Genomic DNA, 144,179 nt, shown 5'->3' with positions numbered 1-144,179 from the left:
ACAACGTGGCAGGAAGCATGGCTCTAGGTTAGCATGGCAGTGAGCAAAACCAAGGGTCATTGTCAACTCTGGTCCTCTCCCCCAGAAAGCCCCTGTATCGTGATGTCTTCAGGAAACTTTCACTGGTCACGAACGGGAGGTCTAGCCCTGTACCAGGCTGCGGGGGGCGGGGTGCACAGGAAGTATAGGGTGGGCCTCTGCCCTGTGGAACATTCATCTGTTTGGAGGAGACAAGCCTAGGTCACACATACAGAACAAAATAAATAAGCAAACACAAAGCCAGCTAATATTTGGGGAGAGGATGTAACTCGGTGCCTAACCCCTGGGTGCAGGTGATGAATGAAATGCTGCAGGAGTTCAGACGAGAAGCTGTACTTGTAACTTTCTAGATGCTTCACAGGGCCCTTGACGTGCTCCCGTCCAGTCCCTTCCTTTTCTGGATACAGATGCCGAGGGTCCAAAGAGGGAAGGAAATGCACCCTCTGCATGTACTGGGGGCACACCTTTGTCCAAGGCAGAGATTTCTTTTTTTTGTTTGTTTATTTATTTATTTTTGACACAGAGGGAGACAGAGCATGAACGGGGGAGGGACAGAGAGAGAGGGAGACACAGAATCCCAAGCAGGCTCCAGGCTGTCAGCACAGAGTCCGACTCGGGGCTCGAACTCACGAACCGCGAGATCATGACCTGAGCCGAAGTCAGACACTCAAGCGACTGAGCCACCCAGGGACCCCCAAGGCGGGGATTTCTGAAGAACCAAACTCAACAGGAATATAAAGCCGGAGTGTGGAAAACATCTCAGAAACTTTAGACGAAAGTAACCATTTGGAGGCTGTTTGCCTCCCCGGCACCCGGCTGAGTCCTTGACTGACACTCCCTCTAGTCTGCACACCTCATCTGCTGTGGGAGGCCAGCTTTTCCCCATGGGGCCCAGCCAGGGTGAGCCTTTGTCATTGCTTATGGACCCGCCTGAAAGGTCACAGTAGGATTTTGGATTTAGTTTTTTTATTTATGTTTGTTTATTTTTAGAGTATACAACTGTTTTAATTTTGGGGGGTGGTGGGGGGGAGAGACAGAGCACAAGCAGGGGAGGGGCAGAGAGAGAGAGGGAGACACAAGAATCTGAAACGGGCTCCAGGCTCTGAGCTGTCCGCGCAGAGCCCAACCCTGGGCACGAACTCCAAACGGTAAGACCATCACCTGAGCTGAGGGCAGTTAACGGAGCCACCCAGGAGCCACTGGCTTTAGTTTACATACACATAAAAATCACAGCAACACCGGCCACACCAAAGCCAATGGGGTGTTGACAGGACTGTTCGATTCCACCTAGATGTGAAAGGAAAAGAAACAGTTATCACTCTGCAACACTTGTAAAACTTTTTTAAAAGTTTCTATCTTTATTCAAAGCTATACGCATGCAAGATGTGTTTTGTAAGATCAAATACCTCTGGTTTTGTTCTTAAAAAAACAAACAAACAGGCAGTCCATCGCTTGCTTCCCCTAATTTCTCTCTCCCCACAAGCAATCACTTTTATTCTCTCTGCTGATTATTTTAGATGATATCCCCGTATTGTACTTTCCGCTTTGGGGGTTTTAGCCGTTCTCTTAACTCCTTTCTAGAGCGGCCTGAAAACAGTCGCCAGTGCCTGGGCGCATGCGCGCTCGCTGCCCAGCCCCGCCTCTAACACCACCGCAGCTCGAGTCCGATCAATATCCACTCTTCACATTATTGCGGCTCCGCCGAGCCCCCGCACTCCACTGTGATTACCTCTCTCTACTCTCTGTTTTCACCGGAATCTTCATCTCGGGTTTTCATTTGCCAAGTGGCCTGCGTTTCCCAGTTCAACCTCAAATTCTTCCGCCAGTTGTCCGATCTTCTCTCAAGAGGCTCACATGTGCCCCCTTTTCTCGTGATGGAATCTGCACGAAGCCCGTCTGCCAGAGCTTCCAGCCTGGACCCGCTGCTCTCCCGCACCAGTGCCCTTCTCTCCTCCCCCGCCCCTCAGGCCTCCTCCTTCGTACTTGGAGGTCAGCTTTCCTGCATCCTGCCTTTTCTGGGTTTAGAAGCTGCTGGAGCACACCCTCCAGCAGCTGCCAGTAGAGAGTGCATGCGTGGGACATAAATTCTTCAGACCTGCACCCTGTGAAGATGTCTTTTTTTTTTTTTTCCTTTCATGTTTAATACGTTTTATTCTCGGGAAGCCATGATTCATATTCTTCGGATAAGCCCACGATCAAGTATTTGGAAGTAGATATATTCAACAAAATAGCTTTCATTCCGTTATCCACGTACCAACATTTCTGTTATGTCATTTCATGTTTTTTGTACGTTCCCCACCTCCCCCCCCCAGCTTTCTTAAGATGTATTCTTCACATATTCTGTAAGTTCAAGGTGTACGATGTGGCAATTTGATGTACATATGGTGATGAGTGTTGTGAAATGATAACCACAGTAAGGTTAGTTAATGCAGAGAACGTCTTACTTGGTTGTTTGGGTCAGCATGGAATTCTAGCTCGGAAACCATTTCCCTCCAGAATTTTGAACCCTTTGCTTCATTGCTCTCTTGCTTCCAGTGTGGCTTTCGGGAAATCTCGGGCCTCTGATTCTCTGTTACTTTATACCTGACTTTCCCTCTGGTTGGGAATGACAGGAGTTACTCTAATCTGGCATTTTGAACTTTCCAGGCATGTACCCCAGTGTGGGCCCCTCTGGCAGCTCATGGGTTTTCTGGTCCAGAAAATATGTCAGGTCTAGAAAGTTTTATTGAATGATTTCTTTGATTTTTCTCTCTATTTTGTCCTTTCACTTTCTAGAGCCTCTATCCTTGGTTATGAGAACTCCTGGACTGCTTTGATGATCTTCTCCTTTCTGTCCAATTTTTCATCTCTTTTACATTTTACAGTTGCTTTCTGGAAGATTTCTTCAATTTTAACTTCTAAGCTTCTGTTAAGTTTTTCAGATTTACTCTTATATTTTCAATTGCCAAGAACTCGTTGTGTATATGTATATGTATACATTTTAACGTATTATGTGTTTACATGTATGTCCACATAAATATGTTTTCATAGCTATATTTATGTAAATTATGGATGAGGGGGCAGCCGCCTGCCTCCCTTCGTCGGCAATGTTGAATTGTGTTCTCTGTGACAGAACCTCCAAGCAACCTTATTTTCTATTTGTTTTTATCTCTGTTGGTCATGTTAGAGACTTTCTTTAGATGTCTGATAATCCTTATTTTGTCTATCTGGATAGCTAGCTATATCAATAACTTACATAAGTCCTACTGTGCTCCAGGCACTGTTCGAACGACTTCACAAGGACCATCTCTTTTCATCTTTAGATCAATCCTATGCGGTAGGGATATTGCTACCCCTGTTTCAGTGAGGTGATCCATATTTAGGTCCAGGAAACAAAGAATCTGATTGAAAGCTCCAGGGAGGGTGGGAGGTGAGGGGCACGCCTGGGGGGCTCAGTCAGTTAAGTGTCGGACTCCATTTCAGCTCAGGTCTTGATCTCAGAGTTGTGAGTTCAGGCCCTGAAATGAACTCCACGCTGGGCGTGCAGCCTACTTTTTTAAAAAAAGAAAGAGAGCTCCGGGCTATAGGTGAACCTTTCAAATGTAAACCTCACCTTGGTGTGTTTAGGCCGCTTCCTTGTGGAAGTCCAATGTCAGTCTCTGTTAGGTCTTTCCTTCGGAGTGGGTCAGATCATCAGAGATGATTCTGTCAAGCTCTTACCTAAAGGGTGAAGGTCTGGCTGCCAGGCTTCCAGGAGCTGGGGAGGGGGGAGTGAGGGATGGCAGGTGGGGACATCGGCATCCCCCGGTCTCAGCAGTGCCTGCCTCTCTAGGGGCAGAGACTCTTGCTACAGCCCTCTCCTGTCTTTTTCCAGAATGAGGGAGAGGCAATCACTTGGGTACACGGATTTGGGGAAGGAATCTGGAGATGTGACTGCTTCACAAAACAGACCTTGAGCCAATTCTAATTTTAGCACTCCTCGCCTTCACCCCCCACTCCCAGAGGTACTCACTGCTGCCAGTTCATGATCCTTTGGGGGATTCTGGCTTACAAACGGGGGTGGTTTTCCACATTCAGCGCTATTAGCTTGGGATTCAATTCTCTCTCCATTTTCTTGGGCCGGCTGAGTAAATTACCTCTTATCTAGCTGCGTCTCAGCTTTCAAATTTTGTTGCTGTTTTCTGCTTTCCCATTCTCCCCATTCACGTGGGCTTGTACCTTAAAAAAAGTCTCTTTGGGGCGCCTGGGTGGCTCAGTTGGTTAGGCATCTGACTTCAGCCCAGGTCACAATCTCACGGTCCCTGAGTTCGAGCCCCGCGTCGGGCTCTGGGCTGATGGCTCAGAGCCTGGAGCCTGCTTCCGATTCTGTGTCTCCCTCTCTCTCTGCCCCTCCCCTGTTCATGCTCTCTCTCTGTCTCAAAAATAAATAAACGTAAAAAAAAAAAAATTTTTTTTTTTTAAATTCTCTTTACTGGCATTTTAATGGGGTTTCAGTAGGGAGTGAAATCAAGTGTTTGCATCTTTACACAAAACCCCCTGCTGTTCAAGTTCCCCCTTCTCTTTCCCATCCCTTTATTCTTCTACCTAGAAATCAAACCGAGAGAACCCAAAATGCATAAGTTTGGCCGTAAACTGTGTAACACGACATTTAGCGAGAGTATCAAAGGAACGAGGAGGGAGGGGAAGGACGCGAGTTACACGGATGTGGCAGAAAAGTATATTGAGCACGAACGTATCATCTTAATCTTGATCCTTTTATAACGCACATTCTGAAAAACTGGGCAGAGCAATGTCTCGGTTTATGAGATTACACTGAAGTGACAAAAATTCTCCCCTGAGGATTACACACCGGTAGGACTTGATTTCAGAATCTCCAGGGAGAGGCAAGATTTTAATTTTGATCCAAAGGGGGCGTAAGTTAAAAAAAAAAAAAAAAAAAGAGGAGCGCCTGGGTGGCTCAGTGGGTTAAGCGTCTGACTTGGGCGCAGGTCATGATCTCACGGTTCCTGAGTTCGAGCCCCGCGTCGGGCTCTGAGCTGACAGCTCAGAGCCTGGAGCCTGCTTCGGATTCTGTGTCTCCCTCTCTCTCTGCCCCTCCCCCCCTTCACACTCTGTCTCTCTCTCTCTCTCCTTCAAAAATAAATAAACATTTAAAAAAGAAAGAAAGAAAGAGTAGGGGGCATGATTGTCCTAAACACTGTGCAAATGCCAATGCCCTCGTTTACACCCCAGACTCTGGCTCCCTAGGCTGGAAACCTCTGAGGACAGGCCACGGACAATAGATGCTGAGCTCACCCCGCTCACTGCGGGCCTTGGCCAGGTGTCTTCTAGGCATGCTTGTCTTTCTCTGCTGGCCTGTAAACCATCATGAATGTAGTCTTCCTTTTCTATCATGTCCATTCAAACTGATGTTTTAAAACAATGGTTCTTAGCTCTGTGCAGTGGAATCCCAGGTAGAACTTTTTAAAAAGGCTCTCAGACTTCAAATCAGCCCTACCTCCACCTGTCCATGGGCTTGGGAACCTCTGCTGGAGAACGCCTCCATTGAGGGGGGAAGGTGCAGAGGATCCATGAGCTTCTGGAAATTACAGGCAACATTGAATCTGACTTTCCTCCCTCCCTTCCTTCCTTCCTTCCTTCCTTCCTTCCTTCCTTCTTCTCCTTCTCCTTCTCCTTCCCCTTCTCTTTCTTCCTCTTTTTAATAAAAGGACCTTAGCTTTTATCATATTCTTCTAAGGAAACTTCATACCACTTATCAAATACCAAAAATATCAAATACAGTTAAATGACGTGGCATTATATAATTATGTGTTAGCTTTCTGTTGTACTCATTACAAAAAGGTGGAAAGTTTGCCTATGGTCAGTATCACCAGGGTAGACATAACCCTCTTTCCGGTATTAAATAAATATTTGTTAAATGGATAAAAGAATGAATGAATGAATGAATGAATGAATGAAATTGATAAGCTCCCCTGTGCCCCAAAGGCTAAACTTATTCTCTAGAGCAAAATGGCATGGAAGCTATAGATGGAGATGAACTGTTTATTCAGATTCTACAGGCACAGTGCTGGACTAGATATGGGGGGGTACGCACAAGGGTCTATGACGAATTCCTTACCCTGAGTCATCTGTAAACCCTTGCCTACCCTCTCATTCAGGATGTTTCATTGGTGGGAGTATTTTTCAACGGAGACCGGTTCTGACCACTCTTCTGGGTGTTTCTCCCTGACTTTATTTTTAGCTCCACTGGTCTTACCAAATAACCGAAGGGACCCTCTGTGTTTTAAAAAGCAAACCATTCTTTCAGTCCCTGAATCCATGGCTGCGGAGCAAATGTTCATCGTTGTGAGGGACAGTCTCCTCAGAGGACGTAATCGGTGACTTGGTCTCGTGAATGGGTAGAACTGTTTTGCTGGCTCAGCACGGCACAGGTAGGGTTTTGATTGCCTCTAGATTTGCAAGAATGCTGTCTAGAAAACGTGGGGAAGGCGAGGTAAGAAGCAGTGGGGAAAGGTCAAGGGAATTAGCCGGACGAGCACAACTTGATGAAGAGCTCCTATGACGGTGATTTGACTACTGGAGAATATCATTGTAACAGGCTGAGGCTCCCATTGGAGATCCTTGGGAATGCCTCGGAACGAAGGCATTAAGCAGGCATACTTCCTCTTTACTGTCTTCTCAGCTCCCTCTTGGTGTATCACAGCGAATACTTTCACTGACTGCTTTTACCCAGCTCCCAATGACACCCCGATTTCTAAGGGGGCCTTTGAGATGACCAGGGTAGTTCCTTCCTCACAGGGCACCTAGCCCTGGGGGGCTGGATTGGGAAGGCTCTGTGATGCGGGATGGGGCCACTCGTGGCAGAATTGAGGCAGAGCAGAAGGAGCCAGGCGCCGGGGGAGTGGTGAGGGAGGAGGAGATGGTGAAGATTTTCAAGACAAGCCGGCATGGGGCACACCTGGGCATGTCAGTGGGGACTGGCTGGTAGTCACAGGGTGGCCAGGGGGTGGAGGTAAGAAATGAACTGCCTCTATGGGCTTGTGCTTTAAAAAGAGACCTGAGGCTCATATACCTACATGTAGGGATGTTTCCTCTGCCTTCTCCTCTTTCCCTCCCTCCCTCTCCCTACCTCTACCCTTTGGCATTTTCCTCCTCAATATTATCCTTTGTGGTAGGAAGAATTCTAAGCTGGCTTTCAGGATTCCTGCCTCCTTGTGTACATTCCCAGTATAGTCACCTCCCTTTGAGTGTGGGCGGTTAGATATGCCATTCTGAAATCTATTGATGGTCTCTAATCATTGACTTTAAGTTCTTCCAAAAGGAGATTTTCCTGGGTGGGCCTGACCTAATCAGTGAGCCCTTAAAAAGAGGGCCTGGCCGTCAGAGATGGAAGGCAGAGAGATCCAAAGCCGCAGACATTCTCTTCTGTTGGCCTGGAGGAAGCAATGGCCATGTTATGGCGAGGGCCGCAACGCAGAGAATAGCAGGCCGCCCTTAGGGCCTCTAGGGTCTCAGTCCTACAACCCCCAGGAACTGAATCCTGCCAACAATCAGTGAGCTTGGAAGAGGACCTTAGACCTCCGATGAGACTGCAGCCGAATGGCAGCTTGATTTGTACCTGGTGAGACCTTGAGGAAGGAACCAGATTAAACCATATCCGGACTCCCGATGCACGGAAACGGGGAGACGATAGGTTTGTGTTGTGTCAAGCCCGCTAAATTTGTGGCCATTTGTTATGCACCAGTAGAAAACTAGTAACTTCCTTAAAGTTCATTTTAACTGAACTTGACTGGTATTACCATCATGAGAGTGGGCGTGCTGGGGAGGAGAGAGGCGATATGTCAGAGTTCTCTAATCTGCCGGCAGTTAACACTGAGTTAACACGGTCAAGTGATTTAACCTCTCGATGCCTCAGTTTCCCCAGCAGGGATGATGATAATAATAGCACCCCCGCCCCGGTCACTATGAAGAGTGGTTGGCACATAGTATGTGCTCAGTAAATGGTAGGCTTGCAGTTACGCTCGAGTCAAAAACATGGCAGGAAACTCGGACACAACTGGTAGTTCCAGGGGACAAATCCCATATAAGAAATACCATTTTAATGTCCTGTTTTCTGGTCCTTTTTACTGTTATTGTCTCTTCATTAGAGTCTTAATTATTAGGTCAAACATTGTCTTTAAAAAGTATTTCTTGCCAAGTGTTTGGCTACCGGCCCAGGCCCCAAGCATCTCTGGGTGGGCACTTTTCTTTTTACACCATAATCCTATATAATATTTGAGGGATTCAGTTGGACACTCCATCCTCAAAATAAATGCAAACACAGTGTATTCCCACTTGTTCAAAGGGAGAATCAGTGTTCCACCCCAGCCCCGGAATGGATGAAGTTTTGACTCATTAGCACCATCCCAACAAGGCAGGCCGGACAAGGGAAGGCCATCCCAAACGAGGGGATTTCACTGTTCAGTAACAAACTTATCAGAAAGAAAGAGTTTGTGGTCATTTTTCTGTAAAGAAAAGAGGAAATAAAGCACTTGGCTGACAGAAGTTGTCAAAGTTGTGAAACCTGTATGCTGGCCCAGTCTCTGTCCTTCACCAGAGGACAGGTGACTCAGCCTTTCTGGACACGAGCTTCCTCATCTGGAAAATTAGAGGGTTCCCTTCCGGAGAGATGGGCAAAACGCACGTTTGTGTCACCACTCTCTTTGAAAGCCACCAGAATGAACAAAGGCAAAAAAAAAAAAAAAATTCAACCATAGTAGTATTAGGGAATGATCACAATCTCACACGACAAATTCAAAACCTACTCATTCATTCGTTCGTTCATTCATTCATTCTTCATCCATTCAACAAATATTTACAGGGGCCTCTGAGGTGCCAGCAATGTTCTAGACGCCAGGAGTTCTAGCTGCCAGATGTAAAGAAAACTGAGCCCAAGCGAAAGAGAGCACAGAGGTCTGGCACCTTTTCCCTCTAATTCGAAACAGTGACAGAATTAGAAATGTAAATAAGAGTGCCGGTAGGGGCCTCGTTGGTAAAGAATCTAATGTCGCCCAAAGAGAGGTTTGATCTTTACTCTTAGCTTCTGGGAGGTAATCTCTAAAGCCCTCGGAATGCCATGCCTGCTAGGAATGTTTTTGTTTGTCCGCGGGGCCTTGGGTCACCCCAGATAGACTAACAATGTGAGTTAGCGTGGGGGATTTGGGTCACAAGGTATCAGCTTGACCTCCGGAAGGGCTGGAGATGGAGATTAGTCACATGGGTGGTCAACCATGCCCACGTGACAAAGCCCTAATAAGAACCCCGGGCACTGAAGCTTGCGCGGGTATTATCAGACATCATTCCTAGGAAAAGCGACACTGTCCCCAGCACCACTGGGAGGGGACAGCTGGAAGCTCTGTGCTTAGAGCTCTCCTGGACTCTGCCCTATGCACCTCTTCCCTTGGCTGAGATTAACCTGTAACCATAACTCTGACTGTCATGGCTCTCAGTTCTGCGAGGCCTTCTAATGAATTATTGAACCCAAGTTCAGCAAGTTTGGGGACCCCCAAACTTGCGATTGTTGAAGAGAGGTGTCCTGGGGACTGCTGCTCTGTACGGGTAGAGGGTCCCATACCATGGATACAGAATAGGGGGTAATGAGAAGACCTAGAAGAAAAGGGGCATGTGTTGCTTGGGATCCATTTCCACAGTGGAGAAAGGCCAGTGAGATGGGCCTGAAGGGAAACTGCAAGACTCTTGTCCCTCCTTTTCACTGAATTTCCTAACTGAGAACACCCTTCAGGCTGACTGGCTGGCCCCAAAGTGAGGGAATAGCCCAAACCAGGAAGCGGTCCTCTTTCATAGCATGAGCCACATGCACAAGAGGGAAGACAGGCTTCATGTTCAGGCTCCTTTCTGCTGTCACTCACTTCCCAGCCCTCCCTGTAGGCAGAGGTCACTCTCGGAGGCTGCCCACGGTGCCCTGCACTCCCACTCAAATTCCAAGTACAGGTGGGGAAAAAGAACAATGAAGGGTGATCCACAAACGGGATTCTCAGGCAGATAATAAGCTGGAATAGAATGTTCCATCCAAAGATGAATAATAGGCTGTCCTCCACTCCGATTCCTGTGCATTGAGACCACAAAGAGAAAAGATCGGAAGGAATGTATCAAGTACAAATTAGATAAAGAGCAAAAGAAGAATTACTACACAGCACATGGTTTGGGGCACCTGGGGGACTCAGTCGGTTGAGTGACCGACTCTTGGTTTCAGCTCAGGTCATGGTCTTAGGGTTCATGGGACCGAGCCCTGTGTCAGACTCTGCACTAACTGTGGAACCTGCTTGGGATCCTCTCTCCCCGCCCCACCCCCACCTCTCTATCTGCCCGCCCCCCCTCCCCCGCCAAATAAATAAATAAACATTAAAAAAAATTTTTTTTGTTGTTACATTTATTTATTTTTTTTGAGAGTCAGAGAGAGACAGAGCACAAGTTGGGGGAGGGCCAGAGAGAGAAGGAGACACAGAATCCGAAGCAGGCTCCAGACTCTGAGCCATCAGCACAGAGCCTGATGCGGGGCTTGAACTCACAAACTGTGAGATCAGGACCTGAGCTGAAGTCAGACACCTAACCAACTGAGCCACCCAGGCGCCCCAATAAATAAACATTTTTAAAAATTTCAAGAAACCCAGAACACGGTTTTAGATTAAACTTGTCTGCAATATTAAAAGCACAAAGTTTTATATAAAACATGCTCAAAAAGATACTACCACAAGATGATAATAATAAAATCTAATATCTATTGAATATTTACTATGTGTCAGACATTGTTCTGTAATGTCTTATGTGTCTTAGTCATTTCAAAACCATAACAATACTGGGGCGCCTGGGTGGTCCAGTATTTTCTCTCCAAAAAAAAAAAAAAAGAAAAGAAAAGAAAAGAAAAGAAAAGAAAAAAGCCTGTGCAGTGAGACTATTGTTATCCCTATATTACAAATCAAAACACTAACAACTGTCCCAGATTTGCTGGTTAGTGGTAAAATGGGCTTCAACACCAGATGGTTCATTCTTTTTTTTTTTTAAGTTATTTATTTATTTATTTATTTATTTATTTATTATGAGAGAGAGAGAATAAACAGATTAGGGGCAGAGAGAGAGACAGACAGACAGACAGAATCCAAAGCAGGCTCCACGCTGTCAGCACAGAGCCCCATGTGGGGCTTGAACTCACGAACCAGATGGTTTACTCTTGGCCTCTATGCTGTACTACCTGAAAGATTTGAAAATTTTTTACCAAATAGATGGCCATGAAAACCTAAGTAAATTTTGATAGGAAGAAGCTAATACTGGCTATATTATCTGACGGTGATGAAATAGTACAAGTGATTCTTATAAGAATGGTTTTTTTACTCCTCTATCCTAGTAAATTAAGTAATCTGAGTGAGATAGACAACTTTCTCAGAAATGTAAATTATTCGATATGAATGAATAAAATGAAGGCAAATTCAAATTAGTGACCAGAACAAAAACAATGAGATAAATTGAGAACGAAAGTTGTCAAATTGCCAGCCTGGAGAGTTTTATGGGTGAATACTTCAAGGGGCACCTGGGTGGCTCAGTTGGTTAAGCGTCCAACTCTTGGTTTCAACTCAGGTCTCGATCTCGCAGTTTCATGGGTTCGAGCCCCGCATCGGGCTCTGTGCTGACACTACAAAGCCTGCTTGGGATTCTCTCTCTCTCTCTCTCTCTCTCTCTCTCACTCTCTTTTTCTGACACCCCCCCCTTAACACTGTCTCTGTCTCTCTCAAAATAAGTAAATAAACTTTAAAAATTAGAAAAAAAAAATAGTGACTTACATACCAAGCCATTTATTATCAAACCTTACAGAAGTCTAGGGGTAGGTGTTTTCATTATTGGATCAGACATTTCATGAGACCCTCAAGGATCTCAAGTCCCAGGAATCCTGGCCTCAGAGGTGGAAGGAGGGGGGTTGATAAGTAGAAGGGGATCAAAGAGCCAGAGCCAACCGTGGAATAGACCTGTGTGGCCCATGTTGTACCGCTTACCTATACCCACCTATACCCACCCGGTGTTCTGACGTGCTGAGGACCTGTTCCCAGTGACTGGGGGTGTCTGAGTTGCATCTGTTTTTAAATATTTTGAATATCATTCCTGAACATACCAAAGATTTCTGGACATTTAGTGTCTTCTGAAAATGCTATGTATTTTTTTAAATTTATTAAAAAAATTTTTTTAATGTTTATTTATTTTTGAGAGAGAGAACATGAGCAAGGGAGGGGCAGAAAAAAAGTGGGGACAGAGGATCAGAAGGGGACTCTGTGCGGACAGAAGCAAGCTTGAGGCTGGGCTCGAACCCACAAACCATGAGATCATGACCCGAGCCGAAGTTGGACACTCAACCAACTGAGCCATCCAGGAGACTCTAAAAATGGTATTTCAAATCAACAGGGAAAATATGGCTTATACAGATATCTACTTCATTCTTTAGAATAAAATAAAGCTGGTTCCCTGTCTCACCTGTCCTACTGTTCATTATCAATAATTTAAAGATTGAAATGTTAGAGAAGACATAGATTACTAGAGGAAAATCAGAACGACTTATTTTTATTCTCTTTCAATGAGAAAGGATTTCCAAGCATGATATAAGAAGCACGAGAGATAAAAGAAATGTTTGATAGATCTGACCATTTAAAAAACTTGAACATTTTGTATGGAAAGAAAAAGAGCATTCTCATAAAGTCAAAAGCCAAAAACATCAAGACATAAAAACACAGCAAAAAACTTACTTACAACACATTTGACAGATAAGGGGCTAATTTCCTTGTACAAAAATCAATGAAAGCTCTTACAAATCAAGGTCTAATAAAGAAAAAAAAAGTCTACAAAAAATATAGCAGGCCAGATTTGGTCCATGGACCATCTTTTTCCAACCCTTGCTATGAAACTTACACAAATACAAATAAAACAATAATGAGATTGGCTTGGTTGCCCCTAGATAACATCCAATATTGGCTACGGTATGGGAAAACGGGCACACTTAAATACTTGTTAACATAACTTTTCAAGAGGAAAATTTGTCAAATCAGTGAAAACGTTAGATAGTTATACCTATTGGCAGGATCATTCCTAGCAACATCATTTGCAGCTTCACAAAATTGAAAACAACTCAAACATCTATTTATACGGGATCAATGACACAAATTAGAGTACATTTATTAATTCAACAACGTGTTGACTGTCTGACAGCTGGTGAAGCTTGCATTCTTGTGGGGGCAGCTGCAGATCAAACAAGTGAGCAGAGAGCCATCCGAGGTTTGTGGAACATGCTTCAAAGGAAATAAACAGGCTGACGTTTGATAGCGAGGGTTGGCCAACTACGGTCCATGGGACAAACCTGGCCTGCCGATGTTTTCGTCTTGTTGGAATACAACCACGCTTGTCTGCACGTTGTCTATGGTAGCTTCTGTGCTACAAGGGCAGAGTGGAGTCGCTTCTCTAGAGCAAAGCCTAGGATGTTTGTTATCTGGTCTTTTGCTGGAAGAATGTGCTAACCTCGTTTTAGAGGGAAGGAATAGAGGACTCAAGAGAAATGAAAACATATCCATACAAAAGCTCATACACAAATGTTCATAACAGCGTCGCTCGGAAAAGCCCCAAAGTGGAGACGACACAGATACCCATCCACTACTGCACGGATAAATAAAATGTGATAGTTGCCTACTCGGTATCCGTCCAATATTCTTTACTGACTTAAGCCTGAGCAGCAGTGTGCCTGTGCCTAAAATGCATTTCCCAGCTCCCTCGCTGCAAGGGGTGATCACACAACACAGTTCCTAGCTAGGACACCTAAGTGGAAGTGTGATGGGAACTTCTGGGAAAGTTTTTGTTTCCTCATCGAGATGACAACCCTTCTTCCTTGTGGCTTCCTTCTTCTTTGTTCTGCCTGGACAGAGGATGGGAGGCAAGAGATTGAACAGTCATTTTGCAGCCATGACTAACTAAGAAGACGAAAGCCACGTGCTAAGGATAGGAGAGCTTCGAGAAGCTGCCCGGGAGACCAGAGACATGGTAGAGCCACTGCACCAGTCCTGGACTGTTTACTTCTGTACGACTCATGATATAAGAAAAAATGATCTTGGTTAAGTCCTGGTAGTGGGGTTACTGCTTTGTGAAGCTAAGCATCATTCCTAACTGATGTAGCAAGTTAGAAAACCAGAGAGAGAAAAGGAATGGTCAGGGAGCTCTTTCTAGGAGAACCAGGAAGTGTAGCATCTCAGAGATCAAGGGAATCAGAGTGCCATTGGCTGACAGCCAGAGCAGGACAGAGGCAGAGAGGGCATTCCAAGGACAAGCTCTCCACAGAGCCGGGGGTGAGAAAGTGAGGCTGCCAGGGTGGCTCGCACGGGGCCAGAGGAGCGGTCGGTGGCGTTGAGGGGGCAGAAGTCAACGCATTTGTCAGGTTGTTGACATGAATGTTGAAAGTCACTGGGATGATGGCAGCCGTGGAGAGAAAGAGTGAAAGTCTGATGCCAAAGAGTTAGCGAGGAGCTTAGGAGTGGGTCCCAAAGAGCAAGACTGAGTGTTGCGTTTAAGGAGAGGAAGAGCCAGCACCGAGATGGGCTTTCACCAGCCAGTCTTGGTCGGGGGTTTCACAGCAACTCAGTTTGTTTCCACTTGTCCATAGTGGTTGGAGGCTCAGGAACAGGCTCACTCTTCATAAAGCTGGACCTAGAAAGCCGTGTGCCTGTTGACTAACTCAGGGGGAAATACACCTTTTCGACTGGCACGCTCAGAGTTCTGTTGTTCTTGGCACCCTTTGCCTGTACCCAGATAACTAGGAAACTGAACCCATAGTCAGAAGATTGACGAGCCCCGAACCAGAATAAAAGCCCTCCTGCTTGAGTTCCATGCTTTCGCAGGAGCGGCAGTGCGGACGCCCCCCTCTACTGCCCTTCATCTGGGCGGCATGCATGCCTCTCGGCTCTGGTCCCCGAGGCTCTCTTCAGTCATACAGAACCCTCATGGCTGCCTGGGCTATGGCTTTCCTCATGCAGTGACCCCAGCATAAGGACATCCCCTGGTCACCTGGGCAGGTCTGATGCAGGCGTGTCCCTTGTCCTTCTGGCAACTGATTTAGAAGCCACGTGCAGCTTGGAGAGACTTCTGTGGCTGGTTGTTCTTATCCGTCACGCACTGATTAGTACCATTTTCACTGTCAAGGAGTGAGAGTTATCTAGCCTCTTCCTCAAAATCAGGAGTGCATTACTTATACCCCTGTGAATCGATGACAAACGTGGATAGTCGTCACTTTGATTCTTTCCAAGTCACTATCATAACTTCAGATCGTAGAATCAATACAATTCCTCATGGTGGTCACGCTGTCTTGGCAGAGACAACCCATGAACTTCTTGTTTTTTAAGTTTTATTTGTTTATTAATGAGAGAGAGAGAGAGTGAGAGAGAGAGAGTGAGAGAGAGAGAGAGAGAGCGAATGAGCGGAGGAGGGGCAGAAAGAGAGGGAGAGAGAGAATGCCAAGCAGGCTCCACACTGTCAGCACAGAGCCTGATGTCGGGCTCAGTCTTACAGACCTTCGTGGGCTCATGACCTGAGCTGAGATCAAGAGTCCAACACCTAACTGACTGAGCCACCCAAGTGCCCCATCGCATGAACTTCTAAGAGCAGGGAGCCCTCCAGTTGAGGCACTAGCCCACCTGTTCCTGTGCCTGCTCCTTTCTGCCTGGTAGCTGATGTGTGTGCTTTTTGGCTCAGAAAATATGGCCACTGACCCATGGGTTAACATTTGTCCTGGGTGTTTTCAAAGAAAGTGGAGAAATATTTGGAAAGGATGAGCAAGGTCTCAAGCAATATCCTTTTGTCCTTAGGTATGACTGCCAGTTGCTCTGATTTGGCCAGGCCCCCACTGTGTGGCCTACAGGGTCCGAGCATCTCTCTTTCAGACAATATGGCAGCAAGGGACCTGCCTGGGACAGTGGGGGTGTGGATACCCGGGTGCTTCCCGAGAAGGGGACTCTACAGACAAGACCTGAGGTGCCAGGGTAACAGTCATCAGATTCCTGACAGGAAGTCAAGCTTTACCTTTGATATAAGAAGACTATAACCTCCACGGAGGTAGAATGGCTTATTTTGGGAGGAAATGGGATGACTGTGGAGCTTCCCTCCAGCAGAGGTTATGTGACGCTGTCGGGAAAACCATGGAAGGGATTCTTTTCTGGGGCAAAAAGTCAGACCATATGACATTTAAAGTCTCTCCGACACCAAGACGTGGCCTGATACAATGACGATTTACTGGACCCATACAAGGAGAGCATCCAAAGTGTATGTCCGTGCGTGAGTTTGTATCCTGACCATTAACTGTTAAAATCCTCCCAGCATGAATCTTGCAAGGAATGAAAGAAAGCACTTATATTTGGTAGGGAAAATACATAGCTGTCTTGTTACATGTGCTAATGGAGAACAATCGACAAAATGCAGCAAGTGAAAACAAAGTGAGCGCAACGGTATAAATAGCACACTTCCATCCACGTTTTAGATGACATATATTTGTATAGAAATATATATACTTGCGTATTCATGGAAAGATACCCAGAAATCTGACAAAAGTAGCTGTGTCTGAGGAAGGGAACTGAGTGTGAGAAAGAATTACGTTCCACTAGATTTTTTGTTTGTTTTTATGGGTTTTTGTGTTTTTACTTCTGTGCAACGTGCTTATAGTACCTTTCAAAACAATAACAATAAATTTTAGCTGACTTGCTGAGAAACCCCCATTAGTGGCAAGTGCAGGGCAGCTCTGGAAAGGGCAGCCTCCAGGGGATCCCAGGGAGGGAAGAATGCCTGTATTTGAATACAATTCAACACGGCCCACAGTTAGCAATCATTTGTGGTGTATTCCTTGTGGGATTAGATTAGTTTGAACTTGAGCTGCCCTCAAATGGATCATAAAAATGAAAAGGTTGTGTCCTGACTCTTGGTAAGTAAACAAGCGGTATTACCTCGGGTTGTGAGCATTTTGGTCTGATTCTTGTACTCCTGGATGAGGAGTCCAGACACCTGGGTCGGGACTTCATTCTGCCGCCAGCCAACAATGTGACCTTGGGCAAGCCTCTTGTCGCCTCTTGGCCTCCTGGAGAAGTAACAGCGCACAAATTCATTATCGAACGCATTCCGTCCGAACCAGGGTGTGTGTGGAAAAACCACTGCAGAGCAATAAAAACCGAAGGCTGGTCTTGGGAAATCAGAGAGCATATCAAGGAAACCACAGCCGAGTTGGGCTAAGCCTCGAGAGAATTACCATATCCTGTTTTCTGTCAGAGTCTCACCGACTCTTGACCAGGTTCCAGTGAATCACCAAATCTCTGTCCCAGACTGCTCCAGGCACAGCTCACCGTGTAGACGGTGCTGGGAGCCGAGCGAGCCTCGGTAGATGGTACATCTCTTCTCTAGTTTTAATCCCACCAAGCATATGCTTAATTGGGAAGAGTATGTTGGATTTCCACGGTACACATGATTGAAAATCAGTGCAGGAGATGGCTCGTTTTCATCTTAAACACACACACACACACACACACACACACACACTGAAAGATACACATGCGGGTAAAGTGTGACTAAATCAAGAAGGACAACTTGGTTAACTTTTGAATTTTTATTGTGTGCTTAACTATATGGAAACTGATTTTAACTGAAACGCCACCCTAGATTCTCTTCTGATCTTGTTTAATATGCAAACATCTTTGAAAATATTTATAGTGTTTTTTTATTTCAAAGGTAATGCGTGCTTTTATAGAAAGGTAATTGTATTTCAAAGGCAATGCGTGTTTTTTATAGAAAAAAGTCAGAAAACACATATATATGATTGAAGACAGTAAACCTTGTGATTGAAAAAAAAGAAAGTACCATCTTAGGGTGACGAATTGCTCAAGTTACGCTTAGTTAAGAAACTGGTGTTTCATTGTGCTTTGAAAATACTCTGATATCCCTCATGAGCCCTGGATGATGGAAGCCCTGAGATTTGCTGATGAACAGTACTCCCACATCCTCTGGTTTTAAACATGCACTTTATTTTTTTTTTAGATTATTTTTATTAATCCTTTTTTAATTTTTATTTAAATTCTTTTAATTTACATCCAAGTGAGTCAGCATAGAGTGCAACAAGGATTTCAGGAGTAGATTCCTTAATACCCCTTCCCCATTTAGCCCATCCCCCCTCCCACACCCGCTCTAGTAACCCTCTGTTTGTTCTCCGTATTTAAGGGTCTCTTATGGTTCTGTCCCCCTCCCTGCTTTTATATTATTTTTGCTTCCCTTCCCTCGTGTTCATCTGTTTTGTGTCTTAAAGTCCTCATATGAGTGAAGTCACATGGTATTTGTCTTTCTCTGACAAACACGCACTTTAAATTTATAAATTCAAACTTCTCGGAGATTAGTTTCCCGTAAGGTATTGGCTGCTTGGGGACTGGAGTGATCTGTTACCTGAACCTGGTTCTGCTGAAGGGCACCTGCCCCACCCCCACCCCCACCCCCGGCCTCTTGGGATCATGTGCTAGCCGCCATTGTCCCAGCCATGAGCCAAGCAATCTAGCCCCATCTTGCTTCTGTGGTCCCCTGACCCTGTCAGTGCCATTGCATTCCCCACTAAGGCATTCGGCTTCCTACAGGTCCTTGTCTTGCCGCCAGAAGGCCATGGAGAACCAGGAGCTCCCAGTTTGTCTAACTGCCCATCTCCTGCCCATCCCACCACACCGTCCCTCAGTGCTTGAAGCAGCCGCAGGTAAGTTTTCTCATACATTGTTTCTGTAGAACTGAGCTCCTAGCTCTAATGGCCTTGGGATTCTCAAGACTCGTCTGGATTTTTTTAAGTTTATTTTGAGAGAGAGAGAGAGATTGCGAGCAGGGGAGGGACGGAGAGAGAGAGGGAGTGAGAGAACCACAAGAAGACTCTACAATGATAGCGTGGAGCTCGACGCAGGGCTCAGACTCATGAACCATGAGATCATGACCTGAGCCGAAACCAAGAGTCGGCACTTAACCGACTGAACCACCCAGGCGCCCCTGTTGGGACGTTTAAGTGCCTGCCTGGCATGTGTGGAGAGGAAAACAGTCTTTCTCCTGTGTTCGTCCCATCTGAGCAGAACAGGACTGCCTTTGGACTCTCCGCTGTCTCTGTGTCATACCTTCCCTGTCCCTAGGTCAGCAGACCTCAGAGTTTAACCATCATAGGGCAGAGGCAGACGATTCTTCTACAGTGGAAGAAAGTGCGTGCTCTTTACCTTCTTGGATTAGTTTCTAATCTGGTTAAACAGGAGCTACAGGAATTTAGAAATCCTGTTTTTCCTGACAAAATCTGTCTTTCAAGACCTTTTCCATGGTCTAAAACTCTATTTTGGGTATCAAAAGCAAATTATTAACTCTTCCTTTCTCTTTTTTGATTTTTAAAAAATGTTTATTCATATTAGAGAGAGAGAGACAGTGCATGAGCTGGACAGGGGCAGAGAGAGAGGGAGACACAGACTCCGAAGCAGGGTCCAGGCTCCAAGATGTCAGCACAGAGCCCCACGTGGGGCTCAAACTCGTGAACCGTGAGATCATGACCTGAGCCAAATTTGGGCACTTAACTGAGCCACCCAGGCGCCCCTTCCTTTTTCTTATGGTAAGAATTCTATGTGCCCCTTCTGCCCCCTAGACCCTCACCCCCTCTCCTGTCCCTTCACCTAACACAGTTGGATTTCATAGGCCGATTAAAATCACATGCGTAGGACCATTAAGCAAACATTCATGTTAGCATACTTAGAAATATTACTCTAGTTACAACATTTTTAATGTGAAATTTTTTGGTGAGTAGTAAGATTGGACATTTTTTAAAAACATTATTTAATGTAACATTTTTGTATAAAATGCATTTGATCTTATAAAATGTTTTATGTAAGGACGCCTGGGTGGCTCAGTCGGTTGAACGTCTGACTTCGGCCCAGGTCACGATCTCACAGTTTGTGGGTTCAAGCCCCATGTCGGGCTCTGTGCTGACAGCTCAGAGCCTGGAGCCTGCTTTGGATTCTGTGTCTCCCTCTCTCTCTGCCCCTCCCCAACTCGCTCTCTCTCAAAAATAAATAAACATTAAAAACTTAAAATAAAATAATAAAATGTTTTATGTAAACAGAGATATCATTCTTACACTTATGTTTCTTTCACAATTGTCTGCTTAGAAAATCTGTCCCAAGACCACTTAAAATATTGACCTATATTTCTCTCACATTTTTCAATCACCAGCATTTTTATGATTTTATTTTTTCCCTTTAATATTTTGTGAATTTATCTTAAAATGTAGTATAAGGTGAAGATCTAACTTCACTGTTTCTAAGTTGCCAATTTTTCCAGAACCATTTGGTGAATATTCTAGAAACATATATCTCTATTGCTGTATTTGGTGCAGATGCATTAGTTTATGCTTTTCATCACTGAACTTCTTTCGAATGGTAAGCATATACAGCCTCTTATATCCAAATGAGTGGTTCCCCTTCTGAGTAGTTTCTTTAGAAGACAACATAATTATTTCAAGGATGCTTCCATTGCTGAAAAGTTCTTTGCTGATTTCCTTTGGAAATTGTTGTTGAAAATAGCTTTTGAGCCACAGAGAAAACCAGTCTTATAACTTAATAATACTTTTCTTTGGACTCAAAATTGCTTAACTGCAGCTTACCTTATTTGCCAGATAACATGGTTCCAAATTGGTCCCTACTACATCAAAGGGAAAATAAACTTTGAAGCACTTTGAAGATGGGGAAAGTTATGCTTTAAAATTAGTCTTGTACTGGGGCGCCTGGGTGGCTTAGTCAGTTAAGCTTCCGACTTCAGATCAGGTCATGATCTCGCGGTTCCGTGAGTTCAAGTCCTGTGTCGGGCTCTGTGCTGACAGCTCAGTCTGGAGCTTGCTTCGGATTCTGTGTCTCCCTCTCTCTCTCTGCCCCTCCCCCACTCGTGCTTGCTTACTCGCTCTCTCTCTCACAAAAATAAACATTAAAAAATTTTTAAAAAGTAAAATAAAATTAGTCTTATGACTTTATAGTTGCATTTGATCAGGTTTGTGTATGCAAGTACATAAATAAGGCTACATCTTCCTGCACTACATATTTGACTGTAACTGTAAGTTAAAGTCCACTCTGACAAAGAGAAGCCTAAGAAAGGGTCATGTGCACTGAGGAAAGAAGATGGCCCAGTGGTCTTCCTCTCCTTCCAGGAAGAGCCTCTTTGGACCCCGAGCCCCCTAGAGGTAGATTCGCCAATGGGGATAACAAGTGATTCTTGGAACAGGATGAGCTCAGTAGCAAAGCCCATGGTTCCATTTAATTTCTTCTAGGGCCTTACACATTTCTAACAACACTGACTAAAGGGAAGAAATGCCAAAATTGATATCCTTCCGGATTTTATACATTTCCCAATTTTCTAATTGCTACAGCTACTGCCAACAAAACACACTGAAAGAATGCCCCATGAGGAAAGGTCTGAGAACACACCACAGGATAGGATTGCAAATTTCAGTGATTACAAACAATTAAAGTGGGCAGCCAACATGTAATTTTCTTTTTAGGCATGGACATAGAATGAGAAACTACTTACTGTGTTGGAATAGATAGAAACAGAGCTGTTTCCCTTTGTGTAAAAATCATACTCGATCAAGTTGAGATTAGAGCTAATGTGCTCTCCCCCAATTTGCTTTTAAAATTGAGGGATGTGGAAATTAGTGAAATTAAATTCACAGCTGCATTAGTTGCAAGTCACAAAAAATTCTATTTGATCTTGCATGAGCAAAAAAGAGGAATGTTTTGGCTTGTGGGGAAAAAAAAAAAAAAAAAAAGAGAGTTTAACGACCAAACAATGAGAGAGGCAGGGACGCAGCGGAGCCTCCACGAACAATTGGAATCATAGCCCCAAATATGACCAGAACCGTCTCCCTCTGTTCTGCATTTTGGCTTTTTTCCACACACTGACGTCATTCCGTCTCACTGCACACCAGCGTTCTCCATGTGTCAGGGTCGATGTCTGTCCTAAACTCCTGAATGTTATTGTCTTTGCTACTGGAAAGACACTGCCTTGTTGTTTTTAGTCTCAAGTTCAAAACTCCTACCATAGGGAGCCACTGCACAAACCCGGAGGCATCATTCATGCCATAAAAACACTGTAGATTTCAACAATTTTCTCGCGGATGGGCATAAAGTATCTTGAGGAAGGGCACCTTTTCTAATTTCCACAAAGATGCCATATGGACTGGTGGTGGTGGCCCTGCGTAGGGTTCTGATTGGCACAACTTGGGCCAGCCAACTATGGCCATGAGACTGAGGTCATCTAAGCATATGGAAGCCCCTATGGGATCCTTATAAGTGGAAGAGGAGCAGTTTGGGGAGAAGGGAAGTACTGTTTCATGAAGAAAGGGATATGTTGGGGAGGTGATAACATTAATTTTCCAATACAGCACTATAGCAGTTTTGTGAGCCTATTGTACATTTCTCTCCCCCTTGAAAAAGTTCCTTGCTTCTACTTTCCTTCTTTGCTAAATTTAAACTCCGGTAGGTTAATGACTGAGACTCCATGTGTTCCCAGAGCCAGGGCAAATACTATTTGTTAAAAGGACACATCAAGTCATTTATTACATGGTTAGTCTGAGTATGGAACATTTTCATCGAATTGATTGACCTACTTTCTTTGGCCTTTGTGCCATCCATGCAAGATTTTTTTTTTATTGTTTCTCTTAGGAAGAGGCCTAGTTCAATGGACTTGGGCAGGCAGTTGGGTTCTAGGCCTGGCTTCGCCTTAGGATGATACCAACTTTAGGTAATTAGATAGCTACCTTAGAATGGGTCCTTCAACTCTCTTAGTCTCTACTCTTCTGAAAAATGGGGAGAATTAGATGTGCCCAGATATACTTCAGAAAGGTGTTGAGAAACCCAAAGAGCAAAATTAATGAGTGGGAAAGTATTGGTAACATAAAAAATGCAATTATCTGTGTTAGAAAATTAAGATTAGTCTTCAAGCATTATTTGGTAACATGACTCCCTTCATCAATCCAAGTAAGATCCCTAATTATAGATTTTTATGCTTTCATCAGTTGACTCTTGTCAGGGAACTGTGATGTAGCCATCATTATGTGGGAATTAAAAACTAAGTGGTTGAATTTGATAATCCTATATCACATCAAAGATGTTCGGCTGGGGAAGAGAAATACTTTTCTAGTACCAAATCATATTGTTTTCTGCTGTCATCCTGGACTTGGGTACATCGAGATACATTTTCCAACGAAATCCTTTGGTCTTTTCTTCATCTTCATTTATGGTAACCCTGCATTATTTTCTCCTACTTAATCTTATTAATAATATCTATGGTAATAGTTCACATTTACACGATCCTATAGGTAATATTAATAACCACTTACTAAATATTTTAGATGTGTCCAACACTCTGCTTCATGTATTATTCCAATCATTTTTCCCAATAACCCCATTTGATGAGCACTGTTACTAGGTCAGTTTAACAAAGTAGAAAAAAAGGCACATAGACAGAAAATGGTAGAGCTGGGTGTGTCCGATACCAAAACATGTGCTTGTTGTCCTAGTGATGAAGCAATGAAGTGAGGGAGCAATCCTTGGTAAATTGTTGCTGGACCATTGCTGCCATCTTGCCTCTTTAAAGATGGGTTCTTGGTCGTTGTCTTTGTAATTCTTACAACTACCATCACGCTTTGCACATAGCAGACACTCAATATGGGTCAAGTACCCTGTTAAGTTCGTCACAGACATTGACCAACAACGTGATTTTCATAACAAAACCCAGATGTATATGTGTTACTATTATCTCTATTTTGTCGAGTTTAGGAAAATCAAAATGACTTGCCCAAAGTGGCTCAGTCAAACCAGGAGCCCCTGTCTTGAGCTTCTACCCCTCTACTAGGTCCCTGCCCTACAGTTGGTACCTCTGGGACTCTGCCCTGGAATTCGGAATCAGTGAGGCCTGGTGTGCTGCCTGAGGATGCCCCCATGTCCCAAAGCTCAGGCCTGTGAGTGTTTGCTCTAGTATTCTCCCAACCCAGCCAGCAGGGTTCCTAAATAATCTATTGGGTCATATTTCTTAATACTATTATTTCAAGCTCCTATATTCTTTCTAACATTGTGTCTGCTCCATCTAGCAGTTTCGAAAAGAGGCAGGTTAATGTTTTACACCATGAATGCAGATTTGTCCATTTCTCCTTGTGAATGTATCAGTTTTTAAAGGCTGTGTGGTTAGGTGATCATGGTTAATATATATTCTTGTTAGATTGTTACTTTTATCATTATGTGATATATCCCTATATGGGCTTTATGCCTTAAAATTTATTCTGTTTAATATCATTACTGCTGTCCTCGCATTCTTTTGGATAGTATTGACTATCCTTTTTATTTTTTTCTGTCCTTTTATTAACCTTTCTATATATAAAAAATATGGATTTTTTTAGGTGAACCTTATAAGCAAGGTATAGGTCTATATAGATGGATTTTTAAAATTCAATATGATAATCTCTGCCTTTTAATATGTAAATTTAATCCTTTTCTATATATTAAATTGTTGATATGTTTGAACTCGTTTCTACCCTCTTCATTTGTATTTTCTATTTATGGTATTCTTCTTTGCTTTCTTTCTCCATTCCTTCTGTATGTAGATAAAATCTTCTATCTTTAAATTTTCCCCTTTTAGCAAGCTCTGGGTATTATTTTTATTCTTTAAAGTGGTTATTCTAAATGTTTAATTTGTACATATTTACCTAAATAGCCAATAATTCTATCCCTCTTTAAAGATGATATGGGGGCACCTGGGTGGCTCAGTTGGTTAAGCGTCCGACTTCGGCTCAGGTCATGATCTCTCGGTCCGTGAGTTCGAGCCCCGCATTGGGCTCTGTGCTGACCGCTCAGAGCCTGTAGCCTGTTTCAGATTCTGTGTCTCCCTCTCTCTCTCTGACCCTCCCCCGTTCATGCTCTGTCTCTCTCTGTCTCAAAAATAAATAAACGTTAAAAAAAAAAGATGATATGGACATGAATACACTTTACCTATTGAACAATGTGTCCCTAATCTTCCTATTATCGTTTAGAAGATCAGTTACTGTTTCTTTGTAAACATATATCATTAGTTTTTATTTTTATTACAGTCAGTTTTTTGTTAAATTTATAGAAACATATCTTCTCATTCTGTGCTCACAATTTTTTTCTTGTATCCCAGGCTTTGCTTCTCTTTCTTTCATTTCTTCTTCCTTTTTCCTTTCTCTTCTTTGTTTCTTACTTCCTTAAATTAAAAGGTGCAATTATTCTCTTTGAGTGAGGACTTGTGGGTGTTAAATGCTCAGATTATGTGTATGTGTGTACTTTGCTATCTCCTGAATCACAGTTTAGCTGGGTATAAAATTCTAGCTTGCCAAATATATTTTCTTGCATTTTGATGATATTATTCCATTGTTTTTTGGTGTGTATCATTGTTAATAAGAAGCCTCTAATTGTCATTTATTTTTAGGTGATCTATCTTTTTCTCTAATAATTCTTAAAGATGTTTCATTTATTTTTAATGTCCTGCAGTCTTACTGTTAAGTATCTACATGTGGATTAATTACATTTTTCTTACTTGGTACTTGCAAAAAAAGGACATGTAACAACGCTTAATTCTGATAAGTTTTCAACTACTGACTTTTCAATTATTGCTTCATTTCCTCTATTCTTTCATCTGGAACCCTTTTTACATATATTGTGTAGTTTCTCAATTTATTCTACATGTCTCTTAATTATTTTTTAACACTTTGTGTTCTGGGTGAATTTTGTGATAAGTCACCTAACTCACTAAGTTGCTCTTTATAAATTTTTTTTTAACGTTTTATTTATTTTTGAGACAGAGACAGAGCATGAACGGGGGAGGGGCAGAGAGAGAGGGAGACACAGAATCAGAAGTAGGCTCCAGGCTCTGAGCCATCAGCCCAGAGCCTGACGCGGGGCTCGAACTCACAGACCGCAAGATCGTGACCTGAGCTGAAGTCGGCCGCTTAACCGACTGAGTCACCCAGGCGCCCCAAAGTTGCTCTTTAAAAGTGCCCAGTGACCTATTAAGTTTTTGATTACAAAATCTATTTGTCTAAGTTTGTTTATTTATTTATTTTGAGAGAGAGAGCACAAGCAGGGGGGGAGGCAGAGAGAAAGAGAACGAGAGAATCCCAAGTAGGCTCTATGCTGCAGCACAGAGCCTGATGCGGGGCTCAATCCCATGAACTCATGAGGTCATGACCTGAGCCAAAATCCAGAGTTGTATGCTTAACTGACTGAGCCACCCACGCTCCCCCAAAATCTAATTTTCTTTCAAAATTCTGGATCAATTTCATTGTGTAAAGCTGTTTTTATTTCTGTCTGTCTGCTTTTTTTGTCTTTATTTTTACGAATCTAGTTTTAGCATACTAACCACACTTATGTTTAAGTCTTTTCTTAAAATAACCTCTAAAACTTATTCCTAATGGAACAATTTGTATTTTTAATTCCTGATCTTGATTGTAGTCTTTCTTTATCTTAGATTTCTTCAAATGCAGTCATTTTAATTTTGCAAACTCATTTTGAGAGGGGGATTTGTTCCTATCTCTCTTCTCTGTTTAGTTCATTTGTGAGTTTCCCCCACCTTTTCTCAGGTATCTGAGTCTAGAACCAGATCTTATGTATATGGATGGGGGCTCCTGCCCTATGATGATACTGAGGACGTTTTAGATCCTGTCACCAGGCCAGTGGGCAGCTTGTTTTGCTTTCTGCTTGTGGGATAGTTTCTGTTTCCTACCTCCCTCTGATTCCTTTCTTCCTTTATAAAAGCTGAGAGCTCACACATTAGCCAACAACAGTTGTCTTTTACAGCTTCCCATCATGGTCAGGTAGGTATTTCTGGCTTCAATACTTAATCTCATGTGGAGCACATTTGGTCCCCATTATTCTGCAGGAACTGACCTCCTAGCCATGGCTGTGCTTCTAGACCAGAAGCCTGGGAAGCCATGGCTTCAGCCCTGTTTATTTTTTGATGTTTTTATTTTTATTTTTTCTGGGTCATGGAAATTTTTATTTTCTTTTTGAACCCAGTTGTGTTATTTTAGTTTTGCTTTGTTATAGTTATCTATTACTGCTGTATTTTAGAGTAAAAGGATGTATTAGATTTGCCGCCTCCATTGGAAATTTTAACCCCATCGTTTGGCAATAAAGAGACAAAGGGATATTTCCCAGGTTGAATACAAAGTATGTGTGCTTATTTATTTATTTATACTTTGCTCTATTCTCTAAATGATTTGAGGAAGTTTTATAGAACACTTACAGTAGTAAAATATAAGTAAGTCTTAAGGAAAATACAAGTTAAAATAGAATATTAAGATTAGTAGAAAAACATAAAACTCACATATTCACATATAGAGATTATAAGGTCCCAAAAGTTGGGCTGTATTCTTGGCTGTGAGCTTCCAGGTGACCAAAGTGAAGAAACACAATTGATTACTTAGTTCTCTCTTTCCACCAAGAGAACACTTGCCAGTTCTTTGAGAAAAGTAAAGATTTTTGCCCACAAATTCTAAAATAAACTTCACCTGTGTGCATCATAGAGAAGACACTGAGAGGTGGGGTAGACGACGCTTTCAACAGCTTTGCTACAACATAAATTAGCAAGGCTGACTCTCACAGTCTCCCAATGAGATGCCAAGGCCTGATACCCACTCAGCAGGCAAATGGGTGAGTTGAGACAAACTCAGGTATGTGGCTTCCTCAGGTGTTTAAACCTCACAATACTTCCTTCTCTCTAGGCTTGAAAAGATTTCCATGTATGAACTTTGCATTAGAACCCTTTGGCCAGCGTGAGGCAAGAGGTGAGCTCCCTTATCAGTTAAATTATTGTTTTTGTCATTGTAGCAAGTGATAGGAACTCAACTCAAACTAGCTTAAGTAAAGCGAAATTAAAGTTTTTACAAAAGTCTTATTGAAACCAAGTGAATGATTGTAGAGAGGGCAGGGTGGATCTGACTGCAGAGAAAACCGACTCTAGGGAATCAAACACTGCCAGGATTCTCTCTCCAGCTTCTCTCTCCTTCTGCCTTCGTGTTGTCCCAACTCCTTTGTTCTCTCTGTTGGACAGTCTGGGTAACCATAGGCGGCTGTAGCTTCCCAACCTTACACCCAAAGAGGAAAGAGAATGCTTCTTCAATGGATTGAGTTATAACAATCCTTGGGAGGGATTGCTGGTGTGGTTTGGGTCATATGCCCACTGTGGACTTCTGCTAACATTTGTTAGGCACTTACTATGTACGGAGATCTGAACTAGAAGCTTTGTGTGGATTAGGTCATTTAACCTTCAGAATAATGTTCTAGGAGAGATAGAAGGCAAACGAGAAACAATCAGCCTTCTATGGGCCATTTTGCCCTCTCCATTCCTTGTTCTCTCACCTGCAATGATCTTACCCTCCACTTCAACAGTCCTCACTCCCATGGTTATACGCTAAAGTTTACCTTCACCAATAATGGCATAATTCCAATTTCAAGTGTCCCACTCTTCAATCCCTACTTCAAGTACTCTTAACTTCAACATTCTTGGACCTCATTGGGTCTTCCAATCCTTTGATCTTATCACCTTTCACTGTCTTATCAACACTTGCTTTCCCTACCCCGCATCATATTCTTAATTCTCTCCCAACCTGGCTTAAAAACTATGGTTCATCATTGTCCTAGTTTGGTTCTCTCAGAGACGGACTCTGAGACAAGAATCTGAGTGTGAGTAGTTTATTTGGGAGGTGATCCCAGGAAGTGCTGAGGGGAGTATAGGGAAGTCCTACAGGGAAGAAAATGAAGTGAATAAAGGGCATTTATTGAACAGGCATGCAGAATAATCCTCAGAGTTATTTTCCCCTCAGGGGCAAGGAAACAGGGATATCCCATCCATCATTGGCTGTAGGTCATTGCTGGGGACACTGACTTACCGGCATTTCTGGCATGCCAACAACACAGATCAACAGGAAGTCCCCAGATAGAGAGTTGCAGGTGCTTCATGTAAAGAGACAACATATGTATTGTTATGGGGAGCACTGAGAGTGGGGAAGGCACTGATGACCATTACTGGCCATTATCCCTTTAGGATACACTCCTGCCCATAACTCCATCCATTGTACTCCCCTAGTACAATCCCAATCCTAGTGAAACCCAATCTCTTCCTGATCTGAGCAGGTGAAGTCATTGGAGAAAAGCACACAAACATGCTGATGGGTCTCACATTGAAAGGTCCACCAACCCCAAGTTAATCCTTAATTAATTCCCTCTACTACCCTCCAAAACATTGGTTTCAAACTTTCTCATCTCTTGCCAAACCTTGAAAGACCCCCTTCCTCATCCTCACATTTGATTCTTCTTGCTCCTTATTTCACAAAGAAAAGAGATGTTGTCAGAAGACACCTTCCATGTTTCCTTCCATGTTGCCTACCATGTATTTAGAGAAACACCTACTCATACACTCTACCTTCTCTTCAGTTATAATAGACAAGTATTTCACAATCATTGGTTTTCATTGCCACCCCCCCCACTTAGGTAGTCTTTTTAGATAGAGTTTTTGCTAATTGCACAACCTCTCCCATGAGATTTTATTACCACAGATATACTGTATATCTGTTCATATACTGTAAGTACATGCATTTTATACCCCAAAAGAGTAGGAACCAATTTTCGCGCCCGTTGAGAATGTATGCAACACGTGAACCGTCCATGCTGCCACCATAGGCTAAAGCTTCCACTGTGCACTGGGTTCCAGCCCCTCTCACCAACTCAAGGGTATCATTCCCACCATCATCCCCTCTCTCCTCTGCCATTATTTCCACCATTCTACTAGATCATTCCCTTCAGCCTACAAAACTGTTGTATGTTCCATCTATGAAAATCCTCCCTGGAACCTGTGTCTCGCTTCGTCAGCATGTCCCATTTCCCCCGTACCCCTTATAAAAAAACTCCGAAGACATGCCTGTCTTTGCTGCTTTTCTTCCTCTCCCTTGTTCTCCCTTCAACCCTTTCTTATCAGACTTTCATTCCTGTGGCTTTACCAAATCTGCCATTGTCACCATGTCACTGTTCTCCACCTTGCCACGTCCAAACGTCACTTCTCAGCATAACCTTCTTGACCTCTCATCAGCATTAGGCAGAGTGGATCATTCCCTCTTTCTTGAAACAATCGTCCTGTTCTCCTGGCTTTCTGCCTACCGTCTTGTTCTCGGCGGCTGGATTCTCTTCCTATTTCCTGCTTCTAAATGATGGCGTGTTCTTCTAGGTGTGTTCCTATGGCCTTCCTTCCTTCTTGGATGAGTTCAATTAGTCTTGTACTTGAAACATCATTCTTCTTTGACCCTTCTTCCTACAAGGGGCGGGGTCTCTCTCCTTTCTCCTTTGTATCTGGGCTCTGCAACCACTTGATCCGTAGCACATCGTGACAATGGCACTGTGCCAGCTTCCAAGCCTAGGCCTTAAGATACGGGCAGCTTCCACCTTCTCTCACTTAGGATGCTCACCTTGGGCGCCTTGAGTGGTCACGTGGGCTGTCTAAGGGCTCTGGGCTGTGGGGAAGCTGGACTGCACGATGAGACCATGCGCCGGGGTATCGGCTGACAGCCGGCATCACTCGCCAGAGGGAAGGTGTCTCCAGACGATGCCAGGGTGAGCTTGAGTCAGCCCACTCTCCAACCTTGAAGTTTCCTAGCTGGGACCCCAGACATCATGGAGCAGACACAAGCCATCCCCACTGTGTCCTGCCCCAATTCCTGACACACAGAATCCGTGACTGCTTTATGCCATTGTGTTTTGATGTGGCTGGTTACACAACAGGGATAACTGGAATAATCCATCATTGCAATCGCTCCTCAATTTTTTGGCCCCTCTTCCAATTCTTTATTTTCACGTGACAAAATCCTACCCACCTTGGCGAATCCAAACCCCCTGCCTTATTCCACACCCACAGCTTCATAGCAGAGCATGTTGGAAATGCTCGATCTACCCAGGTCGACCTGTGCCTCTACCCAGGAGGCACAATCCTTAACACAAACCCCCCCCCCCCACCGTCTCCACTCTTTCTCCCTTACTCTGCCCCTCCTTGCTATGCCTGAACTGGCTTGCCTGGCACGCTTCTGCCACAGGACCTTTGCACTCATTCTTTCCACTTCCTGAGAGCCTCCTTCCCCGGCAAGACATGGCAGGCTCCTTCACCTCCTGCAAGTCTTAGTTCCAATGTTACGTTCTCGGTATGGACTTTTCCAACCGACCTACTGAAAACCGCAGTGGCCCCCCACCCTGTTCCTCTTCCCTGTTTTATTTCTCTCTTAACACCCCTTGATGTTTACCGCTCATCTTCTGTATTTTCTATTTCCCTCCGGTTGGAATGCAAGCCCTGAGAGAATGGGGATTTTTGTCTGTTTCATTTACCGCTATCTGCTGATTTCCAGTATGTAGAATAGCGCCTGACACATAGTACACGCTTAGTAGGTATTTTGGAGTGAGTGACTCTCACTCAGGCCCCGCGGAAATTGTACAATAACAGCTCCCTGGCATCGGCAAGCCTGACTGTGTCACAGTCTTCGGTAACCGCTTGCTGGGGCCTTAAGATACTTCCATCCCAGCCCCTCTGGAATGCAGCCCCCTGGCCACGTGGCACCTCTCTCTGGACCCTCTGAGCGACATTCATTGCTCCTCTGTCCAGGCAAAAACACTCTGCTCCCGGCTGCAACTCTGGTCCCTCCCCCCACCCTCCCCACTCCCCTGTACCCACACCCCCATCTTGGGGATTCAAACAGGCTTAGCTGGGGGCGGGGGGTGGAACCCCGGCCTGCACAGCAGCGTACCTACCCCTGTGCTTCTCCCGGGGCCCAGAGGTCAAACCAAGGCCTTATAGAAACACACCCTCGTTTCCCTGGTGGCTGGCTATCCAAGCCCCAGGTTTTTCCATCGCCTTCCCCGGAACTAAAGAGTAGATATGCAAACGAGATCCCTAAAGGTCAGTTATGAGAGAGCTCAGCCCTATTCCTGCCCCGTTGAACTAGGAGTTTGCCCACATGTCTGCACTTGGTGTGGATTTCCTGGTTTTTACCTCAGTTGGAAATGTGTCCCCTGTAGCCTATTGATTTTAGGCGGGTTGTTTCACCTCTATGGAGACTTGGTTGCTGGTAAGAAAATTCCTTCTTTCTGGGATCATTTGAAGGTGAGGTGAAATACATTAGTTTTAGGAGCGTTGGACAGTGATAGAAGGAACAGTAAAGTTTCACTTTCTTCTTTCCCCGGACCTTCACACTGCCTCCCATATTCTTAGATGAACTGAAGTTCATTGAGAGAAGGAGCCATACCTGCCACTTCTTTATGTTCTCCATGGCCCACGGAGTAGAACGTTTAATAAATTCTTACTTATTGTACTCTCGGTGTTCCACCCCGAATTGAACCAGAGGATACAAAAATCTCCAAAGCAAAAATTTCTAAATAACTCTTAGTTGAAGGTCTTTTGGTATAGAATTCTTTTTTTAAAAAAATCATGTGAACGGGGCCTCTTGATTTCTGCTCAGGTCATGGTCTCACAGTTCGTGAGTTCGAGCCCCAAGTGGGGATCTGCACTGACAGTGTGGAGCCTGCTTGGGATTCTGTCTCTCTGTCTCTGTCTCTGTTTCTCTCTCTCTCCCTCTCTCTCTGTGTCTCTCTCAAAATAAATAAATAAACTTAAGAAAAAAAAAAGATTCTAGGGGCGCCTGGGTGGCTCAGTCAGTTAGGCGTCTGACTGCAGCTCAGGTCATGATCTCACGGCTTGTGAGTTTGAGCCCTGTGTTCGGCTCTGTGCTGACAGCTCAGAGCCTGGAGCCTGCCTCAGATTCTGCCCCTCTCTCTTTCTCTTTCTCTCTCTCTCTCTGCCCCTTCTCCACTCACACTCTGTCTCTCAAAAATAAATAAACGTTAAAAAAAATTAAAAGGTTCTATATGAACAGGGCGCCTGGGTGGCTCAGTCAGTTAAGTGTCCAACTCTTGGTTTCGGCTCGGGTCATGATCTCAGGGTTCGTGAGTTCAAACCCTGCATTGGGCTCCATGCTGACAGTTGGGATTCTCTCTCTCTCTCTCTCTCTCTCTCTCTCTCTCTCCCCCCCCCCCCACCCACCCAATGCTCATGCTCACACATACACACACCCTCTCTCTCTCAAAATAAATAAAACTTAATTGAATTATAATTGTGCTAAGGAGAGAGATTAGTGCTGGTGCCCTTTGAATTATTGTGTAATGCTTGTTCCTCTAAATAAATAGTTTCTTAAATGTATCCAATATACAAAATCTCTTTGTGGGTCTTTTTCTTTTTCATGTCTCACTTGATTGACCACTTCTTGCCTGGAAGTTAAGAAACCAGCATTATGAACCATTTTACAGCCTCAGAGACCAGAGTAATAATCTCTTGCACATAAGAGGGTCTAAACACATTTCTTTTTTTTTTTTTTTAATTTTTTTTTTTAACGTTTATTTATTTTTGAGACAGAGAGAGACAGAGCATGAACGGGGGAGGAGCAGAGAGAGAGGGAGACACAGAATCGGAAGCAGGCTCCAGGCTCTGGGCCATCAGCCCAGAGCCCGACGCGGGGCTCGAACTCAAGGACTTCACAGTCCTTGTGACCTGAGCTGAAGTCGGATGCTTAACCGACTGAGCCACCCAGGCGCCCCTAAACACATTTCTTAAAGAATAAAACAATAATTTTAAACATCCCTATTCTTACACATTGACATGAAACCTGAAATTTTTGATTGAAAGAGAAACCTCTTTGCTTCTAAAGAGATTACAAATTTGAGCAATCCGTGAGTTCTTTTTCGTATTGTACCTTTTTCAATAAACTCTTGTGGTTTTTTTTAGTTTAATTTAATTTAATTTAATTTTTTTACAGGGCCAACCCTCAGTGAGTGCTTAATTTTGCCGAATTTTGAACCCTTTCGCTTCAGGCTATGGGTCTTTTCTATATTGGCATCCAAAGCCCTGAATGGTACGGCTTCACTCTCTTGTTCAGTTTAATCTCTTTCCACCCCTCCGCATGCCCTCCCTTCTCCTTTCTCTTTCCTCTCTCCCATCCACACATGCTCCTCTCACCTCTGGCCCTTTATGCTCGTGTTTTCTTTTGCTTTCTGCCTTCTTCACCTGGCTAACTCCTAGCTGTATCATCTTAGTTCTGGTTGCTTCTTCTTCTTCGGGGAAGCCTCCCCTGATCACCAGGACCAGGTGAGCTGCCTCCCCCAAGGCTCTGTCCTCTAACAGAATAGACGATTTTGCGGGGCGAGGACCTCTCTCCCCACACACTGCACACTCCCCAGTACGCAGCAGACTCTCCAGGAACACACAACTCTGTTGAATGAGTGGAAAACCTGGCTTCCTGGCATCCTCGAAAGGAAGTCAGAAAATGTCACTGGAGAGATGATCACTTCATCATTTCATTAAAATATTTTATACGTTGGCAGCCAACTCCAACAGCGGCCACGTTATGGGTTGCCAGCCCTTCAATATACATTAATGATACTTTGTAAAAAGCCTGGGAGAATCTCGTAAACCGATAGGCGGTGTATTTAGAGACAAAGCACCAGAATAGGGGAGGAGGGTTTAGAGTACAGTAATTATGATCTAGAAAGTAGTAGAGACACATGAATGTTCATGGCAGCATTAGTCCTAAGAACCAAAAAGTGGGGATAACTCAAATGGCCATGACTGATGAATGTATTCACAGTGTGGAATGCACACACACTGGAATATTAGTTGGCCATGAACAGGGATGAAGTCCTGAGACACACTTCCACATGGATGAGCCTTGATAACAACCAAAGCAAAAGAAGACAGTCACGTAAGGTCACATACGATATGAGTCCCTTCACACGAGCCGTCCGGAATAGGCAGATTTATAAAGGCGAAAAAAGGACATCAGTGGTTGCCTAGAGCTGGGGTAAGAGGGAGAGTGGGGACTGAATGCTAATGGTAGAGGGTTTATTTCTGGGATGCTGAGAGTGTTCTAAAGTTAGATTGTGATGATAGTTACAGAGCTCTGTGAATATACCAAAAACCATTGGATTGTGCAGCCTAAATGGGTGAATTATATGGCATGTGAATTATAGCTCAATAAAGCTGTTTTTAAAAAGTAGTAGAGAACATTTGTGGCAAAGTTATACCTCAGCAGACCGTAAAAAATTATTTTTCTAAATAATCTTTGTTTGGAGTAGTTCTACTCGATGCTTCTTGGTAAGCAAAAAAAAAAAAAACAAATCTCTAAAACTTAGGCCTTGGAGACCCTGGGCCCACAGGCCAGGCCGCCCCACTCACTGTTGACCGGGCAGTTGGTTAGAAGTCACAATTACAAGGTGCTAAAGATGCCCACAAAGCTGATGCTGAAATCGGTGGGGAGGGCTGTACGCGAAGAAAGTGGAAAGACTCTTCAGAGGACACCGCGTAATTAGGAAGGACACCGCAAAATTACGTTTATGATGTACAGTATAAACCCGTACCTAGAATCTGACAGCTTGTAGAAAATGGGACTGTTTCAGGGTGGACTCCTTCCTGGCTCGCTGTTACATCTGGGGAGGCTTCCAACTGATCGCCGACTGATGCGATTGGCCTCATTGGAAGGAGTGCTGGGACTCAGGACACCCACATTCTCATCCCGGCTCTGTCCCTTATTCACCATTCAGTGAACAACTATAGGAAGCCCACCCGTATGCCAAGCATTGCATTTTAACCCTGGGGACCCAAAGTTCAAAGACATAGACTCCCTCAAGCATCTCACTTTTCAGAGAAAGACAATACAAAAGCGGAAGTGTAACAGGAAGGAAGGGACCTATTCCCTCTTGAGGAATGGAGAAAGAAGAGGTAAGGGGTGAGGAAGAGGCTTGCCATGAATCGAAGTCGTATTGTTTCTCCGTTGATTGTTTGCTCTCTGAGGAGCGCGTCAGCCCCTTCAGGAAAAGGGAGACGTTTCGGTCTTACTTGTTATTCAAAGACAGCTTTATTGAGACATGATTCACATACCGAGCAATGTATCTGTTTTAGTATGCAATTCCATAGTTTTTAGTATACTTACAGATTTGTACAATTGTCAGCACAATCTAATTTTAGAACGTGTTTATTACCTTGGAAAGAAACCCATTAGCAGTTACTCCCCATTTGCCACCCGCCCCCTCCCCAACTCGATCTCCAGACCTAGCTAACCCCTGATCTACTTTTAATACGTTTTCCTGTTTGGGATGTTTGACATAAATGGAATCTTTTTTTTTTTTTTCAAAATTTTTTTTAACGTTTATTTATTTTTGAGACAGAGAGAGACAGCATGAACGGGAGAGGGTCAGAGAGAGAGGGAGACACAGAATCTGAAACAGGCTCCAGGCTCTGAGCTGTCAGCACAGAGCCTGACGCGGGGCTCGAACTCATGGACCGTGAGATCATGACCTGAGTCGAAGTCGGATGCTTAACCGACTGAGCCACCCAGGCGCCCCTAACATAAATGGAATCTTACAGTATGTGGCCTTTTGTGCCTCCTTTCACTTTGCACAGTCTTTTCAAGATTCATCTAGGTGGCAACCTGTCTCACCACTTCATTCCCTTTTTTTAAATAAAGCTTTTATTTTGTGAGAAATCTCTATACCCAACATAAGGCTCAAACTCACAACCCCAAGGTCAAGAGTCCCATGCTCTAGCTACTGAGCCAGCCAGGCACCCCAGAACTTCATTCCTTTTCATGGCTGAATAACATCCCATTGTATGGACGTGCCACCATTTGTCCATTTATCAGCTGATGAGTGTTTGAGTTGTTTCCACTCTTTGGCTCTTATGAATAATGTCACTGTGAACACTTGTGTACAAATGTTGGAGCGGACAAATGTTGCCATTTCTCTCACATGTTGTGTATCTAGGAGTGGAATTGCTGGGTCGTGCGTTTACTCTGTTTAATCTTTGGAAGAGCTACCGGCCTGTTCTCCACAGTGACTGTGCCATTTTACGTTCCTCCCATCGATTTCTCTACATCTTTGCCAAAGCATGTTTTTTGTCTTTTGGGCCATCGATGTCCTCTGTGAGCATGAAGCAGTCACCTTACCCATTTTTGCATCCTGAGTGCCTTAAAGAGAACCTGGCACGGGCAGACGCACAATTTATTTGTTGAGCAAATTTGAGAACATGGTGAACATCAGCCATCTGGGGGCTCTCTAGCATCTGACCCACTTTTCTTTGGGGTCATCTCATAATTACTGGAAGGAAGCAGATCCCAATTACAATATAGAAGTAAAAAAAAAAAAAAAATGTCAGCTCCTTGTTGGCCCAGCTTTGCCGGCAACAAGAGCAAGAAACTTACGCTAAGCTTAGTAAACCTGATGCATCTGCCCCAGGCTTCGAAGAGGGAGCTCTGGTGATGCAGAGCAGGGTGGGTGCAGAATCCATTCCGATGACAGTAACAGGCACCGCAGTGACATCTGGTTTCCAGGGGCAACAGCACTGGTAATGCCAGTGGCAGGGGGTCTAGAGTCCAGCGCCATTGACCTGGAAGTGTAAGCTGAGGTATCCTGTGTTGAATGGTGGTGGCAGTGACGGTCACCTCCCCAACACGTTGTGCTGTAATCTTGGCCGTGACCCTAGCTGCTGCCCAGACTTCCTTGTTCTCGCTTATCGTCTGGCCCGTTTCTGCAGCCTTCTTAGCTATTGTGTCAGCCACCCCATAGCCTGTCACAAGCGCTCTTTCTCCTAAGTCAGTAATGGCAGTTTCTTCTATGACTTGCAACTGAAAAACCTGACTGTTAACCATGAATACCGGATGGGGGGGGGGGGCGGGGAGGATGGGTGGGTGGAGGCATCCACGGCTGAATGGGACTTCATGGAAATCGTTTTGAAGTATGAGGAGGGGTTCATCAGGCACAAACATATTCCAGGCAGAACCAAGAGCACAGCATAGGCACTGAGGAATGAGACGGCCCAGTGTCCTGCTGGGAATTCAGTCTGGCTGAGGTCTAAGGAGCAAGGTAGGGAGTGGGGAGGTGTAAAGATAAAGAGACTAGCCTGGCATAGATCATGAAGGATCTTACAGGCTATGCTAGAGAGTCTTGATTCTATCCTGAAAAGAAAAAAAAAAGGGGGAGGGGAGGGGGGGAAACTATCAATATAGTCAAGATAGTGACATTATCAGCTTTGCATTTGTAAAACATGCTCTAAGGGAAGTAAATGTTGGCAGCGGGGAGGAGAATGAGTTGGAAAGGAGCAAGGGTGGAGACAGGAGGACTCTAGTTAAGGAGCTAGAGCAATAATTCCCATGAAAGATGATGTAGCCTGAATCAAGGCAGTGAGCGTGGAGAGGAGGCATTGGTCCGAGATATGTTGAGGAAGTAGAGCCAGGAGGAATTCTGCCCTCGCTTTGATATGTGGGAATTCAGCAAAAAGGACGATCGTGATGACGCCAAAGTTCCAGCTTAAATGAGTCAGTAGATGGTGATGCCATTTATATATGCATCCATTCATTCAACCAAAATTTAATTAGCAGTGAATAAAACAGACCCGACCCTACTGTTACTGTGGTACTCCCTTTGCTCTATATCAGGCTCTGTTTACGTGTCTTAGATTGTCTGAGCCTCTTGCTGTGTCTCAGCTGCCACCACAATTGACTTAGTTAAGTCCCTTCTGGTTTGACTAAGGCCAACCAGCCACATATCCATAGTCTTCTCACACCACTCCTGGACTCCAGGGCAGGTCACCTGGCTTTCTGAGTCACTATCAGAGAATATAGATCATACGGTGGGAAGTATGGGAAAGTGAGCTCCCTTTGGGACCAGCTTTGACCAATAGGAGACAGGCGACATGCAGATAAATGTCTTCCCTTCCTCAGATTGCTCTAAGGCATGACTTTTCCTTGTTGTCCACCGGAAGATGTCCTGTATGGCCCAGTGGCTGCACCTGTCAAGAGACTGGCTGTATCTTTTCAAGGCTTAGCATGAAGCAGTGTTTAGCACAGTGATGCATCTTTCTGCATTACTCCCCATTCTTCCTTGCTTTTTCTCTTGTGGTCACTGCTCTGGGATAATACCTCCTAAATAAAGCACCGGCATCCTTGCACCAGGCTCTATGTTCCAGGGAACCGGGCTAAGGCACACTCAGAGAGGAAAACAAAAGGAGTTGATCAACTTTCAGTTGATGATGAGTTTGAGTGAAACTCATCCAACTATTCAAAAATATCTATTGAGTGCCTCCGTGTATGGTTAAATTAGGGATAATGTGGTGGACAAGAGAGACATGCTCAAGTAGGGATACTGTGGTGAACAAAGCAGACACGCTTCCTGTTCTCATAGAGCTCACATTTAGTGGGAAGGAGTGACAAATGATAAATCAGTACAGAAATAAGTGGATGTACTTCTAAATAGAGTTTGGAAGAGAAATTTAAAAAGGTGATAGGATAGTGTGGCTGCTATGCGTGTTTTGGGTGGGTGGTATATGCTAACCTAGACTAGGTGGCCAAGGGAACAGAAGGAAAAGCCTTTTCTAGGAGGAGCAGGTTTTTCACAGGACATGGCTGGAAGGATAGATCCGGAGACAGACATACAGTCTAATGCTAGGGGTTTAGGTGTGGACAGGAAATGTGTCCCTATTTTCACTGTGAAATAGTTGGTCAGGGCATGTGCATAGAAGGTAATGGGAACAGGAGAATTGAAGAGAGGCAGCAAAGGCATGGGTGAGGGTAGAGACCAGGAACAGGGATATGAATTAGTGGGCAGTGTCAGAGCAGGAAAGGTAGATACTGTGTGTAATTTCTGGAGCTAAGTGGCCATCGGACTTTGAAGAAGCTCGGGCCTGGGTTTCTTTATCTGAAAATAAGAGCATTGATCAGGCTCCATGACTGTATGCATACTTCAAGGCAAGCAGGAGCTGATATGAAGCTTCTATGTAGCGATATAATTTACTCCTTGAAATCCACCATTGACGTCTTTAGGACCCAATAGTAGTTGGCCCTTTCCCACCATTAATGATGTTCTGGCCACTCATCAGCTAACCCAATCGTCAGACTTCTTCAGCAAAATGTCTTTTTCATAGCTGAGGACTGTTTACAGTAAGGACAAACAACTGGGGCTCATTAATTCAATCATTAGGACACTGATTATGCATCTATTGTCTACCCTAGTCAGTTATGTTAAATAAGCTCTTCATTCTTCATCAGAGCAATTATGCTAACATGCTTGAAATTTTCCAAGAGCGTTATACCTTCATACATTAAACCTGCCTAGCAGCAGCCTGGCTCAGTCAATATTGTCACACACAGACAATTATAATCAAGGCATAAAGCCCTATTGTTGACATATGACTACCAAGTTACCCCTCTTTACAATAGAACTTTAAATAATTTGTACATTGTTCTTTTGGCATTTAGACATGGGCCTTTGTCTAGTTTTTCCCAAACGTATAGATCTTAAATAATATTTAAATGCCTTTATGGGCATGCTCGTTGCATCAAAACGGTTTTATAATTTACCAAGTAATATTTGAGCAGTCATTAGATTAGCTATCCAATGATCAGTTGACCCAATGATAATTTACACTTTTAAATGTATAGATAAGAAATATATTAATTATCAGATGCCTGGAGAACGATGAGACATACGTTTTTAATTTTCACTGAATGTTTTTCTCAACCAGTGCCAACTTCTCAAATACTTTCTCCCTTCAAATCTAAAAAACCCTAAACAAATGTCTTCCTTTCTTGAGAAATGTTGGCCATAAAATGAGAATTTTCCACCATGCTTTTATGATAGGCACATAACAGACACCAGATAAATGCCAAATTTAATTCTTTTTTCTTATACATACTTTATTCTCCAGCATTTCCATCAGATGTTAAATTTTTATTATTTTTAATAAAAACTAGCATGTGAATAAAGACTGTGTGTACACAGAGGCAGGTACACATCTTCAACATGAATTCGTTTAAAAATTCGTTTAAAAATTCATTTAAAAAAGTGCTATTTCGTCATATTGAGATAAAAATCCAGCTGGTGTCAGATTTCTTCATCGTCATTTGCAACAAAAGTAACACCGTACCTTTGTTCTTTACAATTTCTACTTAGGTTATCTCATTTAATCGGTATCCTTTTAGTTGTAAATGACTGGATCTTTCTTTAAGAGGTAGTAAGCGGGGCGCCTGGGTGGCTCAGTCTGTTGGGCGGCCGACTTCGGCTCAGGTCATGATCTCGCGGTCCGGCCATTCATGCTCTGTCTCTCTCTGTCTCAAAAATAAAATAAATGTTAAAAAAAAAAAATTAAAAAAAAAAAAAGAGGTAGTAAGCTTGCTGCAATTGCATTCCACCGGGATGAGCGAGTATACAGACTGGATGCTGATAGGATACTCAAGAGTTGTGTCAAGGGCAACTCAGTAGATTGGGCAAAGCTGTGCAGAATGCCTGCAGACCTTTGACACACATAGAGCATATTCCTGCTACACAAATGCTCTATTTCACCTTTTTTCAATTACTTAGTAATTTTTTTTTTTTTTTTTTTTTTTTTTTTTTTTTTTTTTTTTTTTTATCTCCGAGTGTGGGAAGACAACTGAGAACAAGATGCTGTCCTTGTCCTTCAGGAATTTACAATCTACACGGGGGAGACAAAACATACACATGAAAAGTTAAAAAAACTGCTCAAGACTAAACTAACTGATCAAGGCATTAATCAAAGCGAAGTCATGGTATGTAAATCATTTTGACTACGAGAGAAAATTCAGAGGTGAGTGATATCCTTTGGGCTGGAGTAACCAGGAAGGGTTTTATAGATTTATCAGAGGAGATGGAATAGGAGTTATATCTTTTGAAATATCAGCAAAAGGACAGATTTTTTAAAAACTCAAACTGCCTAAGAATTAATGATGGAATTTAAGGTTTCCAACTTGTGACTCCACAGATCTCTTTCCAAAAGCAATCACCATTACTATTTGTCTTCTGTGTCTTTCCAATACATTTAACTACTTTTAAATTGCTTCTGAATTGATTTTTTTTTTTAATTTATTTATTTTGAGAGAGCGAGAGAGCAGGGGAGGGCCAGAGAGAGAGAGAAAGGGAAAGAGAACCCCACGCAGGCTCCATGCCGTCAGCACAGACCCCAATGTGGGGCTTGAACCCATGGACCGTGAGATCATGACGGGAGCTCAAACCAAGAGTCAGATGCTTAACCGCCTGAGCCACCTAGATGCCCCTGAATTGATTTTGCAGTATCTATCCACATAAAAATAAGACTCAATACAATTTATACAATAGGGACCTACTGTTAGGTCTGTCTTGAGGTACCCCAGTGGATTTCCAAGCTGGTTGTTGCCACGACAATCTCTGCTCCATCTGCCTTTAGTTTCTGTCTTGACCCACTTTAGTTTAGATGCATTTCTGGCAGAGGGGACAGTAGGCATGCTCCCACTTCTAAGCCCTTTGGGGACATCATTGTAGTCAGGTTTCCCCTCCTCCCCTTTCCTCAATCCCAGAGGTCCTGAAAAGCTCCCTACAGGGAAGAGTTAGGAACCCAGATTTTGACACTTCGGAGAGATGGTCTAATGTAGACCTCAAGCATATTACCCATTTACTTAATGTACCCCAAAGCACCTGACTCCCATATTGGGAGCAGATTCTTCTGGAATCCCAGCCACCCTTGCTTTTGTTTCTACTCCTACTCACCCACGTGGACACCCAAGTGCACATCCGGGTCACAAAGGAGAAAATATTTGTGTGACCCAGGGTAGCTTTTTTTAAGTTATTTCATATTAAAACTGTTGGCTTGTGTCAGCAGGAAGAAGAACCAAAAATCAAACACAGCCTTCCTACTTCTAAATGGAACAGCCTTTGCCCTAGACTATCCTCCCTGATGTCTCTGGGAAGTGGAAATAGAAATCTTAGGAGGTGGAACAGCTCCACCAATTGGCTTCCCGGGTCTGCTTCACAAGCTAATTTTTAAAAGGGGTGAATATAGCTGTCCCTAAACTGACAATGGTAGAATCCACCCTGGAGGTAAACTTGTGAAGAATTTCTGCCGAGTACGTTCATCTTAGCACAAACAGAAAGGAAGAAATGATAACGACTATTGACTTTCCTTCCACTTCAAAGCCCTATGCTCTTCATGGTCATATTTATTTTATTGAATCACCACGTAACTATTTTTATTTAAAAAAAATTTTTTTTAACGTTTATTTTTGAGACAGAGAGAGAGAGAGCATGAACAGGGGAGGGGCAGACAGAGAGGGAGACACAGAATCTGAAGCAGGCTCCAGGCTCTGAGCTGTCAGCACAGAGCCCGACGCGGGGCTCGAACTCACAGACCACGAGATCATGACCTGAGCCGAAGTCGGACGCTTAACTGACCGAGCCACCCAGGCGCCCCATGACGTAACTATTTTTAAAGAGCCATCATTGCAGGTGAATTCCACTTGTCAAAGTTCACAGATTGGGAACACAGCAGCATTCAAAACTACAATTTGCTTAACTCCAGGGCTTCCATATTGGAGGAGGTGGTAGAAATGAACATCTTGATGGTCTGGAAAACCTGCAGGACACAGAGAATGGCCAACTATCTCTCCAAGTCCATTTGAAGGCACACTCTTCAGGGAAGCTTTCATTTCTGAAAAGAAAGAGTATGCTTCAAAACTCTTGCTGTTGAAAATGGTCACCTGGCCTGTTAGAAAACAGATGTGTACTACCAAGTGTCTCTTTCCTCGTTTGTCTTGAGCTCCCCGTTGAAGCCACAAAGTAAGGATGGAGGGGGATGAGTGTGGGCCATGGAGCCAAGAAAACTGAGTTCCGGTCTTGCTCTGGCACCGACTACCCGTGTAAGACCTGTTCCTCTTCGTCTTTGGCTCTGTGGTGCTCCCCGCCAAACGTAGTAGGTGCTTAATAAATACTTGATGTGATTAGCTGGGTTCAATGTTTCAGCACAGGCTTGGGTGTCCGTAGGGTACAAGCGACAAGATTACTGAAGTGCAGACACCCACCCACCAGCCTTGGACAGCCAGCAGCTTAGGGCCTTGTATCGCACATGTGCGAAGTTGGAGCCTAAGAACATCGCCTCATCAGTGGAGAATTGAAGAGGAAGGGAAGATAACCCAGCAATTAGGGAGCATCGTGCTAAGCGCTTATCTTTTAGACTTCGCAAGGATCTTTCAGAGCATGCATGACTAGCACCATTTTTAACGAAGACAGAACCAAGATTCCGGTTCTACCTAAATACCTGGCATCCCTTACCCTGGCTCCTAAACCCCGTAAAAATCCCCTCCTTGGGCTTATTTACATCTCGGACCCCGCCCCGTTTACCACCACGAGGGCCCCGCCCACTCGTTCGCCTCTGGGCGGGCCCAGGGTGGGTCGGGTCCTCGGGCTTCTGCGGACCCGTTTTCTGCCCCATCTCGTCCTGTCCCCGAGGCGGACCCCGGGCCCCCTCAAAAGATGAGCACGTGTCCACTCCCGGCTTGAGTACGGAAGGTGGACTAGGCGGCGGCCCCCACAGGCCCCACCCAATGGCGCTGGCAGGAGACCGGGGAGGGGCCCCGGGCCCAGGCGATGAGTGAGGGGTGGTCGGCAGCTCGGCGGGTTCCGTGCCTTCCCTTCCCCTGCTCATCTCTCCCCTCCCCTTCTCTTCCCAGAGCCTCGTGGGAATCGCGCCCCAGACGTAGTCAACCGAAACCGCGGGCGTCCCACTCCGCCTCATCCTCGGCCGCCCGGCAGCCCTCCCGCCCGGCCGCGCCTCGCCTCACGCTCTACGGGGGAGGCGGGACCAATCAGCGAGCGACGTCTCCCTTCCGATTCGAGGCCCCCGACGCGCGGCTCACACCCCGAGCACCGCGCGCGCTGATTGGCTGCGCGCGCCGCCGGTCCGGCCGGGAGGGCGGGGCGGCCAAAGGGAAAGAAGGTGGGGAGGTAGTGGCCCGCGACTCTCCGAACCCCGCTCGCGCCCCGACCCTTCCCGGGTGCTCGGCCTCCTTCCTTCCCTCCTCCGCTCACCCCGTCTTCCGTGCGCGCCGAGCGCTGCGCTCGGCCGGCGTGCCTCGCGCCCTAACGGGCGGCCGGGGGCGCCAATCAGCGGGCGGCAGGGTGCCAGCCCCGGGGCTGCGCCGGCGAATCGGCGGGGCTCGCGGCCCGGGGTGGGAGGCGGGTCTACCGCGCGGCCGCGGCGGCGGCGGAGCAGCTCCCAGCCAGCAGCCAGCGAGCGCCGAGCGAGCCGCCCGGAGGTGGGTGCGCCGCGCCGCTGCGGCCGGCGGCGGAGGGCGCAGGGCGGAAGCGGAGGTGGGCCGGCGGGAGCGGCGGGGGAGGGCCCGGCCGTCCGGGCGGCCCGAGGGGTGGGGGATGCGGACGGGCGCGCGCCTGAGGGGAGGAGGGGCGGCGGCGGCGGCGGCGGGACGCGCGTCCCCACCCCCTCCCTCCGGCGGGCGGTGGCCGAGCCCGCGCCCCCTCCCCGCGCGCCGGGCCGCGGGCCGGGCAGTGGCTGGGGGGCGGGGCGGGCCGGGCGGCCGCGAGAGTGTTTTCAGTTCCGCCTCCAATCGCCCCTTCCCCTCTCCCCGCCAGCCCCTCATCCCATTCGGAAGAGGAAGGAACAAAAGGTCCCGGACCCCCGGCTCTGACGGGGCGGGACCCGGAGCCTCGGCGCGCAGGTAAAGCGGCGGCGCCCGGCGGGCCCTCGGGGCTAGGGGTGTGTTTGTGTCGGGCTCGGGTCGGCGAGGCTCGCCGCGTCACATGGCCGCGGGGGCTGGGGGCCGGGGTGTGGCGGGGCCGGACGGCCCGGAGGGGAAGGGGTCGGCGCCCGAGCTGCTCCTCCGGGAGCTGGGGCCGGCCGGGGCCCGTCCCCTCCGCCGCGAACGCGCTTGGTAGTTTGTGGTTCTGATTTTCAAAGCCGGAGGGACGGAGCTCTCGTTTCGGGAGTTGTTGGCAAGCCGTGTTAGGAGCGTGCGATACTTCGCTTCCACTTTCCTCCCCCCGCCCTCGCCCCGTAACCTTTGTTAACCATTATAGTCCCGGGGTTCTGAATTGCTTGTGTGTACTCTCACAAGCACGCACACGGCTGATACTCTGCCGAGATCCTTCTGCATTCACTTGTGAAAGTTGCTCTGCGAGCGGAGCCCATTAGTTTTTATCACACGCCTTTAGGAAAGCACGCTAATTGATTCGCGTATTTCAAACTTGGTTTACAAATTGCAACTCTGTTTTGTTTTCTCTTGGGGGATACTGTCCTTGGGTTGGGTACTTTGGGCTTTTACTTAACCTTTTTGTGGTTATGGTTTCCTTTTGATCCCAAACAAAAGGAAAACAATACCTAGGTTGGTTTTGTTGTTCCTTCCTCTTGACCCCTTGAAAGTTAAATACTACCGGTTTCTTGTCAATTAAACCTTTAATTAGAAAGGCATCTCCAGGTGAAACGAGTTTGGAAGCATTTTTCCATCAAAATCGTGTCTTGTTTGTTACAGTTTGGAGTGTCCTAAATTTTGTTTTAAACTTCTGAAGTAACACATGTAAAGTAACTGTTAATGGATAAATAGGTGGCCACACAAACTTAACTTGGGAGTAATTACATCTTTCAAAAGTGCTCCTTGAAATTTGAATTAATTTATAGAATTCTTCATAATTCTGTAATCTTTGTTCCTTTTCATTTTTTTCCTGGTTTTATATGAATTGAACCTGTATCACTGATCGTAAGGATGTTTTTCCTTGAGCCACATAAGAATTAATTTGCTATTACTCTGAAAATACATTTGCTTTTCTAGTTTTGACCCCCTTCAAAATGTTTTCTTTAGATAGAAGTGTAAGTTAAGTAGTTAAATGAAGTTTGAAGAGTTTTAATGTAAATACATAAATATGTGAAGCAGATATAACAGAGATGGGAGACATAATGTAAAATAGATTTCATAAATGTATACTAGTTTGAGGATTTTTCTCATTTGCTTTAAAAAACCATACAGGATATTGGAGGAATTTTCTCAACCAGAAGTTTATTTAGCAAACATTTATATTAAATTTGAAAAGTAACACTGATTTTTGTTTTCAAAGTTCCTTAATTTTTGCCATAAAATTAGTCGTGGTAATAAATAAGAATATGTTGAGTCTAAGTGCTCACTTAGTACTCTTAATGTTAAAATTGAGTTTAAAGTAGTTCATTGGCAAGTTTTAATCAATGTGATTGGAAATATCCATTTCTGGGCTTGTTTAGTAAGAAATTGCTCTCAGAGCTTTGCTTTTATGCGTTGTAGTTGTGTCTTCTAAAGTGCTTTTACATTGTAGGTGTTCACCAAGAGTTTGCTTTTTCATGGTTGTAACTTACCTGTGCCTAGCCGAAAGTGATCAAATCTACACAATCTGTAAGGTTCGTGTAATAATAGTCCTGTAAGAAACCATGAGGGGTAATTTCCTGTTGTTTGTGGCTTGTCAGGCCTGGTATGTGTTTTAACTAAGTAGGAATTTGGGGTTGGTTTTGTATATTTCAGCAGTCACTCTTTAATAGGAGCAAAGGTTATTTCTACTTCAAGATGGCAAAAGGTCCCCTTTTCATTTTCATATTGTGAATATTAGAATCATATTGTTAGCATGTTCACGTTGGGGGGAGATATGTGGCTGCATAGCCTGCTGATCAAAGACCCATTTATTAAGTTTTTGTATTTAGGTGATATTTTCAGTTTTGGCTCTTACAAATGCCTGAATGCTCTCCTTATTCTATTGGTTTTGTACTTTAGGACTCCAAAGGCCTTGTTTTAGAACAGCTTTTTTTATACAGGTGTTTTTGTAATGCTTGTAAAAGCTGTATTTGGCACAGTCCGGCAGATGGGGGCTCATTCATGTTCTTGGGACGAGAGTCATTTTTAGAGGGTGGAGAGGGGCATGTCTTTTAGATCCCTTGTCTTTTGATGGGAGGAGAGGAACCGTTGTTAAGCTTTTAGTTTTTGTGAGATGAAAGCTGTTTTCCACTAAGTATTGCAAGGGTATGTCAGAAGTGAGAAATCCAAAGATTTCAAAACCAATTCAGGAGAGGTTATACGTTTATTCAACAAATAACTTGTATTTATTGAACAAGTAGCATTTATTCAACAAGTAAAATAGGCTTTGCTGTGTGTCAGGCCCTGGACTCGGCAATAGAGTAACAGGGAACAAGTATACCCCTGTTCCTTAATGGAATTAGAAAAGTAGAAACTCCTTCTATCTCCTGCCTTGTCCTCCAGTCTTCAGAGTAAGGAAATCACTTTATTGTACAAATTGAGGGAGCTTGCGATATGTTACTGAGCCAGTTTCTAAAGTATGCTTGCATTGCATGCTTTACTGTAGAGGACATTACCAGGGAAGACAAGTGTTAACTCATAGTGTCACTGGGAACAGTCTGTAGTTTGGGGAGGAGCTTGTCATCAGTTTTTCACTATCTATACAACTGAGGATGTGGCCAGTGTTTCAGAAACACATCTGTTGCTGAACAGGTGAACACTTACAGAGCTAAACTTCCTTCGGCCTTAGTTTGACTATCCATTGCCCTTTAGTTATAGAAAGTGGCTGGAGAAAGGAAGCAAACCTGCATCAGACACATTCCAGTGAAAGAATTGGAAATAAAGTGCAAAGACAATGACCGACATCGAGAATAAGGATTGGGCTACAATCTCATGTAGTAGGACGGCCATGGGTTGTGGCATCAGAGAGACAGGCTAATAGTTGGTTTCTCAGTTACTATGTTGGGCAAATTGCTTAACTTCTGAGCCTTGTTTTTCTGGCTGAAAATGATTGTAAGGATACCTACCTCTTCAGGTTATTACGAGGATTAAATGATTGTGGTTGAAGTACCTAGAACATTGCCTCAGACATAGGGTCCTCCCAGGTGATCTGTTGCTCTCTTGTAGCTTTCTTTTTTCTTTTCTTTTCTTTTCTTTTCTTGAGTTTATTTTGAGAGAGTGAGAGGGGAAGCACAAGTTGGGTAGGGGCAGAAAGACTTCCAAGCAGGCTCCACCCTATCAGTGCAGAGCCCGACATGGGACTTGAACTCATGAACCCGGAGATCATGACCTTAGTGAGGTGAGATCAAGAGTTGGGCCCTTAACCAACTGAGCCACCCAGGCGCCATGTCTTCTGGTTGTAGCTTTCAGCAGTTCTTTTTAAGCTAAAGTTCTAGTGATAGGAGAGCCATCGAGACCCTTAATCGGAACCTGTTGGCATTTATTTCAGGTGTTTCTAACAAAGTTATCTAGCTTCTAAACCCACAGTAGATTAGAAACAAGTAGATTGTGAGTAATGTGGGAGGTTAAGAGGAGTGGAGGGGGGGTGGTGGGGTAGGAGGATGGGGAACTGTTTTAGCCTATGTGTGTCTGGAAAGAAAAAAAACAGATAACAGCCTGGTGAGGATAATAGAGATAATCTACAGGACACAAAACAAATATTCAGAGCCTAACTAGCATGTCTGGGACCATTCAGTGCAGGACCAGACCTGAAAGCGTAGTAATGAATGTTCATCAATTAGCTTAAGCCATGTTTGGGAAAATCTTTTTAAGAGTGCAGTAATCTACATAATATGCTTTAGATTGTCATTTGGGATGATTAGCAAATATTCTTAAAGGGGTAGAACATTGTGCCATATAGAATGACTTGTTTTGTGAAAGATCCACAGGACCTACTATGAGCAAGATGTTTTTCATTTGTTTTGCTATTTAGAGCTCCACTGTTGGTGACTGAGAAGCCTTTCATGCTAGGCCAGTAGTAAAGAAAGGTGATCTAAGTGCTGTAGCACCCCATGCCACCCCCTTTTTTTGGAGTAGGTCATTCCTTGTCAGTCTGCAGGGGTGTCAGCTAAAACATTTCACTCAGGCTTCAAGATGGTGTGCTAGAGATTCCGAGGACTGAACAAGTATGGACAGTTGGCTAGCCTGTCTGTTGAGGGCTTCTTGCCTCTTATGTGTGACTTTGACCCAGTATTTAGCCTTAATAATTTTTTTTTTAGATTATTCTCCTTCCTACCCAGGAAGAGTTACTTTCTAAATCTACTCCGTTAAATGCTAATTGGTGACCTTGTAACACATAGCCTTAGCCTTTTTTTTTTTTTTCCAGTAGTACACAAGTAATTCAATGTTACTCATTTAAAAATGAGTTTGAGGCTTATGGCTTGTCTCTGATCAATTTTGATCATTATTCCAGATTGTTATAATTGCAATGTATTCAATTAGGGCATATTTCAGTGCTGATTCTAGCTAGTCATGTCAAGGATAGCCCTCAGCTTCAGTTTCTGTAATTTCATGTGGGGAGAATATAATTTTGCCAAGCTAGATGGATTTAGACACTGCCTTTGATTTGGCCAGATAGCCAGAAATATTAAGCTAATTCTGTGACTTACATTCTAGAGTACACAGGGTGTACATTCCTCTTAGATGTAACTGAGCCACAGTAATAGGGCTGGTGCCTGGTAATTTAGATCTCTTTAAGTTTGGGCTCTTAAGAAAACAGAGATCCTAGTGAGTGACTTTAATCCCATTAAAATTTGTGAGTTTATTTCATTGTAATATGAAATGGTCACTAATTCTTCTAGCTAGTCCTGTGATTTTTCTTTTTCTTTCTTTCTTTCTTTCTTTCTTTCCTTTTTTTTCTTTTTTTTTTTTTTTTAGTCCTGTAATTTTTCAAAATCTGGAATTACTTTGGCCTGAGGATGAGAGCAGCGGAAAGTAAGTGTAGACTTTAGTTGCTATCTGTTCAGTACATGTGCCCAGTTTGCGTCTGAAAACCTGCATTTCCTTAAATCTGGTGTCCTCCTCCTAACTCCCTTCCATTTTGGGGGAGGGCATAGTTTCAGGCTTAATGTGTTCAGTTGGTAAGGAAGAATAATCTTGGGGGGAGCCATTGGAAGTCCATCAAGTTCGTTACCTTGATTCAAAAAAGATGCCATCTGAGCAAGTAACATGGGAAATCTGTGATCTTGTAATTTGCCTGTGTCTAAGGTAAAGTGCATTTTCATATGCTGCTTCAGCTCTTCCAAAAATTCTATAAAGAGATAATGGTTAGGGGTGCCTGGGTGGCTCAGTCAGTTGAGCATCCTCCTTCTGCTCAGGTCATAATCTCGCGGTTTGTGAGTTCGGGCCCCCGCGTTGGGCTCTGTGCTGACAGCTCGGAGCCTGTAGCCTGCTTCAGATTCTGTGTCTCCCTCTCTCTCTGCCCCCTCGTCTGCTCATACTGTGTCTCTCTCTGTCTCTCAAAAATAAATAAATGTTAAAAAAAAAAAAAGATAATGGTTAAACTTTTGTGAATATTAAGGAAATGCTCTATTTTAATCTCATGCTTCTTTACAAAATATGGGGCGGCGAATCTGATTTGCAAAGTTCACAGAATAAACTCCTGATAAATGCTACAATGGAAGCAGGGCCGTGAGCTTTCTCCCTTGATTTGAATGACCTATGGAAACTTTTTTGTTGACTAGAGATGTTCTATCTGTGGCAGTGAATGCAAATTTTCCATGCTTAGACCAGCCTTTTACTTCACAGACAGGTGGTTAGGCAGTAGTTCATGTAAACTGGCCATTTAAACTTTTATTTATAAACTGTTTTAAGTATCAGAGGGTTCAGCTTTGGTCTGAGGTTTGTACGTCATTTCTGCTCTGAGCCAGTAGTTTTCAGACTTAACACGTGCACGCTCGCGCGCGCACGTACACACACCCACCCACCCTTGTATGCGCACAACAGCACCCAGAACGTACAAAACGTTATGCAGAATCTCAAAATGTAAGGGGGATGGGCGGTTGCGGAAGTCCTGCCTGCTCAGTTGTCCTCTCCCGGGGGGGGGGGGGGGGGGGGGGGGGTGGAACCTGTGAAGCTCCCCCTGAGGACTGATAGATCGCGGAGAAAAACCTTGGCTGTAGACCCGAACTAATATGGTAGACACTAGCCACAGGTGGCTGCTTAGCACTTGAACTGTGACTGCAGTAACCGAGGAAATAAATGTTAAATTTAATTTTAATAGAAAGTTTTGTTGAACAAGCCTACTGTAGACTTTGCTTTGATTGCACTTGCACACCCTGAGGACTGTAAGCGGCTGCTTCTGCAGGTCAAGACTCTGGGAGTTGGAAGGGCATTTGGAGTACTGAATCTTCATGCCGATTTGAGTCTGGCCCAGTGTGGTCTCCTAATAGTTGGATATATATATGTGTATGTATGTATATGTATGTGTATATACACATATATATTTTTAATCTGGGAATGATAAACCAGCATGTAATTTTATGTTTACAAGCTGCTTATAGACGTATAGATTCCATACAACTCTTTCAAGGAGAAAGGAATAGAACTCCAAGAATAGGTAGTCTCTTTACACAGCAGTCCGTATGTAATGTGGCCTTTCACTGAGCTAATGACCTGCTTTCAGGGTTAAATTCATGCTCTCACTTTAGGTTTTAACAGTCCATAAAATGAACACATGAATGTTTTCTATTTGCTTACATTTAAAAGACACCCATCGTTCTCTAGTGGGGCCACCTTATGTTTCCAATGGCAGGGTCTTTCCTTCCTGGCTTACAACTTTGGAAAAGAGCATAGTTACAGTGAGAATTGAGAAGTCTGTTTTTCAATGAGTTGTTGTCTATCTTTATATATATATTTTTAATACTTTTTTTATCCTCATTTCTTTGACTAAAACCATTGTCAAAATTCAGGTCATTAGTTGTTTTTTGTTTTTTGTTTTTGTCTACCTGTGTAGCACATGTTTGAACAGGATTGCCAAAAATCTTATGGTGATTTTGTACTCTTTCTGGAAGGACCTTAGGTGTTTGAGACAGCACTATTACATTTGAAGTATTTTATGTTGAAAAATCTAGCTTTCTTTTGAAATAAAAATTCATGTAGGTATTTGGGGAATATTTTGTATTTGTAATTTGAAGATATTTGAAACCTACATTTGCTTTCTATATTTAATCACTTCCTTTGTTCTACACTTGAACCTTGGAAATGTTTTTTGCCACTCTTTCATATTCGCTTCCTACCTCCCTTTCAGAAGTTACCAGTGAATTCTGAACAGCCAAGTTTAGCAGTCTTTTTTAGTTATCATACTACTTTTTCCAGTGTTTGTCATTATTGACTAAACTCTTCTTTACTTAGATTTCTTAAAATCACACAGACATGCCAAAGCAGACACAGATTAGGCCCATTCCACCTGCTATAAATGTTGAATTAGATGTAAGAGATTTCCTTGGGTATATATATTTTTTCTCTTATGTATATAGTTGATCTAGAGAGGGAGGGGGAAAGGAAGGGAGGAGAGGGAGAGAGATGTTTCCAGGTACCAGAAACTTGGAAATCAGTCAGTGTTCAGGAAAAGCTGACTTTGGGGAGTTTACTAACGAATCCAGTTGCTAGGGATGAAGTTGTAATGATATGACTCTGGGAACTATGTGCTAAGTGTGTGTGTGTGTGTGTGTGTGTGTGTGTGTGTGTGTGTATGTGTATAAAAACTACTTCAGTATCATTCAAGTATCTGGCCTCTGGGAAAAACAAGCCTCAACGCTCTCTATGAAGAAACTAGAAAAACACTAGTCTTTATAGATGAACTTACATATCACATGAAGACCAAACATGGTAAATAAAAAGATACCAGCTAGATGTAGAATGAGGAGCTTTTAAGATAGGTAATAACATTATTACCATTCAAAATTCAAAAGGTGCAAAAGGATATATGGTGAAAAGTCTCTTTCCGAGCCTGTCCCTTGCCACCCAGTTGCCTTTCCAAAGGCTAGTAACGTTACTAGGTTTTTGTGTAATGTTCCAGTAATTCTGTCCATATATGAGCAACTTTGTGCATATATTACTTTTTAGGACAAAGGGTCACGTATTTTATATAATCATCTTATAGATTATTCCATGTCAGTACATAATGAGTACCCATTTACTTTGGTTTCAGAGTATTATTTTGTATGGGTGCTGTAGTGTATTTGACCAGTCTTCTGTTGACGGACATTTAGGTTATTTCCAGTCTCAGGGTATTAAAAACAGTGTCGCAACAAATAAACTTAGTTTATTCATCATTTTACACATACATGAGGTAGGTTTCTAGAAGCGGGTCAAAGGAGATCTACGTTTATGTATTTATTCTATGGAATGGACTTTATTCATGTTTTTGAGTAGGTAGTACATGAATATGGTGCAAAATTCAAAAGGAACAAAATAGTAAATCATGAAAAGTAAGTCTCCCTGAAAACTCCCACCTCCTACTCCCCAGTTCTACTTTCCAGAAAGGGAACCACTGTTATGAGCTTCTTTCTGGTGTATCATTCTAGAGCTGCTGTGTCCCAACATGTGGCCACCGAGCACTTGGAATATAGCGAGTCAGAACTGAGATGGGCAGCAAGTGGAAAATACACAGGAGATTTATAACATTTAGAACAAAAAATAGAATGTAAAGTATTTTACTTTTTAGTACTGATTGTGCATTGAAATAGTAATTTTGGATATAGTGGGATTAAATTATTATTTAAATGACTAATTTTATATTTTTACTTTAGTTTTTTAATGTGGCTAGTAGAAAATTTACAATTACGTGTGGATGGCATCCTATTTCTGTTGGGCAGCCCTGGTCTGAAGAAATTGCACGTGTATACAGACACGTATGAATACATGAGAATTTCTCAGGCGGTTTTTTTCTTCTTTTGCATTGTAGTCTGTGGGAGCAGAAATCTCTTGCTAAGGTGACGGTTAAAAGAGAGGTATCGGGTGGTTCTTTACTGTATCATTTACTCTTAATCATTTACGATGACCATTGTGGGTCTCATCACAACGCTTCCATTGACTTTTATGATGTTTGTGCACTTTGGAGAGAAGCCTGGCATTATTCTTGGCTGTATATTTTTGAACTTGCTCCAGTTGCATTGGTTGCCTGTATACCTAGGACACAGCAGTCATCCTGGGATCCCTCTTCATTCTTGGTCATCTTATGAGGTTCCTTCACCTTTCTTCTTTGTTAGATCCCTTATTCTTTTGGCTCTCCTTCCTTTTAATGAAACATGTCTGTCAAGACTCTCCTTGAGAGAGAATGTATTGGGTAAATATCTGGAGATGTTACATGTCGAAAATACCTTTATTCTACCCTGGTTGGGTAATAGAATTCTCGGTTGGAAGTAGTCCCCCTGCCCCGAATTATGAAGGCATTGCTCTGTTGACCTCACTTACACTGTTACTCTTGAGAAAACCAAAGCTGTTGTGATTCTTTTTAAAATAACTTGTTGTTTCTGCCAGGAGACTTCAGACTTTTCTTTGTCATTAGCATTCTGAAGTTTCACAGCCACCAACCTGGATGTATGTGGATGTGTTCTTTCCTATTGTCCTGAGGTCTTGATTGGCCCTTTAGGTCTTTCGGTTCAGGGAGTATTTCTTGATTTCTTTGATTGACCCCTGCCCCGCTGTTATCTTTAATGTCTTTCTGAAGTCCTCTTTGGACATTGGACCTCCTGAATTAAGTCCTTCAGTCCTCTTCACTTTTTCTACTATTTTTCATCCTACTGTTGTACTTTCTGGATTTCCTCTACCTTTCCATCCCTTCTATTGATGTCTGCCCTTTCTGCTATCAAGAACTCTCAAGCTATCCAAAGCTCTTTAATTTTTTTAATGTTTCTTTTATAAAACATGCTGCACTTGCTTCAGGGTTGCTCTTGTCTTCCCTCGTTTCTCTAGCTATGTTGATGATTTTTACAATGATTTCCTCTCTCTGTATGGTCTCAAATTTCTTGAGTTGCGTTTTTCAGGTTTGGGCCATTTTTTCCTCAGATAATGAGAGTCATCCTTGATTACGAAGGTAGGGGTCCAAAAAGCCGATTGAAAACTGAGCCTGTGGGTGAGGCTTGTCTCCTTTCAGTTTCAGTGTAATCTGTGTGGGCTGTTTGTTGGTAAACTCTCAGTATTAGTATCTGTACGTCTTTTCTCCTCGGTCGGGTCAGGCACCCCAGAGAAGAGTCTTGATCTGACTAAATGGTAAAGGTTTGGCTGCTAGTATTTTGGGAGCCAGAACCCAGTGGAGGAAGGGATTGGGAGTCTGCGTTCAGCATGCAGTGTACTCGCGTTCATTTACTCCCTCTCTTTTCCCAGTGATCCCCAGGCCATCTCCTAGTCCAGTGAGACTGTTTTACTTTCTGCTGAGAATGAACATTTAGTCTTCTAGAGAGGGAGAGGAACAGGAACAGGTACTTAGTGACATAGATAGAGTTGGAGAGCAGATCTCAGGATCTAATTGCTTCTCAGATATCTCTCACCCAATCCTGCCTTTTTCATCTCCCCTCTCAGAGCCCTCAATTTTTGCTGTGACTAGTGCTGTCTTTTACTTAACCCTTTGAGGATTCTGCTGTGAAAATCAGGATGTTTCCCCATACCTCGCTTAGAGTTAGTAGAGTTAGTAGAGTTAGTAGTCTCTGATCTGTTCATCCATTCATTTTCCAGTTATCAAAATTTTACTTGCTTTCTTTTTTACCCTTCTCTGCATGAGAGTGTCTTTTTGTAATTCCTTTATTATGGTTTTTTAGTAAGCTGTGTTTTCACCTGCACCCTACTGATGAAAGTTTTCCATTAAATTTTTAAGGGTATCTCCCCACCCTTCCCCCACCAAAAGATTTGGAATTGAAGGTATAACTCCAAATGAGGATGAGGGAGTGGAAATGAAGAAATTTGATCATTCCAACAGAGGCAAAAAAGGAGGAAAAAGCAAAGAAGATGCAGAAGAATTACAAAACAAAATAAGACGATAGAAAATTGGCCCAGGTATTTTAATAAAGCTTGCTGGTTAAAGGACAGTGGCAACTTAAAAAAAAAAAAAAAAATTCAAATGCTTTTTATTAGTAGACACAACTGAAAGTATGATGACATAGTTTCAAAGTAAAGGAATAAAAAATATACACTAGGCGTTAGAATTTATGTCTGAATCCATTTTGGTCTGCTGTAACAATTCTATAGACTTGGGTGGCTTATAAAAACAAATTTATTTCTCACAGATCTGGAGGCTTGAAGTCCAAGTTCAGGGCACCAGCAGATTTGGTGTCTGGTGGGGACCTGCTTCCTACTTCTTAGACCGCTGTCTTTGCTGTACCCTCATCTGGTGGAAGGGAACAAGGGGATTCCTAGGGTTTTGGTTTTTTTTCCCCCCTAGGGCTTATTTTATAAGGACACTAATCACATTCACGAGGAAATGTTTGTTACTAAAGAACTAAAGATTAATGCGTTAACTATACAATGTGATGAGTTAGGAAAAGGAAGGAAATAAAGTTGAGAAACATTAATGAAAAAAAAAGTTATAATCGGATCGACTGAACCAAAGGTGCCAAGTTGAAAAGACTACGTTTGCCAAGATTGATAGAGGAGGAAAAAAAGGCACAAATGCATTAGAAATCAAAAGGGGATATGACTACAGACAAATTGAGATTTTAAAGCTGAGAACACTGTGAACAGCTTTTTGCCTTTAAATTTGAAAACAGAATGCACAATTTCTTGTAAAATAAATTACTAAAATTGGCTTAAGAATAAGAAACTTGACTAGATTATAATTTAAAAACTTAAATTAGACAACTACCTACACCAAAATAAAATTAAATAAAAACCCAAAACCAAGAAACCAAACCCCAAGTGAAAACCCCAGATGGGCAAGTTGTATAGAACATACAAAGAATCTATGATTTCAGTCTTACACGAAATGTTATAGGAAATAACAGAAAACATGATTTTGTTAGGCTACTGCAATCTAGATACCCCTGATGGGACGAATGTACTAGGCAAAGGGAAATGAATAGGCCACATCTCACTAATGAACATGGCAATACACATTTTAGGTAAAATATTAGTATTTGCTTAAAACAAAAAACCATAGCTAGTCAGGGTGTGTCACAGGAATGTAAAGATGATTAAACATAAGAAAACCCATAAATGAAATCACATCAAAGGAAAAAAGCCAAATGATAATCTTGATGGGTGAAGGGGAAAACAGCATATGATTAAATTCTGTACTGATTCTTAGAAAACTAGGAGTATAAGAGAACTTGCTTAATTTGAGCAAAGGGTGTTGGTTAAAAAAAAAAAACAGAAGTGTACATATGACATGATTCCAATTATATGAATTTCTAGAACCGGCACAATTACTTCGATAGAAATCAGATCAGTAACGGGTGAGGAGGGTAAATTGAAAAGGGACACAAGAAAACTTGATGAGATGGTGGAAATGGTTCTATATCTTGATTAGGATGCTGGTTATGTGGATGTATATATTTGTCAGAACTCCTCAAACTATACATTTAGCATCTGTGCATTTCATTGTATGCAAACTAAGCCTCAATAAAGTTGATTTTTAAAGCTAATACATAAATACCTGCATTTCTATATACCAGCGACAATTTAAATTTTAAAAAGTCACCATTTAAAATGGCAACACAAATTGTAAAATACCTAGGAAAAAATAAAGCCAAAATGTGTGGGACCTTAATGGAGAAAATTTTAAGGCTCATATAATTATAGGGAGATGTATATACTTGTGTTTATGAATGGAAGACACTATTATATATGTCAGTTTTCTTTCTCGTATATTTGGTGTCATTCCAATTAAAATCCCAGGAGGTGAAAGAAGTCACTTTCTCCAATATCAAGAAAAATACTTTCACTTTAGTAGTTAAGACATGATGGTATTTGCCTTAAATATAGATTAATGGAAAAAAAAAAGAAAAGGACCCAGAAACACAAGTAGCATTGTAACTGCTAAGGAAGATTCAATATATAGTACTTGTATACTTGGTTATCTTTGTTGGGGAGGGAAAGATCCCTACCTCACAACATACACCAAAATACGCAAAGCAAAACTTGAGACTTTATACCTCACAACATACACCAAAATATGCAAAGCAAAACTTGAGACTTTATGACTTTTAAAAAATGACAACATATGGAGGGATTTTTAAGAAGATACCCACGTAGGGGCACCTGTGTGGCTCAGTTTGTTGAGCATCCGACTTCAGCTCAGGTCATGATCTCGTATTTCGTGATTTCAAGTCCCACGTTGAGCTCTGCTCACAGACCGCTCAGAGCCTGGAGCCTGCTTCGGATTCTGTGTTTCCCTTTCTCTCTGTCCCTCCGCTGCTCGCTCGATCTCGTGCTCTCTCTCTCTCTCTTTCTCTCTCAAACGTTAAAAAAAAAAAACCCACTTCATTTAAAAAAAAAAGATACCCATTTATATGTAATATTTAAAATATTGATTAAATTTGAGCACATTAAAGTGAAATCTTAGTGTAAAAAGCCACCAAAAGTCACTTGCTGAGTGAAGAGATGTGGCAAGTGTAATTAACAAAAGGTTGTTATCCAGACTCTATAAATCAATCCCGTGATTTAAGAAAAAGGTGGTGAGTATGAACAAATGATTCAAAGGAATTGAATCCTGAAAAGTCAATAAACATGAAAATATCCTGAGACTTCTTAGTAGTCAGGGAAGTGCAAAACATCAGCAACCCTCCGTGTCACACCCATCCTTTTGGCAAAAGTTCCAAGGGACTAAATAATGTCAAATGTTGGTGACGTGGGGCTAAAGAGGAACTCCTACTTCCCTGGTGGGAATGACAGTTGCTAGAACCCTGTTGACAGTATTCGTAGAGTCTGTGTGCATGGCCTCCTCTGCAGCCTTTCCGCTCCTCGGCATATGTCCCAAGGCAGTGGCTTTCGTATGTTTTTTACAGACCCTCTTGGAAAATGTATCTTACGTGTGATAAAAACAATTAAAATATTAAAATAATTAAGTGTACTGTTTTCTATTTTATTGTCTCTACTTTTTATACTTAATTTTTGTCTATTTTTTCTTTTGCTTTTTAAAAGGAATTTTTCAGAACCAACCAAATTGATTTCACGTTCACCAGTGGTTCACGACACTCAATTTAGAGAAATAGCAGAGGGTGACATACAGTAAAATGTCTGTTTTAATTGAGAGAGACTGATGTATTTCTCACTGCAGGTCTGCTCTTTTGATCAAGAAGTTTGAAAGTTTCTGCCCCTGAACAGCTCTCACATACGTGTAAGAAGGTATACAGACTACTCCTGGCAGCTTGTAAGAGTGGAGAATTGGAAACGATCTAAATAGGAATCAAAAGGAGAATGGACAGCTGTAATAGTGACACAGTGGCATGCTCTATGACAGCTGAAATGAGTGAGCTAGAGTTCAGGATTATATATGTATCAATGTGGATAGTAATAGTGCAAAAAGCAAAGTGACATGAGCGGTATTAATGTGTCATAGAAATTTATAAAATATGCAAGAATTTAGGGGTACAGTATGTACCCAAACCATTTAAGTGACAACAGGGGAAAATCAGGATGACGATGATCTCTGAGAAGCAAGGAGGAGGGGAATGGAAGTGGAAAGGGGTAGCTAGGGGGATTTGAGCTCTATCCATCTAGCATGTCTTATTTCTTCTATCTGGTCAGAATACCCCAGAATGCTAAGAGATGACAGAGCTGGGTGGGAGGCCCAAGGGTGTTTCCATATATTTTTGGTATGACTGAAATATTTAATTTTTTAGATAAGACACCCATTCACAATGAAACCCAAGATACTTGGAAGAATAAACAAATTAAACAAGATGTGTGAGACCTTTCCGGAGAAAATTCTGCAACTTACTGATGGATCATAAGTTCAAAATAAATAGAAATATCTCATTTGCATAAATAAGGATACTCAATATTATAAACATGTTGGTTCTCCACAAAGTGATGTAATCACAATCCTGTGGGACTTTACAAACTAAAGATAACTAACGTACGTTTGAAAAAGGAGGAGAGAGGGACTCACCCTGCAGATGATCAGCTTCCTAGAGAGGGGAAGGAAGTAAAACATTGGGATTCTGGTGTAGGTGTGAACAAGTACAATAAATAGAATACAAAGCCTGCAGTCAGACGTTGGTTTCTAGGGATTTGCTTTGTGACAAGAGCCACGTGGATTATTAAAGGAAAGATAAACTAACGGCCCTGATAAAGTAGGCTGTCCTTACAGGAGATGTTTGGTCATTATCTCACGCCTTAACCAAAAGCAAATTCTTGGTATGTTGGAAACTTAAATGTGAAAAGCAGTACTAAAACATCCACAAGAATATCTAGGGAGGGATATCTTTACATCAGGGGCCTTCACGCCTCAGATTCCTCATTCGTGAGCGATGGTAGGATGCTTAGAATTGAGTTAATGCTTAATTACCTGATTCCGAGACTAACCTGTTGTGTCATAGAGTAAGCACTAGGTGCTTGGGGGCAGAAAGGAATTTCTTTAGAAAGAAGCAAAGTGTGTCCTAAAAGAGTCTAAAGTAAAAATTTGTGTACTCTAGAAGACAGTATAAGAAAATGAGAAAACATTCTCAGGATTTGGAGGTTTTTTAAAATCTATATTAAGTGATCAGGTTTATATCAGAATAAAAACAATAAGCAAAGAGCAGCGTTGAGGGCTCAAAGAAATGAACTATAGTTTAATAAAATACGTAGAGAGTCCTATTTGTAAAACTATGTTATACAGTGATTAATAACTTGAAGGCTTTATTTTTGAGTTCAGGATAATCAGACCTTTTACTTAACTGAAACTTTCCAGTGAGTAATCTTCGAATCCTAGTTTTACTGATCTATCACTTGATAAGGTTTCTTATTGAGCTGTACAGATAAAGCCTTCCTGTTGTAATGAATCCTGCTTTGTAAGTCTCACTTATTGCTGGAATTAGGAACAGAATTAGTATCTGAACTTGTTTTTCACTTCTTGCAGATGTTGAAAAAAAAATCTAATTTCAGTACAGAGCTCGCTGCCACACTATGGAAGGAAATCTGTATATTCCGTAAATGACTCATTTTTCAATAACTTGATCATAAATCTAGTTTTCTTATTCCGTTTTGTCTTCAACTTGGAGCACATTGACATGGATACCTTGTAAAAACCTAAATTCAGTCTGTTAACATTTCATTTCAAGACTGTTGGCTAAATATATCTTAGCTATTTAAAACGTGCAACCGGTTGAAATGTATTATCAGCATTACTGAAAAATATTTTACCGAATACTTTAAAAATTCTCTGGAGATAATTAGCCAGGTGTCAGCCAGCCCTGGTTACAAAGACATGACGACTGAAGGCTGTTAACGTTCGGTGGTTACATTGTTCCAAAGTGCTCATAACTGTTTTTCTAAGACATGGGACGCCGAGATTGTGTGGTTCTACTAGGCCATGAGGTCTCACGGATGACCCAGAATAGGCTTAAACTTTTCGGGTATTTATTCCCATGAAGAAATAAAACTAGAAAGGTTTCACAGAAAACTTTTAGATTCCCAAGAATCCATCTGACCTCAGAAACATTTCTCCCAAAAGAAGTGTTTCTGTTACTACCTGTTACTACCACTGGGAATCCCTTTCAGTTTTGCTGATGATAGTTTAATTTTTATTCATTTTCTTAGGCTGAATTCTCATAAGTGGATTAACCAAGTTCAAGTGGATTAACCTTGAACCAAAGGTATAGATCCTTTCGGACAAATTCTTGTTATATTTTGTTTGTTCTATCAGTTTTTCACAAGGAACAGGGACCCCCCCTCATGGAACTCAAGAGTTTTGTTCTAAGGATAAAATGGGTGTGGGGCTGGGACGGACCCGGAGAGTCTTCAGAAACCGACCCTCGAGACTGGCTGCATCTGCTTTTTTCAGCAGGGACGGTTGTCTGCCTTGCTTGGGCACACTCTTGTCTGTGTGCTGACTACCCTCTCCTGAGCCTCTGCGGTCTTCGGTGCTGCCTTCTGGTCACGTGGGGGGCACGGTGACTTACACTAAGGCCTGTGTAGTAGTGACCCCGTAAACCGTAGCCTTCAGACTTGCTTCTCTTTCTGGGTTCCAGACAGCGACTCGTGTGCCACTACACGCTCTTCAGTTTGGTTGGTCAGTGGCAGTTGTCTGAGTCCTCCTTTTCCGGGGAATGTCCTCATCGGGGTGGTGAATTGTCTTGGAAATACCTGAAGGAGGAGACTCTCTTTGGCTCTGTGCTCTGGGCTGGCCTTCCCCTCCCCTGCGGCGTGCCTACCATATTGTTTCCTTCTACCCCATATTGTAGTGATACCTACCTACGGATTTTGTAACTCCTGGAAACTTTGGAAACATGCTGAACTTTCAGCCTGATGTTCTCTCTCTCCTCTTAGGCTTCTGCTCTGGTGTCCCTTCTGTGATCCCTCTCCCTTCTGAAGGTTGAATTAATCAGCATGTTCTCTGTGCTCCAAAAAGACTATGTCACATGGGCCTGAGGTTTACACAGCTGGCTCCCCTTTAGCATGCTTTGTGGCAGAGGAGGAATTCAGCAGAAGCCACAGATAGGCAGGTATACCTTTGGCTGCCCGGTAGTCCCAAACACCTGCTTCGGTGGATTATTACATGTGTTTGATGGAATTTTGTGTGTTTGCTTTATTTTTCAAGTTGTAGTTTTGTGTACTGGCTTGCTTATTTATGGGTAGTATATAGAGTCAACCACTGTAGACAGCTTAACCGTGCTACTCAAGTTCTCGCTGTGCTTTACTTACCTTACAAATCCCTAGCTCTGGGCAAACCTCACCTTCTCGCCATGTCTGCTGTATTGCTAAAGAAAGTCACAGAATCCTGCTTATTGGCTCCCTTCACATTTTTAGTGTCTAAACCACAGCTGGACTTTGAAGAGTGCCAGGGCAGCATTGTTACATGGTTCCAGGAGATGTCCCTAAAGAAATGTACCCATTGGCCGGATAAATTTATGAAATTTGGCATATGGTTTTGGCTCTTCTGGGAGACCCTTGGGACAGTGTCCTGAATTGGGGCTGGGGGCCTTAACCTCATTAATTGTTCTTCCCCTTTGAAGGAATGAGTAGGATTATTTATTAGGTTGTGACCGTTATTTTCTAGCAAACTGTCCCAAGGCCCAAGTGTCTTCAGTTGGAAGACCATTTTGAGAATGGTCTTTTGAGAATCCAAAGTCCTTTTTTGAGAATTCTAGTTCTTTTTTTAGCAAATGTATAGCTTTATCACAGCAACCTTACCACCATGCAGATTCCATGCAGTTTTCCATGGAGACAGTCATATCACCAGAGAATATGCTTCTTTCTTTCCAGTATTTTATTTTATTTTATTTTATTTTATTTTATTTTATTTTATTTTATTTTATTTTATTTTATTTTATTTCATTTCATTTCATTTCATTTCATTTCATTTCATTTCATTTCATTTCATTTATTTTTGTCTCTTGCCTTACTGGGCTGGCGAGAACATCCAGGGCTTTATTAAACAGAAGTGGCAACAGTGGACATCCTTGTCTTCTTTCCAGTCATAAGGAAAAGGGATTTAATGTTTCATCATTACATATGTTGCGAACTCTAGGTTTTTCATAGATGTCCTTTTTCAGAATAAAGAACTTCTTCCTCTTTTCTATTTCCAGTTTGCTGAAACTTTTTAATTGCGGATGGATATTAAATTAACATACCAAATGCTTTCTTTTTTTCTGCATCAGTTAAGAGAATCGTAAAGTTTTTCTTTTTTATTACGATAAATGAGGTGCTTTATTTATTTGTTTATTATTTTACCGTTGAGCCAGTTTTGCTCCGTGCGGTAAACCCTGCATTGTAATGATGTGTTACCTTTTCTGTATGTATAACTGTATGTGACTTGCTGATATTTGTTACAGATTTCCCCATCTAGGAACAGCAGACCTTTGCTTTGTGTTAGTTCAGGATCTTGAGTCCCAGGCCAGTTTCTTGCTCCTGTGCCAGTGTCCGATAGCTTTTTCTTCTCCTTATTTCTCAGCATCAGTGTATCCTCGTCTGGGACTGGTGGTGACAGTGTTTCCTGCCTTCTTGTAGCACTAGACTGTGGTTATCGTTACAGGGGGAAAGGCTGGTGTGTGTGTAGCAGGTGGGCAAGTAGGTTCTGCCCCGTCCCCCAATAGTACCATGGCTTTTGCTCTGCTCTTCCCCTTGAGGCATGCTCTTTCCCTGGGCCCTAGGTGTGGGAGGTTTTCCTGATTCTCTCCTCCTAGTTGAAGGCTTTTGTTTCATTTGAGATGCTGCCAAGGCGGAAGAGCTCTCTCCCATCTTTCGCCCCATGCGAGTCTTTTTCAAGAGATCTCAGTTGAAGCCCTTGGAGAAGAACTTATGGATGAGTGCAGGTTCCCCTTCTGTCTGGATCTTCAGTGAAGTTTTAGCTGTCATCCTAGCTGACACTCAGCCTTTATCTTTACTTCTGTCTTTAACATTCAGCCCATTGACTGTGACTGTTTCCTTTGCACTTGTGGGTTGATATCTGCCATCATTTCCAATAAGTTCTTGACCATTATCTCTTCATGTATTTTTTTTCTGTCCCATTTTCTCTTTCATCTCCTTCTGGGACTCCAGTTAAACTCTAGTTAGTAGATATTTGGTCTCAGATATTCAGGGTTTTGCTTCCCCCCCCCCCCCCCCCCCTTTGATTTTCAATTTGGGTACTGTTTGGCCTGTTTTCAAGTTCACTGTTCATTACTGTCTTTTATTAAATTCATTTAAAGGAATCTTTAATTTCTGTTACTGTAGTTTTCATTTCTAACATTTCCCTGTGATTGTTTCTTTTCTAGCTTTAGTTCTGTAATGAAGTTCCCCGTTTCTTCAGTGTTTTTGTCATAGCCATTTTAGTCTGTTTGATAATCCTAACATCTGGGCCCTGTCTAATCTGATTATATTAATAAATTCATCTTTGCCTGTGGTTTGCTATTCCCTGGATCTTCTAATTTTTTTTTTTTAAGTTTATTTTTGAGAGAGAGAGAGAGAGAGAGAGATAGTGTATGGGAGCAGGGGAGGGGCAGAGGGAGAGGGGGAGAGAGAATCCCAAGCAGACTCTGCACTGTCAGCGTGGAGCCTGATGTGGGGCTCCATACCACAACTGCAAGATCATGACCTGAGCTGAAGTCAAGAGCCGGACACTTAGCCACCGAGGCTAAGAGCCGACTGGGCCACCCAGGCACCCCTGTATCTTGTAATTTTTTACCGAAAGCTGAATATTTATGCAAAAACAGTACGGATTGAAGTAAATACTCTTTACTTCCAGAAAACTGCCTATTATTTCTCATGTTAGTTTAAGAGACAGTGAGGTTAAATCCAGAAGCTGTGTTGTCGGGCTAGTTCAGGGTTTTTTGCAACTTTAGTTTGTTCCAGTGTTTTGAGAGCAGGATTGAGACTTGACCTTCTGCAAGATTTGTTGTCTGAGTGTGATTTCAGTTATCTCTTTGTGCTTTATATATGAGCCTTCAGCTTTCTTGAACCTTGGGTGATTTCTCTGCTTTACAGCCCAACTGTCTGTCCCTTAGTCATTCTGGAGTTCTTTTTGCTCTCGTCCTGCCCCAGGCTTTTGTGCGTGGCGAGATATCTCCGTGCTGGTAACACCATTTCTTTTAGCAGTCCTTCCCCTGGTAGTTCAGCGTCCCGAGTATCTGGGTGGAACTTTTGGCCTTAGCTCTCCTGTCTCACCTCGGCCCTTGGCAGCTGAACGTCTGAAATCTCTGGGGTTGATTTCTCTCCTTTCTGTCCATTCTTTCCCCCTCCTTGTCAGAGGACAGATTACTTGCATTTGAGGGTATCTCTCAGCTTTCCAGGCCCGTCTCCCAGCCTTCAGCATAATTTGGCAAGCCTGCAGTGGGGCCCAGTGGGAGTGAGTGGCTGGGTGGTACAGGTTTGCTCTGTGAAATCCTTGGAATTTTTGTAGATCTTGTCAGCACACATGTTGCTGTTAAAATTTATGAAAGGGTAAGTTGGTTTCTCCTTACCCTCCTCTGTGGTGGGATGATTCCTCCTTAGCCACTCCACCAGGAAGGAAACCATTGCGGGGGGGGGGGGGGTGCTCTCTTTCACGGCTCAACACTTTCTGGAATTTAGTTCCACTTAGGTGGAACTTTTTTTTTTTTTTTTTGCATCCTGAGCTTTGACAGGTTCAGAAAAACCATGATTTTGTAGCTTTTATCTGGCTTGTTTTGCTTGTTAAGGTGAAAATGATCGTCTGTTGTCATTTCTTCATCCTGATTAGAAGTGGGGCTCCTCCGAAGGAATACTTTTACTGTGTAGCCTGGCAAATACCTGATCAAGTGTGCCGCCATCATTCTAGCTGGTTTTCTGTAGATGTTTCTTAGAGCTACGTTTCTAAATCTTCATTCTTCCCAAGTCCCAAGTCTCCAGTTCTGTCCTCAAGTGGTAAATGATCTTGTCTCTTATTTTGAGATTAAAGTCATCCGCATTAAAATTTAATTATGGGGCTTATGAGGAGTGTGGGGAGAATTTATGGCAGGTGCAGAGAAAAACTAAGCACATGACAAACTGAGATAAGAAAGAGTTGTACAAAAAGGGAAACATGATTATATAGTAGTTTACTACCGGTCTCATCAGGTGCTAAACTCCTTTGGGAGATAATTGTTAAGGCTGGAGGAAAGTGAGTGGTTGTGGTGTAAATCCTCACGTTCCGTAATCGGTAGATAATACCACCCTGGATGTTTCAGGGGATACCATCATGAGCCTATTACTTGAGATATAAATAGCAAGAATAAGGGGTAAAGATTTTGAGGAATTGTACCTCAGTGTGAGAAGAGGAAATGTATTTGATTTTAGTCACGACGCATATTGTTACTTAGACAAAAATGAAAAAATATTTTTACAAAGAGGCCTAATTGAAAGTCTTCTTAAGGGATGGTAAAAGTGAACCAGACCTTGTCTTCACAGACTCTGTTTACCTTTATTTTCTAATTCTTGTTGGTTTACTTCACACTTGATGCCTTTTCCCTTCTTACAACTTTAGGTTTTACTTTGTGATACTGTGACGTTTTGTTTTTTTAAGTTTGTTTCTACCGTTCATTTAAAGTAGTAAAGACCTTTTCGTAGGAGAAAAAGATCACTTCCGAAAGTCCCTGATCTGATTTTCTGCCTCCTTTTCACGTTCGCTTTAGATACAACATTGAAGTTATTACTGGAGTTTGAAGTTAGCCTCTAAACCATCCTTTCCGTATCTCTTCTAGGTTAGATAGAGAAGCGTCTTTTCTCAGTGTGGGTTGCGGCCTTTGGTAAGAGCATGTCGTCCATCTTGCCCTTCACTCCGCCAGTCGTGAAGAGACTGCTGGGATGGAAGAAATCAGCCGGTGGCTCTGGAGGAGCGGGTGGAGGAGAGCAGAACGGACAAGAAGAAAAGTGGTGTGAGAAAGCGGTTAAAAGTTTGGTGAAGAAGCTAAAGAAAACAGGACGATTAGATGAGCTTGAGAAAGCCATCACCACTCAGAATTGTAATACTAAATGTGTTACCATACCAAGGTAAGTGTCGTTAGAGCAGAAGTTCGATGGTCACACTGTTAAATTGCTTAGAGGAATCCGAAGGAACGTCACTGAAATTGTGTTACCTTCAAGTCCCCTGTAAATCGTGATTTTATTAAAAGATGACAGCTATCTTTAACCTGTCGTTTCAGTTTTGTGTGACTAGTCAAGACTGGTTTATTTTACAGATCCTTTTCTTGAACAATGAGGTTTGACCAAGCAAAATAAAATACTTAGTTGTAGTGTTTCAGTCTTCACTGCGGTCATTGCCTAAATGCTTCACTGTAGCTTATCCTCGTGTCTGATTGAATGACATTTGAATAAAGAGTCAGAAAGCTTTTTCTCTCACTAGCGCAGCAGTGCCTGACCGTTTTCTCTCCCCTTGGTCAAAAATTTGGTCAGTAAAGAGTTAACGGAAGCTGCTAACACAGTGATGAATTTTACTTCCATAATTTTTGCTTGAGTTGCAGCATGGCTTCTTAGAACGGTCTAGGAGGCAGCTTCTTAGATGTCTAGGGAGTCCGAACCTCACTCAGAGACCTACCTGCCTCTCGTACTGGAAGGGCCTGTTACCTAAGAGGGTGAAGTTTTATTAGCGTAAATCTAATTACTCGATAAGTACCACTGTCAGAAATACTGTTTCTTTAACAGAGAGGGTGTTTTTTAAGTGTTTCACTACACTCGTATGCCTTGCAGGGTTTGGGGAGTGGCAGCATACAGCATTTTCTAAAATGACTTGTGGCAGTGTCCTACGTGTAGGCTAGCATGAATAACGTGACCTCATTCTACTTCACAGGTTTCCCGTGAGCTGTGTGTGGCAAATGCAGTCAAATGCTTGTTGATAATAGATCCCAGTAACACCAGCCTCTCTACTTGCAGAATCTAACAGTAGGATGTTTCCTGCCTTATTTAGTCGATTAATTACCCGTTTCTTTTACTTTACCTGTTTCATGTATATCTTCCAAAGAGTCACTCTTTTGGTTTATGCTTCTGAGTGCCTGCTGAGTGCAGGGCACTGTTTCTGGACCCATGGGGATACGATACAGTATGACCAAAACAAAGTTCCTGCTCTTCTGAGGGATAGGTCCACGCAGAAAGCAAGTGGACAAATTGCACAACTTGACACGGTAGTGAGCGGAAAGAAGACAATGACTGAGGGATAAAAAGGCTGCTTTTGATTGGCTTGTGAGCCTCAAACCGGGCTTTGAGAAGTAGCATCTAGCTGGAGGAAGAGTCTTCTGGGAGAGGAAGGAGCCAGTGTAAAGACACCCAGCTGAGAAATAGCTGATTGTATTGGAGGATTTAAAAGGAGCCCTGTGGAAATGGAGGAATACAGAATGAGTACAAGACGTAGAAGGGGTCAGATTATATAGGGCATCGTAAGGCACGGTGGAAGTGTGGAGTTTAGTCTAAATACAACAGAAAGCAAATGAGGACTTTGAAGCCTGGTTTTTAATTTAAAGTGTGTGTGTGTGAGAGAGAGAGAGAGAGAGAGAGAGAGAGAGAGAGTGTGTGAGTGATTGGACAGTGGGTCTGGAAGGAAGGAGATCAAGAGGCTAGTAAAGTGGTCTAAATTCGAGATGCTGGCGGCTGAACTGACATGGTGGCTGTGCCGATACGTGAAGTGGACAGATTTGGATGGAGTAGACCTGAAGGGACTTGGTAATGAATTGGCTGAGGGTAATTAGCCAGTTAGGACAAGTCAAGCTACATTTGTTAATTTTTCATCATATGGTGTCTGGTATTTCAGTTCAGTAAACATTTATTAAACAACCCACTACGTGTGTGATAGGCTCTTCCTCACCGGAGTAAAAATTCAGTCTTTGCTTTTGAGTTGTTTCTAGAAAGGGGGATAAACTTGACAAAATAAAGAAGATAATCTCATGAGGTGTCATAGGTGTTAAGAAAGATGTTTGCTCAGGGAGTTATGTCCAGAGGGGAGGAATTTTGCCTACTCTGCAGCTTGTGGAAGTTTCCTTCTGGACTAGCATCGGTGCCAGAGTTGAATCTTGATGGGTGTAAGGGAGGGATTTAGTCAAGAGAGGCCCGGTTTGTCCAGAGTGGCACTGTGGTCTTGAGAGGGACGGTAAGGGGGCTCTAGTTGAAGGATTTTGCGCCAACTAGTGAGTGTCCTGGGAGGCTCTAGATCGGGGGTGGGATGTGGTTGGGCTGAGGCTGTGTGAACCTGAACCTGCACCTGAACCTGCACCTGAACCTGAACCTGAGTGGGTGAGGGTGGAGTCGCCGAAGAGTCTTAGCACAGCATCGGGCTGCGGTGAGGAGAATGCTCGTGACACTGTCAGGAGTGGAGGCAGGGAGGCTGGTGAGTAGGTTCTCTTCCTCCTCCAAGGGAGCGTGTGTGCGGGAAGACCTGGCGCCATGGTTTTGTGCGCCATCACTGGAGGCTGAAGTGGCCGGTGCGGGGCAGTCTTGACAGGGCCGAGCCTAAGTAGAGCTCGCGCAGTCCCTTCCTTTCAGGAGATACGGTGGGTGATGAGCTGGTGATTGAAATGTGTGGGGAGGTCACCTTGGAATTCTTTTCCTATTTCCCATTCTTCTTTTGATAGCCTCTTTGAAAGATCCTTCTAGGGTTCTTCTAGGGTTCTTCTAGGGTTTATCATCATTAAAAAAAACATTTATTTTACTCTTTTACCTGAATAGTGAAAGTGGAGTGGTGGTGGTTCATTGTCCTGTCTCTTTTACTGTCCAGAGTTCTTTGAAGCTCACAAATTTGACGTGTCTAATTTGGTGGCTTTTGGTTTTTGTTTTTGGAAGACATGTAGATTTGTTAATATCGGTTGTTGTCATCAAGAAGTCTAAGTTTCTAATACTGTGCTTTGGTTTTGTGTATTTTATAGAGTTTGCCTCATTTTTTAGTAGTAGAACACTTCGGTTGTATCAGATTATTAGCTATTTCTTAACGAAGTGTCCTTAAACGTTCAGGCAACTCTTTATTTATCTAGACTGTAATGTTTGAGGAATAGGAGTGAGAAAGTTCTATTATGGATAAATCCAAACCATAGTTTAGGCAGAATTATTGAAAATACGACACAAAATGGTTTTACCATGTAATTTGATGTACTTAAAATTGCAAGGAAATTGTTAACAAAAACATGAAGGTTTTACAAGCCTAAAAATACCAACAAGTTCCTCTGATGAACAGGAAAGAAATCCCTTAATTTTTAAAAACAGCAAATGTTTTCTGTTAAGATACCTGTTTTGTTGACTGTTCATACTTTTCCCCCTCGACCCCTCTTCTTTTAAAGTTAGAGTGGACCAAAGTTAGGGCGGAAACCGTCCTGGCTTCATGTCCCTCCCACCCCTCACGCAATTACTCTGCCTCCATGGCTTTGTCTCTGGAGGGATAGAAGCTGTGGTTAGGTATATATGTCACTGCCTCTTCCCTGTTGTTGAAGGTGGTGGTACAAAGCGATTCATTGGTAGAACGTCACCTTCCCAAGCTGCAAGGAGCTGAATAGTATAAAAGTAAAGTTTTGTGAGGTTTTTATATCTCAAACACTTTTGAGACCAAGGAATGGAAGACAACTCCGTTGTAAAATTAGAATGGCATTTGCTATTTGGGTAATGAATCAATCAGAAGAAGAAAAAAAAAAAAAAGGCTTCCAATGCATATGCTCTACAATAAAGCAAAATCTAAACTGCTGTAGGGTTGGGAACTCTGAAGTTGAAGGAAAGGGGCTGTGAGGTCTAAAAGGGCCATTTTATAATATCCATTATATGTAAATGTGTAGGAATGAAGAATTCATTTTCATAGACGTGCGTTATAAGGCTTTCCTACGGTGGTGCTTTGACCATATAATCACATTTTTGATCTGTCATCCTAAGAAAATAGGAATATGGTCAGAGGTTGCTGGTGTTCGTTACAGTTTTGTTGGTAATAGCAAAGAATTAGAAAAATCCCAATCCTGATCCTTCATTTTCTTACCTCTGGTTGTAAAGGAAACTTACCAACCCATTTTTATACCAGAATTGAACATGAACAGTACAAGAAAAGTTTATTATACCAGTGTTACTTATAAAAGCAGTTGCAAAAATTGTAAATAAATATCAGAAACTAGAGTTATTGGGACGCCTGCGTGGCTCAGTCAGTTAAGCGTTCAACTTTGGCTCAGGTCATGATCTTGCGGTTTGTGGGTTCCGGCCCCGTATCAGGCTCTGTGGTGACAGCCCGGAGCCTGAGCCTGCTTGGGATTCTGTGTCTCTCTCCCTTTCTGTCCCCCCACCCCCACCTCAAAAATAAGTAAACATTAAAAGAAAAAAGTAGGGTTACTAAAAACAAAATCACAAAATCATGACTAGGAAAGGTTTATTGCAGGAAGGCAAATACGATTCAACTGCAGGAAACCTATTAATATGAGATACTCCACAGTCATATTTAAGACTACTCTGGGGCACCTGGGTGGCTCAGTTGGTTAAGTGTCCAACTCTGTTTTGGTTCAGGTCATGATCTCATGGTTTGTGAGATCAAGCCCTGCGTTGGGCTCTGCACTGACAGCATGGAACCTGCTTGGGATTCTCTCTCTCTCTGTCTCTGTCTCTGTCTCTCTCTCTCTCTCTCTCTCTCTCTCTGTCCCTTTCCCCTCTCACACACATGCACACTCTCTCTCTAAATAAATAAATAAATATTTAAAAAAAAAGAATAACTCTGATCATCTTGATGGATCTAGAAAGATTTTTATCAAATTCTGTATTTATTCATGTTAACAAATTAGAAATAGGAATTTCCTTAACTTGATAAAGCATACTTGTAAAAGTGTTAACACTTAACCATGAATCTTTAGAATATACCAAATTATTTATGGATACTCTAAAAAAAGGAATGTCCTATAATCTTTTCCTAATATTTATATATAAAAGTGTGTTTTATTTTTATAGCCAGCACAATGAAATGTTTAAATAGGACTTTTGGGCAATACATAAACTATTTACTCTTTTTTAGCCCTTAGAAGTCAATTTTTCTGTTAAAGGGTAATTGTATTTTTATTTTGTTAACAGTCTTTAGAAACATATACATTTATATCTGTATTTTCCTTCAAAAAGTATGTTTCTTAAAAACAAAAAGTATGTTCCTAAAAAACAAAATATAAGGTGTACATGATTCAGAATTCACCCCTGTATGATAGGGTGGGAAAGGTCTCCCCTACCCAAGTGTCCCCATCTCCTCACCCACTTTCCCTCTTCAGAAATCATTGTATTACTGGCTCTCCTGTATCCTTCCAGGATAATGTGTTTCTTTTTAATGCTGTTATTGATTTTTGGTTTTGTTTTCCATCTTCTAAAGTTGTAAACATCAGAGTACTTTAAAGTAAATGTGGATTGTCAACTTTGATTTCTAACTTCGTATTCCTACCCTTTTACTTCTCTGTATAACCCAGGAAGAATTTTTAAAGAGAAGTCTTTTGAACCCGAGCAATGGGTTCTTCTTAAACTAGTTCTTCAGTTCTTCTTAAACTAGTTCCTTTTAATTTTTTAGAAGAGAGTAAGAATAACCCTCTTTCCCTCGTTCATACATAAGATATATGCAACTTGTCAGCGCGCGCGTGTGCGTGTGTGTGTGTGTGTGTGTGTGTGTGTGTGTGTGTGTGTGTGTGTATCAGCCATAATATGTGTGAGAGAACTCTGAATTTGAAGTCTGGTAACCCATTGAGTCGGCTCCAGTACTGGATGAATGTGGATCCTGAGGCATGTGACTTAATTTTTACTGTTTCTTCACCTGTGAAAAGGGGTGGTAGATACTACCTGAGTACTTCCTCAGTACTATTTTTGGGTCCTTTGAAATAACTTGAGTTTGGTTTGTGAATTGTGAAACACTGTAACCACATGAATGTGATTTATTTGTGATATTCACATATAATCCGCGTCTTCATTTTCCTTCCATTTTTTTCTAAGAGGACTTTACACTAAGTTGTAGACATTAACTTGTATTGTCTATACTTAGACGAAGTTTCTGCCAGGTGACATTGCATTATGTATAATTTAGTTTATTCACACTATAGCATTTAGTCGTAAAATCAATCAGTCAGAACAATGAAGCTTTTCATAGATGCGAATTAGAACTTGGAAATTATGGGTAATAGCTACCTTTTATCAGCCTCAGCATCCAATTTGTCATTTTCTATGTGTTCTGTGTCTAAGTTGTGAAGGCACTTCTGATGAGGTGCAGGGTCCTGTGAAACGCAGTTGGAAATATGCTTTGCCTAGACCCTGCGCCTTTATCCGGTACCTACGTTTACAGTTAGGAGTTTTGAGGGAGCTCCTGCTGCGGGACACTGGTATTCAGAGCTCTTTTGTGTACATGATATATTCTCACATGGACATTTTTATCACTGACCTTATCAGGGAAAACAGCCACCTGCTCTGGGACTTTTGTCTCTCCATAAAATCACTGAGTTGCACCCAGACTAATTAACGTCTGTAAATATAACATTTAACACCTGATGCAATAAGCATTCTCTCCACTTGTTTTTTGTCCCATTAATGTAATGGCTTGGCTTTAAAGGATACATTGATCAACCTGGCTAAAATAATAGGCATTTAAGAAATTACAACCACCTTTGGTTTTGCCGGCATCCTTGGTCTGTTTCCAGTTGTACCTGGAGCCGTTCCAGCTTTGCTCAGACCATTTCTGTGTTACTAACCACATTCTGGGAGGATTGTAATTATTGGGGATGTTTAACCATACTGTTTACTCCTTCTCTTTCCTGTCCTGTGGTAGAGTGTTTCCAGGCTGATGTGATCCCCACTAGTGGTACACAAGAAAACGTACGACCATCTAAGGGACCTGAAATAGAAAGCACCACACATGGACTGTGGAGATGGAAAATAATAGTAAAACGCCAGTTTAGGATATCCTGCAATCTTGTTTTAAATCCTCTCTGGTACTTGGGCTCAAACGACTAGATGCCACATATTTCTTATGCTCTGTTCTTTTCGTTCTTTTTGTTTTCTTTTGTTTTCCCTTTTTCAGTTTGGATACTCTGTTGACCTAACTTTGTGTTTACTGATCCTGTTTTATGCTGTGTTTATTAGTCTGCTGTTAAACACATTTAATAAGTTCTTAATTTAAAATACCTTATTTTTCTGTTTTATTATATGTTCCTTTGATATTGTAAATTCCAACTCTCATTTGAAATTCTTCATCCATTTCTGTTTTTCTTAATCTTCTTTAATATTATTTATAATTTTTAATTTTTTTTTTTTTGAGAGAGAGAGAGAGAGAGAGAGAGAGTGAGTGCAAGTGCGCATGAGATCATAACCAGAGCTGAAGTCGGATGCTTAACCAACTGAGCCACCCGAGTGCCCCTGTATTATTTATAGTAGTTATTTTAAAGTTTGTTTGCCAGCTCTAATATCTGGATCATCTCTCAGTCTGTTTTCATCATTGTCTGTTCATTCTTGTGATTATTACATTTTCCGGCCTTTTACGTGCCGTGTAATTTTGACCGTGTGCCATATATTGCATGTCAGGGCATTATAGGTGCTGCAAATGATGGTTTTCACAAAAAGTATTTGACCTTTCCTATGTCAGGTGGATGGAGGGGCTGATCGCTTTAATCTGATCGGGGTTGAACAGGGTTGGGGCTCAGTTGCCATTTATTTGGATTCAGTCTAGCACTGGCTCATACCTTTTCTTTGAATAGTGCTCTCCTGGGATTTTCATTGAAAGCCTGGCAGGTCTCTGTCACCTACTCCCTCAAACACTGAGGGAAATTCACATCTTTCTTCCATGGTTTGAGTTTGGCTAATGAGCCTCCTATTGATTGCATCTTTAAATTCTGGCAGACATCTTTGAGGGAGGAGAATCCTGTGACTGTCCAAAGTTCTGTTATTCAGTAGAGTTTCTCTTCCCAGACCGAGCCTGACCCTTACCCTATTCCTGGAATCTGCAGATGAGCCCTGGGAAGGGAATGGCTCACAGTCCTCAGCTCACCTAGATGGGTTCCTTCTTACAACTTTAGTTCCTCCCGATCTCGTTACTTCAGTAGCTTTCCGATGTCTTTGCACAATTTTTTGTGGTTGTGGTTATCTTTTTCCCCCTAGTTGTTGCAACAGTAACATTAGCCTTCTGTGACCTGCTTGTATCTTAACTGGAAGTAGAATTGTAACAGTATGTTCAAATGAGAATTCTTTGGTATGTTTTCAGAGACTCCCAATCTGAGATCAGTAGATTGCAAGTAACCTACGTTCAAAACTGAGGTGCTATCTACCATTCAGATGTAGGACTTGCGCAAGGGGTTCCATGAGACAGGTGTTGCTCTGGTTAACCCATCACTCATCTCTAGGCGATATTCAAAAAATGCAGGAGCTTGTAAGAGGGATCCCATATGAGAACTTCTTTGGAGAGAATAGTAAGTGCTGTGGCATTCCCCCTTTCTTTCATCCATATTGAGAGACTTCAGGGCAACTCACTCCTTTGACTTACTGAGGTTTGGGAAATAGACTGGTACCTGACTTCCTCCTGAAAATGGCCAACCAAGTGGGAGACCAGAGGGAGCTGCCTCTGCATCAGTAGAATGAAGAGTAGGCCCGGTGAGAACGGCCTGCATGTTCAGGGTTTGATGGATCAGAGATGCGTGAGTTTTCCCAGGGTCCACGTAGACTTTACTAAGGTAGTGGAAGTTGTCTGGAAGTGATCAAGAGGCCCAGCCTGGAGAGTCAGAGTGACCCGGGCAGATGGGCCGGGGAAGTGCCTGCACTAGGAACTAGCCGCAGGTAAGAGGCAGCCCTGGGTTTCTGACCTTCGAGGGACCTGACCACCACGTTACCATCACATCAGATTTCAGTCTGATCAGCCCCATGAGACTGTTCCCTTTTCCTCAAAAATTCCCTCTTCCTGCTGCTACGGGGCCCTTAACAACGACAGCTGGGGAGTCCCGGAGGAGGTGGAGTTAGCAAAATTGGTAGGATGAAGTTTTCACTCAGATCGGGGTAAAACGTTAGTTTATGAAAAGAGATCTGTTGTTACTCCATGTATCTGGGTATGACTACAACAGCCCCGGGTTCTTTCTGAATTGTCATGCAGGAGCGGGGAGAGCAGACGGACGACCGCTTGTTGGGGGTGAAACGATGTGAGAGAGGGCGGAGTCCACCTAGTCTGGCTTGTCAGGCAAGCGCTCTGTGTTCTTGTGGTGAACACTTGGGAATACAAGTTTAGTGGTGCTGGCGATGGGTAGAATGTATGAGGAGAATGGAGGGGCATTATATGCCATTCGCACAACACATAAAACGTCTTTTCCAAACACAGAATATTTGACCATGATACCAGTCAGCTTATCCAATGAGGCTTTATTTCCAAAGAGACTGTGTTATTATGATTCAAATTTTCTTCTTTCACCATCTGCCCCCCTCCCCAAACAGTTAGATTAGTCTTTCAGAATCCAACTTTAGCTCTGCTTTTGGGTGGTTATGGGAAGCCCTGTGCGCAGTGGTGGTCTTCAGGCTCTTCGAAAATTGAGATCCTGAATAATGTTTACATTAGAACAGAAATATGTAAGACTTTTGACTAACCCCCTCACCCTGTGCCTTTTTCTTTTCTGAATTTGGTTTATTTGTAATGGCTTTATATGTCTGTAAGAGGATATAATTTCTCCCTGATTTGATTTATTCCCAAGTTTGCCAGGCCAGTGCCAGAGGGGGTGAAGGGAGGCTATATTTGTGTTCAGGACAGTGTGAAAGTTCAGAAGTAGATACCGAGCAAAAATTTATGATGCAAAATAATTTAAGTAACTAGAAAGAACTTTTTCCTCATAGTTTTTATGTGATGGCTTGTATAGTTTGCATTAACACTTATAAATAATACATTTATCTTTATATATTACCTACGCATTTTAACTTCTACATGTAAAAGCATATTGTCAACTTCAAAGTGTGATACAAATGTGACTTGATTTTTATTTTGTAGAATGCTAATTTTTTTAATTGTCAAATTAAAAAAGCTTTCTTTACAACCGAATACAAGCATCACAAAAATGTATGACTTAGAGAGTTGAGTTTTTACAGAATTCTATTCTGTATTGCAATCCTCGTTTTATGCATTTAATCTTTTAAAAGATTGGAATGGTATGTACTTACATCTTCTGTTGGGATTTTTTTTGTCATTTATGATACTTTTTTAAATTGTTAAAAACAACATATATATTAAAATGAATTTAGAAAATCCATCAGCTACATTATTTAAATGAATACTTCTGAGCCCATTTTATCGTCAGTTTTTTTTTTTTAAGTGAAAAGTTTGTTTTTGGATGAACTTGAAATATGTGAACGACTATTTTTAGAATTGATATTTAAATCATTTGTAGGGACTTCTGTGGTGGGGACTGTTTTCTTTGTGTGGGAGACGGTTTTCAAAGGCAGTTGAAACATCTGGCAGAGTCTCAAAGTAGTGTTCTAAACATAACATTTACAGGTAAAGGTGAAGTAATTTTCCAGTCCTTACCTGGTCCTTCTTCTAAGAAGAGCGCTACCAAAACCAGAGAAGAAGAGTATCAACTTTGATTCTAAGGATTCTTTTGTCTCCTTCTATTTTGATATGTGAGTGGCTGTGCCCATTTACTTGTCTAAAGAATTCTTTTTTCTTGAGAAAGTAACTCTTGGAGCGAAATGTCTAGTTTTTATAATTAAGGATAATCTACTAATGTTTTCCTTCTCTGGGATACTGTACCAAAGTTGTTGTTATTTTAGTTTTGTCTTGCTATGTTTTTATCACTTCTTTTTAATAACTATATAAGAAGCAGACTAGCGTCGATAATTAAGAATACAACTGGCTGTCTGGCATGTTCCTTTTTCTTGGTGCTTCTGTTGCCTCCTTTGTCCAGCGGGGTTAACAGGGCCTAATTCGTGGGTTGTTGGAAGCTTAAGTGATATATGTGCCAGGTCTTCATGCTGATATGTACATTGTAAAATGACATCTCTGAAGTGCTGACACCAGGAAGCCATAAATGTAAACGTGTAGCTGTCTAATAAAAAAGCTTCGTGATACATGTAGTAAAACTTGATAGAATTGATGGATCAGAATCACAAATCTGCACTTATAGTGGAGAGTTCAGTTAGGACAAAAAAAAAAAAATCAGTAAAGACACAGAAGATCTAAGTTACACTATTAACTACTGACTTGATATTTGTAGACTACTGAATCTAATATCGGTGTGATGCACCATCTTCTCAAGTGCTCATGGTAACCTCACCAGAAAGACTATTTGCAGGGCACAAGTCTCAGTAAGTTTTGAAAGATTGAAATCGACAGACTATATTCTCTGCCAACAACAGAATGAAATTAGGAATCAATACTGATAAAACATCTATTAAAATATGGAGATTAAACAACACAGTTCTTTGACCGATGGGTTATTTAGAAGAAAACCCTGAGAGAAGTTAGAATATAATTCAAATTAAATGATAATGAAATTACAGCATATCTGTTATGTGGGATGCAGCTGAAACAGTGCTTAAAGGGAAATTTCTAGCTTTAAATAACTACTAGAAAAGTTACCTAAGACTTTATCTAAGAAAGTATAAAAAAAGGTCAAAGAACATGGAGAGTAAGTAGAAGGGAAAGATAATAAAAACAAGAAATTGGTGACTAGAAAAGGGACAGAATTAATTATCAACACCAAAAGCTGGTTCTGTAGAAAGATCAAAAGTTGGCAACCCCCTCTTTGACTAATGACGAGAAAGACTAGAGAGGCCATGAACATAAATTACCTGTTGGAAATGAGAGGGGTATCTTTCTGCTACGTCCTACAGACATTTTTAAAAGCACAATATGCATACACTTTAGTAAATAACTTTATGCTATTAAATTTGTATGGTCAACTTCCTTAAAAAATGTTACCCCAGCTGATGGAAGAAGAAATGGAAAATTTGGGTAGCCTTATATCAATTAAAGAAACTGAATTCGTAATTGAAATCTTTATCACAAAGAAAACTCCTGGTATAGGTGGTTTTACTGGTAATTTCAAACATTGGAGCAAGAAATAACCTCAGTCTTGCAGGAACTCAGAAAAAAAGTTATTTTATGAGGCCATCATAACCCCGGTGCCAAAACCTGACAGATATGGTGCCGCCATAATTAAGAAAGAAGAAAATTGATAGATTAATATTTGTCAGGAATATAGATGGAAAAAAACCACAAAATACACTCCAGCAATATATAAAAAGAATACATCATGGGTGAGATGTATCCCCAAAACGCAAAGTTGATTTCTAAATTTCAAAAATTAGTGTAATTCACTGCACTAACAAAGGATCAAAAACCTATCACCTCACTTGGTAAAAAGTAATTGACAGAATTCATCCATTCATGATAAACACCCCCACCAAACTAAAATGTAAAGAGTTTTCCTCAGTCTGATAAAGGTCATTGAAGAAAAACTGACAGCTAAGAATACACTTAATCATAAAGTAGAGTTTTTTCCCAAGATCAGAAACAGGACAAGGATGTCCACTCTTGTGTTTTCATTTCATTTCATTATTTTAGTGGAGGACCTAGCCAGTGGAATATGAAATGGAAAAGGCATGAAGATCTGAAAGATTGGGTCACAACTCTTGTATTTTATAGATGACATGATTATGTAAGAAACCTTTTAAAAGGAATCTGTTTAAAAAACAGCTACTGAAGCAGATGAGTAAATTTAGCAAGGCTGCACTTTACAGGTCCCATGTATAAAAATCAATCTTTTTCGTAAATATTAATAGCAAACAAATGGAAGTGATGTTAAAACAATGCTATGAATAGTTGCAGACTTAAAAGTAGTATCATTAAAAATTAAAATACACTTTTTTTAAAAGACACAAGATCTCTACACTGAAATTTCAAAACCCTGAGGGAAATTAAAGACAAATTGAGAATTCTTGTATAGGCAGGTATACTTTTACCAGAACGACACTCCCTCAGATAACAATTAGAAACTGCACAAGATAAAAAGAAAAACATAAGGCACTAGAAAGTAAACAAAAATAGACATATTTTGGAGGGGATTTGACTCTTATAAGAACGGGTGAATTTTCTGTTCTTAATAAGCTTTTTATATCCATGCAGAATGTGCAGGATAGCCAAATGTCGATCGAAAACCCGCTGTGTTTTTTGTTTTTTGTTTTTTGTTTTTTGTTTTTGTTTTTTGTTTTTTTTTTTGTCCTGAAAAACCAGAGGTCAGAGTTTGGAACAACCACAATGACTGAAGAGTAAGGGGAGAATCCTAGCGAGGAGAAAGCTACGGAACAGAGCAAGAATCCCAGATTCTGCTTAAGAACTTCACCAGAATCACTAGGCTGACCCTTAAACCCTCACATATGTGGGGTAGACTTAGTGCAGCCTAGCTAATGGTAAAAAATTGATTTGACTTATTCAAAGACATAATTTGCAGTTTGAGTGCAAACAAATTACTGCCTGCTGGAACAAAACCAGGTAAGACTTACTGGAGAAATAAAACAGAATCTAGCATCTTTATCACACCGGTAACAGTGTCCAGCATACGGTCCCAAATTACTCAACATATGAAGAACAAAGAAAATGTGATGTTGTTTCAACAGGAAACCGGCGGAGACCAGCTCTGAGATGACCTACATGTTGGAATTGACAGACATATTTATGAGTTGGAACACTCAGTAACATTGTCAGTTTCTTCCAATTTAGTGTGATTCAAATTCATCTCCTAAAAAAGGTGTTTTTGTTTTTGTGGAAATGTAGAAACTTACCCTAGCGTTTACATAGAAATGCACAGGGCCTAGAATATTCAAAGCAATCATGAAAAAGAAAAACCAAGGACTTAAGGACTTAAATTCTCTTACTTCAAGACTTTCCATGAAGCCACAGTAATCAGTACAGGGTGGTTCTGGCATAAAAACATAGATAAATGGGATAGCATAGATAACTCCAAAGAGAAACATGGTCATTTGATTTTTGCAAAATGCCACAGCATTCTATGCCAACGTATAATGCTGGAAGAACTGGATATCCATATGGAAGAATGAACTTTGACCCCACCCATACACCACTCAAAAAATCAATTCTAGATGGATCATAGTTCTCATCTAAAAGCTTCTACTGGAAAATATATTTGAGTTGGGGATAGGCAAAGGTTAGTGTGATTTTTTTTTTTTTTTTTTTAAGGGTATAGAAAGCTGTGGGAGGAATTTGATAAATTAGTCTTCAGTAGTAAAGGGATCTCAAAAAAAACACTGTTAAATGAATAAGCAAATCACAAAGTAGAACAAAATATTTGAGAAACATATTTCTGACAAGAGGATTGTATCCAGAATTTATAAAGAATTTCTGTAACTCAACAGTAAAAAAAAAAAAAAAAAAAAGATAAAAACCTAATTTTGAAAATGGGCAAAAGATTCAGCTTACTTCACCAAAGAAGATATACAAAGGGCCAGTAAACCAGTGGAAAGTGCAATATTGTTAATCATCAGGAAAGTGAAAATTGAAACATTCTGAAATACCACTGCAAAACCACCAGAATGGTTGTAATTAAGTCAACTGGCCACACCAAATGTTGGTGAGGCTGTGGAACAACCAGAAACTCATAGATTGAAGGAGGGAATATAAAATGGTACTACCCACTTGGGAGGAAAGGTCTGGTAGTTTCTTCTAAAACTAAACACACATCTACCCAGTGACCTCTAAGAATTTCACTTCTAGATATTTACTCAAGACAAAGCACATGTCCACAAAAAGGCACATACTAATTTGAATGTTCATAGCAACTTTATTCATAATATCCCGGATCTGGCAGCAAGTCCGAACCATCAGTAAAAAATGACTTAAAAAATTGTTTATGTAATGAAAAACTCAGCACCAAAAGAGTAGACTGCTGTCACATGGGTGAATCTCAGAATCGTTAATGCTGAGTCAGAAAAGACAGATCTAAAGGAGAATATACTGTATGATTCCATATATAAAAGTTCTGGAAGAGATTAAAGCTATGGCAAAAAATATCCACGGATCGATGATTGCCTCTGAGGATGCTAAAGGGGATGGCAGGGAATGACTGATAAAAGAGCCTGAGGGATTTTCTGGATGGATGTTCTTGACAGGGTTGAGGGTTAACCCATTTATGCAATTGATAAAACAAGATGGCACTCTTAAGATGAGTTTCACGTTACATAAATATTACCTCAAAAAAGCCCACAAGGGAGCAATGAATTCTAGTTAACGTATGCATGTTTAAGTGTCTAGATTTGAAATATCTGCAACTTAATTTTTAATATATCAAAAAATAAGATGGGTTGATAAATAGAGGGGCAAGGACCGAGGACAGCCCAGAACTGTTGTTGGAGTTTCCCAGGGAAGTAATGGGCAATGCCAGGTAGGTATGCTGAGTGAGATTAGGATTGGATAGTTTGAATAGTTTTGGCAGGCTCTGGACTGTAGGGCTCATTCCTAGCTGTCCAGTACCTAGCCCTGGGGTGATTAGGGCAGGAGGAATAGTGGCATGATGTGTGAGAGTTTGAAAGAACAGTTACGGGTATGGGCCCTGGAATGGTTAATTTTTATGTAAGAGAGGTGCACTCACTAGAGAGTCTCTTGTTACCTCTAAGAGTTAGCCCTGTAATTAGCAGCTTCCCCATCAAGGCCCCCAATGCCAGGGTATTAATACAGAAAATAAGAAAATACAGTCAATACATAGTCCTCTAAAAGATTGAGGTTGTTCATTTATACCATCATCGTGCAGAAATGTGTACCATGAAAAATTTAGGCTCTTAAGCCAGCCAGGGATGGATGTAAGTCCTGGTTCTTATTTCAATAGCTCTGTGACCTTTTGGCTTATTTAACTGTTCACAATTTTTTATTTGAAAGATAATGGTGATGTTAACTTTATAGGGTTGATAGGAGTATAAATCAGATAGTATATGTAAAGTACTTTGAATATGCCAGGTACATAGTAGTACTTAAAATAAGTGTTGGTAATGTTTTAAGTTTTCTGTAGCCAATGAAAATTTCTTAATTGTTTACTTGGACCTTTCGCTGATTTGTTAAGGACAAGAGTGTTCCTAATGCTCCTTTCTTGGTGATAGAAGGAAGGCAAAAGACCTATCTGGAGGTAGGCATTTTCTTTTTTTCTGTTTCTCAGCTCTTAGCTGTATAGTGATGATGACGTACACAGAGAGGTATAGCATGTGTAATTATAGACACTTTATTTAAAAAAAAATTTTTTTTAAACTTTTTTAGTTTATTTTAGAGAGAGAGCATGAGTTGGGGAGGGGCAGAGAGAGGGAAACGCAGAATCCGAAGCAGGCTCCAGACTCTGAGCCGTCAGCACAAAACCCGACACGGGGCTCGAACACACAGACTGGATGCAAGTTCATGACCTATATGAAATGAAAGGGGTGTTGTAAGTAGAAATAATTATGGATGGGTAGTTTCAGATTTTTCCGTGGAAGTCCGTATTTCATGAGTACATCTGTAAACAAGAGCTGGAGCCTCGAGTGAAGTTTCTTTTGTTGATCTCATACTCCTAATTTGTTACCCCCTTTAATGTCACTCAGTGTGTTCAGCATGCCTTGTAGCATGTCCACTATGACGTCCTGGATTCTTCCTCTTGATTGGTAGAAGAAATACACTCTTTAGGCAAGAAGGTAATGAAAAATAATAAATTGGTAAAACAGTGAGGTTTATTGCTTTTGACAGTGGTAGTTGAGCTGCGTCAGTAAATCATGCAAATAAGGCAAGAACAGTAATACTTCATGGTATATGAATCAATAAATATACATGTCCTTAATACAGTATGTTAATTAACAAACATAATGTCTTTTGGAACCAAAGTGGTAAATTGTTAACAGAGATGTGCACCTAAAATACTTCTGCATGTATATAGTTGGTAAATTGTACACTAGATTTCAATTTTTAACTTCAGTTTTCAAAGGCTGGTTTATTCTTAGGTGAAGAAAAGCTTCAGTGTGTTAATTTTACTGATATTTACTGTAAAAGTTTACTAGGGAATTCTGGGAATTTCTGCCAGGTTTACTAACAAGTAAACCTAGCTAATCTGGCTGTTCTGTAATCAGTGATACATTGTATGTCACACGACTTTTTTGGCACTTTAGCGTCCTGATGATTTTAATAACTTTTCCAACCTATTTTTTTTTAATTCAATCTGTATAAGCAGGAAGTTCACACAGGTGATAGGGGATAATCTGCCGTTAAGAAATTGTGTTGCATACGAAGGACTGCGGGACTTGCATGAGATTCTCACATGGGCACGCTTGCTCATCTGTCTGTGTATTGATGCAGGGACAGCATTGTAGATGATTTACGGTCTATTACATCCAATTTCAACATAGTTTGCAACAGTCTATGTTAATTGCTTTAGTGAACAACATCAAACTTTGGTCAGGCAGAATTTATCTGAGATGTTCATGTTTTTAGCCACTTAGCTTGGTATTTTTTAATACTTAAGAGTTTTTAGAGTGTCTTGAAGTCAGATGGTCGAATAAATTAAGGAAATGTTGAGGGCATGTGTCTGGAATAGTGCTGTCATAATGATAATAAAATTGTATACTTTTTTGGGGTATATGACTTCAAGTCGGTTTATTAGTTTAGCATTCTCGGATCTATCCTGTATTATTATTATTATTACTCCTAAATAGTTTAATGTTGTGCCAGTAGATGCTTTTCACATTCAGGTACTGTACAGACATTTCTTGTGGCTTCCCTTAGTATTGTTTAAATATGTAGAAACAGAATGTAGTGTAAATTTAAGCCTATCAAAGAAGGCTTACGTATACCGAGCTCTGTAACCAAGAAAATTCTGATGTCGGTTCAATGAATGATGCTATTTTTCTGTTGATACTGGTTTTCTGTTTCCATTGTGGTTGTGGTGCCGCACGCCACCCGTGACTAAAGTTCTCAGGAGGTCAGTGTACTGCCACGTGCCCAGTGTTGCTAAATTCTCCTACTTCTTTTCTCTACAACTGCTGTGAAACATAATTTAAGTAGCACACACCCCGATACCATTTGGCCTTTCTGGTGTGATGTCATCATTTGCACGTTAAGTTGATCTATTTACCCTTGGTGCTCAGGTGCTTGTAACAGATCCAAACCCAGACGTTGAGGTGATAAAGCAATAAAGACTGGGGCTTATCCTGGTGACCCATATCCCAGGGTATGTGGATATGGAAGTTACTATTATCTCAGAATAAAAATGTAACTTAAAAAGTTACTGTGGGAACCAGACACACCCTTGCAAGTACTGTAGTTGAGATGCCCCGGTATCCGTAGGCTTTAGTCCTAGAAATGCTGACGTAAGTTGGTATTAAAGTAAAAGCTTAGAAAGCTCTTGGTAGAGTGAGAGCGTTGTTTGGTAAGATGTGGACTAGAATCCTGGCCCTGTCTCTTGTTAGGTGTATAACCTTGTTCTTTTATTTTCCCTCTGAGGCTGAGTTTTTTTTTTTTAATTTAAAATGAAATGGCAATACATAGCTTGCAGGTTATCATAAGGTCCATAATATTAAAAGTCTTACCTGTGCCTGACATGCAGTAGCTAACTCAGGAAGGTAATTGTTAGTCCATATTTCATGGATTCCAAGATGACCATGTTTTCACCTTGGGATGGATCTTGTAAGTAAAATTAGAAGAGTTTTTTCTTTTTCACGTAACACAAAATAATGTATTTTAAATAGGTGACATTCTAGATTTATTGAAATAGGGAATGTGTAAAAGATCTTTTATGTAGTTGTTACCGTCAGTGCTATTTCTTTAACGTTTTTCCTGCATTTGTTTCTTTTCACATTTTTATAGGAACTGTCTATACTTGAAATTACAAGTTGCCACTCCTTATTAACAAACTGAAAATCCGAGAGAGCCATTTTTCTGCACTGTTACTTAAAATAGATGTCTTAGTATGATTAGGAGTTTGGTGATCCAGTTTTTAATTTTTTTGTTTTTTTAATGTTTTTTTATTTTTGAGAGAGAGACAGAGCGTGAGCAGGGGAGGGACAGAGAGAGAGGGAGACACACAATCCAAAGCAGCTCCAGGCTCTGAGCTGTCAGAGCGGGGCTCAAACTCACAAACCACGAGATCATGACCTGAGCCGAAGTCTGATGCTCAGACTGAGCCACACAGGCACCCCTGTGACCCAGTTTTTATGCTATAAAAATACTGATTTAGTCACCAGTACCTTGTGACTAGCTGGTAGGTACGCAGAGATCTTTGGGAGCTCAGGGTCTTATGGGCAAAATAACATGTGGTTATAAAGAACCAATGTTTAAGGAAGAGGGGGTGATTGAAACTTGCCTGACTTAATCCCCTAGACTCCGGTTGGTCTTAAAAATTGACCTGGTTTGGTAGGCAAACCGAAAGAATTAATAGTGAAGTCAAAAGGAGGCTAGGAAGGGGCTGTTGATATAAATGCATGTAGAAGAAAATGGGTTCCAAAGGTCCATGTTAGAGAGAGAAGACATTGTGCCAGAAGAGAATCAACAGGGCTCCAGCTGGCACTTTATCATCTCCTGCAGCGATGCCCAAAGTGAGCTGAAATGACACAGAATAGGAAATAACAATCTGTACTTACGCTTAGTTAACTAAGGTTAGAAGCAGATCTTTTTATAGAAATGTCAAGATGACTTGACTTGCATTTAATTCTGTGGCAGTATTTTCTTTTGTTTCATTTGTTTCATCATAAAAGGCAATATATTCAGTGGTTTAAAAATTCATATACATTTATACATACACATACATGCATGCATACCTACAAACAGCAAACATTGAAAAGCCTTCCTTCTCACCTCAGATAACCTCTGTTCGTGTGTGTGTGTGTGTGTGTGTGTTTCCTGTATGTGTACACAAAAACTTACAGATATTTCTATTTGTCCTTTTCTTTTTTTTTTTAACAGATACTATACATACTGTATTTGCTTTTTTGCACTTAATATGTATGATATTTTAGAGAGTTTTCCCTGTCAGTTCAGAGGGAGCTTTATCATATACTAAATTACTGTATGAATATTTGTGTGTTGCTACTTTCCATTTTGAGTTTCATTGAGTTCTTTTGGGATTTTTCTTTGGTTTGTTGTTGTTTTTGTAGGTTCAGTTTTCGAATGGCAAAGTACATAAATCATAAGTGCTAAATAAGATTAGATTTGACAAATGCATGTACAGGGTATCAAGATAAAGAATATTTTCATCACCCAGAACATTCTTTCATACTCTTTCCCAGTGGTTTTTCTGAGGCAACCACTATTTGAATTTTTTTTTTTTTTTTTTTTTTTTTTTTACTTTCAGTTTGGTTTTTTCCCCCCCTTCTAGAACTTCATGTGAATGGAATCATTCAGTGTCTAGTCTTTTATGTTCATCTTCTTTCAGCCAACTAAGTCTTCCTGAGATAAATATATCTCATCCATGTTGTATCAGTAATTCTTTTTCAGGATTGTTTTGCTATTCGAGATCCTTTGCACTTCTGATCAGCTTGTCAATTGTTATAAAAGTATCTTGCTGAAATCGTGATTGGGATGGATTTGAAAAAACATAGACCAATATTATCAGGAAATTAGGGAAAATAGACATCTTAATATTGGGTCATTTGATCTTTAGAGACAGGGTAGGTCTTTGTATACTTAGGTTTCTTTAAAGTTTTTAGATGTTAGTGTACAGGCCTTATATATCTTGCATTAAACCTTTTGTCTAAATATTTTGGTTTTTGACACTATCATAAATGGAATTAAATTTTTTAATTTTCAAATTGTTTATTGCTAGCATATAGAAATATAATGGATTTTTATAAGTTGCCCTTATATTCTGTAGCATTGCTAAGTTTACTAATGAGTTCTAGAAGTTGCTTCAGAGATTTTCTATATAAATAATTATTGTCCACAAAAGCAGGGTTTCTGTTCCAACTTTCTTGAGATTATTGTCATATAACATGTAAGTTTAAGGTTTACAGTGTGATAGTTTGATGCACATTTACTGCAAAATGATTACCTCAATAAAGTTAGTTAACACTTCCATCCCCTCACATTACCTTTTTTTGTGGAGGGAGAGAGAACTTTGTAAGATCTGTTCTCTTAACAGTTTTCCAATATATAGTACAGTATTGTTAAGTATAGTCACCATGCTGTACATTAGATCCGCAGAATTTATTCATCTTATAGCTGAAAGTTTGTATCCTTTGACCAGCATATCCCCATTTTTCCCACTCTCCAGCCCTTGGTAACCAACATTCTGCTCTCTGTTTCTTTGAATTTGGCTTTAAAAAAAAGTGGTTTTATTTCTTCCCTTCCAGTATTTTGTTTTTACTTTTTCTTGCCATATTGCACTGGCTAAGACCTCCAGTACAGTGCTGATTAGAACTATATCATTGTTGATTATGTCATTCAAGTATTTCTTCCTTCTAACATAGTTTTTAAGCAGTAAGTTTCCCTTTAATCATTACTTTAGATTTAGCAACCCCTCTCCAATTTCTTATACTGTAGATTCATTGTCATGTATTTTCTAATTTATTTTGTGATTTCTTCTTTGACCCATGGGTTATTTAGAAGTGTGTTGTTAATTTCCAAATTAATTGACCCTTCAAAAATTTTTTTTGAAAGAGTGAGTGTGCAGCAAGCAGGGGAGGGGCAGAGGGAGAGAAGGGAGAGAATTTTACACAGCCTCCACACCCAGCATGGAGCCCAACTTGGGACTCAGTCTCATGACTGTGAGATCACCACCTGAGCCAAAGTCAAGAGTCAGCTGCTTAACCAACTGAGCCACCTCCGTGCCCCTAATTGACCTTTTTTTTATGGCCCTAGCATACAATCTCTTTTTCTTATTGTTCCCTGTACACTTGAAAAGGATCCTGTACATGTCACTTAGATCAAATGGTTGGTTGATAGGATTGTGCAGCTCTTCTGTGATATATGGCTTTTTTTTTTTTTTTTTTTCTTTTTGGCAGCCTATCCAAAGAGTTACTGAAATTTCTGATTGTCGATGTGTTCATTTCTTCCTTTAGGTCTGTTAGTTTTTGCTTCATGCATTTTAAAACTGTATTTATATTTGTATTTGTATTTGTATTTATATTTAGAGAGGGCACAAGTAGGGGGAGGGGCAGAGAGAGGAGAGAGAGAGAGAGAGAGAGAGAGAGAGAGAGAGAGAGAGAGAAAGAATGAATATATATACCAAGCAGGCTCCACTCTGCCAGTGCAGAGCCCAGTCTGGGGCTCAAACCCATGAAGCCATGAGATCATGACCTGAGCCAAAACCAAGTCGGACACTTAACTGACTGAGCCACCCAGGCGCCCCTAACACTGTATTCTTAGATGCACATAGGATTGTTAATGTCTTCTTATGAATTGACCTTATTATGAAATATGTTATCTCTGATAATATTCTTAGTGTTAAAGTCTTATATTTCTGATATTATGTTTTATTAAGCTTATTGCTTGCATGAATTGTGTATTTCCATTCTGATATTTTCAGCTTAACGGTATACATCTTTTTTGTAGATGTTTTATATCTTGTACTCATTCTGACAAGTGTCTGCTGCTTATTGGAATATGTGGTGTATTTATGTATTGTTACTGATGTGGTTGGATTTACCCTTTTACCCATTACACTTTATTCTTTGTTTTCTATTATCATCTGGTCGTCTTTTCTTCCTTCCTTCCTTTGAGGTTAATTATTTTTTAGTGTTTCATGTTAATTTTCTATATGCATTTTTTCTCTGTCTCTTCCCCTTTTCAGGGGCAAGGGTTGCTTTCTCAATGACAGTATGAATCCTTAGCTTTGTGACAGTATAGCTGTTTTTAACACGTCCTTTTGTTTCTGTTGCTGTTGTCCTACAAATTGCATCCACATACTTTTAGAGTTACAATTTTTGCTGTAACCAGTCATCTCCTTTTTGTAGGAATTAAGAGAAAAATAATTGTCTTTTACATTTTCCTGCATACTTAATACTTTCTAGTTATCTTAATTTTTCTCAGTGATTGAGAGTTTTCATCTGTTGCTGTTTCTCTTTATCCTGAAGAACTTTCCTTTAGCATTTCTTTGGGCAAAGTCTGCTACAAATGAGATCTCAATTTTTGTTTACTTGAACATATTTTTGTTTTGGCTTACTATACGAAGGATATTTTTATGGGGTATAGATTTTAGGTTGAGTTTGTTTTTCCGTTCAGCTCTTTAAAGATGTCCCATTGTCTTTTGGTTTCTGTTTCTGATGAGAAATTGTTACTCATGTGCTCATGGCTCTGTGTATGTGGATTGTTCTACTCCAGCTGCTGTCAGAGTTAAAGCCAGATACTGTTTCAAGGTGGTAAAAACAGATTTTATTCAGTAATCACAATGGTAGGAGAAGAGCTGAGCTCAGGTTTGATTTGCACAGAGGTGACTGGGAGAATAGGAGAGTAGGCAGCAGGAATGAATAGAGGCTTGAACGGAGTTAGGGAACTGAAAAGTTACCAAAAAAAAAAAAAAATGGGTTAGTGGGTTGGTTGGTCAGTGTCAATGTGGCCGTCTGTGTCTGCTAAATGGCATTTCTCAAGTTAGGCTTCTACCCTCTCTCTGAGGGTAGCCTGGGATACAGAGGCCTTGTCCTTTCTGGTGACTGATTACATTTCAAAGGAATGGATTTCAGGTGCTTGAGAAAGACACTCCTGAGTTGTAGGAGACACATAATACATCTCAAAGAGACAGGAAAAGGATTGACAAGTGCGAGTTTTTAAAATAAATGCTCTAAGGAAAGGAAGTCAGGGGCCTATGGACAAGTGTTGGTTGGAACAAACGGTAACTTCTTTTGGCCGCCTTGACCTTTTCCAAACAGGAGCTCAAAAGGGTCTGGGTCCTATGAGGGACTTGGCCTTAGGCTCCTAAAAGCCATGCTAGAGCTTAGTTAAGTGTCTTAGTGCGGGAGTTTAGATGGAGTACTTGTGCCAAGAGTTTTGTAATTCTTACCACTTTGAAGATTTTCTTTTTATCTTTTAAGTATTTCGACAGTGATGTGCCCAAGTGTGATTTTCTTTGTAGTTAAACTGCTTGTTATTCACTGAATTTCTTAGAAGTATCAGTTTAATTTTTCACTGAAGTTGAAGATGTTTTAGGCATTACCATTTCAGATATTTTTTTTCCGGTTTTTCATGTTTCCTCTCAGAACTGCACATGTTATTGAGACTATCCTTTTTGTTATTCAGTCTTTTTTATTTTGGTTCTTCTGCTTTGACAATTTCTATTGACTCATCTTCAAATTGACTGATTGTTGTGTCTTCTCCAACCATCAGGTTCATTTTTTATTTTTGATTTTGTAGTTTTCAGTTCTAGAATTGCCTTTTGATTCATTTTGATAGTTTTCATCACCAACCGAGATTCCTGTCTGTTCATTAAGTCTGTGAACATGTTCACAGTAGTTACTTTAAAATCCTGGTCTTTTAGGATTTTGAGGATCTATTTCTATTGGCTATTCTTTCTCTTGACTAGGGGTAACATTTTCCTATTTCTTCATATGTTTAGTAATTTGTGCTTTTTATACAGGATATTTGGGATGAAATACTGTAGAGACTAAATTCTGTTATCTTCCTCTGAAGAGTTTTGATTTTTGTTCTAGCAGATAGTTTTGGTCGGCCTCATAGTCCAAACTGTCTGCCTCTGATGTAAAAGCAACAGTTGAGATTTTAGCACTTGGTGTTTCCGGACTTCCAAATGCAGGTTTTCGGCAGGCCACATAGTCTCCCCCACGTATATAGTTGACAAATCAGTCGAGGATTTGGGCAGAGTTCACATTCATATTTTGATCCCCCCCTCCCCCGCATGACTCCTTCTTTATAGGATTTTTCCTCTTCTGTTTTCAGCCTCTCTGGCAGCCCCAGATCCATTCTCTGATTATTTGTGCAAGTCAGTAAAACTGTGGTTTTCTGCTTAAGGCCTAGTTGCCCTGCCTAGCTTAGACTGTGGGGCTATCCTTGGATACAGGGCCACATAAATGCATCTCATTCACTTTCCCCTCTTGCAAAGGTTTGACTTCCCTTTGATGTTGTCCTTTTGGTCCCTCTCCACCATTTTCAAATGGTTGATTTTATTATATTTTGTTCAGAGGCTGTCATTATTGTCTGAAGGAGGGTTTGCCTAATTAAGGCTACTCTGCAGACAGAACCTCTATTTTGTTTTATTCGTGTACTCTTTTGCTAATTGTGTACAGTTTCCATTGAGAATTTATATTGTGTTTCAGAGTTCTCTACTCTTCTTTGTTAAAGGTTTCCTGATCATTCTTACTTATTTTGGTATGTTATATTTGGAGTAATTTTGTCTGAGCTTTTTACTGAGATTGTATCAAATAATAAATTCGGCAGAATTGATGTCACTGTGATGTTGTCTTCCTGAATAGGAAGATATGCGTTTTTCTCTTTGCTTCGTTTCCTTTGTGTTCTTCAGTAATAATGAAAATGTTTCTTTGTATAGTTTTGCCACATTTGTACTTACATTTATTCCAGGTGCTTTTGTGTTTTGTTATAAATTGATGCTTTTAAAAAATACTTTTTCTTATATAAACAAGCAAAAATTTTGCTAGCTAGAAGGAAATTTATTATTTTTAAGTAAACCTTCCAATTGTGGAGAGAGATGTTACCATAAACAGTAGAACTGAGGCTTAACTATACCTTAATATGCAAGTTGGAAAGTGGCAGAGTTAGGCTTGGGATCTAGGTTGGCCTGCCTGTTGATTGATTGCATGTTCTGAACATAATGTTGATTATTTTCTGATTTATTTCAAGGCTTGAATAAACGCACAACTTAAGCTTTTCTCTCTTTTAGATTCTGGTTCTGTGTCAGTGTCAGAATTACTTTAGTGAAATCTTCATTCTACTCTCATAGGAGCAGAGTTGCCTCTGAATCTAATTTCTTGTTAATAATTTTCCTTGAATTATTTTCAAAGGCTGAAGAGTAAGCTGTATACCTTTCCTTCTGAGGTTTAAATTCAGATTCGTAACACTCTAGAATGTAGGTGATTTTGTTCGTGATTTAAGCTACATGGTGCTATATGTTCTCAGTAGACACTTGATAAATATCTTAGAAGAACCATGTGTGGTCATGGGTTTTATTTATAGTCAGTACGTCTTTGGGGGGAAAAGATTAAATCATTTTCCAGTTTCTTGGCTTTTTCTGACTTTTGTCCTTTGGAAAATGAAAGATCGATTTCTGAAGCCTGAAAAGCGAGAGAATCTGTTAAGTATCTTAAAAGGGTGCTGGGGAGTATCAAAAAATGCATTTGTAAAAGCCAACCAGTATAGTTGCTGTGGCCCCCAAGGCATGGCCTGAAAAGTGTCTGGAGGCCCTGGGAGAGGCCCTGGAGCCCTGGAGCCACAGGATGTGTGTTTTCGGGCCACAGGAAGACGGCACTTCTCACCATTGTCCTTTGAAATGTTGATTCAGTTAGCTCTTTAGCAGTTGTGTGCACCTGGAGTTTAATCAGTTGTTTGATTTTATTTTCAAATACTGTTTTGAAACGATTCTTCCTCCTCTTTGAAATTTTGATGATTTTGTAATATGAGAGAAATGGAGTTTGAGTTTGTTTCAGAAATTACCTTTTGACTCTGATTGTAAAAGTACAGCTTCTGACCTGAGACACGTTGACAGGCACAAGTTCCCATTCCAGACTGCCTTTGAAGGTCTCCTTCCCTCCTCCCACAGATAAGAAGTTACTTTGAAATTGTGGCAGGGAAAATAGGGAGAATTATCTCTGGGCATGCCGATGTTCTGGAAGGAGATGTGGAAGAAAAAGTTTGAGACCTTTCTGGTCTGTGTCTTTCAGGTGCATTGACTTTTGAAAACGAGACACAGCACATCTTTTATATCCGTCCTGCCATTTTAGAATTTGGTACTTTGACATATCCTCACAGCAGTTTCTCAGAACTTTTAAGGTGGTTATGCTCTGTTAGAATGACTTCAAAATGCACTTCCTTCTCCATCGTAGCAATAAGAGAGCAGTAATAACTTCCAGTAGAACTGAACGTGTGAGTTTCTCAAACAAATGTGAAAATATTAACTTTGGGTATGTATCTAATTTAAGTGAAATTTTTCCTGTATTAAAAAGACCAGTCGACATCCATTTTTAGCTAAGTTTTTAAACTAGATTATAGAACGACGCACTGTTAGTAAGGCTGATGGCATAGGTATTAGATCTTTTGCTGTGAGTAGTGGAAATTGGAAGGGGCATTATAGGTATGATTTCATTAAGCTAGAGAGCATTGGTGTTCACATTTTTAAAACATAATCATAACTTATCTGGAGTCACATGTTCCATTTTATTGGCTTCCTTCATATAGAAAATATAGAAACCAGCACTAAAAGCCCGTGAAAAAGTGAAGCAATGTATATATATTTTCTGGGTGAAGGAAGTATTCTGTACATTTTCCATGTTTTACATCATGGTATTTTGAATAACCATGCTTCCATGTTCACATCAATTTTTTGTTTTTCAATTTATGCACAGCACTTGCTCTGAAATTTGGGGACTGAGTACACCAAATACGATAGATCAGTGGGATACAGCAGGCCTTTACAGCTTCTCTGAACAAACCAGGTGAATATTCTGCCCTCTATGGAATCCTAGCAATCTTGGGGCGGGGGGGCTGTTTTGGAAGACCTGTAAGGGGTTGCTCAGTATCATTTTGCCTAGGATGTTTCCTTAATGTAAATAAGGCATGGCATTTAAAATACCTGCTTGCCAGTATTAATGATATATTAAATGTGTCAGCTGCTGTTTTGATCAATGAAATTCTACTTTTGAATCTTCTTTAAATTACTGCATCCCCTAAAGAATAGGAACTTCGATAATAATTATATTCTCATTTGATTTTGAGACTAGATTATAATCTGTTGTTGGCCTAATTTTCAAGTAGATACCTAACCAGTTTTTGCTAAATTTCTTGCTATCATCTAAACTCATCTTTTTTATACTAATAAGTACGTAGTTATTTACCAAGCCCCTCCTATCACAATTCACGCTAGGCTAACTCATTTTTATGTTCTCTTTTTTTTTAAAGTCACCTTATTCTCTTTTTGAGCATTTTGGTATATGTCCATTTCATCTCATCATACTCATCACCATCTGCATTTATGTGTGAGCTGTAGGAATATACCTCGGTCCTCAAAACAGTCACAACTGGGTAATGAGTTACATTAGATTGAGTAAGTTACTTTACATCATTGTTGGTACTTCCCATTCTTCACACTAGTTCCTTTTTTTTGATAACTCAGTCACCTACAGTATCAATGCCCTTCAAAGCATCCCTGAATAAGAGTTTGATTTACTCAAGATAGAAGTTGACAAAAAGTTTTTCGAGCAGACTCTATGATCCTTTTTTTAAAAAACTCAATTTCTTCCCAAGTGGTTAGCCATTCATTGACATCTGAGTCATTTATGTAGCCTATTTATGAGAAACATCTGTAGTGTGGTGCTGCTTGCTTTTATATCCGACCCATTAAATAGTACATTTTTCTTCCTTGTACTCACTAAAACTAACTAAATGTCTGTCATTCCTTTCTTTATGCTCTTACTGTATTAATTTAGCCCAGTCAGCTGCGCCTGTTTTTTTTTTTTTAAAGTTCCCACGTTTCTTTCCCCTTGCTTCTCGACAGGTCTCTGGATGGCCGTCTGCAAGTGTCTCATCGAAAAGGACTGCCACATGTGATATATTGCCGATTGTGGCGTTGGCCTGACCTTCACAGTCACCATGAACTCAAAGCCATTGAAAACTGCGAATATGCTTTCAATCTTAAAAAGGATGAAGTATGTGTAAACCCTTACCACTACCAGAGAGTTGAAACACCAGGTAGAAAAATTAGATTTGTTTCCTTGTTTTAAATTAAATGCTTGAACTTAAGTAAATGAGGCACTGCTATGTAATTGCCCCTGGGAGGTTTTGGTGTAAAATTGCAATAAATCACCTGAAATTTAGTGTATTATTTGGTAATAATTAAAACTACTTTTAAAACGTTTTAAATGTGGGAAAATAAACTTGAGAGGATAAGAGATGTCAGTTTCTTGGGATAGCATACTCTTTGACCTCAAAATTACATATCCAGAAAATTCTTTTTTTTTTTTGTAATGTTTATTTTTTTTGAGAGAGAGAGAGTGTGCGTGCATGGGATTATGAGGGAGGGAGGGGCAGAGAGAGAGAGAGGGAGACACAGAATCTGAAGCAGGCTCCAGGCTCTGAGCTGTCAGCACAGAGCCTGACGCAGGGCTCGAACCCATGAACTGTGAGATCATGACCTGAGCTGAAGTCTGATGCTTAACTGACTGAGCCACCCAGGAGCCCCTATTCAGGAAGTTCTAATCTCCGGATTCACAGTCTGGTTGGAACTAAACTGATACACCTCTCTACCTGTCTGCTGCCTGAGCTGTTTTCAGTCATTGTATTCTTTAGTATTTTCTTTGAAGTACTTTAATGGTATCATCTGTATCTAAGCAGATTGTGAAATCCACAGCAAGACTTTTAGTTTACTTAGTTAGCTGCATACTTGAAAATTTTAAAATTTTCAATTTCAGTACAGCTATGTTTCTAGAAATGGCCTAAATCTGACTTCACAGATCTTCCTGCAACTTTTCCAATGGGGATATATGAACTCTTACGGTAATGTTATAGCATTATCAGAATGTCCTTGTTCCTCAAAGTACAGGATAAATTGAAACTTGGAAATTTAGATTCTGGACTCCATGGCAAATTAAAACCAGTCAGATTTGTCAATTTCTTAGGAACTAATATAAGGCTAAATTGATGGACCCTAAATTTTTAAAAACTAAGCAGGCTACTTCCTTTTGTGTGTGTGTGAATTTTTTTAATAAAGGTCTGGTCTGTCCCCCTTCCCTGGTGCCCATCCTGTGCTCTTTGCCATTAACCTGGGTTCCTTTTACTCTTTCAGTTTTGCCTCCGGTATTGGTGCCACGGCACACCGAGATCCTGACCGAACTGCCTCCCCTGGATGATTATACCCACTCCATTCCAGAAAACACTAATTTCCCAGCGGGAATTGAGCCACAGAGTAATTACATCCCAGGTATTTTCACCTTCTGAATCTCCTGAAAATTGGGATAGATAAACAGATTTTGTTCATAAATATTCACATACTAGTAAATTGTGATTTGACTTAAAAAAAAATGCTTCTGGATTTTGAATAGAAAAATCTGCTTTGTTGGTTGATTATTTTGTGAAATGTATAAGCCTCGTACTTTAAACACTTTTGTCTGGAGAAAAGTTTTACTTTATATTTCATTTTCTTTTGCAGTGGCTTTAATCAAAGTACTGTGAGAAGCAGAAAAGAAAAGATCTTAGTAAGTTTGTCTTAGTTGTTGAAGCTAAGAGAGATGCAGAATGTAAGCAAAATAACTTGTTCAGGAAAAAGGTATTCCTGAAGCAAGTGTAACTAAAAACCACCCAAATAAGCATTTTCATAGATAGCTTGATAATGTTAAAGAGAAATGTACTATGCCTATAGAAGATAAAATATTTGAGTTCCTACAGATGTAGCAACACTGCTGTACTGAAAATCATAAATCCTCTAATTCGGTTCTTTTTCATCTGGGCCCCAGTCACCTCTGCTGGGAAGTGAATGAATTTAACTACATGGTTCTCAAATCCTGCTCAGATTATTGTAGTACGTGATCTAATAATACGCCACAACGCACTTTTAGTTTTCACTGTTCTTTTAGGAGAACAACTAATATTTTCTTACTTTCTTACTTTGTGTTTCCCTTTTTTGTTTTTTGGGGTTCCCCCCCCCCCCAGCAGAAGTTAAAGGTACCATATTCAAATGGGGATGAAGCTATCCATTGGATATTTTAATGTCTCATTTTTTTTCTCCTTTTGTAACAGCGTCTCCATTCCACTCTTATTTTCAGTATACAACAGAAAATACATAAGGAAGTTAGTTTCCAGTACATTTAAAAAAAGATCTCTTTAATATGTCTCATGGAAGAAATGCTTGTTCGTTGACAATTTAAAGACATAAAAAGGATTTTTAAAAATAGCTAAATTTAAGGTAGAAAGTGTTTCCCGATTGTTTTAATGTGCATAATTTTTTTTTTTTTTTAACAATTATTTTGTTCCAGAAGAGGGCTTAAGACTGCTTTTTAGGTTGCTAGGAGACACGCTTTTTGAGAAGTTAGGAGGGCAGGGCCTAGAGCCGGGTGGAATGCGAGGACCAGCAGGGGAGGGCAGGACTGAAACAGGTCACTCGCCGGGGAAGACTTGGCCGGACATGGTTGTGTGTGGTGTGGGGGGCACATTTTAAGTCTTTGATGTGGGAATTTGTATTATTCAACAATACTAGGAAACCGAGACGTAAGCATACAGTCTTGTAAGACACCTACCCGGTAATTATTTGGAAGGCTGTTAATCAAAACGGTTAGTGGTTTTTCCTTGTGGAGATGCTTGGGTTTATTTTCCTTTCTTTCTTTGTTTAGATTTGGTTTATTTTACAAAGTAGCAAATCAAAAGTGGATCACACCTATTTGCCTCTCTGCACAATGGGGCTTTACCCAGCTCCAGCTGGCAGTGAAAGTTAAGGGTTCACTTTTTGTTCCACTTCAAAGGAAATTTTAGTATTTTCTCCAAAATGATAATAGCTGTATTATTTATTATTTTATACATAATAATGGAGAAAAGCAAAACAGGATAAAGTATTTAAAAGTTCTGTATTTCTTCCTGTTTAGACCTTTGAGACATGGATGGGTAAACTGGCAAAGCGTAGCTCTGTGTAATTTTATTAGCTTTAACCTTGAAGGTAGTGCATATTGATGTGCATTATCTTATTTTTGTGTTCTTTATTGCTTGAGCATTTGAAGGTATTTTATTTTGAGAATTTCATCAGTAACACTTTTAGGGTATTGACACTTAATGAAGAGTTTGAAACTTCAGATTTGCAGTTAGCGTGTTGAAGGGAGAGCGTAAAGGGTTAAACAAAGAAGCCCTTTAACCCCCATTTTCTCCCTCTCCCTTTTGATAATTACATTATCTTGAATTGCTTAAAACTATCCAGGCATCTAAATGTTAAACTGTTGATAATCCCTTAAACTTAGTTTTCCTCCTTGAAATTATAATTGGTAAAATTATAGAAATGTATTTATCTTACACGAAGCCTATTCAGCTCTTCAGATGCCTCCTGAATGTAAACATCTTGTTCATAAAGCATCTTGGAAATGGCACATTAGAAGCTTACTTTTCTTACCTTCAGCGAGTATTTTACCTCAGGTTTGTGCAGTAGTCTGTTTGGATTTAAATTTCTGCTTCAAACACTCAGGATTTACTGGTTAGAAATCCCTGGAGAAGTATACTTTGTAGGTGAAACTCAAGCGAGACCAGGCCTGAACCATATTACCCTATTTTACCCATAGAACCTAATGTGAGCCCGTAGTACTTTGTAATCTGAAATTTCATACGTGTGGTGTGTCCTTTAATCACCTCTTAGGTGTCACCCATCGATGATGGCCATTAGTTCAAAAAAAAAAAAAAAATTTTAGGTACTAATGTCTTTGAAGCATACTGATTCAGTACTGAGGCATCTTTGAAGTTCTATTTTTGGCTCTTGCCCCAGAAAATATACATATGGGAATGAGCCAGATATGTAAATAATAGCTAAGAAAATATGCCTAGAGAGCTTGATCATATTACAAGTAGGCTTTAAGGATTCACCTATAAGATTTGGATCAAAACCTGAATTTTAAGCCCTTGGTACCAAATACTGCTTTTTATAATAATGTTATATAATATTCAGAGTGATTCTTTAGTTATCTTTGGTAGTAGGACAAAGGTGGTGAGATGAAATTGCAACTGTGCTTGATTTGTTCTGAACTTTTGTAGAAACGCCACCTCCTGGATATATCAGTGAGGATGGAGAAACGAGTGATCAACAGTTGAACCAAAGTATGGATACAGGTAAAACTCACCTTTCCAAATTCCTCAACAATGAGATAATATGTTTTTGTCCTGTTTGGAATCCACAAGAAATATTTACAGCTTTTTTTTTTTTTTTTTTTTAATGTTTACTTTTGAGAGAGAAACAGAGCACAGGTGGGGGAGGGGCAGAGAAAAAGGGAGACACAGAATTTGAAGCAGGCTTCGGGCTCTGAGCCATCAGGACAGAGCCCGATGAGGGGCTTGAACTCATGAATAGTGAGATCCCAACCTGAGCCGAAGTTGGATGCTTAACCAACTGAGCCACCCAGGTGCCCCTTATTTATAACTCTTAACTTTAGAGAAGTTGGGCTATGCATCAAAAAAAGAACCTTCTATATTGATATAATCATATTTGAACCATTGAAGGGAGGGCCCTCTTGTCAATGAAAAATTAACACATGCTGCTGTGCAGAATAATTGTTACCGGTTTCTCTCCTTAGATTAAATGAAAATTTAGAAACCCTCAAATACTTCTCTTTTTAAGTATTCTGTACTTCTGTTTAAAGTTTTAGTTACCCGATGAAAAAACGTGTTTGTGATGAAAAACCATAATGAACCCAGTAACAGATTTTCTGAGGAATTTGCAGATGGGGGATGAGGATCAGCTTTTCAGTACTCCATTTTTTTTTCTAAAGTTTTTAAAATGTTTATTTTTGAGAGTGAGCGAGCATGAGTGGGGGAGGGGCAGAGCGAGGGAGACAGAATCCGAAGCAGGCTCCAAGGTCTGAGCTGTCAGCACAGAGCCCGAAGTGGGGCACAAACTCATGAACTGTGAGACTGTGACCTGAGCCGAAGTTGGACACTTACCCGACTGAGCCACCCAGGTGCCCCATTGTGCTCCTTTAACTTAATAGTGAGTTCTGAATGATAGTAGGTTGTTTACACAAAACACCTTGTACCTGACCAGATTCAGTTAATTCTTAATTTTTAGCTCTCCGCTCCAGATGCAGTGGAGAAAAAGTTTCAGCATGTAATAAATATTACATGTCAAAGCCTTAAAACAGTTCTTCTGCAATAAAATGTATAATCCATCAGAACTAATTAGGTTGCCAGTGAGGTAGTTGTGGTGACATGGGAATTGTCTGATTTCCTCTGTTTCTCCCTGTCTGCAGTCTTAAGGATTGGATACTTTAGTATCACAGCCTGTCAAATTACACCATCAGTTTTTCTACACAGTTTATACTAAAGCATTCTGTAGTTATGATAATCTAAGTTATTTTTACATGAATTAGCATTGACGGGAGTGGGGGGCTGGGGACTGGCTTTCACAATGATTCTGTTGTTCACATCTTTCCATTATTTAGACTCCCAGATGAAGAAGCTTCTCCTGTAGCAGATCATACTTGTAACTGTTCAGAGTAGTAGATAACCAAGAAATGTAGATAATCTAATGACCACTGGAAAGAACAGTGCATCTTAATGCACACTGTCTTACTGCACACGTTATTTGGCTTTCCAAATACATCTTCCTGTCACGCCTGTATGCCAAAGATCTGTATTCTTGAACCGGTCGTGTTCCTTTTTGCCCCATGATGGACAACTGCCACTGTGACATTTAAAAGTGAATGCCAGGAAAAGGTGCTCAACATCATTAGTCATCAGGGACATGCAAATCAACAGCACGGTGCCATACCACTTCACACCATTACATTGGCTAAATCAGAAAGAGACGATAACAAGTGTTGGTGGGGATTCGGACAAGTCGGGAGTCTTCATTTGTTGCTGGTGAGAATGTAAAGTGGTTTGGTTGCTTGGGAAAAGTTTGTTGTTCTTTAAAAAGTTAAATATAGAATAACAATATGACCCAGCAATTTCACTCCTAGGTATATACCCAAGAAAATTGAAAACACGTCCACACTAAACTTGTGCACAAATGTTCACTTAGGTATTACCCATAGTAGTGCAAAAGTGGAGGCCACCCAATTGTCCATCAAATGATGAATGGATAAATTAAATGAGGTGTGTCTGTATGGTGAAATATTATTCAACCGTATAAAAGAATGATGTACTGATCCATGGTACAACGAAGATGAACCTTGGAAGCGTTATATTAAGTGAAAGAAGCCAGACACAGAAGGTCACAAGGATTCCAGTGAGTGCATGAATCCCTATTTGATCATAGGGCTGACACAGGGGAGGAGCCATGAGGTGCAGATAATCATTGGTTATGATAAAGGTCCAGTTTGAGAAGGAGAGAAGAAGTGAAATCAACTACAACGGATTCAGTGTTTCGGGGTCTTGCTTTGAACCGAGGCTAATATTTCTAATTCCGTTACAGTGGGGAGATGGTACTTTTTCCAAATGATACGTGTAAGTTATTTCTCGTAATGACGGTGTATATACTTGATTCATGAGGTGTTAAAAGTTGGTTCAGCCACCAGGCTTCTACCCACTATCTACTCTCTCAGCACTGTAGTGAGTTCTGACTGACGCAGGACCCCAATTTAGAGCAAAATTGAACTCTCTTTAAACTCTGGTTTTTTAGAATTGTGGGAGTTTTCTAGATACTTCCTAGATTTCTAACTTAATTCTGTTACGGCCCAAAAGAACATGCACGATTTCAGTCTTTGGAAATTTACTAAAATTGTTTTATGCCACAGCGTGGCTTATTTGTAGAGATAAGAGTTTCATGTATAATTGAAAAGAAGGTCTGTTCTGCACATGTGATGTTCTCTACGTCATTTAGGGCATGCTCGGTGGTGGTGTTTAGATCTTCCTAATCCCCTCTCATTTTTCTCTACTTGTACTGTCAGTAATGGAGAGGAGCATTAATGTCTCCAACTCAGATATTGGATTTGCCCTTCTCTGCCTGTAGGCCTGTCAGTTTTTGCTTCATGTATTTTGAATCTCAGTCATTGACAGGTGCACATTTAAAATTATTATGTCCTTCTGATGAATTTGGCCCTCATTATAAAACGTGTCTCCTGTTAACATCACCATTTCTTATTTCTTTCATTGGTTGTATGGTAGATTTTTCATCCTTTGAGTTTGTTTGTATCGTTGTGTTTAAAATGTGTCCCTTGTGGACAGCATTGTATGCCCTACTCTGTCAGTCTTCGTCTTTTAATTGGAATATTTAGTCTCTTTTTATTTCATGTAATCATTGCTGTCATTGGGTTTGGGTTACCAGTTTGCTGTTTCTTTTCTATTTGTTCCATCTGTTTTTTGTTCCTCTGTTTATAATTTGCCTGCCTTCTTTCAAATTCATCAAACATATTTATGTTTGAATCCATTCTATTCACTCTCTTGACTTGTTAACAGTAGCACTTAGTAGTATTCTCTCAGTGTTCTAGCGATTACAGTGCCAGTTGGGTCACCTTCTCCTTAGATTGTTAAGTTGTAATACTTTACAGCTTCCTGTGCAGTGTAAGCATTTTACAACACTAATTCCATTCACCTACCTCTGTTATTTGTGCTTCTGTCGTCCTTTATTTTACTTACACGTGTGTATAATCCCCGAAGGGTGTTATTTTTGCTTTAGACTTTGAGGTGGTGGTTTCTTTAAAGGGTTAAAAAGTAACTTTTTGTGTTTACCTACATATTTGCCATCTCTGCCCGCCCTTCCATTTCCCCGGACACTTGTCCAGTCGTTTTGGTGCCATTTGTTGAAGAGACATTTCTTTCTCCTGTTGATTCACCTTGGCACCTTTGTTGGGAGTCAAGTGGTGTATAAGAGGGTCTAACTTTTGGTCTGCCGTTAAGCCAATTCGGTGAATTCATTTCAGGTCATCTATTTTTCAGTTTTACAGTTTCCAGTTGAAAGTCTTCATCTGGTAATTCCAGTATCTGCTTCACATGTAGGTCTGCTTCTGTTGTCTTTTATCTTTTCATTAAGGGTCAGTCTTTCCTGCTACCTTGTATGTCTCATGTGTTCTTTTAATTGGATGCTGAAATAATACGAGAGAGTCCCGTAGATCACATTCTCCCTTGGAAAGCATTCCCCTTTTCTCTCTCTGGTTGCTAAGTTGAGGAGCTGATCTCTTCCACACGATTAGGAGTTGAGTTGGATGCATGATGATTTAATGTTTTAATCAAATCAGATCACCACAGGCTTGAAAGTAGGGGCAGCCTCCTCCCTCGGCAGGTTTTCAGTTAGGAGTGTGGCAAGACTGCAGGACCTCTCGCTACTTTCCAGCCCCGCCCACAACTCCCCCTGCTACCCTGTCCTCAGCCAAAGACCTGTGGGTTAACACTGACTGGCGAAGAGGACTACGTCCGTGCTTGGGCTTTCAGATTCCATTTGCCTGTGCGTGGCCATTAAAATGTTACTTGGTTTTTCCTTTGGCAAGCCCAGTCCTGTGTGTGTCTGTGTCCCGACTTGGCGGGTGCTCTCAGTGATGAAAATGGTTCCTACTCTCTGCTTACATAGGAAGACTTCATCCGCCTCTGTAAACTAGTTCACTTAGGCTTCATAAATAGATCTCCAGCTTTTTGGTAGCTCTAAAGAAAAATATAATTTTTTGTGTGTTTTCAGTATTTTCTTCTGGTTAATTTAGGATCCAGGGTTTTTCTCCATCTTCTACATTCTAATTATAAGGGAAACCCTGTAGAAGTTATTAATAAAACAAAAGAAAAGCACCTTTATTCTCATCATAAACAGAATTCATTCTCATTGAAAATTTGAAAACGCATATAACATAATAAAGAAGCACATTTTTGAGCTGGAATTGACATATTACAAGTGTCTTTTTTCTTTTTTTTTGCCTTATCTAATGTCTCTACCATTTCGTGTCAAATACAGGAGAATATTTTACAGATGAACTTATGCTGCAACATTTGGAATTCTGCAAGTGGGTGTTCATTATAAAAAATTAAAGATAGGTTAAAAAAAGAAAATACAGACATTCCATGTAATTTACATCATCCAGCAATAATTATTCTCTTAATTTTAAAAGGTTCAGTGTTTACAGAGAATAAAAATAAAACAACATTGCAGTGAACGTCATAGAAAAAGAGCTAAAAAGTGAGAGAAATATGCACCTAGGATGTCAGATTCTAGACACCTCATTCTTGACTGCTGCACTAGACTTCTCTGGGCTGGTTTCATGACATAGGGAGAAATGAGATTAATGGCTGAGCTACGACTTGCTTGGTAATGAGGTGTAGAGCTAAGGTTGAAGGAGTTACCCCAACATGATTCCCAGTTTCCTGAAAGGTTTGTGAAAGTGATTGGTCTGTATTCAGTAAATTAGGTCCTTTTAAAGCTTGCTTTTCAGCAGGTGTGGTATAAAAACAAAAGAGTAGATAATTTTAGTTCTTCAGGGTTTTCACTGTAATATAAAAGCAAAGACGTTCAGGTGAAATGGCCTTAAGACCTTTAACTGTCCTTTTGTATATGCCGTTTGAAAGAATAATTCTATTTTTGTTGTTTCATTTGAGATCTGTTCATTTATGGTTGACTAATACACTTGAACTTACTAATGTATCTTCAGCCGTTAATTTTGCTCAAGAAATCCAAACTAATACTCCTCCAAAGAAATTGCAAGATAACCCTGAACATGTAATTCATCTCATACCAAATGAATTCCATTTGGAGCAAACACTTAAATGTTAAAGATGAAACCCTCTAAGTTTTAGTACGTGACACTGAGGAATTTCCTAAATAATCTGAACGAGAAATACACAAGGTTTAAAACCATCAGAGACAATGTCGACAAGTTTAAATAAATAAATAAATAAAATTTAAAATGTTACTACCACACACCTATGAGAATGGCCAGAATCCAGACACTGGTGACGCCAAACGCTGGTGACAGTGTGGAGCACCAGGGACTCTCATTTACGGCTGGTGGGAATGCAAAATGGGACAACCCCTTTGGAAGACACATTGTGGCAGCCTCTTACAAAGCTAAACATACTCTTACCTTATGATCCAGCAGTCCCGCTCCATGGTGTTTCCCAAAAGAGTTCAAAATGTATGGACACACAGAAACATGCATATGGATGTGTATAGCAGCTTTATTCACAATTGCCGGAACTTGGAAACAACTACGAGGTTCTTCAGTAGGCGAATGGATAAACGGACTGGTACGTCCAGAGAAGGAGTATTACACAGCGCTAAAAAGTAATGGGCTACCAAGTCATGAAAAGACGTAGAGGAACCTTAAATTCGCAATGCAAGTGAAAGAACCCAAAGTGTAAAGGCTACATACTTTATGATTGCAACTCCATGACGTTCTGGAAAAGGGAGAACTGTAGAGACAAGAAAAAGATAGGTGATATCTAAGGGGCTCGTGGGGAAGAAGAGATGAATAGACAGAGCCCAGGGGATTTTTATTTTTTAGGATATTACATGGTGACTATATGTTATATTCTTGTTAAAACCCATAGAATGTACAACTCCAACAATGAAGCCCTAGTGTAAACTGTGGGCTTTGGGTGATAACGGTGTGTCGGTGTCATTTCCTGGATGGCAACGAGTGAGCCATTGTGCGAGGTACTCGTTGCAGAGGAGTTTGTCCGTGTGTGTGTACCTGGGTATATGGGAGTTCTTTGTACTTTCATTGTACTCACTTTTGCTGTGAGCCTACTGCTCTAAAAAAGTAATGTCTGATTTAAAAAATTAATGTTACCTTGCAAGCTATGTCAAAAGAAACCAGAAATGTGGGGAAATAGTTGCAAATGAATGACCAGTCTTAATAACTGATTTCAAAGTTCATTTATTTTTTCTAAAGTTTATTTACTTAGAGCGCATGCACATGGGGGCTGGGGGAGTACAGAGAGAGAGGGAGAGAGAGAATCCCAAGCAAGCTCCTCTCTGTGCAGAGCCCGACGCAGGGCTTGATCGCACAGATTGGGAAATTATGATCTGAACCCAAATCAAGAGTCGGATGCTTAAGCCGACTGAGCCACCTGGGTGCCCCTGATTTTGAAATTTAAAACCACTTACAAATCAAGAAGAAACAGATGGTAGGTAATAGGAAAATGGACAAAAGTACACGAACGTGCTATTTGTAACAAAAATGAAACAAGAAAATAGAGTAGCCTCTTTAACCCTATCAAGTAGGCAGGTGTCAGAAGGTAGAGGCACAGAATGAAGATACTCTGGCTCATAATTTGTGGGGCCAGTCGTTTGGGGAGGTACTTTGGCACTTGTAAAAATGTAATCCGCGTTCTTTTTGATCTAAAATTTCCTCATTGAAAAATGTATCCTACAACTACAGGCAAACTTGTATGCAGAGATACACAAGTATTCCTCTAGATGCTTCGGCTTCCAGTACTACTAGGAACCACTGCCTGAATACTGAAGATTCTTACTCTCGTTACTGGAAGTCGCAGACTTCAGTAGCAGTGTGAATATATGAGTAGCTAATCGGCTAATTATCCGTTAATCTGCATCTTTAAAAAAAGTTTCTAATAAATCGTTAGCTTATGTTAACATTTACACATTTTACGAGTGATTACAGTGAGCCATTCTTTCTAGATCTGGTCGCTTTTGATAAGTGACAAGTAGTTAATAGAGGAATCAATAGCTGAAAGATAAGAATACTTGGGCAGTTTCTTCCATTTCTCATGGTAGCTTTGTTTATTTTATACCAGCTTCAGGAAACGGTGAGTTTTAGTTCATTGTTCTAAATATATTTTGACCTTTCTTAGTTGGACCTGTTGTGACTTGCCAGCAGATTTTTCAAACTGAAGAACAAAAAAAGAACTCAGGAACTTAATTTTTTGTTTGGGAAGATGGTTCTGTCTTCAGAAAAATAATTGTCACCTGTTCTCTATTTTTGGTTCATCGGTTTCTTTGGGGGTTGCCATCTCACCTGTTGCTGCCTGGTATTTTGTCCTGGTTATAATGGCGTGGGGGAGGGGAGACCTGCGCGAGGCTGGGGTCTTCCCTGTCTTATTCTGCATCTGCACTGTTGCTGTGTTGCTTGAAGTGTGGGGGCTGTGGGTCGTGCTTTTTAGCATAACTTTCCCCAAACGTGAAGAGAAGATGACCAGAAAACACAACATATTCTGTAATTGTAAGATTGCTTAACAGCGTTTACGACAAATGCGCTTTAAAATGTAATTGCATGGAATTGGGTCAAGTAGTCTCTGAAAGATTCTGGTTTTTTTCTTCTGTGTTTGTGTATTTTATGTATCTGTGCCCCCTCTCCTTATTGCCTTGATTAGGTTTAACCTGTTTGCCTAAAACAGGAAGAAATGGATAATTTTCTAAGAAAATGTAATTTACCAAAACTGACTCAAGAAAATAGAGCTATCTTAACTGAACTTTCATGGAAGGAAAAGAGAAATGTCTTAGGGTAAACCCTAGAAAATTGTTAGCTACAGACAATTTTACACAGGCATTCTTTCAAACTATTAAAAATGCTTTATTACAATGCTATGTAAACTGTTACAGAGCTTAAAAAAGACATAAAGCTTCTAGATTGTCTCCATGAGGCAGTATAACATTGCAGTTAGAATGTAAATCCGCAGACCAGTATTGTTTGAGATTATTGATGCAAAAATGCTAAATAAGGAATTTTATCTCTCATCCCCAAATCAGCGTCCTACTTAATGGGAAAATATTAGAAGTATCCCCTGAAGGTTAAGAGTAAGTCAGGAATATCCAACTGTCACAACTGTTTTATCGAAGTGTGACATATCCCAAAATGATTCACGAATTAAAACACATGATCGTTTTTAAAAATTCTGCTTAATCAAAATTAGGAAGAGTCAGTCTTAAGACAGATGACCAAATATTTACAAGCCATATCATAAAAGGACTGATATCCCTAGTACATAAAGACCCTTTTATAAATCAGTGAGGGTGATCAACACCACTGTAGAAACATGAGCAAAAGAAGAGACTGTTCACAGAAAGGAAATGCAATATAAAAAAGTTTAATAAAGCTGTTCCATGTCACTTATGAGAGAAATACAAATTAGAACTCTACTTGTTAAAACCATGTTTTCACCTGTCGGTGATAACACATCAGCGTCCTCTTCACCATTTATGTTGCCACCGGAATGTAAACTGGTACCACCTCTATAGATGACAGTTTTGGCAAAATCTATCAAAATTATGGATGTATAACCCTTTGACCTGGCAGTTTCTCTTAAGAGAATGATATGATTGGAAGTATGCAAGATGTACAAGATTAGTCATTGCAATCTTGGCTCATAAATCAGAAGATCGAAAATAGTCTGAGTATCCGTCAATATGGGATCATAATACACCAATAATGTAAGATTATGCAGCTTATGTTGAGAGAGAGAGAGAAGGAGGAAGGGAGAGCAATAAATAAGGAAACATCAACATCCTTGATAAAGTTTGGTAGTGAGAAAGCAAAGTTCAGAATGGTTACCATTTGTGAATAAAAATCAGGGTGGAAGGGCACAAAACAGTATATATTTGCTTGTGTGGCTCATAGACTGTTTCTGGAAAGGTACACAAGGAACTGGCAACACTGGATGTCTTTGGGAAGGAGAACTGGGTGGCTAGAAGCTAGGGCTGTTCATACGCTTGTACCTTTTATATATTGAAGCCTCCAAAATTAAATTCACATATTGCAGTTGCCTATTTTGAATTGTTAGGATGTAAACTATCTGTATTATTTGTGATAGTTACAACCAGATGCAACCAGTTTTAACAATTATTTGGTCAGAAGTTCTGGAAGTACTTGCAGATCTGTTACAAAATTGACTCCTTTTGTTTCAGGATCTCCAGCAGAACTGTCTCCTACTACTCTTTCCCCTGTTAATCATAGTTTGGGTAAGTGGCAAATACTTCCTCTCCCCCACACCCTCCCCCCCCCACCTTTTATAATATATCCGTTAATCAAATGTCTTCTCTGAAAATTATTTTTCGTATACATGAGAAACAGATCTCAATGGATAATCAAATGATTGTTCAAATTAGTGCTTTTTAAAAATGATAATTTGCCTTAATACTATTAAAACTCAGTACTATTAAAACCTCAATACTATTAAAACTTTTAATACTATTAAAACAGTATCAAACCGAATAAATCTTTCTATCCATGGAAATCATATTCTTTATGGAAAGTTTTATGATATATTATGGCTAGATTTATATGGGTATGTTTATTTTATGATATTTTGTAATAGCAATTACTAATATAAAAAGGTGTGTGTCTGTATATATACACAGACACACAGTCACAAATATGCATGGGGTATGGAAGATTGTGTGTGTGTGTACATTGTGTAGTTTATCCTTGGCCTTCGTTTTACCTCAGTATTTCCCAATTTCTCTGCAGTTTCTACACATTAGGAGTTTATTCTACAAAATGTTCATGATACTCCTTGGGTCTTTTAATCAAAATTACAGACGTTAAATTCATGTGGTCCATGAAATATGTAGATTCTTTTGATTCTATATTCTGTTTCTACTTACATGCCTTTTGTGTTTTATTACTTTCTGTTTCTTGTATATGCATGGGTTTTCTATTTGTGTAACTAGGGTAACTCACCGAGAATCTCATGTTAAAATAGACAATGTCAAAAATACGTCGTATTTTGTGTTCCATGATTATGATAGAATTTTTCTTCTTGTGGCGTTTGACTCAGTCCTTGCTCCAGCTTTATTCCACTTTATCCTACGAAAAATTAGTTTTATTATGTAAGTTGATTTACTTTACCCGCGATGGTTTTATATTTGAACAGGAACTAGGATAAAACTACTAGTAGAACATGACCCCCAGAAAGTCTAAAAAAGATGTTTGAAGATTAGATGACCGAATGAGATGGGGGAAATTTGAAACATTGAAAATCTGGTATGATCTAATGGAGACTGGAGTCTGTGGTGTAGATGTTAAGTCTGCTTCCTGAGCTGCAGCCAGTTTAGGCTGGCATAGAGCACATACAGATATCTGATGATATTCAATCTTTTCTTGGCTTGAACTGTTCACACAACATTTCTTGCTTTTATGGGTTTGGTTTTTTTCCCCAGATTTGCAGCCAGTTACTTACTCAGAACCTGCATTTTGGTGTTCAATAGCATATTATGAATTAAACCAGAGGGTTGGAGAGACCTTCCACGCATCACAGCCCTCACTCACTGTAGACGGTTTCACAGATCCATCCAATTCAGAGAGGTTCTGCCTAGGGTTGCTCTCCAACGTCAACCGAAATGCCACCGTAGAAATGACAAGAAGACATATAGGTATGTGTTTTTACCTTCTGTCAAGAACCAGTGCCGTATACTCATAATGTGAGCATCGTGCAGTTTGCCACAGCAGAAGATTGTGTGCAGAAACGCCTGCCTTGTCTCTTGTCAGTGTGAGTGCACAGCTTCGCTGCTTTAATAGATCCGCAGACTCTGACCTTCGGCTTCTCTTTATTTGGCACCCTTGGTTCCGGGAAGTCCTTCAATAAATGCATGTTAAAATTACTTTGCTGCACCTCCACCAGCCATAAAGGTGTCCTGTTCAGATTTTCGAATTACAATTTTAACAAACCATGACTTTTTTCCAGTCCCCTAGTGTTTCCCCCTTCAGGGAATTAATATACTAAATAATTAAATCTGCTCACCCTTAATCTAAAACAAGATACTTTATTTTATTATTAAAAAATTTTTTTAGTGTTTATTTTTGAAAGAGAGACAGAGTGCGAGTGGGGGTGGGGGAGGGAAGAGAGAGAGGGAGACACAGAAACCAAAGCAGGTTCCAGGCTCTGAGCTGTCAGCACAGAGCCCGATGCGGGGCTCGAACCCATGAACCTTGAAATCATGACCTGAGCTGAAGTTGGACACTCAACCGACTGAGCCACCCAGGTGCCCCCGAAGCAGGATATTATAAATAAGAACTACTGTTTAATACATAGGTCAAAAAATAGTTCAGAGGCTCTCAAAATGTGGTAGTCCCGGACACCCTTTCAGCAACTTCGTGAGGTCAAAACTTCTTTCATAATGGTACTAAGATGCTATTTGCCTTTTTTTCACTCTCATTCACTCATGAATGTACAGTGAAATATTCCAGAAGCTACAAGGCATGTGATTTTGCAAGAGATTACATGTAGAATCTGATAAGAATCCAACTTTCTTCTCTTAAGCCAGACATTAGAGAGATTTGCAAAAATGTAAAACATTGCTGTTCTCACTAATTGGGGGGGGGGGGGGGTGGCGGGGAGAGGAAATAGTTATTTTTCATAAACATGTTATTTATATTAGTATTTAATAGATGTATTATTTAGAACTTTAAATGAATTATAAATTTTTCTGAATCTCAGTTTTAATATCTAATGTGCTAAGTTTCCATAGATGCAATCCACATAAACAGCAACTCTTTGAGTCCCCAGTATTTTTTTTGGCAATGAGGTAGAAGAAGTTTGACTAATATAACTGAACATAGTTCTCATTTCCTTAAAGTAACCTCTTTTAACAATAGTTTGCTTCAGTTTCTAATGAATTAACTCTGACCTTTTGTGAGAAATAATGCTGGTCACTAAAGAGCGAGTATCATTCTGCAAACGTGCTGTAACTTAAAGAGGTCTGTTAATGTTGCTTTGTGTGGAATTTCTCAAATCTTGCTTGATGTATAAATTTTGTGTAATCTTAGGTGTCTTGTGGGTAAGGAAGGCTTCTGACTACCCACCCTACGTTAACTAAAATAATTCTGGTTTTGCCTGTGTTTTAGTTGGGGTTCTGCATAAAAATTCAACAGGTTTCCTCTACTGTATTTCCTTCTCTACATAATTTTAGGTTGCCGCAATTATTGGATCTTTTTACTTTCAATTTCTAACTTATTGGGTGGTTTTGATGAGAGGCTATAGCTTGGAAAATCTCTGCTTTTTGGATTTAATCTTTTCCTGATGGTCAAGTGTACGTCTGGTTGTTTTACAAATATTCTGTGGTCACAAGAGCAGGGCATCAGGTTCTGTGTTTATGTATTAAATGTTTTCTTAGTTTTCATTTGCTGTGTAACATGTTACCACACGCTTGCCAGCCTGAAACAACACGGATTTATGATCTCACAGTGTCTGCAGGTCAGGAGTCCAGGCATGGGTTAGGAGTCTCCTCAGGATCTTACGAGGGGAAATCATGGCATTGACTTTGTCGTGTCCTCCTCTGGAGCTTGGAGGGCCTCTTCCAAGCTCACATGATTGTCACAGGGTTCACTTCCTTCAAGTTACAGCAGCAAGGTCTTCATTTCCTGCAGACTGACAGCTAGAAGCTGTTCTCAGCAAGTGGGCGTCCCCTCCATTCCTTGCCTCGCGGGCCCTCTGTCTTCACGGTCAGCAGCCGAGAATCTCTGGTGTTGAACCCTCTCGCTCACACTTTGAATCACTTTCACCAGGGACAGCCCCGTCCTTTTTAAGGGCTGGCACCTGATTAAGTCAGGCCTGCCAAAAGAGGACCTCCCTTTCTTGAGGTCAGCAGATTTGAGACCTTAATTACATCCGAGAAATTCCTTAACGGCAGCACCTAGATTCGTGTTTGACTGAATAATAGAAAAGATGTCTGCACACCAGGAGTGAGAATCTTAGGTGCTGTCTGAGATCTCTACCTTTCACAGTTGGTTTTTTAAATCCTTCTGTCTCTAATATTTTGTGTGTATTTGTCCGATTCTGAAAAAAGTATATTAAAATCTTCCAGCATAATTTTTTCTCCCCTAGTTCTGCTTATCTACCTAGGGATTTGGTGGTCACCTTAATATAATTGTAAAAATGGCAAATGACACTAACTTCTTGATGATTTTATTCACTTTTTTCTTAACCTTAGTGGCATCTTTAAGGAAATACCGTCTATTATGACGAAGGCGTATTTATCCAGTTAATTCCTTTAGACTTAACTCCATTTATTTTACGTGTTTTAAAATAATATATAATTTGTATGGAATTCTTTACATGTACTTTTTTACATCGTTTACGTACTTTTGACAAGCGTGTATTTTTTCAAATCAATAAAATCATTGTTAAAAAATACTTGGAAAAATACAGAGTGGTATGTTTCAATGTTAGACCTCAGAAAAGCATTGCTATGGAAAAGGTTATCAAAATACCTTCTATCATTTTAATCCTCCTCCAAGAAGACTCTCCCAAAGTCATACTGAAACAGGAGATGTTATGAAACTAATCCCATATGTATTTTGTTTTAGGAAGAGGAGTACGCTTATATTACATAGGTGGAGAAGTTTTTGCAGAGTGCCTAAGCGATAGTGCAATCTTTGTGCAGAGCCCCAACTGTAATCAGAGATACGGCTGGCACCCGGCAACAGTGTGTAAAATCCCACCAGGTATGGATGCGTCTGTGTCAGCAGACCTGTTGTGTCAGCTCGCTGAGCTTCTCTAGTTGCTAGTAATTTTAGGAATCAGGAGATGATTGGCGTCCTTGCATTTTAAGATCTGTAGCCCCTTTAAAATTATTTTCTTGATCATGATATTCTTTTCACACAGTATTTTTTTTTTTTTTTTTACTTTTTTCAATCGTAGGCTGTAATCTGAAGATCTTCAACAACCAGGAATTTGCTGCTCTTCTGGCTCAGTCTGTCAATCAGGGTTTTGAAGCCGTGTATCAACTAACTAGAATGTGCACCATAAGAATGAGTTTTGTGAAAGGGTGGGGAGCAGAATACCGGTATGAAATACATATTCAGTTCTTCAGTTTCCACAATGTTTGATTCTTTTCTCCCCCATTCTTTGTGTCTTCTGGAGTTCACACGGATCTATTTTCCTTAAGGTTATGGAGTCAGCAGAGCATATGCAAAATCACAAAAGGGAGTTGGAGGTCTCTACGTTCAAAACTACTGCCAGTTCCTATGCTGGCAGTGTAGAAGACAGAATTAGAACCTGTGCAGACATGCGCTGTAACGTAATGCAGGGTGTTAAATACCATAAAAGGGGTATATTTGAAGGCTATGTCAGTACATGGAAGGAGAGGCGCTTTCACTGAGGCTCTGGGAAGGCTTCTTCTGATAGAGATGCCACATGGTCTGGATTCGGAAAGATGCGTAGGATTTCAGTTAGGGGTTGAAGGGTTGGGCCACAGTGATCCTGGCAACAGAATCCAGTTCCGTGTCAACTGGAGTATGGAAGGTAAAGGAGAAGGCGGCTGGACAGACAAGTTGACCAGTTGAATATAAGGTTAAGAGGTAGAACTTTATTCAGTAATAGAAGGGGGTACTTGTTAGGGGCCAGGCACTGTGCTGTGTTTTTTGTTTTTGTTTTTGTTTTTTAATTTTATTTATTTGTTTATTTATTATATGATTTATTGTCAGGTTAGCTAACACCTAGTGTATACGGTGTGCTCTTAGCTTCAGGAGTAGATTCCCGTGATTCATCACTTACTTTATAAAACACCCAGTGCTCATCCCAACAAATGCCCTCCTCGATGCCCATCTCCACACACACCCGTTCCCCGACCCCCGCCACTCCCTTGATCCTCAGTTTGTTCTCTGTATTTAAATGTCTCTTATGGTTTGGCTCCCTCCCTGTTTGGAACTATATATTTATATTTATATTTATATTTATATTTATATTTATATTTATATTTATATTTATATTTATATAAATATTTTTCCCCTTCCCCATGGTCTTGTCCTCTGTTTTAAATAATGCAATATCTCACTCATTTCAGCATGGCTAAGAATTAACTGTTTCTGTTCCCTTTTTTTTTTTTTTTTTTTTTTAATAAGGTTGCAAAAAGTGGTTCAAACGAATGCTTATTTGGAAACAGGCTTAGAAAAGATTTGATGATTTGCCCAGGGATGCACTGTAAGTGGCGGAGACGGGGGACCTGACGAAAGCTCTCCTTGACTTTTAGCCCCCTCTCCGAGGGTAGTAGTAACAGTCACGTAATTGTGTTTTACAAAGGCTAATGTGTCAGTAGGGGATAAGATAGATTAAGTTATTACCAAATTAAACAGTGGATTGAATTCCACATCAGAGAAAGCAAAGACTTCCTCAGCATAGTTAAGGCTAGAATTTTAAGTAAAATACTTAGCCTTTCTGCCGCTCATACTCCTCACTCTCTGAATGCCTGCGTATGAAAATACTCATATAGTGTAGTAATAGTATTCCTGTTTCGTCCAGTAGTTTGGGCCCTTCTTCAGAATGTATTTCATTTCATTTGGACCTGATTCTGTGTCTTGAACAAATTTTGGGAGGTGTGTGCCTCTTGGGATCATGAGACTTGAGGTCGGCTGGTCAAATGCTTTTGTAAGAAATATATAGTGTGTTATATGTTTATATCCTAGAATGAAGACTTGTCATTATTTTGTCCAAGTTCTATTGGTAGAATAACTAATTTTGTGACTTTTCTCTTGTTTTAATCATTTCCCTTTTGACATATGATGCCTTTAAAGAATGCCGAGTTCCTTTTTGCCTTGGACTTAAATTGACCTGAGTTGATATTAAAATTTAAATTTAAATGGTTACTATCTGATACCAGGCTTTTAGGTCACACATTTTTTTCTTCAAAAGATTAGAATATTACAGAACATGGGAGCAGAAATTTAGCAGAATTCAATGTGAACTGTAGAGCTCAGGGAGAATTCCACATATGTCCGTAGGTCTCCTGCTAACCACAGCTTTAATTGGTGGAGAGAGGTACTGCCCTTCATGCATGGCGGACTCTGCCGTTCATTAACTCAGAGAGAATTTAAAATCTGTAATTATGAGAAGCAGTAACACACAGTATGTTTTTATTTGCGTAAAGTCCGATAGATCTACCTTGGGTAATAAAGTAGTTTCCTTTAACATTTCCTTTAACAATAATGTCAAATACTCCTATCTGTGAACTATTGGCAGTTACCAGGAACCTTTTATCCTTATTGACAGTGGAGCTGAGGAGGTAGAGCTAATGGTTACATTTCTAAAACTACCTTTCAGTTTCTTAAAATGCCAGCATGTTTGCCAACATTAAAAAAAAAAAAAAAAATCAGGAATTATCGTGAACAGGAAATACAGATGTGCAAAGAATTGATACTTAATTGAGAAATATACCTGAGTTCAGTGGATTGATACTGAAGTGAGTAAATAGGGGGATAAAGAAGTTCTCGGGTGCATTTCTGTGCCCACATACGTATAGTGACAACCTTCTTAAACCTACTTACTTCCCATTCAGTGACCCGGATTAAGAATTATTCCCTAAGGTTAAACTAATCTAGTAATGAATGATCTGATTCAAAACAAACTGAGAAATACCTAGAAGTCCACAAATGACGGGATCAAAATTAAAAGGGATCCTGGCAAAATCCTGCAGAATGCCTGATCTGAGGGAGAGATAGAAGGCAGGGGAAACTTTATGTGAAGAACAACAGAGAACAGAGGGGAAAATGAAGAAGGGTCAGTCTTGCCTCTGCCTCATGGATAACGTGAGTGAACTTGTGAAATGTGCCAGTGCAGTTTTAGGCTGCATCGACCAAAATGTAGTATCTAAGTCAAAATAAGACACTGAGTCTGTGCAGATCAGATTTGAGACTGTTGTATTGTGTTCCGTGTGTCATGTTTTAGGAATGATCACATATCAGCATGTCTTAGTGTACGTCTCAGACCCTGAGACAAGGATTCAAATGCAAGGAGTTTATTCAGGAAATGGAGGAAACACTGGTAAGGAAGGAGGAAGTAGGGAAGTGAGGTAGGGGAGGGAAGGCGGCCAATACCATTATTAAGCCATCTACTATATTGGGTGGGTCATTAGAGCTTTTTCCGCCAGGGAAACTTGGGAAATAGTAACGAACGTACAGAATTATCTGACCCAGAAGGAAAGGAAACTGGACATTTAAATGCCAACCCCCCTGTCATTGGTTGAGGGCTGCTCCAGGGAGGTTAGTTTCCTAGCACTTGCGGTCTGATACACGTGTGGCCAGAGCAGAGAAGTTCTCAGGCACCGAAATTCAGATACATGCAATTGGAAGTTGGCTAGAGAACACTGAAAAATCCCAAGGTGCTAGTGGGGCACTGACACCATCTGCTACAGAAAACCACATCCTTTGAAATACAGTTTTAAATTCATTGAGCATGTGTCGCTTGGAGATGAAGAGTTGATAATGGCCTTTTCCCATGTTTGAAGGGCTGTCATGCTAAGAAGCAAGCAGACTCACCAACTTACTGTATATAATAAATAAGAACTAAAATCAGTATGTGCAAGTGACAGAGTGTCATTGAACAATTTGTTATTCCCAGAGTCTCCCATTATGTCGAGGTACTAGAGGTGTTTCTTATTAAAAGCCTACATGATGTTTCTAACAGGGATGTTTTTCTTTGGCTTTGTCAGGGAAAAGCTGAACTCCAACTCTTAACATTCTATGATAAGCTTAGGTCAGAATTCTGTTTTGTTCTGGTATACTTGAAATTTGAGCCCTGTTCCATTTAGACTTTCTTTGGTATTTGAATATCCTCTGTTCTATGGTTGAATAGTAAGTAAGGTATATTCTGGTTTGCTTGGGGGCAGTCTGGTTGGAGTCTCTTGTCCTAGCATGATTATTAATAGTGACTACATTCACTCTTTTTTTTTTTAATATTTATTTATTTTGTAGAGTTAGAGAGAGAGAGAGAGAGAGAGAGTGAGAGCGCGTGCGCACAAGCGGGGGAGGGGCAGAGAGAGAGAGAGAGGGAAACAGAATCTGAAGCAGGCTCCAGGCTCTGAGCTGTCAGCGCAGAGCCCGACGCGGGGCTCGAACCCACTGTGAGATCATGACCTGAGTGGAAGTTGGATGCTTGACCAACTGAGCCACCCAAGCACCCCTGATTTCCTCTTAAAGGTGTCTCATTTTGGATGGTAAATAGTCAGGTCACCCTCCTAATTTTAATCTGAAGAGAAAAAGATGTTTTTGTTCATCTCTTTAAAAGCAAAAATAAATAAAATAAAAAGTCATTAGAAGTATTTTGTTAGACTTTGAGGATTAAATCGTTTTCAAAGTAATCGCTATCCAGGCTGAATGCTTGTTCAAAAGGATGTAGGTTTTAGTATATACAGCCTTTTAATTTATCTGAATTCTTAATGCATGTAGCTAACTAAACATAGCCATGTTCTTTTCATTTCATAATTATTTTCTTGTATTCTCTTAAATAGAAGGCAGACGGTAACAAGCACTCCTTGCTGGATCGAACTTCATCTGAATGGGCCTCTGCAGTGGTTGGACAAAGTGTTAACTCAGATGGGATCCCCTTCAGTGCGTTGTTCAAGCATGTCCTAAAGCCTCGGCACCAGTCAAGCGCCATCAAAAGACTTAACGTAACAACTCTTCTGTCATAGTATTTGTGTGTGGTCCCCACGGACTGTTTACTGTCCAAAAATTCCAGAGAGAAAACAGCACTTGAGGCCTCGTCAATTAAAGCACCTTGTGGAATCGGTTTCCTATATTCGAATATTAGATGGGAAAATTAGTGTCTAGAAATACCCTCCCATAAAGGAGAAAGAGAAGATTTTAAAGACTTGACTGATGTCTTGTTGGGCCTAAAACTGAGTGTCCCAAAGGTTTATTAATAACAGTAGTAGTTATGTGTACAGGTAATGTATCATGATCCAGTATCACAGTATTGTGCTGTTTATATACATTTTTAGTTTGCAGAAATTAGGTGTGTGTGTGCTGCTTCTTGATTTAGGCAAGCCTTTATAAAGTTACAGTACCTAATCTGTTATTCCCACTTCTCCGTTATTTTTGTGTGTCTTTTTTAATATATAATATATATCAAGATTTTCAAATTATCATTTAGAAGCAGATTTCCCTTGTAGAAAAACTAATTTTTCTGCCTTTTACCAAAAATAAACTCTTGGGGGAAGAAAAGTGGATTAACTTTTGAAATCCTTGACCTTAATGTGTTCAGTGGGTCTTAAACAGTCATTCTTTTTGTGTTACTTACTGCTAAATCTCACTGTAACGAAACTTTGCAGAAAATCTTCCCAGACCTCTTCTCCATCCCCGCTTTTGCCCTGATACCAAAACTGTGTAGCATGACATCCATCACTGAAATGGTGGCACTGATACTGCCAGCACCAGTTAATTCTGGGGCACAGTGCGAATTCATATGGAATAAACCCCTCCGTCTCGCAGCGAATTTCAACGGATAGTAATTGACTTGCGTAACCAAGCAGTCTGGTGATTTATCCTTGCACCTCATAAAAACGCAAATGGCAGTATAATTGTTTTCAGGGATATGCTACAGTTATTTCACTATATTTATCCTTTTTTTTTTTTTTTTTTTTTTAAAGCCAGTCTCTAGATACAAACACTCTTTTTTAAAAGCTATTTTAAAATACTTCAATAGCAGACCTAGGGCTCTTTGAGTTTCGTGTGATTTAGTTACCAGGTTGTATTATGAAATGGACCTTTTTGTAAATGTAATTGCTTCTGCACAATACCCACAAAAGTGATGCTGAGGTATGATCAGCAGATAAGGGCCATTTGTTTTTAAAGTATGTTGTATTAAATTTATAAAGTGTTATTTTACCTAATTGTGAATTGAGAATTTTAAAAATTGGGGGAGAAGCAGTTTAGCAAGCTTTTTTAGCTTATAATTACCTACAGTCGGAGGTGTTCTTAACTAATCCTGAAAATGTGGTTGACTATTATACCCGCTGACGTTTTATGCTCTGCCATGAGAGGAGGTTCCAGACGCTCTGTTTGTAGTCCATGCAGCAGCAGATAATCCTTACGTCTAATGTTAAGTCTGCAGTTTAAACAGTTCTTGTTTGCGTCTCTTTAGAAGTGGGAAACAGCCACTCCTGACCCCCTTCTAGTAAATTTTCATATTTTTGAAGATAGACACCTTTGGTACTTGTTCTTTGAAACCATATTTAGCTGTCTCTGTAGGTATCCTTTTCAGGACTCTCAGTATTTGATTGTTTTCTATTAGATATTCCCCCATTTTCCTGTATTTGTGTGTACACGTATGTGTTCATGTAAACCTGGTATGGTAATTTTTTATTCTTTCAACGAATACTTACTGTTCACCTGTTACATGTGCCAGGAACTCTCTTTGCCTTGGGTAAAGGTGAACAAGACAAATCTGGTCCCTGCCTTGGCTGAGACATCAGTTACTGTGACCCTTAATGAGCTTATTTGTCTATGAAGGAGATAAACAGGGTACTGTGGTAGAGCATGGCAGGGAAGGCTTCTCTAAGGAAGTGATGCTCGAGCTGACATTTGATGTGAGAAGGGAGTAAGCCATGGTGGGGAGCCAGGGAGATCGGCCTTCCTGGCCAAGAGAACGACGTCAAATGCAAAGGCTCATTTTGAAGGAAACTCACTATTAAATATTAATGCTTATGTAGAAGTCTCTGCACAGATCCAAACTCGAGGATCAGAAGGGTTCTATAATTTGTAAGAGTTGAGGGTGGCCTTACTTTGTGATAGATGGCTTCGTGTGTTCAGGTATGACCACTGTCAGGCTGGCTGGAGATAACCCAGACCAGCCTCTGCCCCTTTGGAAGAGTTGAGCTTACTTGAGAACTTGGGGTGATGTTGGGGAGCAGTTCCAGGGACAGAGAACAACCTTGAAAGTGGTAGAAGGTCCTGGTAATCAGCTACTCGTGCCAGCTCTAGCGTCTCAGGAGTGATGACATCTCTGCAACCGTGTTGGGATTCTTCTCTGCAACATTAAACTGAGACTCAGCTCTTTGGAAATACCTGTAGTACTGGGACCTTGCACCTGTCGGGCAGTTGACTCTGTTGGCGTTCGATGACTTTACGTGCTTTTTAAGGAGATGCTGTGTTTACATTCTGTTTTGTCTGCTGCGGCCTAATTTTTGTTGGTTCCCTGCCCCCCCTCCCCTCATTGGGGTTGTTTTCATTCTTCTGAGTGATAAGTTCTCCTGTCTGTTGAATTTTGTCTTTATTTAAGTTAGCAACATTATTTAGAATTCCCCCTCCACAGCGCCGGTAATTTTCTCTGTTTCACATGAGAACTGAGTGAACATATTTTCTGTCACATTTCTAAGATGGATGGTGGTTTGCACAGCAGAGTCCATAGAGAGACGTTGTAGGGAATCAGAGGCTGGTGACGTTCCCACTGACTTTGGTTTAACCAGTGGCAGCTTCGTTTTTATCCTATAATGGAGTTCTATTATAGATTTCTTTTTAAAAAAGAGTTTTACTGCTTTAAAAAAAAAGTTGAAAAGTCTGTGTAAGCACTGTTTAGGATTAGAACACATGACTGGACTTCGGCCCACTTTTTTGGAACAACCCTACCTGTGTTCTTTTCTCCTACTTCAGGGAACCTTCCTGATTTGGTTTGAGCTACGCCAGTTACACTAATTATACAGTATGCTATCCATTAATTCCGTAAACATTTACTGATGTCTGCTCTTTATCCAGCCACGGTGGAAGGTGCTCAGTAGTGAAAAGATGACTGGGATTTAGTCCTGGCCCTCAAGCTGTGGAGTTATTACTCCTTCTCTCAGGACCTGCCACTTTGCCAGAAGGAAAACTGCCTAATTTTTCTCAAAAGCTAAATATTCGTATTCTGTACTCTTAATTCTGTATCCCAAGTATATAATTGCAAATTGTTTAATACCTAGTTTGTTTGTTTAACTTTAAACCATATCCAACTTTGCTTGATTCTTCTGCCTTTAAATGTGTCCGATTTTCTCCTTTGTTAAAATTACTTTAATTTCAGTTTATTTGTGCCTTTTAGGTCAGTTTTAATGAAGACTAAGACACTGAAGGTGAAGAACAATCAGTCTGGTCTCTTGCTAATTGAAATCAAGGAAAGGATTATATATACCCAGTTGGTTTCTCTACCTCTTCCAAAAGATGTCCAAATATACCTTTAAGATCTGTCTCCCCCCCCCCCCGCCCCCCGCAAAAATGCTTTTGAGCATTTATTCAGTAATCAGCACCCTCCCCAGTCTGGTTGATGGTGAGTTATAAAGTAACGCAAGAGAATGTTCACTTTGCTTAAAATTTGCCTTTATGTCCACTTGCTTTCATGGCTATACATGATAATTTCACAGACTGCCCCCTTCCACACCATCTCCTCTGTCTCTGTAGATAACTAGGTAGTCTGTGGACGTAAGCAACATGTGATCTTTTCTCTTACTCTGATCCAACTCACCAGTGTTTAGACGTGACAAATTTTTGCCCAGTTTCTTTCCTTCATGAGCTTTACTCTGCTAAATTCTTGATAATTCATCAACTGAATTGTATCCTTCCTCCCTTTCTCATGACAGAACGTATCCCTAGTGGTCTTGCTGGCTGCCCTCTTGCCAACCATGTTTTATCTGCAGACATCAGAATGTTTCTCTCCATTGACCTTTACTAAAGACCAAAAACGATGGTGCTTTTCATACCCAGGGTCCTAATTCACCATGAAGGTTGATGTTGTTCCAGTTGGTCAATCACTTAAATCTTAACAGATGGCTGAGAAATTCTCTCCAGTTAAATGTCTTTGTGACTAGTAAATAGCATGAATTACAGATTCTATTTTAAATTATGTTTAGGATTAGGAGCTTTTCCAGCAGTTGCAGCCAATGATTTTCCTCTAACACCAGCCCATTTCCACCTTGGAGCGTATTGGGTTGTTGTTAGTACGATCAAGAGTAATGACGATAGTGAGTGGTCTCTAGAGGTGGTCAGAATCCTACTGTTGAGTTCCTTTTATGTCTTTTCAAGCTTTCATGAATATTTTATGTGTTCAGACTACCTTTTATGTGTGGGGATTGAGGGACAAATCATCTCTTGGAGTGGAATTCCTGTGTTTGGAGCCTCAACCAGGAAACGTCAGCTATACTAGATATAGACAGCCTCATGATAGCCTTTATGGTAAGAACTTGTCTAATTTCTTGAATAATTTCTTGTAATTTTTTGAATAGGAACGGTTTTATCTTGGATATTATAGCTAACTTTATATATAGCATAACTGCCTTAAATCTTTTTAGTAGGAAATAAATTCTATTGTGTGTGTGTGTGTGGATTTATAGATACATACACACTCCTAGGAAAACCTTAACAGTAGGGGTCATTTATCTGCTTACATTTTAGCATCACGGAGTAATTCTGTTGTTTAAATCTCAGATCTCACTGAGAGTTCCTTAATTTGCTTGCAGACATTTTCTTTTCAGACCTTCGGAGTAATTTATTCTGCCAGAGTCCTGATTGGCGGTTTGGTTAGTATGCCATTTTTAGGCAGCTTGATAATGAAGAATCATAACTGGAATTCTTTAACATCAAGTAAAACTACGATAGACACCCATTGATTAAATTATTATACGTCAAGTGGTCTCTGGAAGGTACTAGAGTAGGGTTAACTTTTTTTTTTTAAGTGTCAGATTGCCATCCTCTGTTTTCGTCTTAGCTTAAGATTGCTGAGCTGCTTAAGATACCTGGGAGGTAGCACTACCAAGTTAAGTTCTCCTGTAGTTAAGGGCAGCCTGAAGGTGGTTCAGACCTGACTTTCTTAGCTGTGCTCAACAGAAATGGATTTTCCAAAGTTCTTTGGGTCATCTCTGATTCACAGACTCCTGACCAGAGTGTGTTAGCCTAAGTTAACTTCAGTGTCCATTGGTTTGCTGCCATGAGATCTGTAATAGACCACACATTTCAAGCACTGGTGGAGACAGAAGGGCCCTTGGAAGAATAATGCTGCTGTTGATGGGAGTGAGAAGGATTCGTTAGCACCACACAAAGGACGTATAGATTTTTCTCCAAAAAAAATCCTGCAAAATCATCTTCTCCTACCCTTCAAAAAAAAAAAAAAAAAAAGAAAGAAAGAAAGCTCTTTGTTTCTCCAGAATGTTCAGTGAGAAGTTAAGGATTTACTTCCTATTTCTAATTAAAGATGATCATTTATTGAACCATGAAATCCATAATATACTGATATAAGAACAAAAGTGAAGTCTTAGACCTCGAAAAATACTTCATTATGTATTTTGCGTTTCACACTCCACTTTTCTTCTTTCTCTCTGTGGCTTTAAAGCTTTTGGCTATTTTACACTGTTAGTCACTAGATAACTTGCCATATTTCTGGTTCTATATTAAGTTCTACCCTTTACAATGCCGTAGCAGAAAGTTGATTCTCAGCATCTGTCTGTAGGGATAGAAGTCTTACTAAAAGTCTCTTCCAAAGAGATTTTCATTTTCCTTTTTTCAGTAAGTCCCTTAAGAAATATGTCGGTCTCGTTATTCACGTTCTTGGATTGTTCAAACAAAAGAGTACATTGGTGAGAATAGGGTGCTTTTCTGGTGAATGTATGTACCTGCTTTAAGAATGTATTCATTTGTTGGTTTGTGTAACTACCATACACACAGATTAATTTAAATTGGGGGAAATCATCACATGTAGCAAGTAGGTAATCTGCATAGATTTAATTTTAAAAATCCTGTTTCTTGGCAAGACGCAGAACCCAAATTGGTCACTTTTTAGACCAACTTTACCTCAGGCTTCATTGTCGCTTTTCTGACCCTGACATTTAAGGCATAAATATTTATATCTTTTTATTAGCGATAGTGAAGCTGTGACACGAACCATTTTTACACAAGAGGGCAAAACAAGAAAAACTAGAGATTACGCCGAAAGCAGATGTGCAGTTGTTGAACTAGATCACAGCGTTGTAGGCAAAATAAAAATGTTCATATCTGAGAATACTCTTTGCCATCACTTCCCAAGGCCAGACCTTCTGGCAGAACGCTGTAAAAAGTAACAATTCCGGGCCTTTGTAATCTGAGGGGAGTATCTCCAGTTGGCAGTCTTTCCAATATATGAAGCAAGAATGTGGGAAATAGTTGGCAAAGAGTGTTTTCACCTAAAAAAAGAAAATGAAAAGACATATAAAACTGAATTATTCATTTAGCTCTGAAAATCTCAGAAAGATTCAGTGAAATACTATATAACTGGACCAAACGAGAAGAAGCTTTAGAGGATTTGTCTGAAAACAGGTTTCAAGAATGAACTTTTATACACTGACCACTAATTTGCTTAGGTACCACCAACTGTTCTTATAATGGACACCATTAAATAAAGAATTCATGGACTTCTAGGAGCTTGCCATAAGCAATGCCCTAAAAGTGTTTTTTGAGCTGATGTCCTCATAGGTAGCTTTACGATCTTGAAAATTCTTACCTTCTACCTAGGGATACGAGGGGAAGAGTGAGCGGTGTTCTCAGTGTGACCGACGGCCCTGGGACACTTGGGACTGAGGTGTTCCCTGCATACAGGACTTTCAGTTCCAAACCTGGGAAAGTCCTGGGTGCGCCGGGAAGAACTGTCACCCTAGGTGTTCTTACGACTAGCCCTCACTCCCTAAAACATTGTGATGGTTACAGTTAAGTTCAGCTGCCTTAGGGCTTGTCAACATTGCTGATACTTGGATGTGTGTCCTCCAGTCACTTACTACTGTGGACGGAACGTGAGATTCATAACAAATAACAGCAAATGGCACCAACGAGGTGGTGAGACTTCACACTTAGTAATCCAGGGAAGGTAACCAGGGGGCTAATGAAACAGAAGAGGCAACTAGCTAGCTAAGTTCTTCAGAACCTGTGTGTATATGGAAGTACAAATCATGTCTTTATGGGGTTAAAGCTAATCTGAGATTTACATGTTTCACAGTAAGAGAAAACTGAGTGGTATTGTGGATTTCTCCTCGCTTGAGAGAAAATACGGCCTTGGATGCTCTAGCCTCTGCTACGTTCTGCAGACTGTCCTGCTCAAGAGGCCAGAATGTAGTGTTGATTCTCAGTGACTGTTGTATTGAGATTACTAAATGCATCGGCCAATGGCAGGGGAAGAAAGTGGGTGTCCGGATCCAGACTGAGCGCTGCCCTCAGTTTTGGTAGCCCCCTACCCCTCAGGTGTTTACCAGCTAGAGCGCCAAGCACGGGAGGTGAGATTTTTCTAATACAGCATTAATTTTGTAATGCAACATATGAGGGATGCAGTCTGTCGTCGTTTCCCTGTGGTAGTCCTCGGAGCCTGCGTCCTCTGTGCACTGTGATGTAGATGGTAGGTGTGTTCTTTGTAAGCTTTAATCCTATGGTTGTCAAAAGTATGATGTGGTTCCATTTTTTTCTTTTTTAAACGATGAGCTGAGGCTTTATTGCAGCTGGTTTTCAAGTTAAAATTGTGAAATACTGATTTCCTTCCCCTCGCCCACACCAAATATTTTAGTCTATTTAAAGTACAAAAAAAAAAAAAAATAGTTCTACTTAAGAAAACATTGCTTAAATGTCCTGTGATTTCTGGTCAATTTTTATATATATTTGTGTGTGTCTGTATGTGCTCTCACTTTTTACCTTGTTTGCTCTCTACCTGTGTTAACAGTACTTTCACCATTGAAAGGTGAACATTTTTCCTAGCATTAAAGAAAAAAAGCCATTTGAGTTGTTTACCATGTTATTATGGGACTGATTCTTAATTGTTTTAATTGATTTTAACTTAAACTGATCTTTCTTAGAGGGGATTATATTTTGCTGTCCATGCCCTAAATTATATGGAAACAAAAAAAAAATTGTGTGTGTTTCACATAATGGCAGTATGATACGAAGAGTTCATCTTTTTCTTTAAGTTTTGTATAAAAAGTTTATTCTACTCCCCTGGCAGACAGATACACACTGCTTGATATTACACCCCACAGCACACCCATAACACATACCCCCCCAGTGCCGGTAAGTTACACGGTTTAGTTTCTTTCAGAGCCTGCTTGTGCCAAATTAATGATCTCCAATACGTATCAACTGCTGTAAACAAAACAGACTAGAAGGGGAAATTCACATTTACTCTCAAAATGTACTCCTAGCAAAAACAACAACAACAACAAAAACCTTTTAAGCAAGATTCCATTGAAAAAAGAGTAAGCCACAGCTTACTCATAATTATAGTGCCACAAAATAATTGAAAACGCTAAAAACTTTTTAGATGAGCCAATTCCTCTGTGCCTTGCAAGAGCTCAGCTCCTAGGATGAATCAATACTTCTGGTTAGCAGACTGCTCTCTTCAAATCATTTAAGACAGACGCGCTTTAGGATGTAACAAAAGGGACTTCACAAGCAGAAGTACGTGCTACTCTGCTTGGCATTGAACAGTCTAGGAACTAGCATGGTTGCATCAACAATCTTGAATTGGTAGAAACCTATTTAAACGAATCCTACTTAAATTGCTACTCCATGGAACTTTATAAACCATGTGAAAGGAATCTTCCAGCATTAACTACATCACTGCACTAGACGGCAGGAGAAGATCGTTTTCCATTGTCACCTCACCCTGGGAACGTTCCTGGCTCATTAACCTGTTAGTGACACTGGTTGTCTGCACTGGGAGATTTCCATAATTACCCTAGTCTCCATAATTGCACATGCTCACCAAAGGGCTGAAGAGTAGGGGAGGAGTATGTTGTATGTTTGGGCTTTATCCCCATTTGGCAAATCCTTTCCCCTCCCCCCCGCCCTTGCTTCAAAATAGATTGAAAGCCCCTTAGTTTGGGAAGCAGATCTTTTACTATCAAAATGATGTATTCCAGTGCTGTCATTTTAAGCACCTGATACATCCGAGGGTGAAGACCGTGTTCATCTGCTACTCAAGAACATACTTGTCCTGTGCAGTTGTCCAGCTTCCTTTCCTCCTCTTCATCACCATATAAAGATGAGCCCGACCTGAAAATGAATAGTTCACCAATGTAGGAATCCCAAAGAACAAAGGCATATATAAAAGCTACTTTCTGCTATGATAAATAGGTATGGGAACGTGTAGAATCGGCTTAGCTGATGGTTATTTTGTGTAAAAGCGAATGTCATGTTGGTTTACACATAGGAAGACGACATTTCCAAAATCAACCACATTACTAGAAGGCAAGAACATTGAATCCGACTTAATGGGTAACAAGTTCAGTGATAACCAACAACAGACTAAGCCTGCCTTTAGGAAGCTGCAAACAAACCATGTGTTTCTGTGCTCCAGTGCAAGCTACGTGACCTTACGGTTGGTTATGGGATAAATGGAGTTTGAGATAGGGATTGGCCACCGCTTCTGTGTTCTGTCTTCGATAGTTTTGTTGGCTGCCTCTGCACCTACCTTAATGCTATCCAGTAATAAGATTGCTTAAAAAGTTTCGAAAGTAATTTAGGAAAGATGATCCCGGAGGAGGAAGAAGGTGCTTCTGAATGATGTGCGATAAGAGAATGGACAAAATACCGTCTAAACACAATATTCAAGGATGCGCTGAATGTGGACGGATGGAGAGGACTTGAGAAGCTGTTCGAAATGAGGTCTTGGAGCCAAACTCTTGTGACTTTGTGCACGAAAGCGGGATGTCGCAAAGGATAGGAGAATACCCAACATAACCCTGGCCAAGTATGGGCTGCTTGTTTGGGCATGGGGAGTTGAAACACGTTGTGTGTGTGTGTGTGTGTGTGTGTGTGTGTTAACCGAAACAACTTTTTGCTCAACGTACAGCTGGAGATTATTAATCTAGAGAACCCTCTGGGATTTTATGCAGAATGTTGTGTGTATGTAGGTTTTTCTGACAAAAAGTAGCAATCATCAGAGAGGCCTTAACCACTGCCCAACAGGAATTCTCCATTGAGATCCCCTGTCTTGAACTTAAGCTAGAGTTTAGTCTGATTTTAAGTCTTGTTCAAGTTTTATTCATGAGCTACCTTATCTCTAGACTATATTTGATCACGCTTTCAAATATACATGCCATGTAAATAAGATTTTAATGCTAATGATGACCTTACTTCTAAATGATTGCAGTTTTTAAGTATGTTTGGGCTGCGGTGGCTAAAAACAAAGATTTAAACAAACCTAGCTTAACATGTGGAATAAAAGTATTCTAGGTTGCCTTTTTATATTGAGAATACTTTCATATTGAAAAAACAGATGAGGTGTCTTCGTTTTACCCAAGAACCACAAACTACATCGTTCCAACTTTTAAATCAAAATCTTGAATAATAGCATGTGGTAGCACCACATTTTGAAAACGTACTTAGTTGATCACAAACACATTTTCTAAGGAATTGAGTTTTATAGAGATAATTGAATGCTTTCATCTGTAACGGAATTAGCGGCCTGCAAACCACTGTGGTTTCTTCCTATGCTCTGAAGTTGTCAAAGGGGACTTTTCCACTGCAAGATTCTTGTATAAAGGAAGTACGCAGCAGAGGAAATTCAGTTTTTAAACTCAAATGACAACCACTGACAAAATGTTACACTCTAAAAGCTTAACTACTTTTAAACTAAAGCATCTCTTACCATTTCAGTATCCAGGTGCTTAAATTTTACATACATATGAAATCAAATATGTTAATAAAGTCAAGCTAGATTTGGCAAACTAAATTTGGAGTTTCTAGCAACGTCTGTACAATTTCCCTCGTGGTGCAGTCCTCATCTGCCAATGTCAGCTTCTTTCTCCTTTGTGTCCCGTCCCCCCCCCCCCTTTCCCGTTCTGCCCCTAAAACCTCCTGTACATAAGCCCCCAGAAAACTGCCTTATCTTACAATATGTAATGGATTTGTTTGTATGTTTTGTAAGGCCTGAAATCACAAACAGGGGTGATGTCCTAGGATCTGGCCTGTTACTACATTCTTTAAGAGACTGCCTTTGAAAATTGGTGCATTTGTTATGTTTCCGCTATTCCCTAATTTATATTTACGCAGGGTATTTTTCCCTAATTAGTATTCCCACCAAGCAACAGCTGATCTTCATATATACAATTTACGTATTTAGTGATTGGCTGAAGAAGAGGGAGGTTGAACGTAAAATCCTTTAAGATAAAACTGGGAAATAGGGGATCTATATGATTTAGTCTCAGGTCGTCTGGGTGTTTCTCAGCTGGGAATAGCATTATCCTAAGGGCCATTGAGGCAACAAGAATGCTGAGTAAGGGTGAAATGCTGTCATGGTCAAATACTTCAGTTATCTTGGATGATGGAATAAAAACTCACTTGTGTTCTTTAAACAAACTTTTTCTGTCTTTGATGACTTTGGACAGAGTACCATTCTGCTAGTTTGAAGCCTTGGTGATCATTTCTGATGTAATGGGAAATGGCACTAGGTCTTGGGTTTGGGCCCTGACTCTGCCAATTAATGGTGACATTAGATAAATCATGTCATCAGACTGCCTCGCGTTTCTCGTTTCCTCAGATTCCCTGAAGTGAGGAAGTGACTTTTCAGAGTGCCTATGGGGATTAGCCCAAAGTGGGTGCTCGGTGATAGATGACTGAATCTTCATGGTGTGCAGGAGAGGGGAGGGTAACTGTGAGGTCTCTACTCCTGGATCCTTCTTCTCTCGGAAAAGTTGGGAGACATGTCACACTCCGAGGTGTCAAGCGAGGCAATTCTCTCTTGCCACCCAAGTGATGCGTAACAACCCCAAAAGTCCAGTGACGTGCAGCAGTAAACATTTATTTAGTTTAGGAGTTTGATCAGTGATTCGGGGCTGGGCATCTGGGCACTTCTTCTGGTCTTGCCTGGCTCATCTCAAGGCAAGTCGGCCCTGCCTGGGGCAACTCAGCCCTTCTATGTTCCTGTCCTCCATCAGCTGGCCCAGGCATGTTTGTGTGGAGGTGGCCGAGGGCAGCACCAGCACCCAAGGCCACAAAGCCCCTTTCAGGTCTGCCTCCTTTATGCTGACCAGCATTCCCCAGAAGCAAGCCACAGGGCTAAGCTCAGAGCAGAAAGTCACCATGGAGTGAAATGGCAAGGGGTTGGGGGGGGGGGGGGGACAAGGAAGGATGAAGAACTGGGGCCCTAAATGCACACTCCACCACACCCATGCTTCGTGTTGTCGGATGGGTCTGTTTGTTTGCCAGTGAGGACTGGAACACGTGGAGAAGCTGAAGAGATCCCAAGCCGGGGTCTGTTTGGTTCAAGTGTGTTTTCATTCCCAGAGCATGCAGTAGACGCCTGTTCTCACGTACACCATGAAGGGGAGTTAAAACCAAAGGAATGTGTTCTCTGTCCGCTCTTGTAGGTTCATCGTCGCCGCTGCTCCCGCCGTTATCACATGACTGGAATTCACACCCGCTCAACTCTGAGCCTTGCTTGTGCAGAGCTAGAAGAATCCACCTCACAAATGAGGTAACAGGAAGCATTCAGTTAAGAAGAAATATTAATGATAAACATTTACATTCATTAGTGCCACTTCCAAGACATTTGTGGGACTTAAATGTGGTGATGCAGTCTGCACCCCTGCTGTACGTACTGCACGGTGGCCGTTTTGGAAGCATGGAGTGCTTCCGGGGAGCTTCACCAAGACTAATGCTTTAGCAAAGATCTGCTTGACTGATCGCGGTATGCTGTAACCGACACAAATCTTTAAAAAGAACACTGCAATCATCTGTGGCCCGTTTCTATATTGCAAGTATCAAACATTGGGGAGGCTGAGTCCCTGCGATGCAGGAAGTTAGGAAGTGAGCTTCTCTTTGGTGGTACAGCTGTGCTGGGTAGCCCTCGAAAGTAAAGTTGACCTCAGCCTTCAGCTTTTGTTGTGTCCAGCATTTATTTACCACGGTTTCTCAGAGCACTGAGTACATTTCTCCTTGAATATATATTTAAATGGGCGCCCCTTCCCCACACTCATTTAATGGTCATACAACTCCCTTTGATTACCACGTTCATGTGAATACACCAAAGTTTTTTGTAGTCTTACTGGCAACCCGGTGAATGGGACTTTTTAACATCTTTGTTGTCTCTAATATACCCATTTTTATGAAATACAGAACCGCCTAACAAAAACCTCACTCAGATCATAACAATCCGAGAAAAACACTGGTGTATGTTTTTTCCATTCTTTACTTTGGATGTGTATATATATTTAACAGGAAATGTTTGGAGCTTCTCTAACAGTGTAGTTAGAGCTATTGAAAGTCGTTGAGAAAAATCTTAAAATACATCAACCCATTCAGCAAGCCATAGTGGACGTTTAATATAATTTCTTTTTACTTGCTTTGAGGAACACAAAAGATCTGTGTTGGTTTACTTAAAACTTGGGCTTTGAAATTAAATACAAACATTTTGGACATCCTTTCCATGCACGATTTTTTTTTTTTTTTAATGTATCTAAATTGAGCTTCTACTTTGATTAGTGGATTTTTGGCAGCAAATATCCCTTTATCTTAAAGATCCTAAAATTGCGCATTGGAACCAAAGAATTTTAGTGATCAGCTATCAATAAGCATTCAATTATAATGAGTATAGAAAGTGTATTGGACATACAGATTATTCAAGATGTCAAGTGAATCAGTAACGTTACATTAAAACATTTGCGATTACTTGTTAATGTTTTGATAAATTGCTTAGGCAATTATTAAGTCAAGATCTGTCTTTTTTCCAACTTATAAGTGTGTTCAGAAATACTATACATTTCACATATAATCTGAAAAGATGGTGAGATGCTTTGGGTATTTTTTTTTAAGCTACATGGTTATATAAGAACATTTTTTTCATTAAAAAACCCACAACTTCTGAACAATACATAGGTACAGTTGAAAAAAAATTATATTTCTTTCCATTCCAGCCCATCTCTACTGCCTTCCCTGAAGAATTTTTGGTATTTTGGTATTTTGGGTCTTTACTAAATGTGGAATGGAAGCTAAAATTTTCAAAGGAAGCTGAACTTGTCTCCGGGTTCTGAGAAGCCCCACCGTGTCTTTACCATCTCTTAGGTGACCCCCTGTGATTCCCACCGTGACTCTCCAAAGCCTTTCTCCTCACCACCGCGTCCTGCTCAGAGGAAAAGGTGTCTTATGGCAGGGCTCAGCCCTGTGCTCTGAGACCTAGTTAGTTCTGCACGGCTTGTCTAGAGTGCTCCCAATCAGACATTCCTTCTCAGATTTTCATTCCAGGTGCCCCTTTGCCCACAGCCTCCACTTTAAAAGACAACAGGAAGATGAAGACAAAGTTCCCTTGCAACCTGCATGAGTGCTTCCTGTCTCATCTGTGTGTAGTCAAGTGGATTGAGACTAGCGGATCCCAGCCAGCTCCGGTTCCTGTCCCAGCTCCCCACTGCACTCACCTGCACTTGCCATGGTTGCCCTCGGGCACTGCCCTGGTCTTTTCCCTCAGACCCAGAGGAAGGGATATCTTGTCCCGGGCTGATGCTCGCATCAGTGCTTGTGCTTCCCACATTGGAGTCACAAGGAAAGCTGTTAAAATGCTGCTTCCTTGCCCCGCACCCCTCCCCTCTCCCCAAGGATTCTGACTGTGTAGGCCTGGAATTGAAACACTGGGATCTGCATTTTTAGAAAGCCCGAAGCGATTGTCAGCCGGCAAACCACTGCGTTAGACCACGTTCCCTGTGGGCTTTCAGACCTTGCTCCTTTCCCACCTCCCACACGTTCAGACTCAGACTGTGCAAACAAAGCTGTAGTTTCTTCATTCCATACCACTAATTTAAAATCTCTCAGGAGCCCCATCAAGCCTTGGGAGGGGGTGGGAAGAGGTGGATGGCCTTAAACTTGCAAATCAGAGATAACTCCTTCTCTTAGTCTGTCTCCGGCTTCAGACTGCCTCCTTAGAATAAACGCTCAGCTTCGCCGAGCCTCCCTTCTCTTTTCCTCCCCGAGACGGCATCTAACAGATGGGAGAGGAGAGGTTATGAAAGTGGGTCCTCCAAGGCTTGCGCGCAGGTCCTTGGACAGTCTTGCTGCGGTCTCTGTCATTGGCCTCTGTCAGTGCTGAATCTGCCGGGTGATGTAAGTGACTCCCTGGCTTTTGCTCACATACGTGTTGGCGTTGTCCTGCTGTTGACCACAGCTCTGCCATCACCTCGGGTCTCACGGCCTTCACCTTCAACGGCCTCCATTTTCCAACACTAAGACTGTTTATCGGCGTGGCCTTTGGGGGTGGGGGATGGGGGAGGAGGTGGGAACTTGGGGATATCCTGAACATCCTGCTTAAGCTTTGGGGAGCCGGCAGTATTTTCTCCGACTAGCTAGACAGCTCCCTCTACCATTGGTGAGCCAGTGCCTCTGTGCTGCTTGGGTGTGTCTCAGGCACAAGGAGCGCTTCTCTTGAGTGCTTGCCGCCTTGCCCAGGCTGTGCCTGGAAGAGCAGCCCGTGAGCCCACCGTGTAGCTTCCGTCTCACCCTCCATCCCTACCGCTCTGCCCCCCACGCACCTGGGGTTTGACCCCAGGAATGAAGACACAGTCACACGTGTTCTTAACTTCCTTGCAACCTACTCTTCCTTTCTGAATCTCTCTCCCTGCCTTAGGAGTCATTCTACTTTCTCCCTAACAAAGGGGCTCTCCTTAGATCTCACAGGGGCTAAGTTCCTCCTGTCTGTGGCTTAGAGTAAAATTGCCCGTAGAGCCGTCCAAACTTTACCTTTAGTATGGGAATGGGGCCCTTAGAATTTGACGCTCCCCTTTCATCCTCCATAAAACCTGACTTTCAAGACTCCTTATCATCTTTCTAGAGATGCCAGAGAAGAACAAAACCATAAAAGACCCTAAGGGTCACAGCTAAATAGTAACTGTTAACTACCCGAGTACACATCCTTTCCTTTCCTGCCATTGCTAATCTTCATGGCCTAGCTTTAGTGGAAAGACTACAGATGGGGGAGACAGCCACAAGGAAAATGGGGTCTGTAAGGTTCTCAAAGTATTGGCCCAACAGAGACATGCTCGCCCTGGACCTGCTCTTTCGAACTTCAGTGTTCGCCTGTTCCGTTCTTCCTTAGAGCCTTGAACATCCTTCTGTTGACGGCTGGCTGTAACCCTAGTCGTTCTGCAAAGCCTGCTTCAGATACCACCCCCACCACAGACCTTTCCCCTTTCTTCCCTCACTCTGTTGCCCCTTGTGAGCACTCTCTTCAGAATTTGTTTATACCAGTGAGAGAGCCTTCATCACATTCTAAGTAGGCCTGTACGTGCCTGACATTTAACTAAATCGTGAGCTCCTTTCTGCCTTGGAAAGCTCTCTGGCCTTCCAAATTTATCCGTTCTTCAAGACCCAGCTGGGGATCCTGGGGGACACTGTCAGGGGCACCTAAGAAAGGAAACTTGGCGGTGAGTATGCATGTACAGGGGGCCTTTAGGAAGAGTGGTTTAGATTCGATTGTACCTCTTACGTTAAAGCTCCGTAAGAGCAGAGGCTAAAATCGGTTTTCCCCAAACGTCTCTTTTTTTATATATGCTACATCTTCGCGTCCATTCCAGCATTTCCAGCAGTGCCTTATGCATAACAGGCAGGCAGTGAATATTTTTGATCAACTGACAGGTGCTCAGAAAACCTAGCCCGATTGATTTTCTTGTGATGCCTTCCTTTCCTGAGAGCCCATTAATTTTTAAGTTGTTTTCCTCGAAATGTTGGTATGCTTCCCCCAACCCCACTTTTTTTTTTTTTTTTGCCTTCCGCGGGATCCCATCCTGATGAGCTGCTCTCATTTTCTCTTTTGTGATCACAGGTTTTGGCAAGCCTTAAAATGTGCATTTGGGGTGGGAGCGGTGTAGAGAGACAGGATTGGAGACCAACCCATTTTAGCTCATACAAGTGAAGTGGTCCCTGAAGGGCGCAGAAGCGTGTCTGTGAATTTCAGAGATAGCTTCTTTCACAGCCGTGTAGGCTGCCTGATGGGGGAGGCCATAAGCTCTGTGGTTGTCACCCTGTCCCCAAAAGCCAGATAGACAGCAAGTAGTTCTTACCTTCTTTATCGTACATTTGGGCCTGGGGACTAGAGGTTAGACAGGTCTCAGCTGAAGCTGTGGGTACTGCTGAGGGATCCTGACGAACACCCCTCGGTGCTCCAGTCCTTGGGGGATGGTAGTGCTCATTCCGAAGGAAAAACCTCTGAGTCAGTAATTACTGTCTTCAGAGAACGAGGCAGGCACAGAAGTTGTTTGGGCACGAGAAAGCCGTGATTCGCATCCCCCGACTCACGTGCAAAGAAGACGGTGCTGAGCGCGGATGATGGTGCGAGAGTCTCACGGTTCAGCCATGGCTGCTATTGCTGATACATGGGGTTATTTTATGTACATTTCGAAATCAAATATATTGGTGGGTCAACTTGTCTTTTCAAAATACTGATTTTGTGCCTAGCACTCTGGGTCTTCCGGGAGAAAGGCACTACCTGCTTGGGAGGGTCTTGATATGCCGTCGTGGATGTAGCCAATACAGGTTATAAAGCAGTGTGGAATCAGAAGATCGAAAGCAGAGGCTGGGGCACAAAGTGCCATAGGGTCTCAGCAGGAGTAATGAAGGTGGACTGCCGTAGGCAGAGAGGGTGTGGCATTTGACCTTGAGAACACAGCAGAGGCACGGTGGGGATGTGAGCCATGGAGGAAGGTGGGTGCAGGGGTGAGTGGTAGAGAAGAGGGAGGAGTGGAAAAGAAGAAAGCCCAAGAGGTTCTGGAATGAACAGGGACATGGCTTGAACGGTGGCCACTTTGTTTCTTTTTATGTATATGCACTTTGGAATTTTCTTGGTTCCTCGTATTCCTGGGTCAGGCACCTTCTTTCTAGGATAAGAAGCCATCCCACACACCCTGATTACCTGACTATAGTATTTTCCAGTGGCTCCTCTGTGACTTTGCTCAGATGAACTGGTCTGGGTGGCCGGGATGACAGGAGCCCTCTGACTTCATGTCTGCAAGGGTATGTGTTTCCAGTATATAATTAGCAGCACTTAACAGACTGTATCAGCCCTCTTTAGGATGGCTTTTGGCAAATGGGATAGAACTCTACTACACATTTAAATTACACTCAGTCTTCTCTTTGAAAGGTTTCCTGCAGCAAGCCCACTCCTCTCCATGTTCAAGTGTATCTCAGACCTTGAGTCAAAAGGAAGTAGGTAGCTTGTTCTCTTGGGTTGAAGAATTAAGAAGAAATCTCCACCCAAATAACAGGTATGTGGCGGGGAAAAAAATAACATCCCTCTCAATGTTTAATCATCAGGCCAGGAGAGGGCCAGGGAAGTGCTTGGTAATGGGGAAACCTCAGAAGATTTAAAGAGAATTACAGCCCAGACAAGGCTGAACATTGGATGCCATCCAACAAAGCTCTTAAAAGATGGGAGTCACTGCCCTGTTCTTGAGCTCTGACCTGGAGGGAAGAGGAGTCTGGGAGACCTGGCACAGACACAAGAGTGCTTCATTATCTTTCTGCTTCTGGGTCCTCTTTAGCTCCCTGGGAAAGGGGGGCCAGGGGTGGGCTGTTCTTCATGAGTGCACATATCTATACCTGCTAGTCTCATGTGCAGTCCCCTGCGGGTTTCCTCAACCTCTGCCCAGTTCAGTTTCCAGACTGGAGGGATGATACAACGCCACTCCCAACCCCACTGATCCTGCCAGCCTCTGACCTGGAAAGCTGTGACATCCCTTTATGACCAACTGACATCTACCATATGCTTTAGGGAACTGGATAAAGGCAAAGGTGGGGATCTGGGGCCAACTAGGGAGAGTAGACTGCCTATGTTCATCGTCGTGCAGAACTTCACCCCACAGACCGTCTCCCGCAGAGGTGCCAGAAGCATTACCGAGACTCTTCCATGAGCACTGCCTTTGACTCCTTTCATCATGTGGGTCAGTGGGCAGACTGTTGGAAATAGCTATAAATCACTGGGTTGATTCCCATAGAAGGTGCTGTTTACCGTTAGCAGTAAAAGTGGCACTGAAGCAATGAAACTGGTTTTCCTTGTGGTTTGTCAATTGATTCTGATATCAATTCTTAGAAGTCCAGAAATATTTCGAACAAACCAAGGTTCACTGAGATATGTAGATAGCCTTGGGTGTAACCAGTGTTCCAGGCACTATACTATACTACTAAGCACTATGCTGTACTAAGGGCTTTACATACATCATTTCCCTGAATCCCTACAACACTCCTAGTAATGTTCCCATTTCACTGATGGGGAAACTGAATCACACACAGATCAAGTGTCTTGCTCAGGGCCACTCAGCTGGTAAGTGCTAGAGTAGGGATTTGAGTCCAGGATTTTTTGAAAGCAGAGCTTAAGCCCTCAATCCTGACACCACATTGCCTTTCTCTACATTGAAGGGCATCTCTCATTGGAAAATAATAGAATAGATCCGTTAATTTAAGAACTTTTACTCAAGTCACATTTCCTATGTGCCATGAGGTCAGAGGTGGTCTTCTCTTTTGTGCCCCTATGGAGCTGTGCAGAAATAGAGGCTCAACCAGGTTGAGCAACTCCCCCAAAGTCAGCTGGTTTTAAGTGGCAGACCAGGGATTTGAGCTAGAAGCTTCCTGGCTCTGCTCAGCCCCGTTACCATCATCTGGGGGGGATGTGGCTCCTATCTTCATGGGAAGGAAGGAGGATCAGCTGAGTTTTCCTCCTGTCACCACCCCTTCCCCGTCTCCTTAGTCTTGCCCACTGTTCCACCAGCCTTCCCTGCTCTGTAGGGTCATCTCCCTTGGGGAGATGGAGCTGGTTGGTGATCAGAACAGCCTCAAGTTCAGGGTGGAGGATGGGCACAGCTTTGTACAGAGAAGGAAGAAGCAACACCTATGTGGTTTCTACTCTTTCTGGACAGAGCCCCCCTTTGGGCTGTTGTATTTGGGGCACTCTCTATGGTGAGTCTTAGGTTCTCTTCCCAGGCTATAGCTGATAGAAGAAGAACACCAGGACTAACAGGTAACAATTGTAAAAGTGCTTCACAAACTAGAAAGGGGCCGTAAAGTTTAAAAACGTAGATAATGCTATTTATTCATTTGTTCCTTCACGTATTCATTTTTCCAGATTGAGCCGTCTTGAGATTACCTCTTTTGGGGTATGCTACCGCCACAGATTTATTCAGGGAATATCAGATACAAATTATCTGAGGCAATATATCACAAACACATTGTGAAGAATGGGTGGAAATGTTGCATTAGAGCACTGTGTTGGTTGTGATTTTGCACAGCACATTGAGCTATGCATTGCTAATGGGAGCTATGCATTGCTCATATGCACATGAGCATATGCACATGAGGTATGCATTGCTAAACATGTCATGGGAGGTCACTGAACGTATCGTGGTGCATTATCAATAAAGCCTTTAGTTATGTATATTCGCCTGTGTTACTTGGTGACCCACCCTGTACAAAGCACTGAACAAAGGAAAGGGGCGGTAGAGCCCAGAGCCCAAGCTGCTGTGAGCACACAGGGAGTTATTTCCACCTTGAGGTCTGTGGCTTCTTACTTGCCTGCCCCCAGGTCTATCCATGCAACTTTTCTTCATGGTGTCAGTGAGGTCAAAGTACACGGTGTCATGGGATCAAAGGGTTGTCCACGCATGAACAAGATAGAGTCTATACAAGAAGGCTCCCAGAGTACAAAAGCTTAGCTAAATCCCAAGACCCCTCTAGCCAGCAACACCCCAGGAAGGGTGGAGAGATATTTGATATCCTTGGAGTTAGGTGAAAGCCTGTCCCAGAAAAAAACCCTCCTGTCTGCCTGCCAAGTGACTGTCATTTCCATAATTAGTCATTCTTGTTAGTGGCTCCCAAAGTCTCTGGTTCACATGCTCATATTTATGGGCTGGGGCAGGGTTAATCCACTGATTTCTTAGTTTATTATTAGGATAAGAATGAATAGAATGGGAAGCATAAAACTAACATAGGTCTAGAGACCTATGTCCTATTCTGGGAGCCTTGGAGGACAGTGGTGGTATACTAGGGAGTGCCCTAGCACCTGTGCCCAGTGGATCTGAAAGGAAACAGCTTGAAAAGCCTGCCCCATATGCTTTTCACCCAGAGCAATGATTGTAAAACAAACATCCCATTACCAGTGCAAGGTGGAGTTGTTACTCATTATATCAGTTAGCAAAAAGGACTCAAAGTAATGGGGACATGGGATGGGCAAATTTTGAGCCTGATGGGTGGAAGAGGATGTTGGTGGGCATATGAGAGAGAGGCTAGGGGTCTAAAGGGTCACCCTGAAAGGTCATTTGGGTGGAGACACTGTGATAGTAGTCCTTGAGAGAGTTTAGTGCTGTGTGTGTGTGCACGCACACATGTGTGGAGGGAGGATCTCCGAGAAGGAATGATGGCATAATTGGCTTTCAAGGCAGGAGTGGGAAGCAGGAAAGAAAGGAAGACTAAGGAGAAAAGACCCTAGAGTTCACAGAACCCGTGCCGCTTCCCATAGGTTAACAGGTAGGGCCAGTGGAAAGGTGGAGTCCTGGAGAGTGGGACAGGAGGCAGGTGGGATTTGGTTTCAAGACTATAATAACTAGAAATGACTCGGTACTGGGTTGGAACCCAGGAGACCTAAGGTCTCATACCCACTTGTCACTAATAGCTATTTGGTCTTGGCAAGACCCTTCTCCTCTCTGGGCCTGACATAGGCATTTTACTGGTATGGTTTCTTCTTCGACATTTAAAAAAAATTGATTTATTTATTTTGAGGCAGAGAGCTTGAGCGAGTGTGGAGGGGCTGAGAGAGAGAGGGAGAGAGAGAATCCCAAGCTGTCAGTGCAGAACCTGAGGCGGGACTTGAACTCGCAGCTGTGAGATCATGACCTGAGCCAAAGTCAATGCTTAACCGACTCAGCCACCCAGGCACCCCCTTCAGACATATTCTTGAGAGAAAGCAGCACACAGACGTTCTGGAGCAGAAAGGGTTCAGATGGCCATGGAGGACACACTACTTTTCACATGGCCACCCAGGCTCAGTCACCAACAGCTTTCTGCCAAAATACACAACCTGAATCTAATGGTAAACAGTTGAAAAACTCCAGTTTGGAGACATTCTAGGAAATAATTATTAGCAAGAAGGTAGAAGACTAAGTAAGATAAAGACAGAGAGGTAAAAATGAGTCTTGAAGACTATTTTAAAGGTCTTTGTGGGGTTTTAGGCAAATAAGCCTGAAAGCCAGTGATGGGTTTTGAGCTGAGAGTGGCATATCGGTATAGAGGCAAGGATAGAAGCCATGTGAAATAACCCAGGCAGGAGACATTGAGGACTTGGACCAGGGTGATCATGATAGAGGTGGTGAGAAGTGATTTTATTACATGGTATTTCAAACATTTATAAACACAGAATAGAATAACAGATAACCATATACCCATCACCTAGATGCAACAGTTACCATCTCATGGCTGATTTTGTTTCATTTATATTCCTCCCCACTTTCCCTTTCCATTTTCTTTGTATGCAATTATCAGATGTTTTATTTCATTCTGGATATGCATTCCAGAATTTACTGGCAAATTGGATGTGGAATGTGAGGGGAAAAGAGCATGGACGTCTCCAAAGTTTGCTGTGAAGGATGGAGGTACCATTTGCTGAGATGGGAAGACTGTACATGGAGGAATTTTGTGAAGGAAATGATCAAGAGATTCTGTTCATGTATAGTTTGAAATTCCTATTTGACATTACAGAAGCTGTTGGATATACAAGTCTGGATATCAAGGAGAGATTGGGGTGTAGATATAAATTTGAGAGTTGTCAGATGATAGCTAGTATCTAAAGCCAAAAGATTGAACCTCCAGCCTCTGGTAATCACAGAGTAGCTTCTCTCAGACCAACTCTTGTGCTGATGATAATAACAACTCTGGAGGCATGGGAGAGCGACCTCAAGCAAACAGCTACTGGAGGAGATTCAACCCTTTAGAGAAGTGAAACACATTAAATGAGACCCACGTTTATACAACTGTTTTCCTAAGGGTGTTCACTGGCCCACACAATACACAGTGGAAGAACTCAAGCAGAGTTCTTGCTGGCTGAGGCTTCTAGAGAAGCTGGAAATTGAGGACGAAAGGGGGAGTTATAGGGCAGGGAGCCCTGTAATATGTATAGAAACTTTTCTCAAGTCCTTTCCTGACTTCTTAACTGTGCATGCGGGGCTCAGAACTCCAGGTGCCTCAAGGAAAGCAACAGCTGGAAAGGTGATAGAGCAGAACTGAGCAGAAATTTCAGCTTCTCATTGCACTCAAGTTAGTGGGGGCCTTGGTTTCAGACTTCCGTGGAAACTCCAGAAAGCCCATGATTTAGGAGTAAAGATATATCCTGGGACTGAGAGTCATTCTACAACTAAGGTCAAAAGTGAAATAAACCCACTCTTCATTTCTGTACTGTAATAGGTACTAAAACTAGGCCATCTCAGGTTTAAGATGATCTGCTAGTAATTTAACAGCTTGTTAGAATAACATACAATATTCTTCAGAGGAAGATAACAGAATCTAGAGCCTTATAATAAATTTATCATGA

At 41.3% G+C, this 144,179-nt stretch overlaps 1 protein-coding gene across 6 annotated transcripts; it reads left to right on the top strand.

Annotated features, from left to right (window-relative positions):
• The first annotated feature begins 45,188 nt into the window (after positions 1 to 45,188).
• Positions 45,189 to 128,408, top strand: SMAD2 (SMAD family member 2). 6 transcript variants are annotated; one of them, XM_042962613.1, is made up of 12 exons: positions 45,189 to 45,280; positions 45,615 to 45,700; positions 68,041 to 68,329; positions 95,741 to 95,830; positions 96,889 to 97,082; positions 98,176 to 98,310; positions 101,112 to 101,186; positions 110,854 to 110,907; positions 112,108 to 112,320; positions 115,253 to 115,390; positions 115,587 to 115,731; positions 120,169 to 128,408. In XM_042962613.1, the coding sequence occupies exons 3-12, from the start codon at positions 68,094 to 68,096 to the stop codon at positions 120,290 to 120,292; spliced, it is 1,404 nt and encodes a 467-aa protein (XP_042818547.1). In that variant the 5' UTR covers positions 45,189 to 45,280; positions 45,615 to 45,700; positions 68,041 to 68,093; the 3' UTR covers positions 120,293 to 128,408. The 6 variants fall into 6 exon arrangements, with proteins under 6 accessions (XP_042818547.1, XP_042818551.1, XP_042818549.1 ...); XM_042962617.1 differs by lacking the exon at positions 95,741 to 95,830; XM_042962615.1 differs by lacking the exon at positions 45,615 to 45,700 and having other exon boundaries at positions 45,211 to 45,280.
• The last annotated feature ends 15,771 nt before the right edge of the window (positions 128,409 to 144,179 follow it).

This window comes from Panthera tigris, chromosome D3 (assembly GCF_018350195.1).
Source record: "Panthera tigris isolate Pti1 chromosome D3, P.tigris_Pti1_mat1.1, whole genome shotgun sequence".
NCBI lineage: Eukaryota > Metazoa > Chordata > Mammalia > Carnivora > Felidae > Panthera > Panthera tigris.
The sequence above is the reverse complement of the archived record's forward strand: the minus strand, read 5'-3'. Positions and strand labels throughout refer to the sequence as shown.

Bases quoted from the DNA above. Each gene is read 5' to 3' on its own strand.
- SMAD2 (XM_042962613.1), top strand. From the start codon at position 68,094: ATGTCGTCCATCTTGCCCTTCACTCCGCCAGTCGTGAAGAGACTGCTG. The intron at 110,908-112,107 runs GTAAGTGGCAAA...TTTTTTCCCCAG, and splicing joins CCCTGTTAATCATAGTTTGG to ATTTGCAGCCAGTTACTTAC. The intron at 115,732-120,168 runs GTATGAAATACA...TCTCTTAAATAG, and splicing joins GGGTGGGGAGCAGAATACCG to AAGGCAGACGGTAACAAGCA.